We start from the raw sequence: 144,179 nt of genomic DNA on the forward strand, positions 1-144,179 counted from the left end.
CTGACCTGCCATAGTTTTCAAAACAGCATAATTTCACTCTTCTCAATGATTAATCTGTTGTACTACACAACCTTTGAGTATTTAGCTTTATCAATGACATGTACTTTACAAATGTTTTAGAGATCCTACCAGTCTTTGAAAACATCCTTGTTCCTTGTTCCAGTTCCAGTTTTATGTATATATTCTGCCTTGCACCTGATTATTCCAACATCTGATGGGTGGCCTTGGGAAACTAATTCTCATATTGATTGTTTTTGCTGATTGTCTCCCCTTGTAGCTGATTTCTTCATTATTGTGTAAATTTAGATCATGAGCTCATGTTTAGCTAAACAGCTGACATTGTAAAAGGCTTAAGTGTGAACGCTCGTAAGCTTCAGGAGAAAGTCGGCAAAGATTTTTTTGTGTCCCTCCGATGAGTTGCCCGCAAGGACCCCATTTTTTAGAAGTGTTGGTCCAATACTCCCTCTAGAGGCAGGGGATTCAGACAGGGCTGCTTTGCAACCCCCGATCTGGGGCAGCGGCTGTGGTCGACCTGTGGTCAGGGCAGGAGCCTCTCCGCGTTGGTCCCAGTGACCCATCTGCCTGCGAACTTCGGTCACCTGGCAGGAAGGTACGATGCCCAGTCCTATGGTTAGCTGTGCAGCGAGGTGTACTGCGAGGACACGTTCCACACACACTTCAACAAAGAGGGCGGCCTGAGTGGAAATGTGAGTGTTTGGGAAGCTGTGCAGACAAAGAAGGCGCCCTTTGGCCTGGGCCAAATGCTTGTGACACTCCCCTGGTCCTGCCGGGCTCTGAGGGCCCTGCCCTGGGCCCCCTGCTCCCCTGCCCTTTGTTCAGTCACAGCAGAGATGGCCACACCCACTCCCTCAGTGAGGGCAGTGTTCCAACCTCCTTCAGCCCCACCCCCTCTCCGCAGGTTACCATGGACTACCGATGCTGCATTCTGAGGCCAGGGCGTTCCAAGAATGCCAAGGGCAGACATGATGACCTTCAATGATTTCCTCTTGTGTCAGTTTTGGTCAACTTTAGGAGCTAGGAAATGGTCCCCTTTACAGAAATGTTCAAATTTACTGGCATTTCATATATTCTCTGCTATAACATTGTCCTGATTCTTTCTGTATATTCTTTACATATGTTTATGTTTTCCTTAATCAAAGTGTGTCTTTTAAATCTTTTCAAAGAATATTCTTTGGACTTACTAAATCACCTCAATTTTATACGTTTTCTGTTGTATTAAGTTCTGCTCATATCTTTATTTATATTTTTTCTATGTTCTCAGGGTTTGTTGTTTTGATCATCTGATGTCAATTAAAACACTTGGTTATTCATTTTAATAAATCTTTTTACTTAGAAAGATTTGAACTTTTGAAGATTCCAGCTTACTTGTAAGTTTCTAAGGGTCAGGTCCTCTCCATTGTTGCTGGCCTAAGGCTTAGTTCACCATATAGCAATGTATATATTGACATATTTTCCCCTCGACTTTCTGTGATTCCCTACATCTCACCTTTCTTTGCAGACAAGCCATTTGAAATACCCTTCACTTATTTCACAGCCAATAAGTCTTTGAAATAATGTGTATTTTTGAGAGAAATCTTCTTATATCATTAGGCAGAAAATCTGACCTGCCATAGTTTTCAAAACAGCATAATTTCACTCTTCTCAATGATTAATCTGTTGTATTACACAGCCTTTGAGTATTTAGCTTTATCAATGACATGTACTTTACAAATGTTTTAGAGATCCTACCAGTCTTTGAAAACATCCTTGTTCCTTGTTCCAGTTCCAGTTTTATGTATATATTCTGCCTTGCACCTGATTATTCCAACATCTGATGGGTGGCCTTGGGAAACTAATTCTCATATTGATTGTTTTTGCTGATTGTCTCCCCTTGTAGCTGATTTCTTCATTATTGTGTAAATTTAGATCATGAGCTCATGTTTAGCTAAACAGCTGACATTGTAAAAGGCTTAAGTGTGAACGCTCGTAAGCTTCAGGAGAAAGTCGGCAAAGATTTTTTTGTGTCCCTCCGATGAGTTGCCCGCAAGGACCCCATTTTTTAGAAGTGTTGGTCCAATACTCCCTCTAGAGGCAGGGGATTCAGACAGGGCTGCTTTGCAACCCCCGATCTGGGGCAGCGGCTGTGGTCGACCTGTGGTCAGGGCAGGAGCCTCTCCGCGTTGGTCCCAGTGACCCATCTGCCTGCGAACTTCGGTCACCTGGCAGGAAGGTACGATGCCCAGTCCTATGGTTAGCTGTGCAGCGAGGTGTACTGCGAGGACACGTTCCACACACACTTCAACAAAGAGGGCGGCCTGAGTGGAAATGTGAGTGTTTGGGAAGCTGTGCAGACAAAGAAGGCGCCCTTTGGCCTGGGCCAAATGCTTGTGACACTCCCCTGGTCCTGCCGGGCTCTGAGGGCCCTGCCCTGGGCCCCCTGCTCCCCTGCCCTTTGTTCAGTCACAGCAGAGATGGCCACACCCACTCCCTCAGTGAGGGCAGTGTTCCAACCTCCTTCAGCCCCACCCCCTCTCCGCAGGTTACCATGGACTACCGATGCTGCATTCTGAGGCCAGGGCGTTCCGAGAATGCCAAGGGCAGACATGATGACCTTCAATGATTTCCTCTTGTGTCAGTTTTGGTCAACTTTAGGAGCTAGGAAATGGTCCCCTTTACAGAAATGTTCAAATTTACTGGCATTTCATATATTCTCTGCTATAACATTGTCCTGATTCTTTCTGTATATTCTTTACTGATGTTTTTGTTTTCCTTAATCAAAGTGTGTCTTTTAAATCTTTTCAAAGAATATTCTTTGGACTTACTAAATCACCTCAATTTTATACGTTTTCTGTTGTATTAAGTTCTGCTCATATCTTTATTTATATTTTTTCTATGTTCTCAGGGTTTGTTGTTTTGATCATCTGATGTCAATTAAAACACTTGGTTATTCATTTTAATAAATCTTTTTACTTATAAAGATTTGAACTTTTGAAGATTCCAGCTTACTTGTAAGTTTCTAAGGGTCAGGTCCTCTCCATTGTTGCTGGCCTAAGGCTTAGTTCACCATATAGCAATGTATATATTGACATATTTTCCCCTCGACTTTCTGTGATTCCCTACATCTCACCTTTCTTTGCAGACAAGCCATTTGAAATACCCTTCACTTATTTCACAGCCAATAAGTCTTTGAAATAATGTGTATTTTTGAGAGAAATCTTCTTATATAATTAGGCAGAAAATCTGACCTGCCATAGTTTTCAAAACAGCATAATTTCACTCTTCTCAATGATTAATCTGTTGTATTACACAACCTTTGAGTATTTAGCTTTATCAATGACATGTACTTTACAAATGTTTTAGAGATCCTACCAGTCTTAGTAAACATCCTTGTTCCTTGTTTCAGTTCCAGTTTTATGTATATTTTCTGCCTTGCACCTGATTATTCCAACATCTGATGGATGGCCTTGGGAAACTAATTCTCATATTGATTGTTTTTGCTGATTGTCTCCACTTGTAGCTGATTTCTTCATTATTGTGTAAATTTAGATCATGAGCTCATGTTTAGCTAAACAGCTGACATTGTAAAAGGCTTAAGTGTGAACGCTCGTAAGCTCCAGGAGAAAGTCGGCAACGATTTATTTGTGTCCCTCCGATGAGTTGCCCGCAAGGACCCCATTTTTTAGAAGTGTTGGTCCAATACTCCCTCTAGAGGCAGGGGATTCAGACAGGGCTGCTTTGCGGCCCCCGATCGGGGGCAGCGGCTGTGGTCGACCTGTGGTCAGGGCAGGAGCCTCTCCGCGTTGGTCCCAGTGACCCATCTGCCTGCGAACTTCGGTCACCTGGCAGGAAGGTACGATGCCCAGTCCTATGGTTAGCTGTGCAGCGAGGTGTACTGCGAGGACACGTTCCACACACACTTCAACAAAGAGGGCGGCCTGAGTGGAAATGTGAGTGTTTGGGAAGCTGTGCAGACAAAGAAGGCGCCCTTTGGCCTGGGCCAAATGCTTGTGACACTCCCCTGGTCCTGCCGGGCTCTGAGGGCCCTGCCCTGGGCCCCCTGCTCCCCTGCCCTTTGTTCAGTCACAGCAGAGATGGCCACACCCACTCCCTCAGTGAGGGCAGTGTTCCAACCTCCTTCAGCCCCACCCCCTCTCCGCAGGTTACCATGGACTACCGATGCTGCATTCTGAGGCCAGGGCGTTCCAAGAATGCCAAGGGCAGACATGATGACCTTCAATGATTTCCTCTTGTGTCAGTTTTGGTCAACTTTAGGAGCTAGGAAATGGTCCCCTTTACAGAAATGTTCAAATTTACTGGCATTTCATATATTCTCTGCTATAACATTGTCCTGATTCTTTCTGTATATTCTTTACATATGTTTATGTTTTCCTTAATCAAAGTGTGTCTTTTAAATCTTTTCAAAGAATATTCTTTGGACTTACTAAATCACCTCAATTTTATACGTTTTCTGTTGTATTAAGTTCTGCTCATATCTTTATTTATATTTTTTCTATGTTCTCAGGGTTTGTTGTTTTGATCATCTGATGTCAATTAAAACACTTGGTTATTCATTTTAATAAATCTTTTTACTTAGAAAGATTTGAACTTTTGAAGATTCCAGCTTACTTGTAAGTTTCTAAGGGTCAGGTCCTCTCCATTGTTGCTGGCCTAAGGCTTAGTTCACCATATAGCAATGTATATATTGACATATTTTCCCCTCGACTTTCTGTGATTCCCTACATCTCACCTTTCTTTGCAGACAAGCCATTTGAAATACCCTTCACTTATTTCACAGCCAATAAGTCTTTGAAATAATGTGTATTTTTGAGAGAAATCTTCTTATATCATTAGGCAGAAAATCTGACCTGCCATAGTTTTCAAAACAGCATAATTTCACTCTTCTCAATGATTAATCTGTTGTATTACACAGCCTTTGAGTATTTAGCTTTATCAATGACATGTACTTTACAAATGTTTTAGAGATCCTACCAGTCTTTGAAAACATCCTTGTTCCTTGTTCCAGTTCCAGTTTTATGTATATATTCTGCCTTGCACCTGATTATTCCAACATCTGATGGGTGGCCTTGGGAAACTAATTCTCATATTGATTGTTTTTGCTGATTGTCTCCCCTTGTAGCTGATTTCTTCATTATTGTGTAAATTTAGATCATGAGCTCATGTTTAGCTAAACAGCTGACATTGTAAAAGGCTTAAGTGTGAACGCTCGTAAGCTTCAGGAGAAAGTCGGCAAAGATTTTTTTGTGTCCCTCCGATGAGTTGCCCGCAAGGACCCCATTTTTTAGAAGTGTTGGTCCAATACTCCCTCTAGAGGCAGGGGATTCAGACAGGGCTGCTTTGCAACCCCCGATCTGGGGCAGCGGCTGTGGTCGACCTGTGGTCAGGGCAGGAGCCTCTCCGCGTTGGTCCCAGTGACCCATCTGCCTGCGAACTTCGGTCACCTGGCAGGAAGGTACGATGCCCAGTCCTATGGTTAGCTGTGCAGCGAGGTGTTCTGCGAGGACACGTTCCACACACACTTCAACAAAGAGGGCGGCCTGAGTGGAAATGTGAGTGTTTGGGAAGCTGTGCGGACAAAGAAGGTGCCCTTTGGCCTGGGCCAAATGCTTGTGACACACCCCTGGGCCTGCCGGCCTCTGAGGGCCCTGCCCTGGGCCCCCTGCTCCCCTGCCCTTTGTTCAGTCACAGCAGAGATGGCCACACCCACTCCCTCAGTGAGGGCAGTGTTCCAACCTCCTTCAGCCCCACCCCCTCTCCGCAGGTTACCATGGACTACCCATGCTGCATTCTGAGGCCAGGGCGTTCCGAGAATGCCAAGGGCAGACATGATGACCTTCAATGATTTCCTCTTGTGTCAGTTTTGGTCAACTTTAGGAGCTAGGAAATGGTCCCCTTTACAGAAATGTTCAAATTTACTGGCATTTCATATATTCTCTGCTATAACATTGTCCTGATTCTTTCTGTATATTCTTTACTTATGTTTTTGTTTTCCTTAATCAAAGTGTGTCTTTTAAATCTTTTCAAAGAATATTCTTTGGACTTACTAAATCACCTCAATTTTATACGTTTTCTGTTGTATTAATTTCTGCTCATATCTTTATTTATATTTTTTCTATGTTCTCAGGGTTTGTTGTTTTGATCATCTGATGTCAATTAAAACACTTGGTTATTCATTTTAATAAATCTTTTTACTTAGAAAGATTTGAACTTTTGAAGATTCCAGCTTACTTGTAAGTTTCTAAGGGTCAGGTCCTCTCCATTGTTGCTGGCCTAAGGTTTAGTTCACCATATAGCAATGTATATATTGACATATTTTCCCCTCGACTTTCTGTGATTCCCTACATCTCACCTTTCTTTGCAGACAAGCCATTTGAAATACCCTTAACTTATTTCACAGCCAATAAGTCTTTGAAATAATGTGTATTTTTGAGAGAAATCTTCTTATATCATTAGGCAGAAAATCTGACCTGCCATAGTTTTCAAAACAGCATAATTTCACTCTTCTCAGTGATTAATCTGTTGTATTACACAACCTTTGAGTATTTAGCTTTATCAATGACATGTACTTTACAAATGTTTTAGAGATCCTACCAGTCATAGTAAACATCCTTGTTCCTTGTTTCAGTTCCAGTTTTATGTATATTGTCTGCCTTGCACCTGATTATTTCAACATCTGATGGATGGCCTTGGGAAACTAATTCTCATATTGATTGTTTTTGCTGATTGTCTCCACTTGTAGCTGATTTCTTCATTATTGTGTAAATTTAGATCATGAGCTCATGTTTAGCTAAACCGCTGACATTGTATCAGGCTTAAGTGTGAACGCTCGTAAGCTCCAGGAGAAAGTCGGCAACGATTTATTTGTGTCCCTCCGATGAGTTGCCCGCAAGGACCCCATTTTTTAGAAGTGTTGGTCCAATACTCCCTCTAGAGGCAGGGGATTCAGACAGGGCTGCTTTGCGGCCCCCGATCGGGGGCAGCGGCTGTGGTCGACCTGTGGTCAGGGCAGGAGCCTCTCCGCGTTGGTCCCAGGGACCCATCTGCCTGCGAACTTCAGTCACCTGGCAGGAAGGTACGATGCCCAGTCCTATGGTTAGCTGTGCAGCGAGGTGTACTGCGAGGACACGTTCCACACACACTTCAACAAAGAGGGCGGCCTGAGTGGAAATGTGAGTGTTTGGGAAGCTGTGCAGACAAAGAAGGTGCCCTTTGGACTGGGCCAAATGCTTCTGACACACCCCTGGGCCTGCTGGCCTCTGAGGGCCCTGCCCTGGGCCCCCTGCTCCCCTGCCCTTTGTTCAGTCACAGCAGAGATGGCCACACCCACTCCCTCAGTGAGGGCAGTGTTCCAACCTCCTTCAGCCCCGCGCCCTCTCCGAAGGTTACCATGGACTACCGATGCTGCATTCTGAGGCCAGGGCGTTCCAAGAATGCCAAGGGCAGACATGATGACCTTCAATGATTTCCTCTTGTGTCAGTTTTGGTCAACTTTAGGAGCTAGGAAATGGTCCCCTTTACAGAAATGTTCAAATTTACTGGCATTTCATATATTCTCTGCTATAACATTGTCCTGATTCTTTCTGTATATTCTTTACTTATGTTTTTGTTTTCCTTAATCAAAGTGTGTCTTTTAAATCTTTTCAAAGAATATTCTTTGGACTTACTAAATCACCTCAATTTTATACGTTTTCTGTTGTATTAAGTTCTGCTCATATCTTTATTTATATTTTTTCTATGTTCTCAGGGTTTGTTGTTTTGATCATCTGATGTCAATTAAAACACTTGGTTATTCATTTTAATAAATCTTTTTACTTAGAAAGATTTGAACTTTTGAAGATTCCAGCTTACTTGTAAGTTTCTAAGGGTCAGGTCCTCTCCATTGTTGCTGGCCTAAGGCTTAGTTCACCATATAGCAATGTATATATTGACATATTTTCCCCTCGACTTTCTGTGATTCCCTACATCTCACCTTTCTTTGCAGACAAGCCATTTGAAATACCCTTCACTTATTTCACAGCCAATAAGTCTTTGAAATAATGTGTATTTTTGAGAGAAATCTTCTTATATCATTAGGCAGAAAATCTGACCTGCCATAGTTTTCAAAACAGCATAATTTCACTCTTCTCAATGATTAATCTGTTGTATTACACAACCTTTGAGTATTTAGCTTTATCAATGACATGTACTTTACAAATGTTTTAGAGATCCTACCAGTCTTTGAAAACATCCTTGTTCCTTGTTCCAGTTCCAGTTTTATGTATATATTCTGCCTTGCACCTGGTTATTCCAACATCTGATGGGTGGCCTTGGGAAACTAATTCTCATATTGATTGTTTTTGCTGATTGTCTCCCCTTGTAGCTGATTTCTTCATTATTGTGTAAATTTAGGTCATGAGCTCATGTTTAGCTAAACAGCTGACATTGTAAAAGGCTTAAGTGTGAACGCTCGTAAGCTTCAGGAGAAAGTCGGCAAACATTTTTTTGTGTCCCTCCGATGAGTTGCCCGCAAGGACCCCATTTTTTAGAAGTGTTGGTCCAATACTCCCTCTAGAGGCAGGGGATTCAGACAGGGCTGCTTTGCAACCCCCGATCTGGGGCAGCGGCTGTGGTCGACCTGTGGTCAGGGCAGGAGCCTCTCCGCGTTGGTCCCAGTGACCCATCTGCCTGCGAACTTCGGTCACCTGGCAGGAAGGTACGATGCCCAGTCCTATGGTTAGCTGTGCAGCGAGGTGTACTGCGAGGACACGTTCCACACACACTTCAACAAAGAGGGCGGCCTGAGTGGAAATGTGAGTGTTTGGGAAGCTGTGCAGACAAAGAAGGCGCCCTTTGGCCTGGGCCAAATGCTTGTGACACTCCCCTGGTCCTGCCGGGCTCTGAGGGCCCTGCCCTGGGCCCCCTGCTCCCCTGCCCTTTGTTCAGTCACAGCAGAGATGGCCACACCCACTCCCTCAGTGAGGGCAGTGTTCCAACCTCCTTCAGCCCCGCGCCCTCTCCGCAGGTTACCATGGACTACCGATGCTGCATTCTGAGGCCAGGGCGTTCCAAGAATGCCAAGGGCAGACATGATGACCTTCAATGATTTCCTCTTGTGTCAGTTTTGGTCAACTTTAGGAGCTAGGAAATGGTCCCCTTTACAGAAATGTTCAAATTTACTGGCATTTCATATATTCTCTGCTATAACATTGTCCTGATTCTTTCTGTATATTCTTTACTTATGTTTTTGTTTTCCTTAATCAAAGTGTGTCTTTTAAATCTTTTCAAAGAATATTCTTTGGACTTACTAAATCACCTCAATTTTATACGTTTTCTGTTGTATTAAGTTCTGCTCATATCTTTATTTATATTTTTTCTATGTTCTCAGGGTTTGTTGTTTTGATCATCTGATGTCAATTAAAACACTTGGTTATTCATTTTAATAAATCTTTTTACTTATAAAGATTTGAACTTTTGAAGATTCCAGCTTACTTGTAAGTTTCTAAGGGTCAGGTCCTCTCCATTGTTGCTGGCCTAAGGCTTAGTTCACCATATAGCAATGTATATATTGACATATTTTCCCCTCGACTTTCTGTGATTCCCTACATCTCACCTTTCTTTGCATACAAGCCATTTGAAATACCCTTCACTTATTTCACAGCCAATAAGTCTTTGAAATAATGTGTATTTTTGAGAGAAATCTTCTTATATCATTAGGCAGAAAATCTGACCTGCCATAGTTTTCAAAACAGCATAATTTCACTCTTCTCAATGATTAATCTGTTGTATTACACAACCTTTGAGTATTTAGCTTTATCAATGACATGTACTTTACAAATGTTTTAGAGATCCTACCAGTCTTTGAAAACATCCTTGTTCCTTGTTCCAGTTCCAGTTTTATGTATATATTCTGCCTTGCACCTGGTTATTCCAACATCTGATGGGTGGCCTTGGGAAACTAATTCTCATATTGATTGTTTTTGCTGATTGTCTCCCCTTGTAGCTGATTTCTTCATTATTGTGTAAATTTAGATCATGAGCTCATGTTTAGCTAAACAGCTGACATTGTAAAAGGCTTAAGTGTGAACGCTCGTAAGCTTCAGGAGAAAGTCGGCAAAGATTTTTTTGTGTCCCTCCGATGAGTTGCCCGCAAGGACCCCATTTTTTAGAAGTGTTGGTCCAATACTCCCTCTAGAGGCAGGGGATTCAGACAGGGCTGCTTTGCAACCCCCGATCTGGGGCAGCGGCTGTGGTCGACCTGTGGTCAGGGCAGGAGCCTCTCCGCGTTGGTCCCAGTGACCCATCTGCCTGCGAACTTCGGTCACCTGGCAGGAAGGTACGATGCCCAGTCCTATGGTTAGCTGTGCAGCGAGGTGTACTGCGAGGACACGTTCCACACACACTTCAACAAAGAGGGCGGCCTGAGTGGAAATGTGAGTGTTTGGGAAGCTGTGCAGACAAAGAAGGCGCCCTTTGGCCTGGGCCAAATGCTTGTGACACTCCCCTGGTCCTGCCGGGCTCTGAGGGCCCTGCCCTGGGCCCCCTGCTCCCCTGCCCTTTGTTCAGTCACAGCAGAGATGGCCACACCCACTCCCTCAGTGAGGGCAGTGTTCCAACCTCCTTCAGCCCCACCCCCTCTCCGCAGGTTACCATGGACTACCGATGCTGCATTCTGAGGCCAGGGCGTTCCAAGAATGCCAAGGGCAGACATGATGACCTTCAATGATTTCCTCTTGTGTCAGTTTTGGTCAACTTTAGGAGCTAGGAAATGGTCCCCTTTACAGAAATGTTCAAATTTACTGGCATTTCATATATTCTCTGCTATAACATTGTCCTGATTCTTTCTGTATATTCTTTACATATGTTTATGTTTTCCTTAATCAAAGTGTGTCTTTTAAATCTTTTCAAAGAATATTCTTTGGACTTACTAAATCACCTCAATTTTATACGTTTTCTGTTGTATTAAGTTCTGCTCATATCTTTATTTATATTTTTTCTATGTTCTCAGGGTTTGTTGTTTTGATCATCTGATGTCAATTAAAACACTTGGTTATTCATTTTAATAAATCTTTTTACTTAGAAAGATTTGAACTTTTGAAGATTCCAGCTTACTTGTAAGTTTCTAAGGGTCAGGTCCTCTCCATTGTTGCTGGCCTAAGGCTTAGTTCACCATATAGCAATGTATATATTGACATATTTTCCCCTCGACTTTCTGTGATTCCCTACATCTCACCTTTCTTTGCAGACAAGCCATTTGAAATACCCTTCACTTATTTCACAGCCAATAAGTCTTTGAAATAATGTGTATTTTTGAGAGAAATCTTCTTATATCATTAGGCAGAAAATCTGACCTGCCATAGTTTTCAAAACAGCATAATTTCACTCTTCTCAATGATTAATCTGTTGTACTACACAACCTTTGAGTATTTAGCTTTATCAATGACATGTACTTTACAAATGTTTTAGAGATCCTACCAGTCTTTGAAAACATCCTTGTTCCTTGTTCCAGTTCCAGTTTTATGTATATATTCTGCCTTGCACCTGATTATTCCAACATCTGATGGGTGGCCTTGGGAAACTAATTCTCATATTGATTGTTTTTGCTGATTGTCTCCCCTTGTAGCTGATTTCTTCATTATTGTGTAAATTTAGATCATGAGCTCATGTTTAGCTAAACAGCTGACATTGTAAAAGGCTTAAGTGTGAACGCTCGTAAGCTTCAGGAGAAAGTCGGCAAAGATTTTTTTGTGTCCCTCCGATGAGTTGCCCGCAAGGACCCCATTTTTTAGAAGTGTTGGTCCAATACTCCCTCTAGAGGCAGGGGATTCAGACAGGGCTGCTTTGCAACCCCCGATCTGGGGCAGCGGCTGTGGTCGACCTGTGGTCAGGGCAGGAGCCTCTCCGCGTTGGTCCCAGTGACCCATCTGCCTGCGAACTTCGGTCACCTGGCAGGAAGGTACGATGCCCAGTCCTATGGTTAGCTGTGCAGCGAGGTGTACTGCGAGGACACGTTCCACACACACTTCAACAAAGAGGGCGGCCTGAGTGGAAATGTGAGTGTTTGGGAAGCTGTGCAGACAAAGAAGGCGCCCTTTGGCCTGGGCCAAATGCTTGTGACACTCCCCTGGTCCTGCCGGGCTCTGAGGGCCCTGCCCTGGGCCCCCTGCTCCCCTGCCCTTTGTTCAGTCACAGCAGAGATGGCCACACCCACTCCCTCAGTGAGGGCAGTGTTCCAACCTCCTTCAGCCCCACCCCCTCTCCGCAGGTTACCATGGACTACCGATGCTGCATTCTGAGGCCAGGGCGTTCCAAGAATGCCAAGGGCAGACATGATGACCTTCAATGATTTCCTCTTGTGTCAGTTTTGGTCAACTTTAGGAGCTAGGAAATGGTCCCCTTTACAGAAATGTTCAAATTTACTGGCATTTCATATATTCTCTGCTATAACATTGTCCTGATTCTTTCTGTATATTCTTTACATATGTTTATGTTTTCCTTAATCAAAGTGTGTCTTTTAAATCTTTTCAAAGAATATTCTTTGGACTTACTAAATCACCTCAATTTTATACGTTTTCTGTTGTATTAAGTTCTGCTCATATCTTTATTTATATTTTTTCTATGTTCTCAGGGTTTGTTGTTTTGATCATCTGATGTCAATTAAAACACTTGGTTATTCATTTTAATAAATCTTTTTACTTAGAAAGATTTGAACTTTTGAAGATTCCAGCTTACTTGTAAGTTTCTAAGGGTCAGGTCCTCTCCATTGTTGCTGGCCTAAGGCTTAGTTCACCATATAGCAATGTATATATTGACATATTTTCCCCTCGACTTTCTGTGATTCCCTACATCTCACCTTTCTTTGCAGACAAGCCATTTGAAATACCCTTCACTTATTTCACAGCCAATAAGTCTTTGAAATATTGTGTATTTTTGAGAGAAATCTTCTTATATCATTAGGCAGAAAATCTGACCTGCCATAGTTTTCAAAACAGCATAATTTCACTCTTCTCAATGATTAATCTGTTGTATTACACAACCTTTGAGTATTTAGCTTTATCAATGACATGTACTTTACAAATGTTTTAGAGATCCTACCAGTCTTTGAAAACATCCTTGTTCCTCGTTCCAGTTCCAGTTTTATGTATATATTCTGCCTTGCACCTGGTTATTCCAACATCTGATGGGTGGCCTTGGGAAACTAATTCTCATATTGATTGTTTTTGCTGATTGTCTCCCCTTGTAGCTGATTTCTTCATTATTGTGTAAATTTAGATCATGAGCTCATGTTTAGCTAAACAGCTGACATTGTAAAAGGCTTAAGTGTGAACGCTCGTAAGCTTCAGGAGAAAGTCGGCAAACATTTTTTTGTGTCCCTCCGATGAGTTGCCCGCAAGGACCCCATTTATTAGAAGTGTTGGTCCAATACTCCCTCTAGAGGCAGGGGATTCAGACAGGGCTGCTTTGCAACCCCCGATCTGGGGCAGCGGCTGTGGTCGACCTGTGGTCAGGGCAGGAGCCTCTCCGCGTTGGTCCCAGTGACCCATCTGCCTGCGAACTTCGGTCACCTGGCAGGAAGGTACGATGGCCAGTCCTATGGTTAGCTGTGCAGCGAGGTGTACTGCGAGGACACGTTCCACACACACTTCAACAAAGAGGGCGGCCTGAGTGGAAATGTGAGTGTTTGGGAAGCTGTGCAGACAAAGAAGGCGCCCTTTGGCCTGGGCCAAATGCTTGTGACACTCCCCTGGTCCTGCCGGGCTCTGAGGGCCCTGCCCTGGGCCCCCTGCTCCCCTGCCCTTTGTTCAGTCACAGCAGAGATGGCCACACCCACTCCCTCAGTGAGGGCAGTGTTCCAACCTCCTTCAGCCCCACCCCCTCTCCGCAGGTTACCATGGACTACCGATGCTGCATTCTGAGGCCAGGGCGTTCCAAGAATGCCAAGGGCAGACATGATGACCTTCAATGATTTCCTCTTGTGTCAGTTTTGGTCAACTTTAGGAGCTAGGAAATGGTCCCCTTTACAGAAATGTTCAAATTTACTGGCATTTCATATATTCTCTGCTATAACATTGTCCTGATTCTTTCTGTATATTCTTTACATATGTTTATGTTTTCCTTAATCAAAGTGTGTCTTTTAAATCTTTTCAAAGAATATTCTTTGGACTTACTAAATCACCTCAATTTTATACGTTTTCTGTTGTATTAAGTTCTGCTCATATCTTTATTTATATTTTTTCTATGTTCTCAGGGTTTGTTGTTTTGATCATCTGATGTCAATTAAAACACTTGGTTATTCATTTTAATAAATCTTTTTACTTAGAAAGATTTGAACTTTTGAAGATTCCAGCTTACTTGTAAGTTTCTAAGGGTCAGGTCCTCTCCATTGTTGCTGGCCTAAGGCTTAGTTCACCATATAGCAATGTATATATTGACATATTTTCCCCTCGACTTTCTGTGATTCCCTACATCTCACCTTTCTTTGCAGACAAGCCATTTGAAATACCCTTCACTTATTTCACAGCCAATAAGTCTTTGAAATATTGTGTATTTTTGAGAGAAATCTTCTTATATCATTAGGCAGAAAATCTGACCTGCCATAGTTTTCAAAACAGCATAATTTCACTCTTCTCAATGATTAATCTGTTGTATTACACAACCTTTGAGTATTTAGCTTTATCAATGACATGTACTTTACAAATGTTTTAGAGATCCTACCAGTCTTTGAAAACATCCTTGTTCCTCGTTCCAGTTCCAGTTTTATGTATATATTCTGCCTTGCACCTGGTTATTCCAACATCTGATGGGTGGCCTTGGGAAACTAATTCTCATATTGATTGTTTTTGCTGATTGTCTCCCCTTGTAGCTGATTTCTTCATTATTGTGTAAATTTAGATCATGAGCTCATGTTTAGCTAAACAGCTGACATTGTAAAAGGCTTAAGTGTGAACGCTCGTAAGCTTCAGGAGAAAGTCGGCAAACATTTTTTTGTGTCCCTCCGATGAGTTGCCCGCAAGGACCCCATTTATTAGAAGTGTTGGTCCAATACTCCCTCTAGAGGCAGGGGATTCAGACAGGGCTGCTTTGCAACCCCCGATCTGGGGCAGCGGCTGTGGTCGACCTGTGGTCAGGGCAGGAGCCTCTCCGCGTTGGTCCCAGTGACCCATCTGCCTGCGAACTTCGGTCACCTGGCAGGAAGGTACGATGGCCAGTCCTATGGTTAGCTGTGCAGCGAGGTGTACTGCGAGGACACGTTCCACACACACTTCAACAAAGAGGGCGGCCTGAGTGGAAATGTGAGTGTTTGGGAAGCTGTGCAGACAAAGAAGGCGCCCTTTGGCCTGGGCCAAATGCTTGTGACACTCCCCTGGTCCTGCCGGGCTCTGAGGGCCCTGCCCTGGGCCCCCTGCTCCCCTGCCCTTTGTTCAGTCACAGCAGAGATGGCCACACCCACTCCCTCAGTGAGGGCAGTGTTCCAACCTCCTTCAGCCCCACCCCCTCTCCGCAGGTTACCATGGACTACCGATGCTGCATTCTGAGGCCAGGGCGTTCCAAGAATGCCAAGGGCAGACATGATGACCTTCAATGATTTCCTCTTGTGTCAGTTTTGGTCAACTTTAGGAGCTAGGAAATGGTCCCCTTTACAGAAATGTTCAAATTTACTGGCATTTCATATATTCTCTGCTATAACATTGTCCTGATTCTTTCTGTATATTCTTTACATATGTTTATGTTTTCCTTAATCAAAGTGTGTCTTTTAAATCTTTTCAAAGAATATTCTTTGGACTTACTAAATCACCTCAATTTTATACGTTTTCTGTTGTATTAAGTTCTGCTCATATCTTTATTTATATTTTTTCTATGTTCTCAGGGTTTGTTGTTTTGATCATCTGATGTCAATTAAAACACTTGGTTATTCATTTTAATAAATCTTTTTACTTAGAAAGATTTGAACTTTTGAAGATTCCAGCTTACTTGTAAGTTTCTAAGGGTCAGGTCCTCTCCATTGTTGCTGGCCTAAGGCTTAGTTCACCATATAGCAATGTATATATTGACATATTTTCCCCTCGACTTTCTGTGATTCCCTACATCTCACCTTTCTTTGCAGACAAGCCATTTGAAATACCCTTCACTTATTTCACAGCCAATAAGTCTTTGAAATAATGTGTATTTTTGAGAGAAATCTTCTTATATCATTAGGCAGAAAATCTGACCTGCCATAGTTTTCAAAACAGCATAATTTCACTCTTCTCAATGATTAATCTGTTGTATTACACAACCTTTGAGTATTTAGCTTTATCAATGACATGTACTTTACAAATGTTTTAGAGATCCTACCAGTCTTTGAAAACATCCTTGTTCCTCGTTCCAGTTCCAGTTTTATGTATATATTCTGCCTTGCACCTGATTATTCCAACATCTGATGGGTGGCCTTGGGAAACTAATTCTCATATTGATTGTTTTTGCTGATTGTCTCCCCTTGTAGCTGATTTCTTCATTATTGTGTAAATTTAGATCATGAGCTCATGTTTAGCTAAACAGCTGACATTGTAAAAGGCTTAAGTGTGAACGCTCGTAAGCTTCAGGAGAAAGTCGGCTAAGATTTTTTTGTGTCCCTCCGATGAGTTGCCCGCAAGGACCCCATTTTTTAGAAGTGTTGGTCCAATACTCCCTCTAGAGGCAGGGGATTCAGACAGGGCTGCTTTGCAACCCCCGATCTGGGGCAGCGGCTGTGGTCGACCTGTGGTCAGGGCAGGAGCCTCTCCGCGTTGGTCCCAGTGACCCATCTGCCTGCGAACTTCGGTCACCTGGCAGGAAGGTACGATGCCCAGTCCTATGGTTAGCTGTGCAGCGAGGTGTACTGCGAGGACACGTTCCACACACACTTCAACAAAGAGGGCGGCCTGAGTGGAAATGTGAGTGTTTGGGAAGCTGTGCAGACAAAGAAGGCGCCCTTTGGCCTGGGCCAAATGCTTGTGACACTCCCCTGGTCCTGCCGGGCTCTGAGGGCCCTGCCCTGGGCCCCCTGCTCCCCTGCCCTTTGTTCAGTCACAGCAGAGATGGCCACACCCACTCCCTCAGTGAGGGCAGTGTTCCAACCTCCTTCAGCCCCACCCCCTCTCCGCAGGTTACCATGGACTACCGATGCTGCATTCTGAGGCCAGGGCGTTCCAAGAATGCCAAGGGCAGACATGATGACCTTCAATGATTTCCTCTTGTGTCAGTTTTGGTCAACTTTAGGAGCTAGGAAATGGTCCCCTTTACAGAAATGTTCAAATTTACTGGCATTTCATATATTCTCTGCTATAACATTGTCCTGATTCTTTCTGTATATTCTTTACATATGTTTATGTTTTCCTTAATCAAAGTGTGTCTTTTAAATCTTTTCAAAGAATATTCTTTGGACTTACTAAATCACCTCAATTTTATACGTTTTCTGTTGTATTCAGTTCTGCTCATATCTTTATTTATATTTTTTCTATGTTCTCAGGGTTTGTTGTTTTGATCATCTGATGTCAATTAAAACACTTGGTTATTCATTTTAATAAATCTTTTTACTTAGAAAGATTTGAACTTTTGAAGATTCCAGCTTACTTGTAAGTTTCTAAGGGTCAGGTCCTCTCCATTGTTGCTGGCCTAAGGCTTAGTTCACCATATAGCAATGTATATATTGACATATTTTCCCCTCGACTTTCTGTGATTCCCTACATCTCACCTTTCTTTGCAGACAAGCCATTTGAAATACCCTTCACTTATTTCACAGCCAATAAGTCTTTGAAATAATGTGTATTTTTGAGAGAAATCTTCTTATATCATTAGGCAGAAAATCTGACCTGCCATAGTTTTCAAAACAGCATAATTTCACTCTTCTCAATGATTAATCTGTTGTACTACACAACCTTTGAGTATTTAGCTTTATCAATGACATGTACTTTACAAATGTTTTAGAGATCCTACCAGTCTTTGAAAACATCCTTGTTCCTTGTTCCAGTTCCAGTTTTATGTATATATTCTGCCTTGCACCTGATTATTCCAACATCTGATGGGTGGCCTTGGGAAACTAATTCTCATATTGATTGTTTTTGCTGATTGTCTCCCCTTGTAGCTGATTTCTTCATTATTGTGTAAATTTAGATCATGAGCTCATGTTTAGCTAAACAGCTGACATTGTAAAAGGCTTAAGTGTGAACGCTCGTAAGCTTCAGGAGAAAGTCGGCAAAGATTTTTTTGTGTCCCTCCGATGAGTTGCCCGCAAGGACCCCATTTTTTAGAAGTGTTGGTCCAATACTCCCTCTAGAGGCAGGGGATTCAGACAGGGCTGCTTTGCAACCCCCGATCTGGGGCAGCGGCTGTGGTCGACCTGTGGTCAGGGCAGGAGCCTCTCCGCGTTGGTCCCAGTGACCCATCTGCCTGCGAACTTCGGTCACCTGGCAGGAAGGTACGATGCCCAGTCCTATGGTTAGCTGTGCAGCGAGGTGTACTGCGAGGACACGTTCCACACACACTTCAACAAAGAGGGCGGCCTGAGTGGAAATGTGAGTGTTTGGGAAGCTGTGCAGACAAAGAAGGCGCCCTTTGGCCTGGGCCAAATGCTTGTGACACTCCCCTGGTCCTGCCGGGCTCTGAGGGCCCTGCCCTGGGCCCCCTGCTCCCCTGCCCTTTGTTCAGTCACAGCAGAGATGGCCACACCCACTCCCTCAGTGAGGGCAGTGTTCCAACCTCCTTCAGCCCCACCCCCTCTCCGCAGGTTACCATGGACTACCGATGCTGCATTCTGAGGCCAGGGCGTTCCAAGAATGCCAAGGGCAGACATGATGACCTTCAATGATTTCCTCTTGTGTCAGTTTTGGTCAACTTTAGGAGCTAGGAAATGGTCCCCTTTACAGAAATGTTCAAATTTACTGGCATTTCATATATTCTCTGCTATAACATTGTCCTGATTCTTTCTGTATATTCTTTACATATGTTTATGTTTTCCTTAATCAAAGTGTGTCTTTTAAATCTTTTCAAAGAATATTCTTTGGACTTACTAAATCACCTCAATTTTATACGTTTTCTGTTGTATTAAGTTCTGCTCATATCTTTATTTATATTTTTTCTATGTTCTCAGGGTTTGTTGTTTTGATCATCTGATGTCAATTAAAACACTTGGTTATTCATTTTAATAAATCTTTTTACTTAGAAAGATTTGAACTTTTGAAGATTCCAGCTTACTTGTAAGTTTCTAAGGGTCAGGTCCTCTCCATTGTTGCTGGCCTAAGGCTTAGTTCACCATATAGCAATGTATATATTGACATATTTTCCCCTCGACTTTCTGTGATTCCCTACATCTCACCTTTCTTTGCAGACAAGCCATTTGAAATACCCTTCACTTATTTCACAGCCAATAAGTCTTTGAAATAATGTGTATTTTTGAGAGAAATCTTCTTATATCATTAGGCAGAAAATCTGACCTGCCATAGTTTTCAAAACAGCATAATTTCACTCTTCTCAATGATTAATCTGTTGTACTACACAACCTTTGAGTATTTAGCTTTATCAATGACATGTACTTTACAAATGTTTTAGAGATCCTACCAGTCTTTGAAAACATCCTTGTTCATCGTTCCAGTTCCAGTTTTATGTATATATTCTGCCTTGCACCTTATTATTCCAACATCTGATGGGTGGCCTTGGGAAACTAATTCTCATATTGATTGTTTTTGCTGATTGTCTCCCCTTGTAGCTGATTTCTTCATTATTGTGTAAATTTAGATCATGAGCTCATGTTTAGCTAAACAGCTGACATTGTAAAAGGCTTAAGTGTGAACGCTCGTAAGCTTCAGGAGAAAGTCGGCTAAGATTTTTTTGTGTCCCTCCGATGAGTTGCCCGCAAGGACCCCATTTTTTAGAAGTGTTGGTCCAATACTCCCTCTAGAGGCAGGGGATTCAGACAGGGCTGCTTTGCAACCCCCGATCTGGGGCAGCGGCTGTGGTCGACCTGTGGTCAGGGCAGGAGCCTCTCCGCGTTGGTCCCAGTGACCCATCTGCCTGCGAACTTCGGTCACCTGGCAGGAAGGTACGATGCCCAGTCCTATGGTTAGCTGTGCAGCGAGGTGTACTGCGAGGACACGTTCCACACACACTTCAACAAAGAGGGCGGCCTGAGTGGAAATGTGAGTGTTTGGGAAGCTGTGCAGACAAAGAAGGCGCCCTTTGGCCTGGGCCAAATGCTTGTGACACTCCCCTGGTCCTGCCGGGCTCTGAGGGCCCTGCCCTGGGCCCCCTGCTCCCCTGCCCTTTGTTCAGTCACAGCAGAGATGGCCACACCCACTCCCTCAGTGAGGGCAGTGTTCCAACCTCCTTCAGCCCCACCCCCTCTCCGCAGGTTACCATGGACTACCGATGCTGCATTCTGAGGCCAGGGCGTTCCAAGAATGCCAAGGGCAGACATGATGACCTTCAATGATTTCCTCTTGTGTCAGTTTTGGTCAACTTTAGGAGCTAGGAAATGGTCCCCTTTACAGAAATGTTCAAATTTACTGGCATTTCATATATTCTCTGCTATAACATTGTCCTGATTCTTTCTGTATATTCTTTACATATGTTTATGTTTTCCTTAATCAAAGTGTGTCTTTTAAATCTTTTCAAAGAATATTCTTTGGACTTACTAAATCACCTCAATTTTATACGTTTTCTGTTGTATTAAGTTCTGCTCATATCTTTATTTATATTTTTTCTATGTTCTCAGGGTTTGTTGTTTTGATCATCTGATGTCAATTAAAACACTTGGTTATTCATTTTAATAAATCTTTTTACTTAGAAAGATTTGAACTTTTGAAGATTCCAGCTTACTTGTAAGTTTCTAAGGGTCAGGTCCTCTCCATTGTTGCTGGCCTAAGGCTTAGTTCACCATATAGCAATGTATATATTGACATATTTTCCCCTCGACTTTCTGTGATTCCCTACATCTCACCTTTCTTTGCAGACAAGCCATTTGAAATACCCTTCACTTATTTCACAGCCAATAAGTCTTTGAAATATTGTGTATTTTTGAGAGAAATCTTCTTATATCATTAGGCAGAAAATCTGACCTGCCATAGTTTTCAAAACAGCATAATTTCACTCTTCTCAATGATTAATCTGTTGTATTACACAACCTTTGAGTATTTAGCTTTATCAATGACATGTACTTTACAAATGTTTTAGAGATCCTACCAGTCTTTGAAAACATCCTTGTTCCTCGTTCCAGTTCCAGTTTTATGTATATATTCTGCCTTGCACCTGGTTATTCCAACATCTGATGGGTGGCCTTGGGAAACTAATTCTCATATTGATTGTTTTTGCTGATTGTCTCCCCTTGTAGCTGATTTCTTCATTATTGTGTAAATTTAGATCATGAGCTCATGTTTAGCTAAACAGCTGACATTGTAAAAGGCTTAAGTGTGAACGCTCGTAAGCTTCAGGAGAAAGTCGGCAAACATTTTTTTGTGTCCCTCCGATGAGTTGCCCGCAAGGACCCCATTTATTAGAAGTGTTGGTCCAATACTCCCTCTAGAGGCAGGGGATTCAGACAGGGCTGCTTTGCAACCCCCGATCTGGGGCAGCGGCTGTGGTCGACCTGTGGTCAGGGCAGGAGCCTCTCCGCGTTGGTCCCAGTGACCCATCTGCCTGCGAACTTCGGTCACCTGGCAGGAAGGTACGATGGCCAGTCCTATGGTTAGCTGTGCAGCGAGGTGTACTGCGAGGACACGTTCCACACACACTTCAACAAAGAGGGCGGCCTGAGTGGAAATGTGAGTGTTTGGGAAGCTGTGCAGACAAAGAAGGCGCCCTTTGGCCTGGGCCAAATGCTTGTGACACTCCCCTGGTCCTGCCGGGCTCTGAGGGCCCTGCCCTGGGCCCCCTGCTCCCCTGCCCTTTGTTCAGTCACAGCAGAGATGGCCACACCCACTCCCTCAGTGAGGGCAGTGTTCCAACCTCCTTCAGCCCCACCCCCTCTCCGCAGGTTACCATGGACTACCGATGCTGCATTCTGAGGCCAGGGCGTTCCAAGAATGCCAAGGGCAGACATGATGACCTTCAATGATTTCCTCTTGTGTCAGTTTTGGTCAACTTTAGGAGCTAGGAAATGGTCCCCTTTACAGAAATGTTCAAATTTACTGGCATTTCATATATTCTCTGCTATAACATTGTCCTGATTCTTTCTGTATATTCTTTACATATGTTTATGTTTTCCTTAATCAAAGTGTGTCTTTTAAATCTTTTCAAAGAATATTCTTTGGACTTACTAAATCACCTCAATTTTATACGTTTTCTGTTGTATTAAGTTCTGCTCATATCTTTATTTATATTTTTTCTATGTTCTCAGGGTTTGTTGTTTTGATCATCTGATGTCAATTAAAACACTTGGTTATTCATTTTAATAAATCTTTTTACTTAGAAAGATTTGAACTTTTGAAGATTCCAGCTTACTTGTAAGTTTCTAAGGGTCAGGTCCTCTCCATTGTTGCTGGCCTAAGGCTTAGTTCACCATATAGCAATGTATATATTGACATATTTTCCCCTCGACTTTCTGTGATTCCCTACATCTCACCTTTCTTTGCAGACAAGCCATTTGAAATACCCTTCACTTATTTCACAGCCAATAAGTCTTTGAAATAATGTGTATTTTTGAGAGAAATCTTCTTATATCATTAGGCAGAAAATCTGACCTGCCATAGTTTTCAAAACAGCATAATTTCACTCTTCTCAATGATTAATCTGTTGTATTACACAACCTTTGAGTATTTAGCTTTATCAATGACATGTACTTTACAAATGTTTTAGAGATCCTACCAGTCTTTGAAAACATCCTTGTTCCTCGTTCCAGTTCCAGTTTTATGTATATATTCTGCCTTGCACCTGATTATTCCAACATCTGATGGGTGGCCTTGGGAAACTAATTCTCATATTGATTGTTTTTGCTGATTGTCTCCCCTTGTAGCTGATTTCTTCATTATTGTGTAAATTTAGATCATGAGCTCATGTTTAGCTAAACAGCTGACATTGTAAAAGGCTTAAGTGTGAACGCTCGTAAGCTTCAGGAGAAAGTCGGCTAAGATTTTTTTGTGTCCCTCCGATGAGTTGCCCGCAAGGACCCCATTTTTTAGAAGTGTTGGTCCAATACTCCCTCTAGAGGCAGGGGATTCAGACAGGGCTGCTTTGCAACCCCCGATCTGGGGCAGCGGCTGTGGTCGACCTGTGGTCAGGGCAGGAGCCTCTCCGCGTTGGTCCCAGTGACCCATCTGCCTGCGAACTTCGGTCACCTGGCAGGAAGGTACGATGCCCAGTCCTATGGTTAGCTGTGCAGCGAGGTGTACTGCGAGGACACGTTCCACACACACTTCAACAAAGAGGGCGGCCTGAGTGGAAATGTGAGTGTTTGGGAAGCTGTGCAGACAAAGAAGGCGCCCTTTGGCCTGGGCCAAATGCTTGTGACACTCCCCTGGTCCTGCCGGGCTCTGAGGGCCCTGCCCTGGGCCCCCTGCTCCCCTGCCCTTTGTTCAGTCACAGCAGAGATGGCCACACCCACTCCCTCAGTGAGGGCAGTGTTCCAACCTCCTTCAGCCCCACCCCCTCTCCGCAGGTTACCATGGACTACCGATGCTGCATTCTGAGGCCAGGGCGTTCCAAGAATGCCAAGGGCAGACATGATGACCTTCAATGATTTCCTCTTGTGTCAGTTTTGGTCAACTTTAGGAGCTAGGAAATGGTCCCCTTTACAGAAATGTTCAAATTTACTGGCATTTCATATATTCTCTGCTATAACATTGTCCTGATTCTTTCTGTATATTCTTTACATATGTTTATGTTTTCCTTAATCAAAGTGTGTCTTTTAAATCTTTTCAAAGAATATTCTTTGGACTTACTAAATCACCTCAATTTTATACGTTTTCTGTTGTATTAAGTTCTGCTCATATCTTTATTTATATTTTTTCTATGTTCTCAGGGTTTGTTGTTTTGATCATCTGATGTCAATTAAAACACTTGGTTATTCATTTTAATAAATCTTTTTACTTAGAAAGATTTGAACTTTTGAAGATTCCAGCTTACTTGTAAGTTTCTAAGGGTCAGGTCCTCTCCATTGTTGCTGGCCTAAGGCTTAGTTCACCATATAGCAATGTATATATTGACATATTTTCCCCTCGACTTTCTGTGATTCCCTACATCTCACCTTTCTTTGCAGACAAGCCATTTGAAATACCCTTCACTTATTTCACAGCCAATAAGTCTTTGAAATAATGTGTATTTTTGAGAGAAATCTTCTTATATCATTAGGCAGAAAATCTGACCTGCCATAGTTTTCAAAACAGCATAATTTCACTCTTCTCAATGATTAATCTGTTGTACTACACAACCTTTGAGTATTTAGCTTTATCAATGACATGTACTTTACAAATGTTTTAGAGATCCTACCAGTCTTTGAAAACATCCTTGTTCCTTGTTCCAGTTCCAGTTTTATGTATATATTCTGCCTTGCACCTGATTATTCCAACATCTGATGGGTGGCCTTGGGAAACTAATTCTCATATTGATTGTTTTTGCTGATTGTCTCCCCTTGTAGCTGATTTCTTCATTATTGTGTAAATTTAGATCATGAGCTCATGTTTAGCTAAACAGCTGACATTGTAAAAGGCTTAAGTGTGAACGCTCGTAAGCTTCAGGAGAAAGTCGGCAAAGATTTTTTTGTGTCCCTCCGATGAGTTGCCCGCAAGGACCCCATTTTTTAGAAGTGTTGGTCCAATACTCCCTCTAGAGGCAGGGGATTCAGACAGGGCTGCTTTGCAACCCCCGATCTGGGGCAGCGGCTGTGGTCGACCTGTGGTCAGGGCAGGAGCCTCTCCGCGTTGGTCCCAGTGACCCATCTGCCTGCGAACTTCGGTCACCTGGCAGGAAGGTACGATGCCCAGTCCTATGGTTAGCTGTGCAGCGAGGTGTACTGCGAGGACACGTTCCACACACACTTCAACAAAGAGGGCGGCCTGAGTGGAAATGTGAGTGTTTGGGAAGCTGTGCAGACAAAGAAGGCGCCCTTTGGCCTGGGCCAAATGCTTGTGACACTCCCCTGGTCCTGCCGGGCTCTGAGGGCCCTGCCCTGGGCCCCCTGCTCCCCTGCCCTTTGTTCAGTCACAGCAGAGATGGCCACACCCACTCCCTCAGTGAGGGCAGTGTTCCAACCTCCTTCAGCCCCACCCCCTCTCCGCAGGTTACCATGGACTACCGATGCTGCATTCTGAGGCCAGGGCGTTCCAAGAATGCCAAGGGCAGACATGATGACCTTCAATGATTTCCTCTTGTGTCAGTTTTGGTCAACTTTAGGAGCTAGGAAATGGTCCCCTTTACAGAAATGTTCAAATTTACTGGCATTTCATATATTCTCTGCTATAACATTGTCCTGATTCTTTCTGTATATTCTTTACATATGTTTATGTTTTCCTTAATCAAAGTGTGTCTTTTAAATCTTTTCAAAGAATATTCTTTGGACTTACTAAATCACCTCAATTTTATACGTTTTCTGTTGTATTAAGTTCTGCTCATATCTTTATTTATATTTTTTCTATGTTCTCAGGGTTTGTTGTTTTGATCATCTGATGTCAATTAAAACACTTGGTTATTCATTTTAATAAATCTTTTTACTTAGAAAGATTTGAACTTTTGAAGATTCCAGCTTACTTGTAAGTTTCTAAGGGTCAGGTCCTCTCCATTGTTGCTGGCCTAAGGCTTAGTTCACCATATAGCAATGTATATATTGACATATTTTCCCCTCGACTTTCTGTGATTCCCTACATCTCACCTTTCTTTGCAGACAAGCCATTTGAAATACCCTTCACTTATTTCACAGCCAATAAGTCTTTGAAATAATGTGTATTTTTGAGAGAAATCTTCTTATATCATTAGGCAGAAAATCTGACCTGCCATAGTTTTCAAAACAGCATAATTTCACTCTTCTCAATGATTAATCTGTTGTACTACACAACCTTTGAGTATTTAGCTTTATCAATGACATGTACTTTACAAATGTTTTAGAGATCCTACCAGTCTTTGAAAACATCCTTGTTCCTTGTTCCAGTTCCAGTTTTATGTATATATTCTGCCTTGCACCTGATTATTCCAACATCTGATGGGTGGCCTTGGGAAACTAATTCTCATATTGATTGTTTTTGCTGATTGTCTCCCCTTGTAGCTGATTTCTTCATTATTGTGTAAATTTAGATCATGAGCTCATGTTTAGCTAAACAGCTGACATTGTAAAAGGCTTAAGTGTGAACGCTCGTAAGCTTCAGGAGAAAGTCGGCAAAGATTTTTTTGTGTCCCTCCGATGAGTTGCCCGCAAGGACCCCATTTTTTAGAAGTGTTGGTCCAATACTCCCTCTAGAGGCAGGGGATTCAGACAGGGCTGCTTTGCAACCCCCGATCTGGGGCAGCGGCTGTGGTCGACCTGTGGTCAGGGCAGGAGCCTCTCCGCGTTGGTCCCAGTGACCCATCTGCCTGCGAACTTCGGTCACCTGGCAGGAAGGTACGATGCCCAGTCCTATGGTTAGCTGTGCAGCGAGGTGTACTGCGAGGACACGTTCCACACACACTTCAACAAAGAGGGCGGCCTGAGTGGAAATGTGAGTGTTTGGGAAGCTGTGCAGACAAAGAAGGCGCCCTTTGGCCTGGGCCAAATGCTTGTGACACTCCCCTGGTCCTGCCGGGCTCTGAGGGCCCTGCCCTGGGCCCCCTGCTCCCCTGCCCTTTGTTCAGTCACAGCAGAGATGGCCACACCCACTCCCTCAGTGAGGGCAGTGTTCCAACCTCCTTCAGCCCCACCCCCTCTCCGCAGGTTACCATGGACTACCGATGCTGCATTCTGAGGCCAGGGCGTTCCAAGAATGCCAAGGGCAGACATGATGACCTTCAATGATTTCCTCTTGTGTCAGTTTTGGTCAACTTTAGGAGCTAGGAAATGGTCCCCTTTACAGAAATGTTCAAATTTACTGGCATTTCATATATTCTCTGCTATAACATTGTCCTGATTCTTTCTGTATATTCTTTACTTATGTTTTTGTTTTCCTTAATCAAAGTGTGTCTTTTAAATCTTTTCAAAGAATATTCTTTGGACTTACTAAATCACCTCAATTTTATACGTTTTCTGTTGTATTAAGTTCTGCTCATATCTTTATTTATATTTTTTCTATGTTCTCAGGGTTTGTTGTTTTGATCATCTGATGTCAATTAAAACACTTGGTTATTCATTTTAATAAATCTTTTTACTTAGAAAGATTTGAACTTTTGAAGATTCCAGCTTACTTGTAAGTTTCTAAGGGTCAGGTCCTCTCCATTGTTGCTGGCCTAAGGCTTAGTTCACCATATAGCAATGTATATATTGACATATTTTCCCCTCGACTTTCTGTGATTCCCTACATCTCACCTTTCTTTGCAGACAAGCCATTTGAAATACCCTTCACTTATTTCACAGCCAATAAGTCTTTGAAATAATGTGTATTTTTGAGAGAAATCTTCTTATATCATTAGGCAGAAAATCTGACCTGCCATAGTTTTCAAAACAGCATAATTTCACTCTTCTCAATGATTAATCTGTTGTACTACACAACCTTTGAGTATTTAGCTTTATCAATGACATGTACTTTACAAATGTTTTAGAGATCCTACCAGTCTTTGAAAACATCCTTGTTCATCGTTCCAGTTCCAGTTTTATGTATATATTCTGCCTTGCACCTGATTATTCCAACATCTGATGGGTGGCCTTGGGAAACTAATTCTCATATTGATTGTTTTTGCTGATTGTCTCCCCTTGTAGCTGATTTCTTCATTATTGTGTAAATTTAGATCATGAGCTCATGTTTAGCTAAACAGCTGACATTGTAAAAGGCTTAAGTGTGAACGCTCGTAAGCTTCAGGAGAAAGTCGGCTAAGATTTTTTTGTGTCCCTCCGATGAGTTGCCCGCAAGGACCCCATTTTTTAGAAGTGTTGGTCCAATACTCCCTCTAGAGGCAGGGGATTCAGACAGGGCTGCTTTGCAACCCCCGATCTGGGGCAGCGGCTGTGGTCGACCTGTGGTCAGGGCAGGAGCCTCTCCGCGTTGGTCCCAGTGACCCATCTGCCTGCGAACTTCGGTCACCTGGCAGGAAGGTACGATGCCCAGTCCTATGGTTAGCTGTGCAGCGAGGTGTACTGCGAGGACACGTTCCACACACACTTCAACAAAGAGGGCGGCCTGAGTGGAAATGTGAGTGTTTGGGAAGCTGTGCAGACAAAGAAGGCGCCCTTTGGCCTGGGCCAAATGCTTGTGACACTCCCCTGGTCCTGCCGGGCTCTGAGGGCCCTGCCCTGGGCCCCCTGCTCCCCTGCCCTTTGTTCAGTCACAGCAGAGATGGCCACACCCACTCCCTCAGTGAGGGCAGTGTTCCAACCTCCTTCAGCCCCACCCCCTCTCCGCAGGTTACCATGGACTACCGATGCTGCATTCTGAGGCCAGGGCGTTCCAAGAATGCCAAGGGCAGACATGATGACCTTCAATGATTTCCTCTTGTGTCAGTTTTGGTCAACTTTAGGAGCTAGGAAATGGTCCCCTTTACAGAAATGTTCAAATTTACTGGCATTTCATATATTCTCTGCTATAACATTGTCCTGATTCTTTCTGTATATTCTTTACTTATGTTTTTGTTTTCCTTAATCAAAGTGTGTCTTTTAAATCTTTTCAAAGAATATTCTTTGGACTTACTAAATCACCTCAATTTTATACGTTTTCTGTTGTATTAAGTTCTGCTCATATCTTTATTTATATTTTTTCTATGTTCTCAGGGTTTGTTGTTTTGATCATCTGATGTCAATTAAAACACTTGGTTATTCATTTTAATAAATCTTTTTACTTAGAAAGATTTGAACTTTTGAAGATTCCAGCTTACTTGTAAGTTTCTAAGGGTCAGGTCCTCTCCATTGTTGCTGGCCTAAGGCTTAGTTCACCATATAGCAATGTATATATTGACATATTTTCCCCTCGACTTTCTGTGATTCCCTACATCTCACCTTTCTTTGCAGACAAGCCATTTGAAATACCCTTCACTTATTTCACAGCCAATAAGTCTTTGAAATAATGTGTATTTTTGAGAGAAATCTTCTTATATCATTAGGCAGAAAATCTGACCTGCCATAGTTTTCAAAACAGCATAATTTCACTCTTCTCAATGATTAATCTGTTGTACTACACAACCTTTGAGTATTTAGCTTTATCAATGACATGTACTTTACAAATGTTTTAGAGATCCTACCAGTCTTTGAAAACATCCTTGTTCATCGTTCCAGTTCCAGTTTTATGTATATATTCTGCCTTGCACCTGATTATTCCAACATCTGATGGGTGGCCTTGGGAAACTAATTCTCATATTGATTGTTTTTGCTGATTGTCTCCCCTTGTAGCTGATTTCTTCATTATTGTGTAAATTTAGATCATGAGCTCATGTTTAGCTAAACAGCTGACATTGTAAAAGGCTTAAGTGTGAACGCTCGTAAGCTTCAGGAGAAAGTCGGCTAAGATTTTTTTGTGTCCCTCCGATGAGTTGCCCGCAAGGACCCCATTTTTTAGAAGTGTTGGTCCAATACTCCCTCTAGAGGCAGGGGATTCAGACAGGGCTGCTTTGCAACCCCCGATCTGGGGCAGCGGCTGTGGTCGACCTGTGGTCAGGGCAGGAGCCTCTCCGCGTTGGTCCCAGTGACCCATCTGCCTGCGAACTTCGGTCACCTGGCAGGAAGGTACGATGCCCAGTCCTATGGTTAGCTGTGCAGCGAGGTGTACTGCGAGGACACGTTCCACACACACTTCAACAAAGAGGGCGGCCTGAGTGGAAATGTGAGTGTTTGGGAAGCTGTGCAGACAAAGAAGGCGCCCTTTGGCCTGGGCCAAATGCTTGTGACACTCCCCTGGTCCTGCCGGGCTCTGAGGGCCCTGCCCTGGGCCCCCTGCTCCCCTGCCCTTTGTTCAGTCACAGCAGAGATGGCCACACCCACTCCCTCAGTGAGGGCAGTGTTCCAACCTCCTTCAGCCCCACCCCCTCTCCGCAGGTTACCATGGACTACCGATGCTGCATTCTGAGGCCAGGGCGTTCCAAGAATGCCAAGGGCAGACATGATGACCTTCAATGATTTCCTCTTGTGTCAGTTTTGGTCAACTTTAGGAGCTAGGAAATGGTCCCCTTTACAGAAATGTTCAAATTTACTGGCATTTCATATATTCTCTGCTATAACATTGTCCTGATTCTTTCTGTATATTCTTTACTTATGTTTTTGTTTTCCTTAATCAAAGTGTGTCTTTTAAATCTTTTCAAAGAATATTCTTTGGACTTACTAAATCACCTCAATTTTATACGTTTTCTGTTGTATTAAGTTCTGCTCATATCTTTATTTATATTTTTTCTATGTTCTCAGGGTTTGTTGTTTTGATCATCTGATGTCAATTAAAACACTTGGTTATTCATTTTAATAAATCTTTTTACTTATAAAGATTTGAACTTTTGAAGATTCCAGCTTACTTGTAAGTTTCTAAGGGTCAGGTCCTCTCCATTGTTGCTGGCCTAAGGCTTAGTTCACCATATAGCAATGTATATATTGACATATTTTCCCCTCGACTTTCTGTGATTCCCTACATCTCACCTTTCTTTGCAGACAAGCCATTTGAAATACCCTTCACTTATTTCACAGCCAATAAGTCTTTGAAATATTGTGTATTTTTGAGAGAAATCTTCTTATATCATTAGGCAGAAAATCTGACCTGCCATAGTTTTCAAAACAGCATAATTTCACTCTTCTCAATGATTAATCTGTTGTATTACACAACCTTTGAGTATTTAGCTTTATCAATGACATGTACTTTACAAATGTTTTAGAGATCCTACCAGTCTTAGTAAACATCCTTGTTCCTTGTTTCAGTTCCAGTTTTATGTATATTTTCTGCCTTGCACCTGATTATTCCAACATCTGATGGATGGCCTTGGGAAACTAATTCTCATATTGATTGTTTTTGCTGATTGTCTCCACTTGTAGCTGATTTCTTCATTATTGTGTAAATTTAGATCATGAGCTCATGTTTAGCTAAACAGCTGACATTGTATCAGGCTTAAGTGTGAACGCTCGTAAGCTCCAGGAGAAAGTCGGCAACGATTTATTTGTGTCCCTCCGATGAGTTGCCCGCAAGGACCCCATTTTTTAGAAGTGTTGGTCCAATACTCCCTCTAGAGGCAGGGGATTCAGACAGGGCTGCTTTGCGGCCCCCGATCGGGGGCAGCGGCTGTGGTCGACCTGTGGTCAGGGCAGGAGCCTCTCCGCGTTGGTCCCAGTGACCCATCTGCCTGCGAACTTCGGTCACCTGGCAGGAAGGTACGATGCCCAGTCCTATGGTTAGCTGTGCAGCGAGGTGTACTGCGAGGACACGTTCCACACACACTTCAACAAAGAGGGCGGCCTGAGTGGAAATGTGAGTGTTTGGGAAGCTGTGCAGACAAAGAAGGCGCCCTTTGGCCTGGGCCAAATGCTTGTGACACTCCCCTGGTCCTGCCGGGCTCTGAGGGCCCTGCCCTGGGCCCCCTGCTCCCCTGCCCTTTGTTCAGTCACAGCAGAGATGGCCACACCCACTCCCTCAGTGAGGGCAGTGTTCCAACCTCCTTCAGCCCCACCCCCTCTCCGCAGGTTACCATGGACTACCGATGCTGCATTCTGAGGCCAGGGCGTTCCAAGAATGCCAAGGGCAGACATGATGACCTTCAATGATTTCCTCTTGTGTCAGTTTTGGTCAACTTTAGGAGCTAGGAAATGGTCCCCTTTACAGAAATGTTCAAATTTACTGGCATTTCATATATTCTCTGCTATAACATTGTCCTGATTCTTTCTGTATATTCTTTACATATGTTTATGTTTTCCTTAATCAAAGTGTGTCTTTTAAATCTTTTCAAAGAATATTCTTTGGACTTACTAAATCACCTCAATTTTATACGTTTTCTGTTGTATTAAGTTCTGCTCATATCTTTATTTATATTTTTTCTATGTTCTCAGGGTTTGTTGTTTTGATCATCTGATGTCAATTAAAACACTTGGTTATTCATTTTAATAAATCTTTTTACTTAGAAAGATTTGAACTTTTGAAGATTCCAGCTTACTTGTAAGTTTCTAAGGGTCAGGTCCTCTCCATTGTTGCTGGCCTAAGGCTTAGTTCACCATATAGCAATGTATATATTGACATATTTTCCCCTCGACTTTCTGTGATTCCCTACATCTCACCTTTCTTTGCAGACAAGCCATTTGAAATACCCTTCACTTATTTCACAGCCAATAAGTCTTTGAAATAATGTGTATTTTTGAGAGAAATCTTCTTATATCATTAGGCAGAAAATCTGACCTGCCATAGTTTTCAAAACAGCATAATTTCACTCTTCTCAATGATTAATCTGTTGTACTACACAACCTTTGAGTATTTAGCTTTATCAATGACATGTACTTTACAAATGTTTTAGAGATCCTACCAGTCTTTGAAAACATCCTTGTTCCTTGTTCCAGTTCCAGTTTTATGTATATATTCTGCCTTGCACCTGATTATTCCAACATCTGATGGGTGGCCTTGGGAAACTAATTCTCATATTGATTGTTTTTGCTGATTGTCTCCCCTTGTAGCTGATTTCTTCATTATTGTGTAAATTTAGATCATGAGCTCATGTTTAGCTAAACAGCTGACATTGTAAAAGGCTTAAGTGTGAACGCTCGTAAGCTTCAGGAGAAAGTCGGCAAAGATTTTTTTGTGTCCCTCCGATGAGTTGCCCGCAAGGACCCCATTTTTTAGAAGTGTTGGTCCAATACTCCCTCTAGAGGCAGGGGATTCAGACAGGGCTGCTTTGCAACCCCCGATCTGGGGCAGCGGCTGTGGTCGACCTGTGGTCAGGGCAGGAGCCTCTCCGCGTTGGTCCCAGTGACCCATCTGCCTGCGAACTTCGGTCACCTGGCAGGAAGGTACGATGCCCAGTCCTATGGTTAGCTGTGCAGCGAGGTGTACTGCGAGGACACGTTCCACACACACTTCAACAAAGAGGGCGGCCTGAGTGGAAATGTGAGTGTTTGGGAAGCTGTGCAGACAAAGAAGGCGCCCTTTGGCCTGGGCCAAATGCTTGTGACACTCCCCTGGTCCTGCCGGGCTCTGAGGGCCCTGCCCTGGGACCCCTGCTCCCCTGCCCTTTGTTCAGTCACAGCAGAGATGGCCACACCCACTCCCTCAGTGAGGGCAGTGTTCCAACCTCCTTCAGCCCCACCCCCTCTCCGCAGGTTACCATGGACTACCGATGCTGCATTCTGAGGCCAGGGCGTTCCAAGAATGCCAAGGGCAGACATGATGACCTTCAATGATTTCCTCTTGTGTCAGTTTTGGTCAACTTTAGGAGCTAGGAAATGGTCCCCTTTACAGAAATGTTCAAATTTACTGGCATTTCATATATTCTCTGCTATAACATTGTCCTGATTCTTTCTGTATATTCTTTACTTATGTTTTTGTTTTCCTTAATCAAAGTGTGTCTTTTAAATCTTTTCAAAGAATATTCTTTGGACTTACTAAATCACCTCAATTTTATACGTTTTCTGTTGTATTAAGTTCTGCTCATATCTTTATTTATATTTTTTCTATGTTCTCAGGGTTTGTTGTTTTGATCATCTGATGTCAATTAAAACACTTGGTTATTCATTTTAATAAATCTTTTTACTTAGAAAGATTTGAACTTTTGAAGATTCCAGCTTACTTGTAAGTTTCTAAGGGTCAGGTCCTCTCCATTGTTGCTGGCCTAAGGCTTAGTTCACCATATAGCAATGTATATATTGACATATTTTCCCCTCGACTTTCTGTGATTCCCTACATCTCACCTTTCTTTGCAGACAAGCCATTTGAAATACCCTTCACTTATTTCACAGCCAATAAGTCTTTGAAATAATGTGTATTTTTGAGAGAAATCTTCTTATATCATTAGGCAGAAAATCTGACCTGCCATAGTTTTCAAAACAGCATAATTTCACTCTTCTCAATGATTAATCTGTTGTACTACACAACCTTTGAGTATTTAGCTTTATCAATGACATGTACTTTACAAATGTTTTAGAGATCCTACCAGTCTTTGAAAACATCCTTGTTCCTCGTTCCAGTTCCAGTTTTATATATATATTCTGCCTTGCACCTGATTATTCCAACATCTGATGGGTGGCCTTGGGAAACTAATTCTCATATTGATTGTTTTTGCTGATTGTCTCCCCTTGTAGCTGATTTCTTCATTATTGTGTAAATTTAGATCATGAGCTCATGTTTAGCTAAACAGCTGACATTGTAAAAGGCTTAAGTGTGAACGCTCGTAAGCTTCAGGAGAAAGTCGGCTAAGATTTTTTTGTGTCCCTCCGATGAGTTGCCCGCAAGGACCCCATTTTTTAGAAGTGTTGGTCCAATACTCCCTCTAGAGGCAGGGGATTCAGACAGGGCTGCTTTGCATCCCCCGATCTGGGGCAGCGGCTGTGGTCGACCTGTGGTCAGGGCAGGAGCCTCTCCGCGTTGGTCCCAGTGACCCATCTGCCTGCGAACTTCGGTCACCTGGCAGGAAGGTACGATGCCCAGTCCTATGGTTAGCTGTGCAGCGAGGTGTACTGCGAGGACACGTTCCACACACACTTCAACAAAGAGGGCGGCCTGAGTGGAAATGTGAGTGTTTGGGAAGCTGTGCAGACAAAGAAGGCGCCCTTTGGCCTGGGCCAAATGCTTGTGACACTCCCCTGGTCCTGCCGGGCTCTGAGGGCCCTGCCCTGGGCCCCCTGCTCCCCTGCCCTTTGTTCAGTCACAGCAGAGATGGCCACACCCACTCCCTCAGTGAGGGCAGTGTTCCAACCTCCTTCAGCCCCACCCCCTCTCCGCAGGTTACCATGGACTACCGATGCTGCATTCTGAGGCCAGGGCGTTCCAAGAATGCCAAGGGCAGACATGATGACCTTCAATGATTTCCTCTTGTGTCAGTTTTGGTCAACTTTAGGAGCTAGGAAATGGTCCCCTTTACAGAAATGTTCAAATTTACTGGCATTTCATATATTCTCTGCTATAACATTGTCCTGATTCTTTCTGTATATCCTTTACTTATGTTTTTGTTTTCCTTAATCAAAGTGTGTCTTTTAAATCTTTTCAAAGAATATTCTTTGGACTTACTAAATCACCTCAATTTTATACGTTTTCTGTTGTATTAAGTTCTGCTCATATCTTTATTTATATTTTTTCTATGTTCTCAGGGTTTGTTGTTTTGATCATCTGATGTCAATTAAAACACTTGGTTATTCATTTTAATAAATCTTTTTACTTATAAAGATTTGAACTTTTGAAGATTCCAGCTTACTTGTAAGTTTCTAAGGGTCAGGTCCTCTCCATTGTTGCTGGCCTAAGGCTTAGTTCACCATATAGCAATGTATATATTGACATATTTTCCCCTCGACTTTCTGTGATTCCCTACATCTCACCTTTCTTTGCAGACAAGCCATTTGAAATACCCTTCACTTATTTCACAGCCAATAAGTCTTTGAAATATTGTGTATTTTTGAGAGAAATCTTCTTATATCATTAGGCAGAAAATCTGACCTGCCATAGTTTTCAAAACAGCATAATTTCACTCTTCTCAATGATTAATCTGTTGTATTACACAACCTTTGAGTATTTAGCTTTATCAATGACATGTACTTTACAAATGTTTTAGAGATCCTACCAGTCTTAGTAAACATCCTTGTTCCTTGTTTCAGTTCCAGTTTTATGTATATTTTCTGCCTTGCACCTGATTATTCCAACATCTGATGGATGGCCTTGGGAAACTAATTCTCATATTGATTGTTTTTGCTGATTGTCTCCACTTGTAGCTGATTTCTTCATTATTGTGTAAATTTAGATCATGAGCTCATGTTTAGCTAAACAGCTGACATTGTATCAGGCTTAAGTGTGAACGCTCGTAAGCTCCAGGAGAAAGTCGGCAATGATTTATTTGTGTCCCTCCGATGAGTTGCCCGCAAGGACCCCATTTTTTAGAAGTGTTGGTCCAATACTCCCTCTAGAGGCAGGGGATTCAGACAGGGCTGCTTTGCGGCCCCCGATCGGGGGCAGCGGCTGTGGTCGACCTGTGGTCAGGGCAGGAGCCTCTCCGCGTTGGTCCCAGTGACCCATCTGCCTGCGAACTTCGGTCACCTGGCAGGAAGGTACGATGCCCAGTCCTATGGTTAGCTGTGCAGCGAGGTGTACTGCGAGGACACGTTCCACACACACTTCAACAAAGAGGGCGGCCTGAGTGGAAATGTGAGTGTTTGGGAAGCTGTGCAGACAAAGAAGGCGCCCTTTGGCCTGGGCCAAATGCTTGTGACACTCCCCTGGTCCTGCCGGGCTCTGAGGGCCCTGCCCTGGGCCCCCTGCTCCCCTGCCCTTTGTTCAGTCACAGCAGAGATGGCCACACCCACTCCCTCAGTGAGGGCAGTGTTCCAACCTCCTTCAGCCCCACCCCCTCTCCGCAGGTTACCATGGACTACCGATGCTGCATTCTGAGGCCAGGGCGTTCCAAGAATGCCAAGGGCAGACATGATGACCTTCAATGATTTCCTCTTGTGTCAGTTTTGGTCAACTTTAGGAGCTAGGAAATGGTCCCCTTTACAGAAATGTTCAAATTTACTGGCATTTCATATATTCTCTGCTATAACATTGTCCTGATTCTTTCTGTATATTCTTTACATATGTTTATGTTTTCCTTAATCAAAGTGTGTCTTTTAAATCTTTTCAAAGAATATTCTTTGGACTTACTAAATCACCTCAATTTTATACGTTTTCTGTTGTATTAAGTTCTGCTCATATCTTTATTTATATTTTTTCTATGTTCTCAGGGTTTGTTGTTTTGATCATCTGATGTCAATTAAAACACTTGGTTATTCATTTTAATAAATCTTTTTACTTATAAAGATTTGAACTTTTGAAGATTCCAGCTTACTTGTAAGTTTCTAAGGGTCAGGTCCTCTCCATTGTTGCTGGCCTAAGGCTTAGTTCACCATATAGCAATGTATATATTGACATATTTTCCCCTCGACTTTCTGTGATTCCCTACATCTCACCTTTCTTTGCAGACAAGCCATTTGAAATACCCTTCACTTATTTCACAGCCAATAAGTCTTTGAAATAATGTGTATTTTTGAGAGAAATCTTCTTATATCATTAGGCAGAAAATCTGACCTGCCATAGTTTTCAAAACAGCATAATTTCACTCTTCTCAATGATTAATCTGTTGTATTACACAACCTTTGAGTATTTAGCTTTATCAATGACATGTACTTTACAAATGTTTTAGAGATCCTACCAGTATTTGAAAACATCCTTGTTCCTTGTTCCAGTTCCAGTTTTATGTATATATTCTGCCTTGCACCTGATTATTCCAACATCTGATGGGTGGCCTTGGGAAACTAATTCTCATATTGATTGTTTTTGCTGATTGTCTCCCCTTGTAGCTGATTTCTTCATTATTGTGTAAATTTAGATCATGAGCTCATGTTTAGCTAAACAGCTGACATTGTAAAAGGCTTAAGTGTGAACGCTCGTAAGCTTAAGGAGAAAGTCGGCAAAGATTTTTTTGTGTCCCTCCGATGAGTTGCCCGCAAGGACCCCATTTTTTAGAAGTGTTGGTCCAATACTCCCTCTAGAGGCAGGGGATTCAGACAGGGCTGCTTTGCAACCCCCGATCTGGGGCAGCGGCTGTGGTCGACCTGTGGTCAGGGCAGGAGCCTCTCCGCGTTGGTCCCAGTGACCCATCTGCCTGCGAACTTCGGTCACCTGGCAGGAAGGTACGATGCCCAGTCCTATGGTTAGCTGTGCAGCGAGGTGTACTGCGAGGACACGTTCCACACACACTTCAACAAAGAGGGCGGCCTGAGTGGAAATGTGAGTGTTTGGGAAGCTGTGCGGACAAAGAAGGTGCCCTTTGGCCTGGGCCAAATGCTTGTGACACACCCCTGGGCCTGCCGGCCTCTGAGGGCCCTGCCCTGGGCCCCCTGCTCCCCTGCCCTTTGTTCAGTCACAGCAGAGATGGCCACACCCATTCCCTCAGTGAAGGCAGTGTTCCACCCTCCTTCAGCCCCGCCCCCTCTCCGCAGGTTACCATGAACTACCCATGCTGCATTCTGAGGCCAGGGCGTTCCGAGAATACCAAGGGCAGACATGATGACCTTCAATGATTTCCTCTTGTGTCAGTTTTGGTCAACTTTAGGAGCTAGGAAATGGTCCCCTTTACAGAAATGTTCAAATTTACTGGCATTTCATATATTCTCTGCTATAACATTGTCCTGATTCTTTCTGTATATTCTTTACTTATGTTTTTGTTTTCCTTAATCAAAGTGTGTCTTTTAAATCTTTTCAAAGAATATTCTTTGGACTTACTAAATCACCTCAATTTTATACGTTTTCTGTTGTATTAATTTCTGCTCATATCTTTATTTATATTTTTTCTATGTCCTCAGGGTTTGTTGTTTTGATCATCTGATGTCAATTAAAACACTTGGTTATTCATTTTAATAAATCTTTTTACTTATAAAGATTTGAACTTTTGAAGATTCCAGCTTACTTGTAAGTTTCTAAGGGTCAGGTCCTCTCCATTGTTGCTGGCCTAAGGTTTAGTTCACCATATAGCAATGTATATATTGACATATTTTCCCCTCGACTTTCTGTGATTCCCTACATCTCACCTTTCTTTGCAGACAAGCCATTTGAAATACCCTTAACTTATTTCACAGCCAATAAGTCTTTGATATAATGTGTATTTTTGAGAGAAATCTTCTTATATCATTAGGCAGAAAATCTGACCTGCCATAGTTTTCAAAACAGCATAATTTCACTCTTCTCAATGATTAATCTGTTGTATTACACAACCTTTGAGTATTTAGCTTTATCAATGACATGTACTTTACAAATGTTTTAGAGATCCTACCAGTCATAGTAAACATCCTTGTTCCTTGTTTCAGTTCCAGTTTTATGTATATTGTCTGCCTTGCACCTGATTATTCCAACATCTGATGGATGGCCTTGGGAAACTAATTCTCATATTGATTGTTTTTGCTGATTGTCTCCACTTGTAGCTGATTTCTTCATTATTGTGTAAATTTAGATCATGAGCTCATGTTTAGCTAAACCGCTGACATTGAATCAGGCTTAAGTGTGAACGCTCGTAAGCTCCAGGAGAAAGTCGGCAACGATTTATTTGTGTCCCTCCGATGAGTTGCCCGCAAGGACCCCATTTTTTAGAAGTGTTGGTCCAATACTCCCTCTAGAGGCAGGGGATTCAGACAGGGCTGCTTTGCGGCCCCCGATCGGGGGCAGCGGCTGTGGTCGACCTGTGGTCAGGGCAGGAGCCTCTCCGCGTTGGTCCCAGGGACCCATCTGCCTGCGAACTTCAGTCACCTGGCAGGAAGGTACGATGCCCAGTCCTATGGTTAGCTGTGCAGCGAGGTGTACTGCGAGGACACGTTCCACACACACTTCAACAAAGAGGGCGGCCTGAGTGGAAATGTGAGTGTTTGGGAAGCTGTGCGGACAAAGAAGGTGCCCTTTGGCCTGGGCCAAATGCTTGTGACACACCCCTGGGCCTGCTGGCCTCTGAGGGCCCTGCCCTGGGCCCCCTGCTCCCCTGCCCTTTGTTCAGTCACAGCAGAGATGGCCACACCCACTCCCTCAGTGAGGGCAGTGTTCCAACCTCCTTCAGCCCCACCCCCTCTCCGCAGGTTACCATGGACTACCGATGCTGCATTCTGAGGCCAGGGCGTTCCAAGAATGCCAAGGGCAGACATGATGACCTTCAATGATTTCCTCTTGTGTCAGTTTTGGTCAACTTTAGGAGCTAGGAAATGGTCCCCTTTACAGAAATGTTCAAATTTACTGGCATTTCATATATTCTCTGCTATAACATTGTCCTGATTCTTTCTGTATATTCTTTACATATGTTTATGTTTTCCTTAATCAAAGTGTGTCTTTTAAATCTTTTCAAAGAATATTCTTTGGACTTACTAAATCACCTCAATTTTATACGTTTTCTGTTGTATTAAGTTCTGCTCATATCTTTATTTATATTTTTTCTATGTTCTCAGGGTTTGTTGTTTTGATCATCTGATGTCAATTAAAACACTTGGTTATTCATTTTAATAAATCTTTTTACTTATAAAGATTTGAACTTTTGAAGATTCCAGCTTACTTGTAAGTTTCTAAGGGTCAGGTCCTCTCCATTGTTGCTGGCCTAAGGCTTAGTTCACCATATAGCAATGTATATATTGACATATTTTCCCCTCGACTTTCTGTGATTCCCTACATCTCACCTTTCTTTGCAGACAAGCCATTTGAAATACCCTTCACTTATTTCACAGCCAATAAGTCTTTGAAATAATGTGTATTTTTGAGAGAAATCTTCTTATATCATTAGGCAGAAAATCTGACCTGCCATAGTTTTCAAAACAGCATAATTTCACTCTTCTCAATGATTAATCTGTTGTATTACACAACCTTTGAGTATTTAGCTTTATCAATGACATGTACTTTACAAATGTTTTAGAGATCCTACCAGTATTTGAAAACATCCTTGTTCCTTGTTCCAGTTCCAGTTTTATGTATATATTCTGCCTTGCACCTGATTATTCCAACATCTGATGGGTGGCCTTGGGAAACTAATTCTCATATTGATTGTTTTTGCTGATTGTCTCCCCTTGTAGCTGATTTCTTCATTATTGTGTAAATTTAGATCATGAGCTCATGTTTAGCTAAACAGCTGACATTGTAAAAGGCTTAAGTGTGAACGCTCGTAAGCTTAAGGAGAAAGTCGGCAAAGATTTTTTTGTGTCCCTCCGATGAGTTGCCCGCAAGGACCCCATTTTTTAGAAGTGTTGGTCCAATACTCCCTCTAGAGGCAGGGGATTCAGACAGGGCTGCTTTGCAACCCCCGATCTGGGGCAGCGGCTGTGGTCGACCTGTGGTCAGGGCAGGAGCCTCTCCGCGTTGGTCCCAGTGACCCATCTGCCTGCGAACTTCGGTCACCTGGCAGGAAGGTACGATGCCCAGTCCTATGGTTAGCTGTGCAGCGAGGTGTACTGCGAGGACACGTTCCACACACACTTCAACAAAGAGGGCGGCCTGAGTGGAAATGTGAGTGTTTGGGAAGCTGTGCGGACAAAGAAGGTGCCCTTTGGCCTGGGCCAAATGCTTGTGACACACCCCTGGGCCTGCCGGCCTCTGAGGGCCCTGCCCTGGGCCCCCTGCTCCCCTGCCCTTTGTTCAGTCACAGCAGAGATGGCCACACCCATTCCCTCAGTGAGGGCAGTGTTCCAACCTCCTTCAGCCCCGCCCCCTCTCCGCAGGTTACCATGAACTACCCATGCTGCATTCTGAGGCCAGGGCGTTCCGAGAATACCAAGGGCAGACATGATGACCTTCAATGATTTCCTCTTGTGTCAGTTTTGGTCAACTTTAGGAGCTAGGAAATGGTCCCCTTTACAGAAATGTTCAAATTTACTGGCATTTCATATATTCTCTGCTATAACATTGTCCTGATTCTTTCTGTATATTCTTTACTTATGTTTTTGTTTTCCTTAATCAAAGTGTGTCTTTTAAATCTTTTCAAAGAATATTCTTTGGACTTACTAAATCACCTCAATTTTATACGTTTTCTGTTGTATTAATTTCTGCTCATATCTTTATTTATATTTTTTCTATGTTCTCAGGGTTTGTTGTTTTGATCATCTGATGTCAATTAAAACACTTGGTTATTCATTTTAATAAATCTTTTTACTTAGAAAGATTTGAACTTTTGAAGATTCCAGCTTACTTGTAAGTTTCTAAGGGTCAGGTCCTCTCCATTGTTGCTGGCCTAAGGTTTAGTTCACCATATAGCAATGTATATATTGACATATTTTCCCCTCGACTTTCTGTGATTCCCTACATCTCACCTTTCTTTGCAGACAAGCCATTTGAAATACCCTTAACTTATTTCACAGCCAATAAATCTTTGATATAATGTGTATTTTTGAGAGAAATCTTCTTATATCATTAGGCAGAAAATCTGACCTGCCATAGTTTTCAAAACAGCATAATTTCACTCTTCTCAATGATTAATCTGTTGTATTACACAACCTTTGAGTATTTAGCTTTATCAATGACATGTACTTTACAAATGTTTTAGAGATCCTACCAGTCATAGTAAACATCCTTGTTCCTTGTTTCAGTTCCAGTTTTATGTATATTGTCTGCCTTGCACCTGATTATTCCAACATCTGATGGATGGCCTTGGGAAACTAATTCTCATATTGATTGTTTTTGCTGATTGTCTCCACTTGTAGCTGATTTCTTCATTATTGTGTAAATTTAGATCATGAGCTCATGTTTAGCTAAACCGCTGACATTGTATCAGGCTTAAGTGTGAACGCTCGTAAGCTCCAGGAGAAAGTCGGCAACGATTTATTTGTGTCCCTCCGATGAGTTGCCCGCAAGGACCCCATTTTTTAGAAGTGTTGGTCCAATACTCCCTCTAGAGGCAGGGGATTCAGACAGGGCTGCTTTGCGGCCCCCGATCGGGGGCAGCGGCTGTGGTCGACCTGTGGTCAGGGCAGGAGCCTCTCCGCGTTGGTCCCAGGGACCCATCTGCCTGCGAACTTCAGTCACCTGGCAGGAAGGTACGATGCCCAGTCCTATGGTTAGCTGTGCAGCGAGGTGTACTGCGAGGACACGTTCCACACACACTTCAACAAAGAGGGCGGCCTGAGTGGAAATGTGAGTGTTTGGGAAGCTGTGCGGACAAAGAAGGTGCCCTTTGGCCTGGGCCAAATGCTTGTGACACACCCCTGGGCCTGCTGGCCTCTGAGGGCCCTGCCCTGGGCCCCCTGCTCCCCTGCCCTTTGTTCAGTCACAGCAGAGATGGCCACACCCACTCCCTCAGTGAGGGCAGTGTTCCAACCTCCTTCAGCCCCACCCCCTCTCCGCAGGTTACCATGGACTACCGATGCTGCATTCTGAGGCCAGGGCGTTCCAAGAATGCCAAGGGCAGACATGATGACCTTCAATGATTTCCTCTTGTGTCAGTTTTGGTCAACTTTAGGAGCTAGGAAATGGTCCCCTTTACAGAAATGTTCAAATTTACTGGCATTTCATATATTCTCTGCTATAACATTGTCCTGATTCTTTCTGTATATTCTTTACTTATGTTTTTGTTTTCCTTAATCAAAGTGTGTCTTTTAAATCTTTTCAAAGAATATTCTTTGGACTTACTAAATCACCTCAATTTTATACGTTTTCTGTTGTATTAAGTTCTGCTCATATCTTTATTTATATTTTTTCTATGTTCTCAGGGTTTGTTGTTTTGATCATCTGATGTCAATTAAAACACTTGGTTATTCATTTTAATAAATCTTTTTACTTATAAAGATTTGAACTTTTGAAGATTCCAGCTTACTTGTAAGTTTCTAAGGGTTAGGTCCTCTCCATTGTTGCTGGCCTAAGGCTTAGTTCACCATATAGCAATGTATATATTGACATATTTTCCCCTCAACTTTCTGTGATTCCCTACATCTCACCTTTCTTTGCAGACAAGCCATTTGAAATACCCTTCACTTATTTCACAGCCAATAAGTCTTTGAAATAATGTGTATTTTTGAGAGAAATCTTCTTATATCATTAGGCAGAAAATCTGACCTGCCATAGTTTTCAAAACAGCATAATTTCACTCTTCTCAATGATTAATCTGTTGTATTACACAACCTTTGAGTATTTAGCTTTATCAATGACATGTACTTTACAAATGTTTTAGAGATCCTACCAGTCTTTGAAAACATCCTTGTTCCTCGTTCCAGTTCCAGTTTTATGTATATATTCTGCCTTGCACCTGATTATTCCAACATCTGATGGGTGGCCTTGGGAAACTAATTCTCATATTGATTGTTTTTGCTGATTGTCTCCCCTTGTAGCTGATTTCTTCATTATTGTGTAAATTTAGATCATGAGCTCATGTTTAGCTAAACAGCTGACATTGTAAAAGGCTTAAGTGTGAACGCTCGTAAGCTTCAGGAGAAAGTCGGCAAAGATTTTTTTGTGTCCCTCCGATGAGTTGCCCGCAAGGACCCCATTTTTTAGAAGTGTTGGTCCAATACTCCCTCTAGAGGCAGGGGATTCAGACAGGGCTGCTTTGCAACCCCCGATCTGGGGCAGCGGCTGTGGTCGACCTGTGGTCAGGGCAGGAGCCTCTCCGCATTGGTCCCAGTGACCCATCTGCCTGCGAACTTCGGTCACCTGGCAGGAAGGTACGATGCCCAGTCCTATGGTTAGCTGTGCAGCGAGGTGTACTGCGAGGACACGTTCCACACACACTTCAACAAAGAGGGCGGCCTGAGTGGAAATGTGAGTGTTTGGGAAGCTGTGCAGACAAAGAAGGCGCCCTTTGGCCTGGGCCAAATGCTTGTGACACTCCCCTGGTCCTGCCGGGCTCTGAGGGCCCTGCCCTGGGCCCCCTGCTCCCCTGCCCTTTGTTCAGTCACAGCAGAGATGGCCACACCCACTCCCTCAGTGAGGGCAGTGTTCCAACCTCCTTCAGCCCCACCCCCTCTCCGCAGGTTACCATGGACTACCGATGCTGCATTCTGAGGCCAGGGCGTTCCAAGAATGCCAAGGGCAGACATGATGACCTTCAATGATTTCCTCTTGTGTCAGTTTTGGTCAACTTTAGGAGCTAGGAAATGGTCCCCTTTACAGAAATGTTCAAATTTACTGGCATTTCATATATTCTCTGCTATAACATTGTCCTGATTCTTTCTGTATATTCTTTACATATGTTTATGTTTTCCTTAATCAAAGTGTGTCTTTTAAATCTTTTCAAAGAATATTCTTTGGACTTACTAAATCACCTCAATTTTATACGTTTTCTGTTGTATTAAGTTCTGCTCATATCTTTATTTATATTTTTTCTATGTTCTCAGGGTTTGTTGTTTTGATCATCTGATGTCAATTAAAACACTTGGTTATTCATTTTAATAAATCTTTTTACTTAGAAAGATTTGAACTTTTGAAGATTCCAGCTTACTTGTAAGTTTCTAAGGGTCAGGTCCTCTCCATTGTTGCTGGCCTAAGGCTTAGTTCACCATATAGCAATGTATATATTGACATATTTTCCCCTCGACTTTCTGTGATTCCCTACATCTCACCTTTCTTTGCAGACAAGCCATTTGAAATACCCTTCACTTATTTCACAGCCAATAAGTCTTTGAAATAATGTGTATTTTTGAGAGAAATCTTCTTATATCATTAGGCAGAAAATCTGACCTGCCATAGTTTTCAAAACAGCATAATTTCACTCTTCTCAATGATTAATCTGTTGTACTACACAACCTTTGAGTATTTAGCTTTATCAATGACATGTACTTTACAAATGTTTTAGAGATCCTACCAGTCTTTGAAAACATCCTTGTTCCTTGTTCCAGTTCCAGTTTTATGTATATATTCTGCCTTGCACCTGATTATTCCAACATCTGATGGGTGGCCTTGGGAAACTAATTCTCATATTGATTGTTTTTGCTGATTGTCTCCCCTTGTAGCTGATTTCTTCATTATTGTGTAAATTTAGATCATGAGCTCATGTTTAGCTAAACAGCTGACATTGTAAAAGGCTTAAGTGTGAACGCTCGTAAGCTTCAGGAGAAAGTCGGCAAAGATTTATTTGTGTCCCTCCGATGAGTTGCCCGCAAGGACCCCATTTTTTAGAAGTGTTGGTCCAATACTCCCTCTAGAGGCAGGGGATTCAGACAGGGCTGCTTTGCAACCCCCGATCTGGGGCAGCGGCTGTGGTCGACCTGTGGTCTGGGCAGGAACCTCTCCGCGTTGGTCCCAGTGACCCATCTGCCTGCGAACTTCGGTCACCTGGCAGGAAGGTACGATGCCCAGTCCTATGGTTAGCTGTGCAGCGAGGTGTACTGCGAGGACACGTTCCACACACACTTCAACAAAGAGGGCGGCCTGAGTGGAAATGTGAGTGTTTGGGAAGCTGTGCAGACAAAGAAGGCGCCCTTTGGCCTGGGCCAAATGCTTGTGACACTCCCCTTGTCCTGCCGGGCTCTGAGGGCCCTGCCCTGGGCCCCCTGCTCCCCTGCCCTTTGTTCAGTCACAGCAGAGATGGCCACACCCACTCCCTCAGTGAGGGCAGTGTTCCAACCTCCTTCAGCCCCACCCCCTCTCCGCAGGTTACCATGGACTACCGATGCTGCATTCTGAGGCCAGGGCGTTCCAAGAATGCCAAGGGCAGACATGATGACCTTCAATGATTTCCTCTTGTGTCAGTTTTGGTCAACTTTAGGAGCTAGGAAATGGTCCCCTTTACAGAAATGTTCAAATTTACTGGCATTTCATATATTCTCTGCTATAACATTGTCCTGATTCTTTCTGTATATTCTTTACATATGTTTATGTTTTCCTTAATCAAAGTGTGTCTTTTAAATCTTTTCAAAGAATATTCTTTGGACTTACTAAATCACCTCAATTTTATACGTTTTCTGTTGTATTAAGTTCTGCTCATATCTTTATTTATATTTTTTCTATGTTCTCAGGGTTTGTTGTTTTGATCATCTGATGTCAATTAAAACACTTGGTTATTCATTTTAATAAATCTTTTTACTTAGAAAGATTTGAACTTTTGAAGATTCCAGCTTACTTGTAAGTTTCTAAGGGTCAGGTCCTCTCCATTGTTGCTGGCCTAAGGCTTAGTTCACCATATAGCAATGTATATATTGACATATTTTCCCCTCGACTTTCTGTGATTCCCTACATCTCACCTTTCTTTGCAGACAAGCCATTTGAAATACCCTTCACTTATTTCACAGCCAATAAGTCTTTGAAATAATGTGTATTTTTGAGAGAAATCTTCTTATATCATTAGGCAGAAAATCTGACCTGCCATAGTTTTCAAAACAGCATAATTTCACTCTTCTCAATGATTAATCTGTTGTATTACACAACCTTTGAGTATTTAGCTTTATCAATGACATGTACTTTACAAATGTTTTAGAGATCCTACCAGTCTTTGAAAACATCCTTGTTCCTTGTTCCAGTTCCAGTTTTATGTATATATTCTGCCTTGCACCTGATTATTCCAACATCTGATGGGTGGCCTTGGGAAACTAATTCTCATATTGATTGTTTTTGCTGATTGTCTCCCCTTGTAGCTGATTTCTTCATTATTGTGTAAATTTAGATCATGAGCTCATGTTTAGCTAAACAGCTGACATTGTAAAAGGCTTAAGTGTGAACGCTCGTAAGCTTCAGGAGAAAGTCGGCAAAGATTTTTTTGTGTCCCTCCGATGAGTTGCCTGTAAGGGCCCCATTTTTTAGAAGTGTTGGTCCAATACTCCCTCTAGAGGCAGGGGATTCAGACAGGGCTGCTTTGCAACCCCCGATCTGGGGCAGCGGCTGTGGTCGACCTGTGGTCAGGGCAGGAGCCTCTCCGCGTTGGTCCCAGTGACCCATCTGCCTGCGAACTTCGGTCACCTGGCAGGAAGGTACGATGCCCAGTCCTATGGATAGCTGTGCAGCGAGGTGTACTGCGAGGACACGTTCCACACACACTTCAACAAAGAGGGCGGCCTGAGTGGAAAGGTGAGTGTTTGGGAAGCTGTGCGGACAAAGAAGGTGCCCTTTGTCCTGGGCCAAATGCTTGTGACACACCCCTGGGCCTGCCAGCCTCTGAGGGCCCTGCCCTGGGCCCCCTGCTCCCCTGCCCTTTGTTCAGTCACAGCAGAGATGGCCACACCCACTCCCTCAGTGAGGGCAGTGTTCCAACCTCCTTCAGCCCCGCCCCCTCTCCGCAGGTTACCATGGACTACCGATGCTGCATTCTGAGGCCAGGGCGTTCCGAGAATGCCAAGGGCAGACATGATGACCTTCAATGATTTCCTCTTGTGTCAGTTTTGGTCAACTTTAGGAGCTAGGAAATGGTCCCCTTTACAGAAATGTTCAAATTTACTGGCATTTCATATATTCTCTGCTATAATATTGTCCTGATTCTTTCTGTATATTCTTTACTTATGTTTTTGTTTTCCTTAATCAAAGTGTGTCTTTTAAATCTTTTCAAAGAATATTCTTTGGACTTACTAAATCACCTCAATTTTATACGTTTTCTGTTGTATTAATTTCTGCTCATATCTTTATTTATATGTTTTCTATGTTCTCAGGGTTTGTTGTTTTGATCATCTGATGTCAATTAAAACACTTGGTTATTCATTTTAATAAATCTTTTTACTTATAATGATTTGAACTTTTGAAGATTCCAGCTTACTTGTAAGTTTCTAAGGGTCAGGTCCTCTCCATTGTTGCTGGCCTAAGGCTTAGTTCACCAACATAGCCATGTATATATTGACATATTTTCCCCTCGACTTTCTGTGATTCCCTACATCTCACCTTTCTTTGCAGACAAGCCATTTGAAATACCCTTCACTTATTTCACAGCCAATAAGTCTTTGAAATAATGTGTATTTTTGAGAGAAATCTTCTTATATCATTAGGCAGAAAATCTGACCTGCCATAGTTTTCAAAACAGCATAATTTCACTCTTCTCAATGATTAATCTGTTGTATTACACAACCTTTGAGTATTTAGCTTTATCAATGACATGTACTTTACAAATGTTTTAGAGATCCTACCAGTCTTAGTAAACATCCTTGTTCCTTGTTTCAGTTCCAGTTTTATGTATATATTCTGCCTTGCACCTGATTATTCCAACATCTGATGGGTGGCCTTGGGAAACTAATTCTCATATTGATTGTTTTTGCTGATTGTCTCCCCTTGTAGCTGATTTCTTCATTATTGTGTAAATTTAGATCATGAGCTCATGTTTAGCTAAACAGCTGACATTGTAAAAGGCTTAAGTGTGAACGCTCGTAAGCTTCAGGAGAAAGTCGGCAAAGATTTTTTTGTGTCCCTCCGATGAGTTGCCCGCAAGGACCCCATTTTTTAGAAGTGTTGGTCCAATACTCCCTCTAGAGGCAGGGGATTCAGACAGGGCTGCTTTGCAACCCCCGATCTGGGGCAGCGGCTGTGGTCGACCTGTGGTCAGGGCAGGAGCCTCTCCGCGTTGGTCCCAGTGACCCATCTGCCTGCGAACTTCGGTCACCTGGCAGGAAGGTACGATGCCCAGTCCTATGGTTAGCTGTGCAGCGAGGTGTACTGCGAGGACACGTTCCACACACACTTCAACAAAGAGGGCGGCCTGAGTGGAAATGTGAGTGTTTGGGAAGCTGTGCAGACAAAGAAGGCGCCCTTTGGCCTGGGCCAAATGCTTGTGACACTCCCCTGGTCCTGCCGGGCTCTGAGGGCCCTGCCCTGGGCCCCCTGCTCCCCTGCCCTTTGTTCAGTCACAGCAGAGATGGCCACACCCACTCCCTCAGTGAGGGCAGTGTTCCAACCTCCTTCAGCCCCACCCCCTCTCCGCAGGTTACCATGGACTACCGATGCTGCATTCTGAGGCCAGGGCGTTCCAAGAATGCCAAGGGCAGACATGATGACCTTCAATGATTTCCTCTTGTGTCAGTTTTGGTCAACTTTAGGAGCTAGGAAATGGTCCCCTTTACAGAAATGTTCAAATTTACTGGCATTTCATATATTCTCTGCTATAACATTGTCCTGATGCTTTCTGTATATTCTTTACATATGTTTATGTTTTCCTTAATCAAAGTGTGTCTTTTAAATCTTTTCAAAGAATATTCTTTGGACTTACTAAATCACCTCAATTTTATACGTTTTCTGTTGTATTCAGTTCTGCTCATATCTTTATTTATATTTTTTCTATGTTCTCAGGGTTTGTTGTTTTGATCATCTGATGTCAATTAAAACACTTGGTTATTCATTTTAATAAATCTTTTTACTTATAAAGATTTGAACTTTTGAAGATTCCAGCTTACTTGTAAGTTTCTAAGGGTCAGGTCCTCTCCATTGTTGCTGGCCTAAGGCTTAGTTCACCATATAGCAATGTATATATTGACATATTTTCCCCTCGACTTTCTGTGATTCCCTACATCTCACCTTTCTTTGTAGACAAGCCATTTGAAATACCCTTCACTTATTTCACAGCCAATAAGTCTTTGAAATAATGTGTATTTTTGAGAGAAATCTTCTTATATCATTAGGCAGAAAATCTGACCTGCCATAGTTTTCAAAACAGCATAATTTCACTCTTCTCAATGATTAATCTGTTGTATTACACAACCTTTGAGTATTTAGCTTTATCAATGACATGTACTTTACAAATGTTTTAGAGATCCTACCAGTCTTTGAAAACATCCTTGTTCCTTGTTCCAGTTCCAGTTTTATGTATATATTCTGCCTTGCACCTGATTATTCCAACATCTGATGGGTGGCCTTGGGAAACTAATTCTCATATTGATTGTTTTTGCTGATTGTCTCCCCTTGTAGCTGATTTCTTCATTATTGTGTAAATTTAGATCATGAGCTCATGTTTAGCTAAACAGCTGACATTGTAAAAGGCTTAAGTGTGAATGCTCGTAAGCTTCAGGAGAAAGTCGGCAAAGATTTTTTTGTGTCCCTCCGATGAGTTGCCCGCAAGGACCCCATTTTTTAGAAGTGTTGGTCCAATACTCCCTCTAGAGGCAGGGGATTCAGACAGGGCTGATTTGCAACCCCCGATCTGGGGCAGCGGCTGTGGTCGACCTGTGGTCAGGGCAGGAGCCTCTCCGCGTTGGTCCCAGTGACCCATCTGCCTGCGAACTTCGGTCACCTGGCAGGAAGGTACGATGCCCAGTCCTATGGTTAGCTGTGCAGCGAGGTGTACTGCGAGGACACGTTCCACACACACTTCAACAAAGAGGGCGGCCTGAGTGGAAATGTGAGTGTTTGGGAAGCTGTGCAGACAAAGAAGGCGCCCTTTGGCCTGGGCCAAATGCTTGTGACACTCCCCTGGTCCTGCCGGGCTCTGAGGGCCCTGCCCTGGGCCCCCTGCTCCCCTGCCCTTTGTTCAGTCACAGCAGAGATGGCCACACCCACTCCCTCAGTGAGGGCAGTGTTCCAACCTCCTTCAGCCCCACCCCCTCTCCGCAGGTTACCATGGACTACCGATGCTGCATTCTGAGGCCAGGGCGTTCCAAGAATGCCAAGGGCAGACATGATGACCTTCAATGATTTCCTCTTGTGTCAGTTTTGGTCAACTTTAGGAGCTAGGAAATGGTCCCCTTTACAGAAATGTTCAAATTTACTGGCATTTCATATATTCTCTGCTATAACATTGTCCTGATTCTTTCTGTATATTCTTTACATATGTTTATGTTTTCCTTAATCAAAGTGTGTCTTTTAAATCTTTTCAAAGAATATTCTTTGGACTTACTAAATCACCTCAATTTTATACGTTTTCTGTTGTATTAAGTTCTGCTCATATCTTTATTTATATTTTTTCTATGTTCTCAGGGTTTGTTGTTTTGATCATCTGATGTCAATTAAAACACTTGGTTATTCATTTTAATAAATCTTTTTACTTATAAAGATTTGAACTTTTGAAGATTCCAGCTTACTTGTAAGTTTCTAAGGGTCAGGTCCTCTCCATTGTTGCTGGCCTAAGGCTTAGTTCACCATATAGCAATGTATATATTGACATATTTTCCCCTCGACTTTCTGTGATTCCCTACATCTCACCTTTCTTTGCAGACAAGCCATTTGAAATACCCTTCACTTATTTCACAGCCAATAAGTCTTTGAAATAATGTGTATTTTTGAGAGAAATCTTCTTATATCATTAGGCAGAAAATCTGACCTGCCATAGTTTTCAAAACAGCATAATTTCACTCTTCTCAATGATTAATCTGTTGTATTACACAACCTTTGAGTATTTAGCTTTATCAATGACATGTACTTTACAAATGTTTTAGAGATCCTACCAGTCTTTGAAAACATCCTTGTTCCTCGTTCCAGTTCCAGTTTTATGTATATATTCTGCCTTGCACCTGATTATTCCAACATCTGATGGGTGGCCTTGGGAAACTAATTCTCATATTGATTGTTTTTGCTGATTGTCTCCCCTTGTAGCTGATTTCTTCATTATTGTGTAAATTTAGATCATGAGCTCATGTTTAGCTAAACAGCTGACATTGTAAAAGGCTTAAGTGTGAACGCTCGTAAGCTTCAGGAGAAAGTCGGCAAAGATTTTTTTGTGTCCCTCCGATGAGTTGCCCGCAAGGACCCCATTTTTTAGAAGTGTTGGTCCAATACTCCCTCTAGAGGCAGGGGATTCAGACAGGGCTGCTTTGCAACCCCCGATCTGGGGCAGCGGCTGTGGTCGACCTGTGGTCAGGGCAGGAGCCTCTCCGCGTTGGTCCCAGTGACCCATCTGCCTGCGAACTTCGGTCACCTGGCAGGAAGGTACGATGCCCAATCCTATGGTTAGCTGTGCAGCGAGGTGTACTGCGAGGACACGTTCCACACACACTTCAACAAAGAGGGCGGCCTGAGTGGAAATGTGAGTGTTTGGGAAGCTGTGCAGACAAAGAAGGCGCCCTTTGGCCTGGGCCAAATGCTTGTGACACTCCCCTGGTCCTGCCGGGCTCTGAGGGCCCTGCCCTGGGCCCCCTGCTCCCCTGCCCTTTGTTCAGTCACAGCAGAGATGGCCACACCCACTCCCTCAGTGAGGGCAGTGTTCCAACCTCCTTCAGCCCCGCCCCCTCTCCGCAGGTTACCATGGACTACCGATGCTGCATTCTGACGCCAGGGCGTTCCAAGAATGCCAAGGGCAGACATGATGACCTTCAATGATTTCCTCTTGTGTCAGTTTTGGTCAACTTTAGGAGCTAGGAAATGGTCCCCTTTACAGAAATGTTCAAATTTACTGGCATTTCATATATTCTCTGCTATAACATTGTCCTGATTCTTTCTGTATATTCTTTACATATGTTTATGTTTTCCTTAATCAAAGTGTGTCTTTTAAATCTTTTCAAAGAATATTCTTTGGACTTACTAAATCACCTCAATTTTATACGTTTTCTGTTGTATTAAGTTCTGCTCATATCTTTATTTATATTTTTTCTATGTTCTCAGGGTTTGTTGTTTTGATCATCTGATGTCAATTAAAACACTTGGTTATTCATTTTAATAAATCTTTTTACTTAGAAAGATTTGAACTTTTGAAGATTCCAGCTTACTTGTAAGTTTCTAAGGGTCAGGTCCTCTCCATTGTTGCTGGCCTAAGGCTTAGTTCACCATATAGCAATGTATATATTGACATATTTTCCCCTCGACTTTCTGTGATTCCCTACATCTCACCTTTCTTTGCAGACAAGCCATTTGAAATACCCTTAACTTATTTCACAGCCAATAAGTCTTTGAAATAATGTGTATTTTTGAGAGAAATCTTCTTATATCATTAGGCAGAAAATCTGACCTGCCATAGTTTTCAAAACAGCATAATTTCACTCTTCTCAATGATTAATCTGTTGTACTACACAACCTTTGAGTATTTAGCTTTATCAATGACATGTACTTTACAAATGTTTTAGAGATCCTACCAGTCTTTGAAAACATCCTTGTTCCTTGTTCCAGTTCCAGTTTTATGTATATATTCTGCCTTGCACCTGATTATTCCAACATCTGATGGGTGGCCTTGGGAAACTAATTCTCATATTGATTGTTTTTGCTGATTGTCTCCCCTTGTAGCTGATTTCTTCATTATTGTGTAAATTTAGATCATGAGCTCATGTTTAGCTAAACAGCTGACATTGTAAAAGGCTTAAGTGTGAACGCTCGTAAGCTTCAGGAGAAAGTCGGCAAAGATATTTTTGTGTCCCTCCGATGAGTTGCCCGCAAGGACCCCATTTTATAGAAGTGTGGGTCCAATACTCCCTCTAGAGGCAGGGGATTCAGACAGGGCTGCTTTGCAACCCCCGATCTGGGGCAGCGGCTGTGGTCGACCTGTGGTCAGGGCAGGAGCCTCTCCGCGTTGGTCCCAGTGACCCATCTGCCTGCGAACTTCGGTCACCTGGCAGGAAGGTACGATGCCCAGTCCTATGGTTAGCTGTGCAGCGAGGTGTACTGCGAGGACACGTTCCACACACACTTCAACAAAGAGGGCGGCCTGAGTGGAAATGTGAGTGTTTGGGAAGCTGTGCAGACAAAGAAGGCGCCCTTTGGCCTGGGCCAAATGCTTGTGACACTCCCCTGGTCCTGCCGGGCTCTGAGGGCCCTGCCCTTGGCCCCCTGCTCCCCTGCCCTTTGTTCAGTCACAGCAGAGATGGCCACACCCACTCCCTCAGTGAGGGCAGTGTTCCAACCTCCTTCAGCCCCACCCCCTCTCCGCAGGTTACCATGGACTACCGATGCTGCATTCTGACGCCAGGGCGTTCCAAGAATGCCAAGGGCAGACATGATGACCTTCAATGATTTCCTCTTGTGTCAGTTTTGGTCAACTTTAGGAGCTAGGAAATGGTCCCCTTTACAGAAATGTTCAAATTTACTGGCATTTCATATATTCTCTGCTATAACATTGTCCTGATTCTTTCTGTATATTCTTTACATATGTTTATGTTTTCCTTAATCAAAGTGTGTCTTTTAAATCTTTTCAAAGAATATTCTTTGGACTTACTAAATCACCTCAATTTTATACGTTTTCTGTTGTATTAAGTTCTGCTCATATCTTTATTTATATTTTTTCTATGTTCTCAGGGTTTGTTGTTTTGATCATCTGATGTCAATTAAAACACTTGGTTATTCATTTTAATAAATCTTTTTACTTAGAAAGATTTGAACTTTTGAAGATTCCAGCTTACTTGTAAGTTTCTAAGGGTCAGGTCCTCTCCATTGTTGCTGGCCTAAGGCTTAGTTCACCATATAGCAATGTATATATTGACATATTTTCCCCTCGACTTTCTGTGATTCCCTACATCTCACCTTTCTTTGCAGACAAGCCATTTGAAATACCCTTCACTTATTTCACAGCCAATAAGTCTTTGAAATAATGTGTATTTTTGAGAGAAATCTTCTTATATCATTAGGCAGAAAATCTGACCTGCCATAGTTTTCAAAACAGCATAATTTCACTCTTCTCAATGATTAATCTGTTGTATTACACAACCTTTGAGTATTTAGCTTTATCAATGACATGTACTTTACAAATGTTTTAGAGATCCTACCAGTCTTTGAAAACATCCTTGTTCCTTGTTCCAGTTCCAGTCTTATGTATGTATTCTGCCTTGCACCTGATTATTCCAACATCTGATGGGTGGCCTTGGGAAACTAATTCTCATATTGATTGTTTTTGCTGATTGTCTCCCCTTGTAGCTGATTTCTTCATTATTGTGTAAATTTAGATCATGAGCTCATGTTTAGCTAAACAGCTGACATTGTAAAAGGCTTAAGTGTGAACGCTCGTAAGCTTCAGGAGAAAGTCGGCAAAGATTTTTTTGTGTCCCTCCGATGAGTTGCCTGTAAGGACCCCATTTTTTAGAAGTGTTGGTCCAATACTCCCTCTAGAGGCAGGGGATTCAGACAGGGCTGCTTTGCAACCCCCGATCTGGGGCAGCGGCTGTGGTCGACCTGTGGTCAGGGCAGGAGCCTCTCCGCGTTGGTCCCAGTGACCCATCTGCCTGCGAACTTCGGTCACCTGGCAGGAAGGTACGATGCCCAGTCCTATGGTTAGCTGTGCAGCGAGGTGTACTGCGAGGACACGTTCCACACACACTTCAACAAAGAGGGCGGCCTGAGTGGAAAGGTGAGTGTTTGGGAAGCTGTGCGGACAAATAAGGTGCCCTTTGGCCTGGGCCAAATGCTTGTGACACACCCCTGGGCCTGCCGGGCTCTGAGGGCCCTGCCCTGGGCCCCCTGCTCCCCTGCCCTTTGTTCAGTCACAGCAGAGATGGCCACACCCACTCCCTCAGTGAGGGCAGTGTTCCAACCTCCTTCAGCCCCGCCCCCTCTCCGCAGGTTACCATGGACTACCAATGCTGCATTCTGAGGCCAGGGCGTTCCAAGAATGCCAAGGGCAGACATGATGACCTTCAATGATTTCCTCTTGTGTCAGTTTTGGTCAACTTTAGGAGCTAGGAAATGGTCCCCTTTACAGAAATGTTCAAATTTACTGGCATTTCATATATTCTCTGCTATAACATTGTCCTGATTCTTTCTGTATATTCTTTACATATGTTTATGTTTTCCTTAATCAAAGTGTGTCTTTTAAATCTTTTCAAAGAATATTCTTTGGACTTACTAAATCACCTCAATTTTATACGTTTTCTGTTGTATTAATTTCTGCTCATATCTTTATTTATATTTTTTCTATGTTCTCAGGGTTTGTTGTTTTGATCATCTGATGTCAATTAAAACACTTGGTTATTCATTTTAATAAATCTTTTTACTTAGAAAGATTTGAACTTTTGAAGATTCCAGCTTACTTGTAAGTTTCTAAGGGTAGGTCCTCTCCATTGTTGCTGGCCTAAGGCTTAGTTCACCATATAGCAATGTATATATTGACATATTTTCCCCTCGACTTTCTGTGATTCCCTACATCTCACCTTTCTTTGCAGACAAGCCATTTGAAATACCCTTAACTTATTTCACAGCCAATAAGTCTTTGAAATAATGTGTATTTTTGAGAGAAATCTTCTTATATCATTAGGCAGAAAATCTGACCTGCCATAGTTTTCAAAACAGCATAATTTCACTCTTCTCAATGATTAATCTGTTGTATCACACAACCTTTGAGTATTTAGCTTTATCAATGACATGTACTTTACAAATGTTTTAGAGATCCTACCAGTCTTTGTAAACATCCTTGTTCCTTGTTTCAGTTCCAGTTTTATGTATATTTTCTGCCTTGCACCTGATTATTCCAACATCTGATGGGTGGCCTTGGGAAACTAATTCTCATATTGATTGTTTTTGCTGATTGTCTCCACTTGTAGCTGATTTCTTCATCATTGTGTAAATTTAGATCATGAGCTCATGTTTAGCTAAACCGCTGACATTGTATCAGGCTTAAGTGTGAACGCTCGTAAGCTCCAGGAGAAAGTCGGCAATGATTTATTTGTGTCCCTCCGATGAGTTGCCCGCAAGGACCCCATTTTTTAGAAGTGTTGGTCCAATACTCCCTCTAGAGGCAGGGGATTCAGACAGGGCTGCTTTGCGGCCCCCGATCTGGGGCAGCGGCTGTGGTCGACCTGTGGTCAGGGCAGGAGCCTCTCCGCGTTGGTCCCAGGGACCCATCTGCCTGCGAACTTCAGTCACATGGCAGGAAGGTACGATGCCCAGTCCTATGGTTAGCTGTGCAGCGAGGTGTACTGCGAGGACACGTTCCACACACACTTCAACAAAGAGGGCGGCCTGAGTGGAAAGGTGAGTGTTTGGGAAGCTGTGCGGACAAAGAAGGTGCCCTTTGGCCTGGGCCAAATGCTTGTGACACACCCCTGGGCCTGCTGGCCTCTGAGGGCCCTGCTCTGGGCCCCCTGCTCCCCTGCCCTTTGTTCAGTCACAGCAGAGATGGCCACACCCACTCCCTCAGTGAGGGCAGTGTTCCAACCTCCTTCAGCCCCGCCCCCTCTCCGCAGGTTACCATGGACTACCGATGCTGCATTATGAGGCCAGGGCGTTCCGAGAATGCCAAGGGCAAACATGATGACCTTCAATGATTTCCTCTTGTGTCAGTTTTGGTCAACTTTAGGAGCTAGGAAATGGTCCCCTTTACAGAAATGTTCAAATTTACTGGCATTTCATATATTCTCTGCTATAACATTGTCCTGATTCTTTCTGTATATTCTTTACTTATGTTTTTGTTTTCCTTAATCAAAGTGTGTCTTTTAAATCTTTTCAAAGAATATTCTTTGGACTTACTAAATCACCTCAATTTTATACGTTTTCTGTTGTATTAAGTTCTGCTCATATCTTTATTTATATTTTTTCTATGTTCTCAGGGTTTGTTGTTTTGATCATCTGATGTCAATTAAAACACTTGGTTATTCATTTTAATAAATCTTTTTACTTAGAAAGATTTGAACTTTTGAAGATTCCAGCTTACTTGTAAGTTTCTAAGGGTCAGGTCCTCTCCATTGTTGCTGGCCTAAGGCTTAGTTCACCATATAGCAATGTATATATTGACATATTTTCCCCTCGACTTTCTGTGATTCCCTACATCTCACCTTTCTTTGCAGACAAGCCATTTGAAATACCCTTAACTTATTTCACAGCCAATAAGTCTTTGAAATAATGTGTATTTTTGAGAGAAATCTTCTTATATCATTAGGCAGAAAATCTGACCTGCCATAGTTTTCAAAACAGCATAATTTCACTCTTCTCAATGATTAATCTGTTGTATTACACAACCTTTGAGTATTTAGCTTTATCAATGACATGTACTTTACAAATGTTTTAGAGATCCTACCAGTCTTAGTAAACATCCTTGTTCCTTGTTTCAGTTCCAGTTTTATGTATATTTTCTGCCTTGCACCTGATTATTCCAACATCTGATGGATGGCCTTGGGAAACTAATTCTCATATTGATTGTTTTTGCTGATTGTCTCCACTTGTAGCTGATTTCTTCATTATTGTGTAAATTTAGATCATGAGCTCATGTTTAGCTAAACCGCTGACATTGTATCAGGCTTAAGTGTGAACGCTCGTAAGCTTCAGGAGAAAGTCGGCAACGATTTATTTGTGTCCCTCTGATGAGTTGCCCGCAAGGACCCCATTTTTTAGAAGTGTTGGTCCAATAATCCCTCTAGAGGCAGGGGATTCAGACAGGGCTTATTTGCGGCCCCCGATCGGGGGCAGCGGCTGTGGTCGACCTGTGGTCAGGGCAGGAGCCTCTCCGCGTTGGTCCCAGGGACCCATCTGCCTGCGAACTTCAGTCACCTGGCAGGAAGGTACGATGCCCAGTCCTATGGTTAGCTGTGCAGCGAGGTGTACTGCGAGGACACGTTCCACACACACTTCAACAAAGAGGGCGGCCTGAGTGGAAAGGTGAGTGTTTGGGAAGCTGTGCGGACAAAGAAGGTGCCCTTTGGCCTGGGCCTAATGCTTGTGACACACCCCTGGGCCTGCTGGCCTCTGAGGGCCCTGCCCTGGGCCCCCTGCTCCCCTGCCCTTTGTTCAGTCACAGCAGAGATGGCCACACCCACTCCCTCAGTGAGGGCAGTGTTCCAACCTCCTTCAGCCCCGCCCCCTCTCCGCAGGATACCATGGACTACCGATGCTGCATTATGAGGCCAGGGCGTTCCGAGAATGCCAAGGGCAGACATGATGACCTTCAATGATTTCCTCTTGTGTCAGTTTTGGTCAACTTTAGGAGCTAGGAAATGGTCCCCTTTACAGAAATGTTCAAATTTACTGGCATTTCATATATTCTCTGCTATAACATTGTCCTGATTCTTTCTGTATATTCTTTACATATGTTTATGTTTTCCTTAATCAAAGTGTGTCTTTTAAATCTTTTCAAAGAATATTCTTTGGACTTACTAAATCACGTCAATTTTATACGTTTTCTGTTGTATTAAGTTCTGCTCATATCTTTATTTATATTTTTTCTATCTTCTCAGGGTTTGTTGTTTTGATCATCTGATGTCAATTAAAACACTTGGTTATTCATTTTAATAAATCTTTTTACTTAGAAAAATTTGAACTTTTGAAGATTCCAGCTTACTTGTAAGTTTCTAAGGGTCAGGTCCTCTCCATTGTTGCTGGCCTAAGCCTTAGTTCACCATATAGCAATGTATATATTGACATATTTTCCCCTCGACTTTCTGTGATTCCCTACATCTCACCTTTCTTTGCAGACAAGCCATTTGAAATACCCTTAACTTATTTCACAGCCAATAAGTCTTTGAAATAATGTGTATTTTTGAGAGAAATCTTCTTATATCATTAGGCAGAAAATCTGACCTGCCATAGTTTTCAAAACAGCATAATTTCACTCTTCTCAATGATTAATCTGTTGTATTACACAACCTTTGAGTATTTAGCTTTATCAATGACATGTACTTTACAAATGTTTTAGAGATCCTACCAGTCTTTGAAAACATCCTTGTTCCTTGTTCCAGTTCCAGTTTTATGTATATATTCTGCCTTGCACCTGATTATTCCAACATCTGATGGGTCGCCTTGGGAAACTAATTCTCATATTGATTGTTTTTGCTGATTGTCTCCCCTTGTAGCTGATTTCTTCATTATTGTGTACATTTAGATCATGAGCTCATGTTTAGCTAAACAGCTGACATTGTAAAAGGCTTAAGTGTGAACGCTCGTAAGCTTCAGGAGAAAGTCGGCAAAGATTTTTTGTGTCCCTCCGATGAGTTGCCCGCAAGGACCCCATTTTTTAGAAGTGTTGGTCCAATACTCCCTCTAGAGGCAGGGGATTCAGACAGGGCTGCTTTGCAACCCCCGATCTGGGGCAGCGGCTGTGGTCGACCTGTGGTCAGGGCAGGAGCCTCTCCGCGTTGTTCCCAGTGACCCATCTGCCTGCGAACTTCGGTCACCTGGCAGGAAGGTACGATGCCCAGTCCTATGGTTAGCTGTGCAGCGAGGTGTACTGCGAGGACACGTTCCACACACACTTCAACAAAGAGGGCGGCCTGAGTGGAAATGTGAGTGTTTGGGAAGCTGTGCAGACAAAGAAGGCGCCCTTTGGCCTGGGCCAAATGCTTGTGACACTCCCCTGGTCCTGCCGGGCTCTGAGGGCCCTGCCCTTGGCCCCCTGCTCCCCTGCCCTTTGTTCAGTCACAGCAGAGATGGCCACACCCACTCCCTCAGTGAGGGCAGTGTTCCAACCTCCTTCAGCCCCACCCCCTCTCCGCAGGTTACCATGGACTACCGATGCTGCATTCTGAGGCCAGGGCGTTCCAAGAATGCCAAGGGCAGACATGATGACCTTCAATGATTTCCTCTTGTGTCAGTTTTGGTCAACTTTAGGAGCTAGGAAATGGTCCCCTTTACAGAAATGTTCAAATTTACTGGCATTTCATATATTCTCTGCTATAACATTGTCCTGATTCTTTCTGTATATTCTTTACATATGTTTATGTTTTCCTTAATCAAAGTGTGTCTTTTAAATCTTTTCAAAGAATATTCTTTGGACTTACTAAATCACCTCAATTTTATACGTTTTCTGTTGTATTAAGTTCTGCTCATATCTTTATTTATATTTTTTCTATCTTCTCAGGGTTTGTTGTTTTGATCATCTGATGTCAATTAAAACACTTGGTTATTCATTTTAATAAATCTTTTTACTTAGAAAGATTTGAACTTTTGAAGATTCCAGCTTACTTGTAAGTTTCTAAGGGTCAGGTCCTCTCCATTGTTGCTGGCCTAAGCCTTAGTTCACCATATAGCAATGTATATATTGACATATTTTCCCCTCGACTTTCTGTGATTCCCTACATCTCACCTTTCTTTGCAGACAAGCCATTTGAAATACCCTTAACTTATTTCACAGCCAATAAGTCTTTGAAATAATGTGTATTTTGAGAGAAATCTTCTTATATCATTAGGCAGAAAATCTGACCTGCCATAGTTTTCAAAACAGCATAATTTCACTCTTCTCAATGATTAATCTGTTGTATTACACAACCTTTGAGTATTTAGCTTTATCAATGACATGTACTTTACAAATGTTTTAGAGATCCTACCAGTCTTTGAAAACATCCTTGTTCCTTGTTCCAGTTCCAGTTTTATGTATATATTCTGCCTTGCACCTGATTATTCCAACATCTGATGGGTGGCCTTGGGAAACTAATTCTCATATTGATTGTTTTTGCTGATTGTCTCCCCTTGTAGCTGATTTCTTCATTATTGTGTAAATTTAGATCATGAGCTCATGTTTAGCTAAACAGCTGACATTGTAAAAGGCTTAAGTGTGAACGCTCGTAAGCTTCAGGAGAAAGTCGGCAAAGATATTTTTGTGTCCCTCCGATGAGTTGCCCGCAAGGACCCCATTTTATAGAAGTGTGGGTCCAATACTCCCTCTAGAGGCAGGGGATTCAGACAGGGCTGCTTTGCAACCCCCGTTCTGGGGCAGCGGCTGTGGTCGACCTGTGGTCAGGGCAGGAGCCTCTCCGCGTTGGTCCCAGTGACCCATCTGCCTGCGAACTTCGGTCACCTGGCAGGAAGGTACGATGCCCAGTCCTATGGTTAGCTGTGCAGCGAGGTGTACTGCGAGGACACGTTCCACACACACTTCAACAAAGAGGGCGGCCTGAGTGGAAATGTGAGTGTTTGGGAAGCTGTGCAGACAAAGAAGGCGCCCTTTGGCCTGGGCCAAATGCTTGTGACACTCCCCTGGTCCTGCCGGGCTCTGAGGGCCCTGCCCTGGGCGCCCTGCTCCCCTGCCCTTTGTTCAGTCACAGCAGAGATGGCCACACCCACTCCCTCAGTGAGGGCAGTGTTCCAACCTCCTTCAGCCCCGCCCCCTCTCCGCAGGTTACCATGGACTACCGATGCTGCATTATGAGGCCAGGGCGTTCCGAGAATGCCAAGGGCAGACATGATGACCTTCAATGATTTCCTCTTGTGTCAGTTTTGGTCAACTTTAGGAGCTAGGAAATGGTCCCCTTTACAGAAATGTTCAAATTTACTGGCATTTCATATATTCTCTGCTATAACATTGTCCTGATTCTTTCTGTATATTCTTTACATATGTTTATGTTTTCCTTAATCAAAGTGTGTCTTTTAAATCTTTTCAAAGAATATTCTTTGGACTTCCTAAATCAACTCAATTTTATACGTTTTCTGTTGTATTAAGTTCTGCTCATATCTTTATTTATATTTTTTCTATGTTCTCAGGGTTTGTTGTTTTGATCATCTGATGTCAATTAAAACACTTGGTTATTCATTTTAATAAATCTTTTTACTTAGAAAGATTTGAACTTTTGAAGATTCCAGCTTACTTGTAAGTTTCTAAGGGTCAGGTCCTCTCCATTGTTGCTGGCCTAAGGCTTAGTTCACCATATAGCAATGTATATATTGACATATTTTCCCCTCGACTTTCTGTGATTCCCTACATCTCACCTTTCTTTGCAGACAAGCCATTTGAAATACCCTTAACTTATTTCACAGCCAATAAGTCTTTGAAATAATGTGTATTTTTGAGAGAAATCTTCTTATATCATTAGGCAGAAAATCTGACCTGCCATAGTTTTCAAAACAGCATAATTTCACTCTTCTCAATGATTAATCTGTTGTATTACACAACCTTTGAGTATTTAGCTTTATCAATGACATGTACTTTACAAATGTTTTAGAGATCCTACCAGTCTTTGAAAACATCCTTGTTCCTTGTTCCAGTTCCAGTTTTATGTATATATTCTGCCTTGCACCTGATTATTCCAACATCTGATGGGTGGCCTTGGGAAACTAATTCTCATATTGATTGTTTTTGCTGATTGTCTCCCCTTGTAGCTGATTTCTTCAGTATTGTGTAAATTTAGATCATGAGCTCATGTTTAGCTAAACAGCTGACATTGTAAAAGGCTTAAGTGTGAACGCTCGTAAGCTTCAGGAGAAAGTCGGCAAAGATTTTTTGTGTCCCTCCGATGAGTTGCCCGCAAGGACCCCATTTTTTAGAAGTGTTGGTCCAATACTCCCTCTAGAGGCAGGGGATTCAGACAGGGCTGCTTTGCAACCCCCAATCTGGGGCAGCGGCTGTGGTCGACCTGTGGTCAGGGCAGGAGCCTCTCCGCGTTGTTCCCAGTGACCCATCTGCCTGCGAACTTCGGTCACCTGGCAGGAAGGTACGATGCCCAGTCCTATGGTTAGCTGTGCAGCGAGGTGTACTGCGAGGACACGTTCCACACACACTTCAACAAAGAGGGCGGCCTGAGTGGAAATGTGAGTGTTTGGGAAGCTGTGCAGACAAAGAAGGCGCCCTTTGGCCTGGGCCAAATGCTTGTGACACTCCCCTGGTCCTGCCGGGCTCTGAGGGCCCTGCCCTTGGCCCCCTGCTCCCCTGCCCTTTGTTCAGTCACAGCAGAGATGGCCACACCCACTCCCTCAGTGAGGGCAGTGTTCCAACCTCCTTCAGCCCCACCCCCTCTCCGCAGGTTACCGTGGACTACCGATGCTGCATTCTGAGACCAGGGCGTTCCGAGTATGCCAAGGGCAGACATGATGACCTTCAATGATTTCCTCTTGTGTCAGTTTTGGTCAACTTTAGGAGCTAGGAAATGGTCCCCTTTACAGAAATGTTCAAATTTACTGGCATTTCATATATTCTCTGCTATAACATTGTCCTGATTCTTTCTGTATATTCTTTACATATGTTTATGTTTTCCTTAATCAAAGTGTGTCTTTTAAATCTTTTCAAAGAATATTGTTTGGACTTACTAAATCACCTCAATTTTATACGTTTTCTATTGTATTCAGTTCTGCTCATATCTTTATTTATATTTTTTCTATGTTCTCAGCGTTTGTTGTTTTGATCATCTGATGTCAATTAAAACACTTGGTTATTCATTTTAATAAATCTTTTTACTTAGAAAGATTTGAACTTTTGAAGATTCCATCTTACTTGTAAGTTTCTAAGGGTCAGGTCCTCTCCATTGTTGCTGGCCTAAGGCTTAGTTCACCATATAGCAATGTAGATATTGAGATATTTTCCCCTCGACTTTCTGTGATTCCCTACATCTCACCTTTCTTTGCAGACAAGCCATTTGAAATACCCTTCACTTATTTCACAGCCAATAAGTCTTTGAAATAATGTGTATTTTTGAGAGAAATCTTCTTATATCATTAGGCAGAAAATCTGACCTGCCATAGTTTTCAAAACAGCATAATTTCACTCTTCTCAATGATTAATCTGTTGTATTACACAACCTTTGAGTATTTAGCTTTATCAATGACATGTACTTTACAAATGTTTTAGAGATCCTACCAGTCTTTGAAAACATCCTTGTTCCTTGTTCCAGTTCCAGTTTTATGTATATATTCTGCCTTGCACCTGATTATTCCAACATCTGATGGGTGGCCTTGGGAAACTAATTCTCATATTGATTGTTTTTGCTGATTGTCTCCCCTTGTAGCTGATTTCTTCATTATTGTGTAAATTTAGATCATGAGCTCATGTTTAGCTAAACAGCTGACATTGTAAAAGGCTTAAGTGTGAACGCTCGTAAGCTTCAGGAGAAAGTCGGCAAAGATTTTTTTGTGTCCCTCCGATGAGTTGCCCGCAAGGACCCCATTTTTTAGAAGTGTTGGTCCAATACTCCCTCTAGAGGCAGGGGATTCAGACAGGGCTGCTTTGCAACCCCCAATCTGGGGCAGCGGCTGTGGTCGACCTGTGGTCAGGGCAGGAGCCTCTCCGCGTTGGTCCCAGTGACCCATCTGCCTGCGAACTTCGGTCACCTGGCAGGAAGGTACGATGCCCAGTCCTATGGTTAGCTGTGCAGCGAGGTGTACTGCGAGGACACGTTCCACACACACTTCAACAAAGAGGGCGGCCTGAGTGGAAATGTGAGTGTTTGGGAAGCTGTGCAGACAAAGAAGGCACCCTTTGGCCTGGGCCAAATGCTTGTGACACTCCCCTGGTCCTGCCGGGCTCTGAGGGCCCTGCCCTGGGCCCCCTGCTCCCCTGCCCTTTGTTCAGTCACAGCAGAGATGGACACACCCACTCCCTCAGTGAGGGCAGTGTTCCAACCTCCTTCAGCCCCGCCCCCTCTCCGCAGGTTACCATGGACTACCGATGCTGCATTCTGAGACCAGGGCGTTCCAAGAATGCCAAGGGCAGACATGATGACCTTCAATGATTTCCTCTTGTGTCAGTTTTGGTCAACTTTAGGAGCTAGGAAATGGTCCCCTTTACAGAAATGTTCAAATTTACTGGCATTTCATATATTCTCTGCTATAACATTGTCCTGATTCTTTCTGTATATTCTTTACATATGTTTATGTTTTCCTTAATCAAAGTGTGTCTTTTAAATCTTTTCAAAGAATATTGTTTGGACTTACTAAATCACCTCAATTTTATACGTTTTCTATTGTATTCAGTTCTGCTCATATCTTTATTTATATTTTTTCTATGTTCTCAGCGTTTGTTGTTTTGATCATCTGATGTCAATTAAAACACTTGGTTATTCATTTTAATAAATCTTTTTACTTAGAAAGATTTGAACTTTTGAAGATTCCAGCTTACTTGTAAGTTTCTAAGGGTCAGGTCCTCTCCATTGTTGCTGGCCTAAGGCTTAGTTCACCATATAGCAATGTAGATATTGACATATTTTCCCCTCGACTTTCTGTGATTCCCTACATCTCACCTTTCTTTGCAGACAAGCCATTTGAAATACCCTTCACTTATTTCACAGCCAATAAGTCTTTGAAATAATGTGTATTTTTGAGAGAAATCTTCTTATATCATTAGGCAGAAAATCTGACCTGCCATAGTTTTCAAAACAGCATAATTTCACTCTTCTCAATGATTAATCTGTTGTATTACACAACCTTTGAGTATTTAGCTTTATCAATGACATGTACTTTACAAATGTTTTAGAGATCCTACCAGTCTTTGAAAACATCCTTGTTCCTTGTTCCAGTTCCAGTTTTATGTATATATTATGCCTTGCACCTGATTATTCCAACATCTGATGGGTGGCCTTGGGAAACTAATTCTCATATTGATTGTTTTTGCTGATTGTCTCCCCTTGTAGCTGATTTCTTCATTATTGTGTAAATTTAGATCATGAGCTCATGTTTAGCTAAACAGCTGACATTGTAAAAGGCTTAAGTGTGAACGCTCGTAAGCTTCAGGAGAAAGTCGGCAAAGATTTTTTTGTGTCCCTCCGATGAGTTGCCCGCAAGGACCCCATTTTTTAGAAGTGTTGGTCCAATACTCCCTCTAGAGGCAGGGGATTCAGACAGGGCTGCTTTGCAACCCCCAATCTGGGGCAGCGGCTGTGGTCGACCTGTGGTCAGGGCAGGAGCCTCTCCGCGTTGGTCCCAGTGACCCATCTGCCTGCGAACTTCGGTCACCTGGCAGGAAGGTACGATGCCCAGTCCTATGGTTAGCTGTGCAGCGAGGTGTACTGCGAGGACACGTTCCACACACACTTCAACAAAGAGGGCGGCCTGAGTGGAAATGTGAGTGTTTGGGAAGCTGTGCAGACAAAGAAGGCGCCCTTTGGCCTGGGCCAAATGCTTGTGACACTCCCCTGGTCCTGCCGGGCTCTGAGGGCCCTGCCCTGGGCCCCCTGCTCCCCTGCCCTTTGTTCAGTCACAGCAGAGATGGCCACACCCACTCCCTCAGTGAGGGCAGTGTTCCAACCTCCTTCAGCCCCGCCCCCTCTCCGCAGGTTACCATGGACTACCGATGCTGCATTCTGAGGCCAGGGCGTTCCGAGAATGCCAAGGGCAGACATGATGACCTTCAATGATTTCCTCTTGTGTCAGTTTTGGTCAACTTTAGGAGCTAGGAAATGGTCCCCTTTACAGAAATGTTCAAATTTACTGGCATTTCATATATTCTCTGCTATAACATTGTCCTGATTCTTTCTGTATATTCTTTACATATGTTTATGTTTTCCTTAATCAAAGTGTGTCTTTTAAATCTTTTCAAAGAATATTCTTTGGACTTACTAAATCACCTCAATTTTATACGTTTTCTATTGTATTCAGTTCTGCTCATATCTTTATTTATATTTTTTCTATGTTCTCAGCGTTTGTTGTTTTGATCATCTGATGTCAATTAAAACACTTGGTTATTCATTTTAATAAATCTTTTTACTTAGAAAGATTTGAACTTTTGAAGATTCCAGCTTACTTGTAAGTTTCTAAGGGTCAGGTCCTCTCCATTGTTGCTGGCCTAAGGCTTAGTTCACCATATAGCAATGTAGATATTGACATATTTTCCCCTCGACTTTCTGTGATTCCCTACATCTCACCTTTCTTTGCAGACAAGCCATTTGAAATACCCTTCACTTATTTCACAGCCAATAAGTCTTTGAAATAATGTGTATTTTTGAGAGAAATCTTCTTATATCATTAGGCAGAAAATCTGACCTGCCATAGTTTTCAAAACAGCATAATTTCACTCTTCTCAATGATTAATCTGTTGTATTACACAACCTTTGAGTATTTAGCTTTATCAATGACATGTACTTTACAAATGTTTTAGAGATCCTACCAGTCTTTGAAAACATCCTTGTTCCTTGTTCCAGTTCCAGTTTTATGTATATATTATGCCTTGCACCTGATTATTCCAACATCTGATGGGTGGCCTTGGGAAACTAATTCTCATATTGATTGTTTTTGCTGATTGTCTCCCCTTGTAGCTGATTTCTTCATTATTGTGTAAATTTAGATCATGAGCTCATGTTTAGCTAAACAGCTGACATTGTAAAAGGCTTAAGTGTGAACGCTCGTAAGCTTCAGGAGAAAGTCGGCAAAGATTTTTTTGTGTCCCTCCGATGAGTTGCCCGCAAGGACCCCATTTTTTAGAAGTGTTGGTCCAATACTCCCTCTAGAGGCAGGGGATTCAGACAGGGCTGCTTTGCAACCCCCAATCTGGGGCAGCGGCTGTGGTCGACCTGTGGTCAGGGCAGGAGCCTCTCCGCGTTGGTCCCAGTGACCCATCTGCCTGCGAACTTCGGTCACCTGGCAGGAAGGTACGATGCCCAGTCCTATGGTTAGCTGTGCAGCGAGGTGTACTGCGAGGACACGTTCCACACACACTTCAACAAAGAGGGCGGCCTGAGTGGAAATGTGAGTGTTTGGGAAGCTGTGCAGACAAAGAAGGCGCCCTTTGGCCTGGGCCAAATGCTTGTGACACTCCCCTGGTCCTGCCGGGCTCTGAGGGCCCTGCCCTGGGCCCCCTGCTCCCCTGCCCTTTGTTCAGTCACAGCAGAGATGGCCACACCCACTCCCTCAGTGAGGGCAGTGTTCCAACCTCCTTCAGCCCCGCCCCCTCTCCGCAGGTTACCATGGACTACCTATGCTGCATTCTGAGGCCAGGGCGTTCCGAGAATGCCAAGGGCAGACATGATGACCTTCAATGATTTCCTCTTGTGTCAGTTTTGGTCAACTTTAGGAGCTAGGAAATGGTCCCCTTTACAGAAATGTTCAAATTTACTGGCATTTCATATATTCTCTGCTATAACATTGTCCTGATTCTTTCTGTATATTCTTTACATATGTTTATGTTTTCCTTAATCAAAGTGTGTCTTTTAAATCTTTTCAAAGAATATTCTTTGGACTTCCTAAATCACCTCAATTTTATACGTTTTCTGTTGTATTAAGTTCTGCTCATATCTTTATTTATATTTTTTCTATGTTCTCAGGGTTTGTTGTTTTGATCATCTGATGTCAATTAAAACACTTGGTTATTCATTTTAATAAATCTTTTTACTTAGAAAGATTTGAACTTTTGAAGATTCCAGCTTACTTGTAAGTTTCTAAGGGTCAGGTCCTCTCCATTGTTGCTGGCCTAAGGCTTAGTTCACCATATAGCAATGTATATATTGACATATTTTCCCCTCGACTTTCTGTGATTCCCTACATCTCACCTTTCTTTGCAGACAAGCCATTTGAAATACCCTTCACTTATTTCACAGCCAATAAGTCTTTGAAATAATGTGTATTTTTGAGAGAAATCTTCTTATATCATTAGGCAGAAAATCTGACCTGCCATAGTTTTCAAAACAGCATAATTTCACTCTTCTCAATGATTAATCTGTTGTATTACACAACCTTTGAGTATTTAGCTTTATCAATGACATGTACTTTACAAATGTTTTAGAGATCCTACCAGTCTTTGAAAACATCCTTGTTCCTTGTTCCAGTTCCAGTTTTATGTATATATTCTGCCTTGCACCTGATTATTCCAACATCTGATGGGTGGCCTTGGGAAACTAATTCTCATATTGATTGTTTTTGCTGATTGTCTCCCCTTGTAGCTGATTTCTTCAGTATTGTGTAAATTTAGATCATGAGCTCATGTTTAGCTAAACAGCTGACATTGTAAAAGGCTTAAGTGTGAACGCTCGTAAGCTTCAGGAGAAAGTCGGCAAAGATTTTTTGTGTCCCTCCGATGAGTTGCCCGCAAGGACCCCATTTTTTAGAAGTGTTGGTCCAATACTCCCTCTAGAGGCAGGGGATTCAGACAGGGCTGCTTTGCAACCCCCGATCTGGGGCAGCGGCTGTGGTCGACCTGTGGTCAGGGCAGGAGCCTCTCCGCGTTGTTCCCAGTGACCCATCTGCCTGCGAACTTCGGTCACCTGGCAGGAAGGTACGATGCCCAGTCCTATGGTTAGCTGTGCAGCGAGGTGTACTGTGAGGACACGTTCCACACACACTTCAACAAAGAGGGCGGCCTGAGTGGAAATGTGAGTGTTTGGGAAGCTGTGCGGACAAAGAAGGCGCCCTTTGGCCTGGGCCAAATGCTTGTGACACACCCCTGGGCCTGCTGGCCTCTGAGGGCCCTGCCCTGGGCCCCCTGCTCCCCTGCCCTTTGTTCAGTCACAGCAGAGATGGCCACACCCACTCCCTCAGTGAGGGCAGTGTTCCAACCTCCTTCAGCCCCGCCCCCTCTCCGCAGGTTACCATGGACTACCGATGCTGCATTCTGAGGCCAGGGCGTTCCGAGAATGCCAAGGGCAGACATGATGACCTTCAATGATTGCCTCTTGTGTCAGTTTTGGTCAACTTTAGGAGCTAGGAAATGGTCCCCTTTACAGAAATGTTCAAATTTACTGGCATTTCATATATTCTCTGCTATAACATTGTCCTGATTCTTTCTGTATATTCTTTACATATGTTTATGTTTTCCTTAATCAAAGTGTGTCTTTTAAATCTTTTCAAAGAATATTCTTTGGACTTACTAAATCACCTCAATTTTATACGTTTTCTGTTGTATTAAGTTCTGCTCATATCTTTATTTATATTTTTTCTATCTTCTCAGGGTTTGTTGTTTTGATCATCTGATGTCAATTAAAACACTTGGTTATTCATTTTAATAAATCTTTTTACTTAGAAAGATTTGAACTTTTGAAGATTCCAGCTTAATTGTAAGTTTCTAAGGGTCAGGTCCTCTCCATTGTTGCTGGCCTAAGCCTTAGTTCACCATATAGCAATGTATATATTGACATATTTTCCCCTCGACTTTCTGTGATTCCCTACATCTCACCTTTCTTTGCAGACAAGCCATTTGAAATACCCTTCACTTATTTCACAGCCAATAAGTCTTTGAAATAATGTGTATTTTGAGAGAAATCTTCTTATATCATTAGGCAGAAAATCTGACCTGCCATAGTTTTCAAAACAGCATAATTTCACTCTTCTCAATGATTAATCTGTTGTATTACACAACCTTTGAGTATTTAGCTTTATCAATGACATGTACTTTACAAATGTTTTAGAGATCCTACCAGTCTTTGAAAACATCCTTGTTCCTTGTTCCAGTTCCAGTTTTATGTATATATTCTGCCTTGCACCTGATTATTCCAACATCTGATGGGTGGCCTTGGGAAACTAATTCTCATATTGATTGTTTTTGCTGATTGTCTCCCCTTGTAGCTGATTTCTTCATTATTGTGTAAATTTAGATCATGAGCTCATGTTTAGCTAAACAGCTGACATTGTAAAAGGCTTAAGTGTGAACGCTCGTAAGCTTCAGGAGAAAGTCGGCAAAGATATTTTTGTGTCCCTCCGATGAGTTGCCCGCAAGGACCCCATTTTATAGAAGTGTGGGTCCAATACTCCCTCTAGAGGCAGGGGATTCAGACAGGGCTGCTTTGCAACCCCCGATCTGGGGCAGCGGCTGTGGTCGACCTGTGGTCAGGGCAGGAGCCTCTCCGCGTTGGTCCCAGTGACCCATCTGCCTGCGAACTTCGGTCACCTGGCAGGAAGGTACGATGCCCAGTCCTATGGTTAGCTGTGCAGCGAGGTGTACTGCGAGGACACGTTCCACACACACTTCAACAAAGAGGGCGGCCTGAGTGGAAATGTGAGTGTTTGGGAAGCTGTGCAGACAAAGAAGGCGCCCTTTGGCCTGGGCCAAATGCTTGTGACACTCCCCTGGTCCTGCCGGGCTCTGAGGGCCCTGCCCTGGGCCCCCTGCTCCCCTGCCCTTTGTTCAGTCACAGCAGAGATGGCCACACCCACTCCCTCAGTGAGGGCAGTGTTCCAACCTCCTTCAGCCCCGCCCCCTCTCCGCAGGTTACCATGGACTACCGATGCTGCATTATGAGGCCAGGGCGTTCCGAGAATGCCAAGGGCAGACATGATGACCTTCAATGATTTCCTCTTGTGTCAGTTTTGGTCAACTTTAGGAGCTAGGAAATGGTCCCCTTTACAGAAATGTTCAAATTTACTGGCATTTCATATATTCTCTGCTATAACATTGTCCGGATTCTTTCTGTATATTCTTTACATATGTTTATGTTTTCCTTAATCAAAGTGTGTCTTTTAAATCTTTTCAAAGAATATTCTTTGGACTTACTAAATCACCTCAATTTTATACGTTTTCTGTTGTATTAAGTTCTGCTCATATCTTTATTTATATTTTTTCTATGTTCTCAGGGTTTGTTGTTTTGATCATCTGATGTCAATTAAAACACTTGGTTATTCATTTTAATAAATCTTTTTACTTAGAAAGATTTGAACTTTTGAAGATTCCAGCTTACTTGTAAGTTTCTAAGGGTCAGGTCCTCTCCATTGTTGCTGGCCTAAGGCTTAGTTCACCATATAGCAATGTATATATTGACATATTTTCCCCTCGACTTTCTGTGATTCCCTACATCTCACCTTTCTTTGCAGACAAGCCATTTGAAATACCCTTCACTTATTTCACAGCCAATAAGTCTTTGAAATAATGTGTATTTTTGAGAGAAATCTTCTTATATCATTAGGCAGAAAATCTGACCTGCCATAGTTTTCAAAACAGCATAATTTCACTCTTCTCAATGATTAATCTGTTGTATTACACAACCTTTGAGTATTTAGCTTTATCAATGACATGTACTTTACAAATGTTTTAGAGATCCTACCAGTCTTTGAAAACATCCTTGTTCCTTGTTCCAGTTCCAGTTTTATGTATATATTATGCCTTGCACCTGATTATTCCAACATCTGATGGGTGGCCTTGGGAAACTAATTCTCATATTGATTGTTTTTGCTGATTGTCTCCCCTTGTAGCTGATTTCTTCATTATTGTGTAAATTTAGATCATGAGCTCATGTTTAGCTAAACAGCTGACATTGTAAAAGGCTTAAGTGTGAACGCTCGTAAGCTTCAGGAGAAAGTCGGCAAAGATTTTTTTGTGTCCCTCCGATGAGTTGCCCGCAAGGACCCCATTTTTTAGAAGTGTTGGTCCAATACTCCCTCTAGAGGCAGGGGATTCAGACAGGGCTGCTTTGCAACCCCCAATCTGGGGCAGCGGCTGTGGTCGACCTGTGGTCAGGGCAGGAGCCTCTCCGCGTTGGTCCCAGTGACCCATCTGCCTGCGAACTTCGGTCACCTGGCAGGAAGGTACGATGCCCAGTCCTATGGTTAGCTGTGCAGCGAGGTGTACTGCGAGGACACGTTCCACACACACTTCAACAAAGAGGGCGGCCTGAGTGGAAATGTGAGTGTTTGGGAAGCTGTGCAGACAAAGAAGGCGCCCTTTGGCCTGGGCCAAATGCTTGTGACACTCCCCTGGTCCTGCCGGGCTCTGAGGGCCCTGCCCTGGGCCCCCTGCTCCCCTGCCCTTTGTTCAGTCACAGCAGAGATGGCCACACCCACTCCCTCAGTGAGGGCAGTGTTCCAACCTCCTTCAGCCCCGCCCCCTCTCCGCAGGTTACCATGGACTACCGATGCTGCATTCTGAGGCCAGGGCGTTCCGAGAATGCCAAGGGCAGACATGATGACCTTCAATGATTTCCTCTTGTGTCAGTTTTGGTCAACTTTAGGAGCTAGGAAATGGTCCCCTTTACAGAAATGTTCAAATTTACTGGCATTTCATATATTCTCTGCTATAACATTGTCCTGATTCTTTCTGTATATTCTTTACATATGTTTATGTTTTCCTTAATCAAAGTGTGTCTTTTAAATCTTTTCAAAGAATATTCTTTGGACTTACTAAATCACCTCAATTTTATACGTTTTCTATTGTATTCAGTTCTGCTCATATCTTTATTTATATTTTTTCTATGTTCTCAGCGTTTGTTGTTTTGATCATCTGATGTCAATTAAAACACTTGGTTATTCATTTTAATAAATCTTTTTACTTAGAAAGATTTGAACTTTTGAAGATTCCAGCTTACTTGTAAGTTTCTAAGGGTCAGGTCCTCTCCATTGTTGCTGGCCTAAGGCTTAGTTCACCATATAGCAATGTAGATATTGACATATTTTCCCCTCGACTTTCTGTGATTCCCTACATCTCACCTTTCTTTGCAGACAAGCCATTTGAAATACCCTTCACTTATTTCACAGCCAATAAGTCTTTGAAATAATGTGTATTTTTGAGAGAAATCTTCTTATATCATTAGGCAGAAAATCTGACCTGCCATAGTTTTCAAAACAGCATAATTTCACTCTTCTCAATGATTAATCTGTTGTATTACACAACCTTTGAGTATTTAGCTTTATCAATGACATGTACTTTACAAATGTTTTAGAGATCCTACCAGTCTTTGAAAACATCCTTGTTCCTTGTTCCAGTTCCAGTTTTATGTATATATTATGCCTTGCACCTGATTATTCCAACATCTGATGGGTGGCCTTGGGAAACTAATTCTCATATTGATTGTTTTTGCTGATTGTCTCCCCTTGTAGCTGATTTCTTCATTATTGTGTAAATTTAGATCATGAGCTCATGTTTAGCTAAACAGCTGACATTGTAAAAGGCTTAAGTGTGAACGCTCGTAAGCTTCAGGAGAAAGTCGGCAAAGATTTTTTTGTGTCCCTCCGATGAGTTGCCCGCAAGGACCCCATTTTTTAGAAGTGTTGGTCCAATACTCCCTCTAGAGGCAGGGGATTCAGACAGGGCTGCTTTGCAACCCCCAATCTGGGGCAGCGGCTGTGGTCGACCTGTGGTCAGGGCAGGAGCCTCTCCGCGTTGGTCCCAGTGACCCATCTGCCTGCGAACTTCGGTCACCTGGCAGGAAGGTACGATGCCCAGTCCTATGGTTAGCTGTGCAGCGAGGTGTACTGCGAGGACACGTTCCACACACACTTCAACAAAGAGGGCGGCCTGAGTGGAAATGTGAGTGTTTGGGAAGCTGTGCAGACAAAGAAGGCGCCCTTTGGCCTGGGCCAAATGCTTGTGACACTCCCCTGGTCCTGCCGGGCTCTGAGGGCCCTGCCCTGGGCCCCCTGCTCCCCTGCCCTTTGTTCAGTCACAGCAGAGATGGCCACACCCACTCCCTCAGTGAGGGCAGTGTTCCAACCTCCTTCAGCCCCGCCCCCTCTCCGCAGGTTACCATGGACTACCTATGCTGCATTCTGAGGCCAGGGCGTTCCGAGAATGCCAAGGGCAGACATGATGACCTTCAATGATTTCCTCTTGTGTCAGTTTTGGTCAACTTTAGGAGCTAGGAAATGGTCCCCTTTACAGAAATGTTCAAATTTACTGGCATTTCATATATTCTCTGCTATAACATTGTCCTGATTCTTTCTGTATATTCTTTACATATGTTTATGTTTTCCTTAATCAAAGTGTGTCTTTTAAATCTTTTCAAAGAATATTCTTTGGACTTCCTAAATCACCTCAATTTTATACGTTTTCTGTTGTATTAAGTTCTGCTCATATCTTTATTTATATTTTTTCTATGTTCTCAGGGTTTGTTGTTTTGATCATCTGATGTCAATTAAAACACTTGGTTATTCATTTTAATAAATCTTTTTACTTAGAAAGATTTGAACTTTTGAAGATTCCAGCTTACTTGTAAGTTTCTAAGGGTCAGGTCCTCTCCATTGTTGCTGGCCTAAGGCTTAGTTCACCATATAGCAATGTATATATTGACATATTTTCCCCTCGACTTTCTGTGATTCCCTACATCTCACCTTTCTTTGCAGACAAGCCATTTGAAATACCCTTCACTTATTTCACAGCCAATAAGTCTTTGAAATAATGTGTATTTTTGAGAGAAATCTTCTTATATCATTAGGCAGAAAATCTGACCTGCCATAGTTTTCAAAACAGCATAATTTCACTCTTCTCAATGATTAATCTGTTGTATTACACAACCTTTGAGTATTTAGCTTTATCAATGACATGTACTTTACAAATGTTTTAGAGATCCTACCAGTCTTTGAAAACATCCTTGTTCCTTGTTCCAGTTCCAGTTTTATGTATATATTCTGCCTTGCACCTGATTATTCCAACATCTGATGGGTGGCCTTGGGAAACTAATTCTCATATTGATTGTTTTTGCTGATTGTCTCCCCTTGTAGCTGATTTCTTCAGTATTGTGTAAATTTAGATCATGAGCTCATGTTTAGCTAAACAGCTGACATTGTAAAAGGCTTAAGTGTGAACGCTCGTAAGCTTCAGGAGAAAGTCGGCAAAGATTTTTTGTGTCCCTCCGATGAGTTGCCCGCAAGGACCCCATTTTTTAGAAGTGTTGGTCCAATACTCCCTCTAGAGGCAGGGGATTCAGACAGGGCTGCTTTGCAACCCCCGATCTGGGGCAGCGGCTGTGGTCGACCTGTGGTCAGGGCAGGAGCCTCTCCGCGTTGTTCCCAGTGACCCATCTGCCTGCGAACTTCGGTCACCTGGCAGGAAGGTACGATGCCCAGTCCTATGGTTAGCTGTGCAGCGAGGTGTACTGTGAGGACACGTTCCACACACACTTCAACAAAGAGGGCGGCCTGAGTGGAAATGTGAGTGTTTGGGAAGCTGTGCGGACAAAGAAGGCGCCCTTTGGCCTGGGCCAAATGCTTGTGACACACCCCTGGGCCTGCTGGCCTCTGAGGGCCCTGCCCTGGGCCCCCTGCTCCCCTGCCCTTTGTTCAGTCACAGCAGAGATGGCCACACCCACTCCCTCAGTGAGGGCAGTGTTCCAACCTCCTTCAGCCCCGCCCCCTCTCCGCAGGTTACCATGGACTACCGATGCTGCATTCTGAGGCCAGGGCGTTCCGAGAATGCCAAGGGCAGACATGATGACCTTCAATGATTGCCTCTTGTGTCAGTTTTGGTCAACTTTAGGAGCTAGGAAATGGTCCCCTTTACAGAAATGTTCAAATTTACTGGCATTTCATATATTCTCTGCTATAACATTGTCCTGATTCTTTCTGTATATTCTTTACATATGTTTATGTTTTCCTTAATCAAAGTGTGTCTTTTAAATCTTTTCAAAGAATATTCTTTGGACTTACTAAATCACCTCAATTTTATACGTTTTCTGTTGTATTAAGTTCTGCTCATATCTTTATTTATATTTTTTCTATCTTCTCAGGGTTTGTTGTTTTGATCATCTGATGTCAATTAAAACACTTGGTTATTCATTTTAATAAATCTTTTTACTTAGAAAGATTTGAACTTTTGAAGATTCCAGCTTAATTGTAAGTTTCTAAGGGTCAGGTCCTCTCCATTGTTGCTGGCCTAAGCCTTAGTTCACCATATAGCAATGTATATATTGACATATTTTCCCCTCGACTTTCTGTGATTCCCTACATCTCACCTTTCTTTGCAGACAAGCCATTTGAAATACCCTTCACTTATTTCACAGCCAATAAGTCTTTGAAATAATGTGTATTTTGAGAGAAATCTTCTTATATCATTAGGCAGAAAATCTGACCTGCCATAGTTTTCAAAACAGCATAATTTCACTCTTCTCAATGATTAATCTGTTGTATTACACAACCTTTGAGTATTTAGCTTTATCAATGACATGTACTTTACAAATGTTTTAGAGATCCTACCAGTCTTTGAAAACATCCTTGTTCCTTGTTCCAGTTCCAGTTTTATGTATATATTCTGCCTTGCACCTGATTATTCCAACATCTGATGGGTGGCCTTGGGAAACTAATTCTCATATTGATTGTTTTTGCTGATTGTCTCCCCTTGTAGCTGATTTCTTCATTATTGTGTAAATTTAGATCATGAGCTCATGTTTAGCTAAACAGCTGACATTGTAAAAGGCTTAAGTGTGAACGCTCGTAAGCTTCAGGAGAAAGTCGGCAAAGATATTTTTGTGTCCCTCCGATGAGTTGCCCGCAAGGACCCCATTTTATAGAAGTGTGGGTCCAATACTCCCTCTAGAGGCAGGGGATTCAGACAGGGCTGCTTTGCAACCCCCGATCTGGGGCAGCGGCTGTGGTCGACCTGTGGTCAGGGCAGGAGCCTCTCCGCGTTGGTCCCAGTGACCCATCTGCCTGCGAACTTCGGTCACCTGGCAGGAAGGTACGATGCCCAGTCCTATGGTTAGCTGTGCAGCGAGGTGTACTGCGAGGACACGTTCCACACACACTTCAACAAAGAGGGCGGCCTGAGTGGAAATGTGAGTGTTTGGGAAGCTGTGCAGACAAAGAAGGCGCCCTTTGGCCTGGGCCAAATGCTTGTGACACTCCCCTGGTCCTGCCGGGCTCTGAGGGCCCTGCCCTGGGCCCCCTGCTCCCCTGCCCTTTGTTCAGTCACAGCAGAGATGGCCACACCCACTCCCTCAGTGAGGGCAGTGTTCCAACCTCCTTCAGCCCCGCCCCCTCTCCGCAGGTTACCATGGACTACCGATGCTGCATTATGAGGCCAGGGCGTTCCGAGAATGCCAAGGGCAGACATGATGACCTTCAATGATTTCCTCTTGTGTCAGTTTTGGTCAACTTTAGGAGCTAGGAAATGGTCCCCTTTACAGAAATGTTCAAATTTACTGGCATTTCATATATTCTCTGCTATAACATTGTCCTGATTCTTTCTGTATATTCTTTACATATGTTTATGTTTTCCTTAATCAAAGTGTGTCTTTTAAATCTTTTCAAAGAATATTCTTTGGACTTACTAAATCACGTCAATTTTATACGTTTTCTGTTGTATTAAGTTCTGCTCATATCTTTATTTATATTTTTTCTATCTTCTCAGGGTTTGTTGTTTTGATCATCTGATGTCAATTAAAACACTTGGTTATTCATTTTAATAAATCTTTTTACTTAGAAAGATTTGAACTTTTGAAGATTCCAGCTTACTTGTAAGTTTCTGAGTGTCAGGTCCTCTCCATTGTTGCTGGCCTAAGGCTTAGTTCACCATATAGCAATGTATATATTGACATATTTTCCCCTCGACTTTCTGTGATTCCCTACATCTCACCTTTCTTTGCAGACAAGCCATTTGAAATACCCTTAACTTATTTCACAGCCAATAAGTCTTTGAAATAATGTGTATTTTTGAGAGAAATCTTCTTATATCATTAGGCAGAAAATCTGACCTGCCATAGTTTTCAAAACAGCATAATTTCACTCTTCTCAATGATTAATCTGTTGTATTACACAACCTTTGAGTATTTAGCTTTATCAATGACATGTACTTTACAAATGTTTTAGAGATCCTACCAGTCTTTGAAAACATCCTTGTTCCTTGTTCCAGTTCCAGTTTTATGTATATATTCTGCCTTGCACCTGATTATTCCAACATCTGATGGGTGGCCTTGGGAAACTAATTCTCATATTGATTGTTTTTGCTGATTGTCTCCCCTTGTAGCTGATTTCTTCAGTATTGTGTAAATTTAGATCATGAGCTCATGTTTAGCTAAACAGCTGACATTGTAAAAGGCTTAAGTGTGAACGCTCGTAAGCTTCAGGAGAAAGTCGGCAAAGATTTTTTGTGTCCCTCCGATGAGTTGCCCGCAAGGACCCCATTTTTTAGAAGTGTTGGTCCAATACTCCCTCTAGAGGCAGGGGATTCAGACAGGGCTGCTTTGCAACCCCCGATCTGGGGCAGCGGCTGTGGTCGACCTGTGGTCAGGGCAGGAGCCTCTCCGCGTTGGTCCCAGTGACCCATCTGCCTGCGAACTTCGGTCACCTGGCAGGAAGGTACGATGCCCAGTCCTATGGTTAGCTGTGCAGCGAGGTGTACTGCGAGGACACGTTCCACACACACTTCAACAAAGAGGGCGGCCTGAGTGGAAATGTGAGTGTTTGGGAAGCTGTGCGGACAAAGAAGGTGCCCTTTGGCCTGGGCCAAATGCTTGTGACACACCCCTGGGCCTGCTGGCCTCTGAGGGCCCTGCCCTGGGCCCCCTGCTCCCCTGCCCTTTGTTCAGTCACAGCAGAGATGGCCACACCCACTCCCTCAGTGAGGGCAGTGTTCCAACCTCCTTCAGCCCCGCCCCCTCTCCGCAGGTTACCATGGACTACCGATGCTGCATTCTGAGGCCAGGGCGTTCCGAGAATGCCAAGGGCAGACATGATGACCTTCAATGATTTCCTCTTGTGTCAGTTTTGGTCAACTTTAGGAGCTAGGAAATGGTCCCCTTTACAGAAATGTTCAAATTTACTGGCATTTCATATATTCTCTGCTATAACATTGTCCTGATTCTTTCTGTATATTCTTTACATATGTTTATGTTTTCCTTAATCAAAGTGTGTCTTTTAAATCTTTTCAAAGAATATTCTTTGGACTTACTAAATCACGTCAATTTTATACGTTTTCTGTTGTATTAAGTTCTGCTCATATCTTTATTTATATTTTTTCTATCTTCTCAGGGTTTGTTGTTTTGATCATCTGATGTCAATTAAAACACTTGGTTATTCATTTTAATAAATCTGTTTACTTATAAAGATTTGAACTTTTGAAGATTCCAGCTTACTTGTAAGTTTCTAAGGGTCAGGTCCTCTCCATTGTTGCTGGCCTAAGGCTTAGTTCACCATATAGCAATGTATATATTGACATATTTTCCCCTCGACTTTCTGTGATTCCCTACATCTCACCTTTCTTTGCAGACAAGCCATTTGAAATACCCTTCACTTATTTCACAGCCAATAAGTCTTTGAAATAATGTGTATTTTTGAGAGAAATCTTCTTATATCATTAGGCAGAAAATCTGACCTGCCATAGTTTTCAAAACAGCATAATTTCACTCTTCTCAATGATTAATCTGTTGTATTACACAACCTTTGAGTATTTAGCTTTATCAATGACATGTACTTTACAAATGTTTTAGAGATCCTACCAGTCTTTGAAAACATCCTTGTTCCTTGTTCCAGTTCCAGTTTTATGTATATATTCTGCCTTGCACCTGATTATTCCAACATCTGATGGGTGGCCTTGGGAAACTAATTCTCATATTGATTGTTTTTGCTGATTGTCTCCCCTTGTAGCTGATTTCTTCATTATTGTGTAAATTTAGATCATGAGCTCATGTTTAGCTAAACAGCTGACATTGTAAAAGGCTTAAGTGTGAACGCTCATAAGCTTCAGGAGAAAGTCGGCAAAGATATTTTTGTGTCCCTCCGATGAGTTGCCCGCAAGGACCCCATTTTATAGAAGTGTGGGTCCAATACTCCCTCTAGAGGCAGGGAATTCAGACAGGGCTGCTTTGCAACCCCCGATCTGGGGCAGCGGCTGTGGTCGACCTGTGGTCAGGGCAGGAGCCTCTCCGCGTTGGTCCCAGTGACCCATCTGCCTGCGAACTTCGGTCACCTGGCAGGAAGGTACGATGCCCAGTCCTATGGTTACCTGTGCAGCGAGGTGTACTGTGAGGACACGTTCCACACACACTTCAACAAAGAGGGCGGCCTGAGTGGAAATGTGAGTGTTTGGGAAGCTGTGCAGACAAAGAAGGCGCCCTTTGGCCTGGGCCAAATGCTTGTGACACTCCCCTGGTCCTGCCGTGCTCTGAGGGCCCTGCCCTGGGCCCCCTGCTCCCCTGCCCTTTGTTCAGTCACAGCAGAGATGGCCACACCCACTCCCTCAGTGAGGGCAGTGTTCCAACCTCCTTCAGCCCCGCCCCCTCTCCGCAGGTTACCATGGACTACCGATGCTGCATTATGAGGCCAGGGCGTTCCGAGAATGCCAAGGGCAGACATGATGACCTTCAATGATTTCCTCTTGTGTCAGTTTTGGTCAACTTTAGGAGCTAGGAAATGGTCCCCTTTACAGAAATGTTCAAATTTACTGGCATTTCATATATTCTCTGCTATAACATTGTCCTGATTCTTTCTGTATATTCTTTACATATGTTTATGTTTTCCTTAATCAAAGTGTGTCTTTTAAATCTTTTCAAAGAATATTCTTTGGACTTACTAAATCACCTCAATTTTATACGTTTTCTGTTGTATTAAGTTCTGCTCATATCTTTATTTATATTTTTTCTATGTTCTCAGGGTTTGTTGTTTTGATCATCTGATGTCAATTAAAACACTTGGTTATTCATTTTAATAAATCTTTTTACTTATAAAGATTTGAACTTTTGAAGATTCCAGCTTACTTGTAAGTTTCTAAGGGTCAGGTCCTCTCCATTGTTGCTGGCCTAAGGCTTAGTTCACCATATAGCAATGTATATATTGACATATTTTCCCCTCGACTTTCTGTGATTCCCTACATCTCACCTTTCTTTGCAGACAAGCCATTTGAAATACCCTTAACTTATTTCACAGCCAATAAGTCTTTGAAATAATGTGTATTTTGAGAGAAATCTTCTTATATCATTAGGCAGAAAATCTGACCTGCCATAGTTTTCAAAACAGCATAATTTCACTCTTCTCAATGATTAATCTGTTGTATTACACAACCTTGGGTATTTAGCTTTATCAATGACATGTACTTTACAAATGTTTTAGAGATCCTACCAGTCTTTGAAAACATCCTTGTTGCTTGTTTCAGTTCCAGTTTTATGTATATTTTCTGCCTTGCACCTGATTATTCCAACATCTGATGGATGGCCTTGGGAAACTAATTCTCATATTGATTGTTTTTGCTGATTGTCTCCACTTGTAGCTGATTTCTTCATTATTGTGTAAATTTAGATCATGAGCTCATGTTTAGCTAAACAGCTGACATTGTATCAGGCTTAAGTGTGAACGCTCGTAAGCTCCAGGAGAAAGTCGGCAACGATTTATTTGTGTCCCTACGATGAGTTACGCGCAAGGACCCCATTTTTTAGAAGTGTTGGTCCAATACTCCCTCTAGAGGCAGGGGATTCAGGCAGGGCTGCTTTGCGGCCCCCGATCGGGGGCAGCGGCTGTGGTCGACCTGTGGTCAGGGCAGGAGCCTCTCCGCGTTGGTCCCAGGGACCCATCTGCCTGCGAACTTCGGTCACCTGGCAGGAAGGTACGATGCCCAGTCCTATGGTTAGCTGTGCAGCGAGGTGTACTGCGAGGACACGTTCCACACACACTTCAACAAAGAGGGCGGCCTGAGTGGAAATGTGAGTGTTTGGGAAGCTGTGCGGACAAAGAAGGTGCCCTTTGGCCTGGGCCAAATGCTTGTGACACACCCCTGGGCCTGCTGGCCTCTGAGGGCCCTGCCCTGGGCCCCCTGCTCCCCTGCCCTTTGTTCAGTCACAGCAGAGATGGCCACACCCACTCCCTCAGTGAGGGCAGTGTTCCAACCTCCTTCAGCCCCGCCCCCTCTCCGCAGGTTACCATGGACTACCGATGCTGCATTCTGAGGCCAGGGCGTTCCGAGAATGCCAAGGGCAGACATGATGACCTTCAATGATTTCCTCTTGTGTCAGTTTTGGTCAACTTTAGGAGCTAGGAAATGGTCCCCTTTACAGAAATGTTCAAATTTACTGGCATTTCATATATTCTCTGCTATAACATTGTCCTGATTCTTTCTGTATATTCTTTACATATGTTTATGTTTTCCTTAATCAAAGTGTGTCTTTTAAATCTTTTCAAAGAATATTCTTTGGACTTACTAAATCACGTCAATTTTATACGTTTTCTGTTGTATTAAGTTCTGCTCATATCTTTATTTATATTTTTTCTATCTTCTCAGGGTTTGTTGTTTTGATCATCTGATGTCAATTAAAACACTTGGTTATTCATTTTAATAAATCTTTTTACTTAGAAAGATTTGAACTTTTGAAGATTCCAGCTTACTTGTAAGTTTCTGAGTGTCAGGTCCTCTCCATTGTTGCTGGCCTAAGCCTTAGTTCACCATATAGCAATGTATATATTGACATATTTTCCCCTCGACTTTCTGTGATTCCCTACATCTCACCTTTCTTTGCAGACAAGCCATTTGAAATACCCTTAACTTATTTCACAGCCAATAAGTCTTTGAAATAATGTGTATTTTGAGAGAAATCTTCTTATATCATTAGGCAGAAAATCTGACCTGCCATAGTTTTCAAAACAGCATAATTTCACTCTTCTCAATGATTAATCTGTTGTATTACACAACCTTTGAGTATTTAGCTTTATCAATGACATGTACTTTACAAATGTTTTAGAGATCCTACCAGTCTTTGAAAACATCCTTGTTCCTTGTTCCAGTTCCAGTTTTATGTATATATTCTGCCTTGCACCTGATTATTCCAACATCTGATGGGTGGCCTTGGGAAACTAATTCTCATATTGATTGTTTTTGCTGATTGTCTCCCCTTGTAGCTGATTTCTTCATTATTGTGTAAATTTAGATCATGAGCTCATGTTTAGCTAAACAGCTGACATTGTAAAAGGCTTAAGTGTGAACGCTCGTAAGCTTCAGGAGAAAGTCGGCAAAGCTATTTTTGTGTCCCTCCGATGAGTTGCCCGCAAGGACCCCATTTTATAGAAGTGTGGGTCCAATACTCCCTCTAGAGGCAGGGGATTCAGACAGGGCTGCTTTGCAACCCCCGATCTGGGGCAGCGGCTGTGGTCGACCTGTGGTCAGGGCAGGAGCCTCTCCGCGTTGGTCCCAGTGACCCATCTGCCTGCGAACTTCGGTCACCTGGCAGGAAGGTACGATGCCCAGTCCTATGGTTAGCTGTGCAGCGAGGTGTACTGCGAGGACACGTTCCACACACACTTCAACAAAGAGGGCGGCCTGAGTGGAAATGTGAGTGTTTGGGAAGCTGTGCAGACAAAGAAGGCGCCCTTTGGCCTGGGCCAAATGCTTGTGACACTCCCCTGGTCCTGCCGGGCTCTGAGGGCCCTGCCCTGGGCGCCCTGCTCCCCTGCCCTTTGTTCAGTCACAGCAGAGATGGCCACACCCACTCCCTCAGTGAGGGCAGTGTTCCAACCTCCTTCAGCCCCGCCCCCTCTCCGCAGGTTACCATGGACTACCGATGCTGCATTATGAGGCCAGGGCGTTCCGAGAATGCCAAGGGCAGACATGATGACCTTCAATGATTTCCTCTTGTGTCAGTTTTGGTCAACTTTAGGAGCTAGGAAATGGTCCCCTTTACAGAAATGTTCAAATTTACTGGCATTTCATATATTCTCTGCTATAACATTGTCCTGATTCTTTCTGTATATTCTTTACATATGTTTATGTTTTCCTTAATCAAAGTGTGTCTTTTAAATCTTTTCAAAGAATATTCTTTGGACTTCCTAAATCACCTCAATTTTATACGTTTTCTGTTGTATTAAGTTCTGCTCATATCTTTATTTATATTTTTTCTATGTTCTCAGGGTTTGTTGTTTTGATCATCTGATGTCAATTAAAACACTTGGTTATTCATTTTAATAAATCTTTTTACTTATAAAGATTTGAACTTTTGAAGATTCCAGCTTACTTGAAAGTTTCTAAGGGTCAGGTCCTCTCCATTGTTGCTGGCCTAAGGCTTAGTTCACCATATAGCAATGTATATATTGACATATTTTCCCCTCGACTTTCTGTGATTCCCTACATCTCACCTTTCTTTGCAGACAAGCCATTTGAAATACCCTTAACTTATTTCACAGCCAATAAGTCTTTGAAATAATGTGTATTTTTGAGAGAAATCTTCTTATATCATTAGGCAGAAAATCTGACCTGCCATAGTTTTCAAAACAGCATAATTTCACTCTTCTCAATGATTAATCTGTTGTATTACACAACCTTTGAGTATTTAGCTTTATCAATGACATGTACTTTACAAATGTTTTAGAGATCCTACCAGTCTTTGAAAACATCCTTGTTCCTTGTTCCAGTTCCAGTTTTATGTATATATTCTGCCTTGCACCTGATTATTCCAACATCTGATGGGTGGCCTTGGGAAACTAATTCTCATATTGATTGTTTTTGCTGATTGTCTCCCCTTGTAGCTGATTTCTTCAGTATTGTGTAAATTTAGATCATGAGCTCATGTTTAGCTAAACAGCTGACATTGTAAAAGGCTTAAGTGTGAACGCTCGTAAGCTTCAGGAGAAAGTCGGCAAAGATTTTTTGTGTCCCTCCGATGAGTTGCCCGCAAGGACCCCATTTTTTAGAAGTGTTGGTCCAATACTCCCTCTAGAGGCAGGGGATTCAGACAGGGCTGCTTTGCAACCCCCGATCTGGGGCAGCGGCTGTGGTCGACCTGTGGTCAGGGCAGGAGCCTCTCCGCGTTGTTCCCAGTGACCCATCTGCCTGCGAACTTCGGTCACCAGGCAGGAAGGTACGATGCCCAGTCCTATGGTTAGCTGTGCAGCGAGGTGTACTGCGAGGACACGTTCCACACACACTTCAACAAAGAGGGCGGCCTGAGTGGAAATGTGAGTGTTTGGGAAGCTGTGCAGACAAAGAAGGCGCCCTTTGGCCTGGGCCAAATGCTTGTGACACTCCCCTGGTCCTGCCGGGCTCTGAGGGCCCTGCCCTTGGCCCCCTGCTCCCCTGCCCTTTGTTCAGTCACAGCAGAGATGGCCACACCCACTCCCTCAGTGAGGGCAGTGTTCCAACCTCCTTCAGCCCCACCCCCTCTCCGCAGGTTACCATGGACTACCGATGCTGCATTCTGAGACCAGGGCGTTCCGAGAATGCCAAGGGCAGACATGATGACCTTCAATGATTTCCTCTTGTGTCAGTTTTGGTCAACTTTAGGAGCTAGGAAATGGTCCCCTTTACAGAAATGTTCAAATTTACTGGCATTTCATATATTCTCTGCTATAACATTGTCCTGATTCTTTCTGTATATTCTTTACATATGTTTATGTTTTCCTTAATCAAAGTGTGTCTTTTAAATCTTTTCAAAGAATATTGTTTGGACTTACTAAATCACCTCAATTTTATACGTTTTCTATTGTATTCAGTTCTGCTCATATCTTTATTTATATTTTTTCTATGTTCTCAGCGTTTGTTGTTTTGATCATCTGATGTCAATTAAAACACTTGGTTATTCATTTTAATAAATCTTTTTACTTAGAAAGATTTGAACTTTTGAAGATTCCAGCTTACTTGTAAGTTTCTAAGGGTCAGGTCCTCTCCATTGTTGCTGGCCTAAGGCTTAGTTCACCATATAGCAATGTAGATATTGACATATTTTCCCCTCGACTTTCTGTGATTCCCTACATCTCACCTTTCTTTGCAGACAAGCCATTTGAAATACCCTTCACTTATTTCACAGCCAATAAGTCTTTGAAATAATGTGTATTTTTGAGAGAAATCTTCTTATATCATTAGGCAGAAAATCTGACCTGCCATAGTTTTCAAAACAGCATAATTTCACTCTTCTCAATGATTAATCTGTTGTATTACACAACCTTTGAGTATTTAGCTTTATCAATGACATGTACTTTACAAATGTTTTAGAGATCCTACCAGTCTTTGAAAACATCCTTGTTCCTTGTTCCAGTTCCAGTTTTATATATATATTATGCCTTGCACCTGATTATTCCAACATCTGATGGGTGGCCTTGGGAAACTAATTCTCATATTGATTGTTTTTGCTGATTGTCTCCCCTTGTAGCTGATTTCTTCATTATTGTGTAAATTTAGATCATGAGCTCATGTTTAGCTAAACAGCTGACATTGTAAAAGGCTTAAGTGTGAACGCTCGTAAGCTTCAGGAGAAAGTCGGCAAAGATTTTTTTGTGTCCCTCCGATGAGTTGCCCGCAAGGACCCCATTTTTTAGAAGTGTTGGTCCAATACTCCCTCTAGAGGCAGGGGATTCAGACAGGGCTGCTTTGCAACCCCCAATCTGGGGCAGCGGCTGTGGTCGACCTGTGGTCAGGGCAGGAGCCTCTCCGCGTTGGTCCCAGTGACCCATCTGCCTGCGAACTTCGGTCACCTGGCAGGAAGGTACGATGCCCAGTCCTATGGTTAGCTGTGCAGCGAGGTGTACTGCGAGGACACGTTCCACACACACTTCAACAAAGAGGGCGGCCTGAGTGGAAATGTGAGTGTTTGGGAAGCTGTGCAGACAAAGAAGGCGCCCTTTGGCCTGGGCCAAATGCTTGTGACACTCCCCTGGTCCTGCCGGGCTCTGAGGGCCCTGCCCTGGGCCCCCTGCTCCCCTGCCCTTTGTTCAGTCACAGCAGAGATGGCCACACCCACTCCCTCAGTGAGGGCAGTGTTCCAACCTCCTTCAGCCCCGCCCCCTCTCCGCAGGTTACCATGGACTACCGATGCTGCATTCTGAGACCAGGGCGTTCCAAGAATGCCAAGGGCAGACATGATGACCTTCAATGATTTCCTCTTGTGTCAGTTTTGGTCAACTTTAGGAGCTAGGAAATGGTCCCCTTTACAGAAATGTTCAAATTTACTGGCATTTCATATATTCTCTGCTATAACATTGTCCTGATTCTTTCTGTATATTCTTTACATATGTTTATGTTTTCCTTAATCAAAGTGTGTCTTTTAAATCTTTTCAAAGAATATTCTTTGGACTTCCTAAATCACCTCAATTTTATACGTTTTCTGTTGTATTAAGTTCTGCTCATATCTTTATTTATATTTTTTCTATGTTCTCAGGGTTTGTTGTTTTGATCATCTGATGTCAATTAAAACACTTGGTTATTCATTTTAATAAATCTTTTTACTTATAAAGATTTGAACTTTTGAAGATTCCAGCTTACTTGAAAGTTTCTAAGGGTCAGGTCCTCTCCATTGTTGCTGGCCTAAGGCTTAGTTCACCATATAGCAATGTATATATTGACATATTTTCCCCTCGACTTTCTGTGATTCCCTACATCTCACCTTTCTTTGCAGACAAGCCATTTGAAATACCCTTAACTTATTTCACAGCCAATAAGTCTTTGAAATAATGTGTATTTTTTAGATAAATCTTCTTATATCATTAGGCAGAAAATCTGACCTGCCATAGTTTTCAAAACAGCATAATTTCACTCTTCTCAATGATTAATCTGTTGTATTACACAACCTTTGAGTATTTAGCTTTATCAATGACATGTACTTTACAAATGTTTTAGAGATCCTACCAGTCTTTGAAAACATCCTTGTTCCTTGTTCCAGTTCCAGTTTTATGTATATATTCTGCCTTGCACCTGATTATTCCAACATCTGATGGGTGGCCTTGGGAAACTAATTCTCATATTGATTGTTTTTGCTGATTGTCTCCCCTTGTAGCTGATTTCTTCAGTATTGTGTAAATTTAGATCATGAGCTCATGTTTAGCTAAACAGCTGACATTGTAAAAGGCTTAAGTGTGAACGCTCGTAAGCTTCAGGAGAAAGTCGGCAAAGATTTTTTGTGTCCCTCCGATGAGTTGCCCGCAAGGACCCCATTTTTTAGAAGTGTTGGTCCAATACTCCCTCTAGAGGCAGGGGATTCAGACAGGGCTGCTTTGCAACCCCCGATCTGGGGCAGCGGCTGTGGTCGACCTGTGGTCAGGGCAGGAGCCTCTCCGCGTTGTTCCCAGTGACCCATCTGCCTGCGAACTTCGGTCACCAGGCAGGAAGGTACGATGCCCAGTCCTATGGTTAGCTGTGCAGCGAGGTGTACTGCGAGGACACGTTCTACACACACTTCAACAAAGAGGGCGGCCTGAGTGGAAATGTGAGTGTTTGGGAAGCTGTGCAGACAAAGAAGGCGCCCTTTGGCCTGGGCCAAATGCTTGTGACACTCCCCTGGTCCTGCCGGGCTCTGAGGGCCCTGCCCTTGGCCCCCTGCTCCCCTGCCCTTTGTTCAGTCACAGCAGAGATGGCCACACCCACTCCCTCAGTGAGGGCAGTGTTCCAACCTCCTTCAGCCCCACCCCCTCTCCGCAGGTTACCATGGACTACCGATGCTGCATTCTGAGACCAGGGCGTTCCGAGTATGCCAAGGGCAGACATGATGACCTTCAATGATTTCCTCTTGTGTCAGTTTTGGTCAACTTTAGGAGCTAGGAAATGGTCCCCTTTACAGAAATGTTCAAATTTACTGGCATTTCATATATTCTCTGCTATAACATTGTCCTGATTCTTTCTGTATATTCTTTACATATGTTTATGTTTTCCTTAATCAAAGTGTGTCTTTTAAATCTTTTCAAAGAATATTGTTTGGACTTACTAAATCACCTCAATTTTATACGTTTTCTATTGTATTCAGTTCTGCTCATATCTTTATTTATATTTTTTCTATGTTCTCAGCGTTTGTTGTTTTGATCATCTGATGTCAATTAAAACACTTGGTTATTCATTTTAATAAATCTTTTTACTTAGAAAGATTTGAACTTTTGAAGATTCCAGCTTACTTGTAAGTTTCTAAGGGTCAGGTCCTCTCCATTGTTGCTGGCCTAAGGCTTAGTTCACCATATAGCAATGTAGATATTGACATATTTTCCCCTCGACTTTCTGTGATTCCCTACATCTCACCTTTCTTTGCAGACAAGCCATTTGAAATACCCTTCACTTATTTCACAGCCAATAAGTCTTTGAAATAATGTGTATTTTTGAGAGAAATCTTCTTATATCATTAGGCAGAAAATCTGACCTGCCATAGTTTTCAAAACAGCATAATTTCACTCTTCTCAATGATTAATCTGTTGTATTACACAACCTTTGAGTATTTAGCTTTATCAATGACATGTACTTTACAAATGTTTTAGAGATCCTACCAGTCTTTGAAAACATCCTTGTTCCTTGTTCCAGTTCCAGTTTTATATATATATTATGCCTTGCACCTGATTATTCCAACATCTGATGGGTGGCCTTGGGAAACTAATTCTCATATTGATTGTTTTTGCTGATTGTCTCCCCTTGTAGCTGATTTCTTCATTATTGTGTAAATTTAGATCATGAGCTCATGTTTAGCTAAACAGCTGACATTGTAAAAGGCTTAAGTGTGAACGCTCGTAAGCTTCAGGAGAAAGTCGGCAAAGATTTTTTTGTGTCCCTCCGATGAGTTGCCCGCAAGGACCCCATTTTTTAGAAGTGTTGGTCCAATACTCCCTCTAGAGGCAGGGGATTCAGACAGGGCTGCTTTGCAACCCCCAATCTGGGGCAGCGGCTGTGGTCGACCTGTGGTCAGGGCAGGAGCCTCTCCGCGTTGGTCCCAGTGACCCATCTGCCTGCGAACTTCGGTCACCTGGCAGGAAGGTACGATGCCCAGTCCTATGGTTAGCTGTGCAGCGAGGTGTACTGCGAGGACACGTTCCACACACACTTCAACAAAGAGGGCGGCCTGAGTGGAAATGTGAGTGTTTGGGAAGCTGTGCAGACAAAGAAGGCGCCCTTTGGCCTGGGCCAAATGCTTGTGACACTCCCCTGGTCCTGCCGGGCTCTGAGGGCCCTGCCCTGGGCCCCCTGCTCCCCTGCCCTTTGTTCAGTCACAGCAGAGATGGCCACACCCACTCCCTCAGTGAGGGCAGTGTTCCAACCTCCTTCAGCCCCGCCCCCTCTCCGCAGGTTACCATGGACTACCGATGCTGCATTCTGAGGCCAGGGCGTTCCAAGAATGCCAAGGGCAGACATGATGACCTTCAATGATTGCCTCTTGTGTCAGTTTTGGTCAACTTTAGGAGCTAGGAAATGGTCCCCTTTACAGAAATGTTCAAATTTACTGGCATTTCATATATTCTCTGCTATAACATTGTCCTGATTCTTTCTGTATATTCTTTACATATGTTTATGTTTTCCTTAATCAAAGTGTGTCTTTTAAATCTTTTCAAAGAATATTCTTTGGACTTCCTAAATCACCTCAATTTTATACGTTTTCTGTTGTATTAAGTTCTGCTCATATCTTTATTTATATTTTTTCTATGTTCTCAGGGTTTGTTGTTTTGATCATCTGATGTCAATTAAAACACTTGGTTATTCATTTTAATAAATCTTTTTACTTATAAAGATTTGAACTTTTGAAGATTCCAGCTTACTTGAAAGTTTCTAAGGGTCAGGTCCTCTCCATTGTTGCTGGCCTAAGGCTTAGTTCACCATATAGCAATGTATATATTGACATATTTTCCCCTCGACTTTCTGTGATTCCCTACATCTCACCTTTCTTTGCAGACAAGCCATTTGAAATACCCTTCACTTATTTCACAGCCAATAAGTCTTTGAAATAATGTGTATTTTTGAGAGAAATCTTCTTATATCATTAGGCAGAAAATCTGACCTGCCATAGTTTTCAAAACAGCATAATTTCACTCTTCTCAATGATTAATCTGTTGTATTACACAACCTTTGAGTATTTAGCTTTATCAATGACATGTACTTTACAAATGTTTTAGAGATCCTACCAGTCTTTGAAAACATCCTTGTTCCTTGTTCCAGTTCCAGTTTTATGTATATATTCTGCCTTGCACCTGATTATTCCAACATCTGATGGGTGGCCTTGGGAAACTAATTCTCATATTGATTGTTTTTGCTGATTGTCTCCCCTTGTAGCTGATTTCTTCAGTATTGTGTAAATTTAGATCATGAGCTCATGTTTAGCTAAACAGCTGACATTGTAAAAGGCTTAAGTGTGAACGCTCGTAAGCTTCAGGAGAAAGTCGGCAAAGATTTTTTGTGTCCCTCCGATGAGTTGCCCGCAAGGACCCCATTTTTTAGAAGTGTTGGTCCAATACTCCCTCTAGAGGCAGGGGATTCAGACAGGGCTGCTTTGCAACCCCCGATCTGGGGCAGCGGCTGTGGTCGACCTGTGGTCAGGGCAGGAGCCTCTCCGCGTTGTTCCCAGTGACCCATCTGCCTGCGAACTTCGGTCACCAGGCAGGAAGGTACGATGCCCAGTCCTATGGTTAGCTGTGCAGCGAGGTGTACTGCGAGGACACGTTCCACACACACTTCAACAAAGAGGGCGGCCTGAGTGGAAATGTGAGTGTTTGGGAAGCTGTGCAGACAAAGAAGGCGCCCTTTGGCCTGGGCCAAATGCTTGTGACACTCCCCTGGTCCTGCCGGGCTCTGAGGGCCCTGCCCTTGGCCCCCTGCTCCCCTGCCCTTTGTTCAGTCACAGCAGAGATGGCCACACCCACTCCCTCAGTGAGGGCAGTGTTCCAACCTCCTTCAGCCCCACCCCCTCTCCGCAGGTTACCATGGACTACCGATGCTGCATTCTGAGACCAGGGCGTTCCGAGAATGCCAAGGGCAGACATGATGACCTTCAATGATTTCCTCTTGTGTCAGTTTTGGTCAACTTTAGGAGCTAGGAAATGGTCCCCTTTACAGAAATGTTCAAATTTACTGGCATTTCATATATTCTCTGCTATAACATTGTCCTGATTCTTTCTGTATATTCTTTACATATGTTTATGTTTTCCTTAATCAAAGTGTGTCTTTTAAATCTTTTCAAAGAATATTGTTTGGACTTACTAAATCACCTCAATTTTATACGTTTTCTATTGTATTCAGTTCTGCTCATATCTTTATTTATATTTTTTCTATGTTCTCAGCGTTTGTTGTTTTGATCATCTGATGTCAATTAAAACACTTGGTTATTCATTTTAATAAATCTTTTTACTTAGAAAGATTTGAACTTTTGAAGATTCCAGCTTACTTGTAAGTTTCTAAGGGTCAGGTCCTCTCCATTGTTGCTGGCCTAAGGCTTAGTTCACCATATAGCAATGTAGATATTGACATATTTTCCCCTCGACTTTCTGTGATTCCCTACATCTCACCTTTCTTTGCAGACAAGCCATTTGAAATACCCTTCACTTATTTCACAGCCAATAAGTCTTTGAAATAATGTGTATTTTTGAGAGAAATCTTCTTATATCATTAGGCAGAAAATCTGACCTGCCATAGTTTTCAAAACAGCATAATTTCACTCTTCTCAATGATTAATCTGTTGTATTACACAACCTTTGAGTATTTAGCTTTATCAATGACATGTACTTTACAAATGTTTTAGAGATCCTACCAGTCTTTGAAAACATCCTTGTTCCTTGTTCCAGTTCCAGTTTTATGTATATATTCTGCCTTGCACCTGATTATTCCAACATCTGATGGGTGGCCTTGGGAAACTAATTCTCATATTGATTGCTTTTGCTGATTGTCTCCCCTTGTAGCTGATTTCTTCATTATTGTGTAAATTTAGATCATGAGCTCATGTTTAGCTAAACAGCTGACATTGTAAAAGGCTTAAGTGTGAACGCTCGTAAGCTTCAGGAGAAAGTCGGCAAAGATTTTTTTGTGTCCCTCCGATGAGTTGCCTGTAAGGACCCCATTTTTTAGAAGTGTTGGTCCAATACTCCCTCTAGAGGCAGGGGATTCAGACAGGGCTGCTTTGCAACCCCCGATCTGGGGCAGCGGCTGCGGTCGACCTGTGGTCAGGGCAGGAGCCTCTCCGCGTTGGTCCCAGTGACCCATCTGCCTGCGAACTTCGGTCACCTGGCAGGAAGGTACGATGCCCAGTCCTATGGTTAGCTGTGCAGCGAGGTGTACTGCGAGGACACGTTCCACACACACTTCAACAAAGAGGGCGGCCTGAGTGGAAAGGTGAGTGTTTGGGAAGCTGTGCGGACAAAGAAGGTGCCCTTTGGCCTGGGCCAAATGCTTGTGACACACCCCTGGGCCTGCCGGGCTCTGAGGGCCCTGCCCTGGGCCCCCTGCTCCCCTGCCCTTTGTTCAGTCACAGCAGAGATGGCCACACCCACTCCCTCAGTGAGGGCAGTGTTCCAACCTCCTTCAGCCCCGCCCCCTCTCCGCAGGTTACCATGGACTACCAATGCTGCATTCTGAGGCCAGGGCGTTCCAAGAATGCCAAGGGCAGACATGATGACCTTCAATGATTTCCTCTTGTGTCAGTTTTGGTCAACTTTAGGAGCTAGGAAATGGTCCCCTTTACAGAAATGTTCAAATTTACTGGCATTTCATATATTCTCTGCTATAACATTGTCCTGATTCTTTCTGTATATTCTTTACATATGTTTATGTTTTCCTTAATCAAAGTGTGTCTTTTAAATCTTTTCAAAGAATATTCTTTGGACTTACTAAATCACCTCAATTTTATACGTTTTCTGCTGTATTAAGTTCTGCTCATATCTTTATTTATATTTTTTCTATGTTCTCAGGGTTTGTTGTTTTGATCATCTGATGTCAATTAAAACACTTGGTTATTCATTTTAATAAATCTTTTTACTTAGAAAGATTTGAACTTTTGAAGATTCCAGCTTACTTGTAAGTTTCTAAGGGTCAGGTCCTCTCCATTGTTGCTGGCCTAAGGCTTAGTTCACCATATAGCAATGTATATATTGACATATTTTCCCCTCGACTTTCTGTGATTCCCTACATCTCACCTTTCTTTGCAGACAAGCCATTTGAAATACCCTTAACTTATTTCACAGCCAATAAGTCTTTGAAATAATGTGTATTTTTGAGAGAAATCTTCTTATATCATTAGGCAGAAAATCTGACCTGCCATAGTTTTCAAAACAGCATAATTTCACTCTTCTCAATGATTAATCTGTTGTATCACACAACCTTTGAGTATTTAGCTTTATCAATGACATGTACTTTACAAATGTTTTAGAGATCCTACCAATCTTTGAAAACACCCTTGTTCCTTGTTCCAGTTCCAGTTTTATGTATATATTCTGCCTTGCACCTGATTATTCCAACATCTGATGGGTGGCCTTGGGAAACTAATTCTCATATTGATTGCTTTTGCTGATTGTCTCCCCTTGTAGCTGATTTCTTCATTATTGTGTAAATTTAGATCATGAGCTCATGTTTAGCTAAACAGCTGACATTGTATCAGGCTTAAGTGTGAACGCTCGTAAGCTTCAGGAGAAAGTCGGCAAAGATTTTTTTGTGTCCCTCCGATGAGTTGCCCGCAAGGACCCCATTTTTTAGAAGTGTTGGTCCAATACTCCCTCTAGAGGCAGGGGATTCAGACAGGGCTGCTTTGCAACCCCCAATCTGGGGCAGCGGCTGTGGTCGACCTGTGGTCAGGGCAGGAGCCTCTCCGCGTTGTTCCCAGTGACCCATCTGCCTGCGAACTTCGGTCACCTGGCAGGAAGGTACGATGCCCAGTCCTATGGTTAGCTGTGCAGCGAGGTGTACTGCGAGGACACGTTCCACACACACTTCAACAAAGAGGGCGGCCTGAGTGGAAATGTGAGTGTTTGGGAAGCTGTGCAGACAAAGAAGGCGCCCTTTGGCCTGGGCCAAATGCTTGTGACACTCCCCTGGTCCTGCCGGGCTCTGAGGGCCCTGCCCTTGGCCCCCTGCTCCCCTGCCCTTTGTTCAGTCACAGCAGAGATGGCCACACCCACTCCCTCAGTGAGGGCAGTGTTCCAACCTCCTTCAGCCCCACCCCCTCTCCGCAGGTTACCATGGACTACCGATGCTGCATTCTGACGTCAGGGCGTTCCGAGAATGCCAAGGGCAGACATGATGACCTTCAATGATTTCCTCTTGTGTCAGTTTTGGTCAACTTTAGGAGCTAGGAAATGGTCCCCTTTACAGAAATGTTCAAATTTACTGGCATTTCATATATTCTCTGCTATAACATTGTCCTGATTCTTTCTGTATATTCTTTACATATGTTTATGTTTTCCTTAATCAAAGTGTGTCTTTTAAATCTTTTCAAAGAATATTCTTTGGACTTACTAAATCACCTCAATTTTATACGTTTTCTGTTGTATTAAGTTCTGCTCATATCTTTATTTATATTTTTTCTATGTTCTCAGGGTTTGTTGTTTTGATCATCTGATGTCAATTAAAACACTTGGTTATTCATTTTAATAAATCTTTTTACTTATAAAGATTTGAACTTTTGAAGATTCCAGCTTACTTGTAAGTTACTAAGGGTCAGGTCCTCTCCATTGTTGCTGGCCTAAGGCTTAGTTCACCATATAGCAATGTATATATTGACATATTTTCCCCTCGACTTTCTGTGATTCCCTACATCTCACCTTTCTTTGCAGACAAGCCATTTGAAATACCCTTCACTTATTTCACAGCCAATAAGTCTTTGAAATAATGTGTATTTTTGAGAGAAATCTTCTTATATCATTAGGCAGAAAATCTGACCTGCCATAGTTTTCAAAACAGCATAATTTCACTCTTCTCAATGATTAATCTGTTGTATTACACAACCTTTGAGTATTTAGCTTTATCAATGACATGTACTTTACAAATGTTTTAGAGATCCTACCAGTCTTTGAAAACATCCTTGTTCCTTGTTCCAGTTCCAGTTTTATGTATATATTCTGCCTTGCACCTGATTATTCCAACATCTGATGGGTGGCCTTGGGAAACTAATTCTCATATTGATTGTTTTTGCTGATTGTCTCCACTTGTAGCTGATTTCTTCATTATTGTGTAAATTTAGATCATGAGCTCATGTTTAGCTAAACCGCTGACATTGTATCAGGCTTAAGTGTGAACGCTCGTAAGCTCCAGGAGAAAGTCGGCCAGGATTTATTTGTGTCCCTACGATGAGTTACCCGCAAGGACCCCATTTTTTAGAAGTGTTGGTCCAATACTCCCTCTAGAGGCAGGGGATTCAGGCAGGGCTGCTTTGCGGCCCCCGATCGGGGGCAGCGGCTGTGGTCGACCTGTGGTCAGGGCAGGAGCCTCTCCGCGTTGGTCCCAGGGACCCATCTGCCTGCGAACTTCGGTCACCTGGCAGGAAGGTACAATGCCCAGTCCTATGGTTAGCTGTGCAGCGAGGTGTACTGCGAGGACACGTTCCACACACACTTCAACAAAGAGGGCGGCCTGAGTGGAAATGTGAGTGTTTGGGAAGCTGTGCGGACAAAGAAGGTGCCCTTTGGCCTGGGCCAAATGCTTGTGACACACCCCTGGGCCTGCTGGCCTCTGAGGCCCCTGCCCTGGGCCCCCTGCTCCCCTGCCCTTTGTTCAGTCACAGCAGAGATGGCCACACCCACTCCCTCAGTTAGGGCAGTGTTCCAACCTCCTTCAGCCCCACCCCCTCTCCGCAGGTTACCATGGACTACCCATGCTGCATTCTGAGGCCAGGGCGTTCCAAGAATGCCAAGGGCAGACATGATGACCTTCAATGATTTCCTCTTGTGTTAGTTTTGGTCAACTTTAGGAGCTAGGAAATGGTCCCCTTTACAGAAATGTTCAAATTTACTGGCATTTCATATATTCTCTGCTATAACATTGTCCTGATTCTTTCTGTATATTCTTTACATATGTTTATGTTTTCCTTAATCAAAGTGTGTCTTTTAAATCTTTTCAAAGAATATTCTTTGGACTTACTAAATCACCTCAATTTTATACGTTTTCTGTTGTATTAAGTTCTGCTCATATCTTTATTTATATTTTTTCTATGTTCTCAGGGTTTGTTGTTTTGATCATCTGATGTCAATTAAAACACTTGGTTATTCATTTTAATAAATCTTTTTACTTAGAAAGATTTGAACTTTTGAAGATTCCAGCTTACTTGTAAGTTTCTAAGGGTCAGGTCCTCTCCATTGTTGCTGGCCTAAGGCTTAGTTCACCATATAGCAATGTATATATTGACATATTTTCCCCCGACTTTCTGTGATTCCCTACATCTCACCTTTCTTTGCAGACAAGCCATTTGAAATACCCTTCACTTATTTCACAGCCAATAAGTCTTTGAAATAATGTGTATTTTTGAGAGAAATCTTCTTATATCATTAGGCAGAAAATCTGACCTGCCATAGTTTTCAAAACAGCATAATTTCACTCTTCTCAATGATTAATCTGTTGTATTACACAACCTTTGAGTATTTAGCTTTATCAATGACATGTACTTTACAAATGTTTTAGAGATCCTACCAGTCTTTGAAAACATCCTTGTTCCTTGTTCCAGTTCCAGTTTTATGTATATATTCTGCCTTGCACCTGATTATTCCAACATCTGATGGGTGGCCTTGGGAAACTAATTCTCATATTGATTGTTTTTGCTGATTGTCTCCCCTTGTAGCTGATTTCTTCATTATTGTGTAAATTTAGATCATGAGCTCATGTTTAGCTAAACAGCTGACATTGTAAAAGGCTTAAGTGTGAACGCTCGTAAGCTTCAGGAGAAAGTCGGCAAAGATTTTTTTGTGTCCCTCCAATGAGTTGCCCGCAAGGACCCCATTTATTAGAAGTGTTGGTCCAATACTCCCTCTAGAGGCAGGGGATTCAGACAGGGCTGCTTTGCAACCCCCAATCTGGGGCAGCGGCTGTGGTCGACCTGTGGTCAGGGCAGGAGCCTCTCCGCGTTGTTCCCAGTGACCCATCTGCCTGCGAACTTCGGTCACCTGGCAGGAAGGTACGATGCCCAGTCCTATGGTTAGCTGTGCAGCGAGGTGTACTGCGAGGACACGTTCCACACACACTTCAACAAAGAGGGCGGCCTGAGTGGAAATGTGAGTGTTTGGGAAGCTGTGCAGACAAAGAAGGCGCCCTTTGGCCTGGGCCAAATGCTTGTGACACTCCCCTGGTCCTGCCGGGCTCTGAGGGCCCTGCCCTTGGCCCCCTGCTCCCCTGCCCTTTGTTCAGTCACAGCAGAGATGGCCACACCCACTCCCTCAGTGAGGGCAGTGTTCCAACCTCCTTCAGCCCCACCCCCTCTCCGCAGGTTACCATGGACTACCGATGCTGCATTCTGACGCCAGGGCGTTCCGAGAATGCCAAGGGCAGACATGATGACCTTCAATGATTTCCTCTTGTGTCAGTTTTGGTCAACTTTAGGAGCTAGGAAATGGTCCCCTTTACAGAAATGTTCAAATTTACTGGCATTTCATATATTCTCTGCTATAACATTGTCCTGATTCTTTCTGTATATTCTTTACATATGTTTATGTTTTCCTTAATCAAAGTGTGTCTTTTAAATCTTTTCAAAGAATATTCTTTGGACTTACTAAATCACCTCAATTTTATACGTTTTCTGTTGTATTAAGTTCTGCTCATATCTTTATTTATATTTTTTCTATGTTCTCAGGGTTTGTTGTTTTGATCATCTGATGTCAATTAAAACACTTGGTTATTCATTTTAATAAATCTTTTTACTTATAAAGATTTGAACTTTTGAAGATTCCAGCTTACTTGTAAGTTACTAAGGGTCAGGTCCTCTCCATTGTTGCTGGCCTAAGGCTTAGTTCACCATATAGCAATGTATATATTGACATATTTTCCCCTCGACTTTCTGTGATTCCCTACATCTCACCTTTCTTTGCAGACAAGCCATTTGAAATACCCTTCACTTATTTCACAGCCAATAAGTCTTTGAAATAATGTGTATTTTTGAGAGAAATCTTCTTATATCATTAGGCAGAAAATCTGACCTGCCATAGTTTTCAAAACAGCATAATTTCACTCTTCTCAATGATTAATCTGTTGTATTACACAACCTTTGAGTATTTAGCTTTATCAATGACATGTACTTTACAAATGTTTTAGAGATCCTACCAGTCTTTGAAAACATCCTTGTTCCTTGTTCCAGTTCCAGTTTTATGTATATATTCTGCCTTGCACCTGATTATTCCAACATCTGATGGGTGGCCTTGGGAAACTAATTCTCATATTGATTGTTTTTGCTGATTGTCTCCACTTGTAGCTGATTTCTTCATTATTGTGTAAATTTAGATCATGAGCTCATGTTTAGCTAAACCGCTGACATTGTATCAGGCTTAAGTGTGAACGCTCGTAAGCTCCAGGAGAAAGTCGGCAACGATTTATTTGTGTCCCTACGATGAGTTACCCGCAAGGACCCCATTTTTTAGAAGTGTTGGTCCAATACTCCCTCTAGAGGCAGGGGATTCAGGCAGGGCTGCTTTGCGGCCCCAGATCGGGGGCAGCGGCTGTGGTCGACCTGTGGTCAGGGCAGGAGCCTCTCCGCGTTGGTCCCAGGGACCCATCTGCCTGCGAACTTCGGTCACCTGGCAGGAAGGTACGATGCCCAGTCCTATGGTTAGCTGTGCAGCGAGGTGTACTGCGAGGACACGTTCCACACACACTTCAACAAAGAGGGCGGCCTGAGTGGAAATGTGAGTGTTTGGGAAGCTGTGCGGACAAAGAAGGTGCCCTTTGGCCTGGGCCAAATGCTTGTGACACACCCCTGGGCCTGCTGGCCTCTGAGGGCCCTGCCCTGGGCCCCCTGCTCCCCTGCCCTTTGTTCAGTCACAGCAGAGATGGCCACACCCACTCCCTCAGTGAGGGCAGTGTTCCAACCTCCTTCAGCCCCGCCCCCTCTCCGCAGGTTACCATGGACTACCGATGCTGCATTCTGACGCCAGTGCGTTCCGAGAATGCCAAGGGCAGACATGATGACCTTCAATGATTTCCTCTTGTGTCAGTTTTGGTCAACTTTAGGAGCTAGGAAATGGTCCCCTTTACAGAAATGTTCAAATTTACTGGCATTTCATATATTCTCTGCTATAACATTGTCCTGATTCTTTCTGTATATTCTTTATTTATGTTTTTGTTTTCCTTAATCAAAGTGTGTCTTTTAAATCTTTTCAAAGAATATTCTTTGGACTTACTAAATCACGTCAATTTTATACGTTTTCTGTTGTATTAAGTTCTGCTCATATCTTTATTTATATTTTTTCTATCTTCTCAGGGTTTGTTGTTTTGATCATCTGATGTCAATTAAAACACTTGGTTATTCATTTTAATAAATCTTTTTACTTAGAAAGATTTGAACTTTTGAAGATTCCAGCTTACTTGTAAGTTTCTAAGGGTGAGGTCCTCTCCATTGTTGCTGGCCTAAGCCTTAGTTCACCATATAGCAATGTATATATTGACATATTTTCCCCTCGACTTTCTGTGATTCCCTACATCTCACCTTTCTTTGCAGACAAGCCATTTGAAATACCCTTAACTTATTTCACAGCCAATAAGTCTTTGAAATAATGTGTATTTTGAGAGAAATCTTCTTATATCATTAGGCAGAAAATCTGACCGGCCATAGTTTTCAAAACAGCATAATTTCACTCTTCTCAATGATTAATCTGTTGTATTACACAACCTTTGAGTATTTAGCTTTATCAATGACATGTACTTTACAAATGTTTTAGAGATCCTACCAGTCTTTGAAAACATCCTTGTTCCTTGTTCCAGTTCCAGTTTTATGTATATATTCTGCCTTGCACCTGATTATTCCAACATCTGATGGGTGGCCTTGGGAAACTAATTCTCATATTGATTGTTTTTGCTGATTGTCTCCCCTTGTAGCTGATTTCTTCATTATTGTGTAAATTTAGATCATGAGCTCATGTTTAGCTAAACAGCTGACATTGTAAAAGGCTTAAGTGTGAACGCTGGTAAGCTTCAGGAGAAAGTCGGCAAAGATTTATTTGTGTCCCTCCGATGAGTTGTCCGCAAGAACCCCATTTTTTAGAAGTGTTGGTCCAATACTCCCTCTAGAGGCAGGGGATTCAGACAGGGCTGCTTTGCAACCCCCGATCTGGGGCAGCGGCTGTGGTCGACCTGTGGTCAGGGCAGGAGCCTCTCCGCGTTGGTCCCAGTGACCCATCTGCCTGCGAACTTCGGTCACCTGGCAGGAAGGTACGATGCCCAGTCCTATGGTTAGCTGTGCAGCGAGGTGTACTGCGAGGACACGTTCCACACACACAACAAAGATGGCGGCCTGAGTGGAAAGGTGAGTGTTTGGGAAGCTGTGCGGACAAAGAAGGTGCCCTTTGGCCTGGGCCAAATGATTGGGACACACCCCTGGGCCTGCCGGCCTCTGAGGGCCCTGCCCTGGGCCCCCTGCTCCCCTGTCCTTTGTTCAGTCACAGCAGAGATGGCCACAACCACTCCCTCAGTGAGGGCAGTGTTCCAACCTCCTTCAGCCCCGCCCCCTCTCCGCAGGTTACCATGGACTACCCATGCTGCATTCTGAGGCCAGGGCGTTCCGAGAATGCCAAGGGCAGACATGATGACCTTCAATGATTTCCTCTTGTGTCAGTTTTGGTCAACTTTAGGAGCTAGGAAATGGTCCCCTTTACAGAAATGTTCAAATTTACTGGCATTTCATATATTCTCTGCTATAACATTGTCCTGATTCTTTCTGTATATTCTTTACTTATGTTTTTGTTTTCCTTAATCAAGTGTGTCTTTTAAATCTTTTCAAAGAATATTCTTTGGACTTACTAAATCACCTCAATTTTATACGTTTTCTGTTGTATTAAGTTCTGCTCATATCTTTATTTATATTTTTTCTATGTTCTCAGGGTTTGTTGTTTTGATCATCTGATGTCAATTAAAACACTTGGTTATTCATTTTAATAAATCTTTTTACTTATAAAGATTTGAACTTTTGAAGATTCCAGCTTACTTGTAAGTTTCTAAGGGTCAGGTCCTCTCCATTGTTGCTGGCCTAAGGCTTAGTTCACCATATAGCAATGTATATATTGACATATTTTCCCCTCGACTTTCTGTGATTCCCTACATCTCACCTTTCTTTGCAGACAAGCCATTTGAAATACCCTTAACTTATTTCACAGCCAATAAGTCTTTGAAATAATGTGTATTTTTGAGAGAAATCTTCTTATATCATTAGGCAGAAAATCTGACCTGCCATAGTTTTCAAAACAGCATAATTTCACTCTTCTCAATGATTAATCTGTTGTATTACACAACCTTTGAGTATTTAGCTTTATCAATGACATGTACTTTACAAATGTTTTAGAGATCCTACCAGTCTTAGTAAACATCCTTGTTCCTTGTTTCAGTTCCAGTTTTATGTATATTTTCTGCCTTGCACCTGATTATTCCAACATCTGATGGATGGCCTTGGGAAACTAATTCTCATATTGATTGTTTTTGCTGATTGTCTCCACTTGTAGCTGATTTCTTCATTATTGTGTAAATTTAGATCATGAGCTCATGTTTAGCTAAACAGCTGACATTGTAAAAGGCTTAAGTGTGAACGCTCGTAAGCTTCAGGAGAAAGTCGGCAAAGATTTTTTTGTGTCCCTTTGATGAGTTGCCCGCAAGGACCCCATTTTTTAGAAGTGTTGGTCCAATACTCCCTCTAGAGGCAGGGGATTCAGACAAGGCTGCTTTGCAACCCCTGATCTGGGGCAGCGGCTGTGGTCGACCTGTGGTCAGGGCAGGAGCCTCTCCGCGTTGGTCCCAGTGACCCATCTGCCTGCGAACTTCGGTCACGTGGCAGGAAGGTACGATGCCCAGTCCTATGGTTAGCTGTGCAGCGAGGTGTACTGCGAGGACACGTTCCACACACACTTCAACAAAGAGGGTGGCCTGAGTGGAAATGTGAGTGTTTGGGAAGCTGTGCAGACAAAGAAGGCGCCCTTTGGCCTGGGCCAAATGCTTGTGACACTCCCCTGGTCCTGCCAGGCTCTGAGGGCCCTGCCCTGGGCCCCCTGCTCCCCTGCCCTTTGTTCAGTCACAGCAGAGATGGCCACACCCACTCCCTCAGTGAGGGCAGTGTTCCAACCTCCTTCAGCCCCACCCCCTCTCCCCAGGTTACCATGGACTACCGATGCTGCATTCTGAGGCCAGGGCGTTCCAAGAATGCCAAGGGCAGATATGATGACCTTCAATGATTTCCTCTTGTGTCAGTTTTGGTCAACTTTAGGAGCTAGGAAATGGTCCCCTTTACAGAAATGTTCAAATTTACTGGCATTTCATATATTCTCTGCTATAACATTGTCCTGATTCTTTCTGTATATTCTTTACATATGTTTATGTTTTCCTTAATCAAAGTGTGTCTTTTAAATCTTTTCAAAGAATATTCTTTGGACTTACTAAATCACCTCAATTTTATACGTTTTCTGTTGTATTAAGTTCTGCTCATATCTTTATTTATATTTTTTCTATCTTCTCAGGGTTTGTTGTTTTGATCATCTGATGTCAATTAAAACACTTGGTTATTCATTTTAATAAATCTTTTTACTTATAAAGATTTGAACTTTTGAAGATTCCAGCTTACTTGTAAGTTTCTAAGGGTCAGGTCCTCTCCATTGTTGCTGGCCTAAGGCTTAGTTCACCATATAGCAATGTATATATTGACATATTTTCCCCCGACTTTCTGTGATTCCCTACATCTCACCTTTCTTTGCAGACAAGCCATTTGAAATACCCTTCACTTATTTCACAGCCAATAAGTCTTTGAAATAATGTGTATTTTTGAGAGAAATCTTCTTATATCATTAGGCAGAAAATCTGACCTGCCATAGTTTTCAAAACAGCATAATTTCACTCTTCTCAATGATTAATCTGTTGTATTACACAACCTTTGAGTATTTAGCTTTATCAATGACATGTACTTTACAAATGTTTTAGAGATCCTACCAGTCTTTGAAAACATCCTTGTTCCTTGTTCCAGTTCCAGTTTTATGTATATATTCTGCCTTGCACCTGATTATTCCAACATCTGATGGGTGGCCTTGGGAAACTAATTCTCATATTGATTGTTTTTGCTGATTGTCTCCCCTAGTAGCTGATTTCTTCATTATTGTGTAAATTTAGATCATGAGCTCATGTTTAGCTAAACAGCTGACATTGTAAAAGGCTTAAGTGTGAACGCTCGTAAGCTTCAGGAGAAAGTCGGCAAAGATTTTTTTGTGTCCCTCCGATGAGTTGCCCGCAAGGACCCCATTTTTTAGAAGTGTTGGTCCAATACTCCCTCTAGAGGCAGGGGATTCAGACAGGGCTGCTTTGCAACCCCCGATCTGGGGCAGCGGCTGTGGTCGACCTGTGGTCAGGGCAGGAGCCTCTCCGCGTTGGTCCCAGTGACCCATCTGCCTGCGAACTTCGGTCACCTGGCAGGAAGGTACGATGCCCAGTCCTATGGTTAGCTGTGCAGCGAGGTGTACTGCGAGGACACGTTCCACACACACTTCAACAAAGAGGGCGGCCTGAGTGGAAATGTGAGTGTTTGGGAAGCTGTGCAGACAAAGAAGGCGCCCTTTGGCCTGGGCCAAATGCTTGTGACACTCCCCTGGTCCTGCCGGGCTCTGAGGGCCCTGCCCTGGGCCCCCTGCTCCCCTGCCCTTTGTTCAGTCACAGCAGAGATGGCCACACCCACTCCCTCAGTGAGGGCAGTGTTCCAACCTCCTTCAGCCCCACCCCCTCTCCGCAGGTTACCATGGACTACCCATGCTGCATTCTGAGGCCAGGGCGTTCCAAGAATGCCAAGGGCAGACATGATGACCTTCAATGATTTCCTCTTGTGTCAGTTTTGGTCAACTTTAGGAGCTAGGAAATGGTCCCCTTTACAGAAATGTTCAAATTTACTGGCATTTCATATATTCTCTGCTATAACATTGTCCTGATTCTTTCTGTATATTCTTTACATATGTTTATGTTTTCCTTAATCAAAGTGTGTCTTTTAAATCTTTTCAAAGAATATTCTTTGGACTTACTAAATCACCTCAATTTTATACGTTTTCTGTTGTATTAAGTTCTGCTCATATCTTTATTTATATTTTTTCTATGTTCTCAGGGTTTGTTGTTTTGATCATCTGATGTCAATTAAAACACTTGGTTATTCATTTTAATAAATCTTTTTACTTAGAAAGATTTGAACTTTTGAAGATTCCAGCTTACTTGTAAGTTTCTAAGGGTCAGGTCCTCTCCATTGTTGCTGGCCTAAGGCTTAGTTCACCATATAGCAATGTATATATTGACATATTTTCCCCTCGACTTTCTGTGATTCCCTACATCTCACCTTTCTTTGCAGACAAGCCATTTGAAATACCCTTCACTTATTTCACAGCCAATAAGTCTTTGAAATAATGTGTATTTTTGAGAGAAATCTTCTTATATCATTAGGCAGAAAATCTGACCTGCCATAGTTTTCAAAACAGCATAATTTCACTCTTCTCAATGATTAATCTGTTGTATTACACAACCTTTGAGTATTTAGCTTTATCAATGACATGTACTTTACAAATGTTTTAGAGATCCTACCAGTCTTAGTAAACATCCTTGTTCCTTGTTTCAGTTCCAGTTTTATGTATATTTTCTGCCTTGCACCTGATTATTCCAACATCTGATGGATGGCCTTGGGAAACTAATTTTCATATTGATTGTTTTTGCTGATTGTCTCCACTTGTAGCTGATTTCTTCATTATTGTGTAAATTTAGATCATGAGCTCATGTTTAGCTAAACAGCTGACATTGCAAAAGGCTTAAGTGTGAACGCTCGTAAGCTTCAGGAGAAAGTCGGCAAAGATTTTTTTGTGTCCCTCTGATGAGTTGCCCGCAAGGACCCCATTTTGTAGAAGTGTTGGTCCAATACTCCCTCTAGAGGCAGGGGATTCAGACAGGGCTGCTTTGCAACCCCCGATCTGGGGCAGCGGCTGTGGTCGACCTGTGGTCAGGGCAGGAGCCTCTCCGCATTGGTCCCAGTGACCCATCTGCCTGCAAACTTCGGTCACGTGGCAGGATGGTACGATGCCCAGTCCTATGGTTAGCTGTGCAGCGAGGTGTACTGCGAGGACACGTTCCACACACACTTCAACAAAGAGGGCGGCCTGAGTGGAAATGTGAGTGTTTGGGAAGCTGTGCAGACAAAGAAGGCGCCCTTTGGCCTGGGCCAAATGCTTGTGACACTCCCCTGGTCCTGCCGGGCTCTGAGGGCCCTTCCCTGGGCCCCCTGCTCCCCTGCCCTTTGTTCAGTCACAGCAGAGATGGCCACACCCACTCCCTCAGTGAGGGCAGTGTTCCAACCTCCTTCAGCCCCACCCCCTCTCCCCAGGTTACCATGGACTACCGATGCTGCATTCTGAGGCCAGGGCGTTCCGAGAATGCCAAGGGCAGACATGATGACCTTCAATGATTTCCTCTTGTGTCAGTTTTGGTCAACTTTAGGAGCTAGGAAATGGTCCCCTTTACAGAAATGTTCAAATTTACTGGCATTTCATATATTCTCTGCTATAACATTGTCCTGATTCTTTCTGTATATTCTTTACATATGTTTATGTTTTCCTTAATCAAAGTGTGTCTTTTAAATCTTTTCAAAGAATATTCTTTGGACTTACTAAATCACCTCAATTTTATACGTTTTCTGTTGTATTCAGTTCTGCTCATATCTTTATTTATATTTTTTCTATGTTCTCAGGGTTTGTTGTTTTGATCATCTGATGTCAATTAAAACACTTGGTTATTCATTTTAATAAATCTTTTTACTTAGAAAGATTTGAACTTTTGAAGATTCCAGCTTACATGTAAGTTTCTAAGGGTGAGGTCCTCTCCATTGTTGCTGGCCTAAGGCTTAGTTCACCATATAGCAATGTATATATTGACATATTTTCCCCCGACTTTCTGTGATTCCCTGCATCTCACCTTTCTTTGCAGACAAGCCATTTGAAATACCCTTAACTTATTTCACAGCCAATAAGTCTTTGAAATAATGTGTATTTTTGAGAGAAATCTTCTTATATCATTAGGCAGAAAATCTGACCTGCCATAGTTTTCAAAACAGCATAATTTCACTCTTCTCAATGATTAATCTGTTGTATTACACAACCTTTGAGTATTTAGCTTTATCAATGACATGTACTTTACAAATGTTTTAGTCCTACCAGTCTTAGTAAACATCCTTGTTCCTTGTTTCAGTTCCAGTTTTATGTATATTTTCTGCCTTGCACCTGATTATTCCAACATCTGATGGATGGCCTTGGGAAACTAATTCTCATATTGATTGTTTTTGCTGATTGTCTCCACTTGTAGCTGATTTCTTCATTATTGTGTAAATTTAGATCATGAGCTCATGTTTAGCTAAACAGCTGACATTGTAAAAGGCTTAAGTGTGAACGCTCGTAAGCTTCAGGAGAAAGTCGGCAAAGATTTTTTTGTGTCCCTTTGATGAGTTGCCCGCAAGGACCCCATTTTTTAGAAGTGTTGGTCCAATACTCCCTCTAGAGGCAGGGGATTCAGACAAGGCTGCTTTGCAACCCCTGATCTGGGGCAGCGGCTGTGGTCGACCTGTGGTCAGGGCAGGAGCCTCTCCGCGTTGGTCCCAGTGACCCATCTGCCTGCGAACTTCGGTCACCTGGCAGGAAGGTACGATGCCCAGTCCTATGGTTAGCTGTGCAGCGAGGTGTACTGCGAGGACACGTTCCACACACACTTCAACAAAGAGGGCGGCCTGAGTGGAAATGTGAGTGTTTGGGAAGCTGTGCAGACAAAGAAGGCGCCCTTTGGCCTGGGCCAAATGCTTGTGACACTCCCCTGGTCCTGCCGGGCTCTGAGGGCCCTGCCCTGGGCCCCCTGCTCCCCTGCCCTTTGTTCAGTCACAGCAGAGATGGCCACACCCACTCCCTCAGTGAGGGCAGTGTTCCAACCTCCTTCAGCCCCACCCCCTCTCCGCAGGTTACCATGGACTACCCATGCTGCATTCTGAGGCCAGGGCGTTCCAAGAATGCCAAGGGCAGACATGATGACCTTCAATGATTTCCTCTTGTGTCAGTTTTGGTCAACTTTAGGAGCTAGGAAATGGTCCCCTTTACAGAAATGTTCAAATTTACTGGCATTTCATATATTCTCTGCTATAACATTGCCCTGATTCTTTCTGTATATTCTTTACATATGTTTATGTTTTCCTTAATCAAAGTGTGTCTTTTAAATCTTTTCAAAGAATATTCTTTGGACTTACTAAATCACCTCAATTTTATACGTTTTCTGTTGTATTAAGTTCTGCTCATATCTTTATTTATATTTTTTCTATGTTCTCAGGGTTTGTTGTTTTGATCATCTGATGTCAATTAAAACACTTGGTTATTCATTTTAATAAATCTTTTTACTTAGAAAGATTTGAACTTTTGAAGATTCCAGCTTACTTGTAAGTTTCTAAGGGTCAGGTCCTCTCCATTGTTGCTGGCCTAAGGCTTAGTTCACCATATAGCAATGTATATATTGACATATTTTCCCCTCGACTTTCTGTGATTCCCTACATCTCACCTTTCTTTGCAGACAAGCCATTTGAAATACCCTTCACTTATTTCACAGCCAATAAGTCTTTGAAATAATGTGTATTTTTGAGAGAAATCTTCTTATATCATTAGGCAGAAAATCTGACCTGCCATAGTTTTCAAAACAGCATAATTTCACTCTTCTCAATGATTAATCTGTTGTATTACACAACCTTTGAGTATTTAGCTTTATCAATGACATGTACTTTACAAATGTTTTAGAGATCCTACCAGTCTTAGTAAACATCCTTGTTCCTTGTTTCAGTTCCAGTTTTATGTATATTTTCTGCCTTGCACCTGATTATTCCAACATCTGATGGATGGCCTTGGGAAACTAATTTTCATATTGATTGTTTTTGCTGATTGTCTCCACTTGTAGCTGATTTCTTCATTATTGTGTAAATTTAGATCATGAGCTCATGTTTAGCTAAACAGCTGACATTGCAAAAGGCTTAAGTGTGAACGCTCGTAAGCTTCAGGAGAAAGTCGGCAAAGATTTTTTTGTGTCCCTCTGATGAGTTGCCCGCAAGGACCCCATTTTGTAGAAGTGTTGGTCCAATACTCCCTCTAGAGGCAGGGGATTCAGACAGGGCTGCTTTGCAACCCCCGATCTGGGGCAGCGGCTGTGGTCGACCTGTGGTCAGGGCAGGAGCCTCTCCGCATTGGTCCCAGTGACCCATCTGCCTGCAAACTTCGGTCACGTGGCAGGAAGGTACGATGCCCAGTCCTATGGTTAGCTGTGCAGCGAGGTGTACTGCGAGGACACGTTCCACACACACTTCAACAAAGAGGGCGGCCTGAGTGGAAATGTGAGTGTTTGGGAAGCTGTGCAGACAAAGAAGGCGCCCTTTGGCCTGGGCCAAATGCTTGTGACACTCCCCTGGTCCTGCCGGGCTCTGAGGGCCCTTCCCTGGGCCCCCTGCTCCCCTGCCCTTTGTTCAGTCACAGCAGAGATGGCCACACCCACTCCCTCAGTGAGGGCAGTGTTCCAACCTCCTTCAGCCCCACCCCCTCTCCGCAGGTTACCATGGACTACCGATGCTGCATTCTGAGGCCAGGGCGTTCCGAGAATGCCAAGGGCAGACATGATCACCTTTAATGATTTCCTCTTGTGTCAGTTTTGGTCAACTTTAGGAGCTAGGAAATGGTCCCCTTTACAGAAATGTTCAAATTTACTGGCATTTCATATATTCTCTGCTATAACATTGTCCTGATTCTTTCTGTATATTCTTTACATATGTTTATGTTTTCCTTAATCAAAGTGTGTCTTTTAAATCTTTTCAAAGAATATTCTTTGGACTTACTAAATCACCTCAATTTTATACGTTTTCTGTTGTATTCAGTTCTGCTCATATCTTTATTTATATTTTTTCTATGTTCTCAGGGTTTGTTGTTTTGATCATCTGATGTCAATTAAAACACTTGGTTATTCATTTTAATAAATCTTTTTACTTAGAAAGATTTGAACTTTTGAAGATTCCAGCTTACATGTAAGTTTCTAAGGGTGAGGTCCTCTCCATTGTTGCTGGCCTAAGGCTTAGTTCACCATATAGCAATGTATATATTGACATATTTTCCCCCGACTTTCTGTGATTCCCTGCATCTCACCTTTCTTTGCAGACAAGCCATTTGAAATACCCTTAACTTATTTCACAGCCAATAAGTCTTTGAAATAATGTGTATTTTTGAGAGAAATCTTCTTATATCATTAGGCAGAAAATCTGACCTGCCATAGTTTTCAAAACAGCATAATTTCACTCTTCTCAATGATTAATCTGTTGTATTACACAACCTTTGAGTATTTAGCTTTATCAATGACATGTACTTTACAAATGTTTTAGTCCTACCAGTCTTAGTAAACATCCTTGTTCCTTGTTTCAGTTCCAGTTTTATGTATATTTTCTGCCTTGCACCTGATTATTCCAACATCTGATGGATGGCCTTGGGAAACTAATTCTCATATTGATTGTTTTTGCTGATTGTCTCCACTTGTAGCTGATTTCTTCATTATTGTGTAAATTTAGATCATGAGCTCATGTTTAGCTAAACAGCTGACATTGTAAAAGGCTTAAGTGTGAACGCTCGTAAGCTTCAGGAGAAAGTCGGCAAAGATTTTTTTGTGTCCCTTTGATGAGTTGCCCGCAAGGACCCCATTTTTTAGAAGTGTTGGTCCAATACTCCCTCTAGAGGCAGGGGATTCAGACAAGGCTGCTTTGCAACCCCTGATCTGGGGCAGCGGCTGTGGTCGACCTGTGGTCAGGGCAGGAGCCTCTCCGCGTTGGTCCCAGTGACCCATCTGCCTGCGAACTTCGGTCACCTGGCAGGAAGGTACGATGCCCAGTCCTATGGTTAGCTGTGCAGCGAGGTGTACTGCGAGGACACGTTCCACACACACTTCAACAAAGAGGGCGGCCTGAGTGGAAATGTGAGTGTTTGGGAAGCTGTGCAGACAAAGAAGGCGCCCTTTGGCCTGGGCCAAATGCTTGTGACACTCCCCTGGACCTGCCGGGCTCTGAGGGCCCTGCCCTGGGCCCCCTGCTCCCCTGCCCTTTGTTCAGTCACAGCAGAGATGGCCACACCCACTCCCTCAGTGAGGGCAGTGTTCCAACCTCCTTCAGCCCCACCCCCTCTCCGCAGGTTACCATGGACTACCCATGCTGCATTCTGAGGCCAGGGCGTTCCAAGAATGCCAAGGGCAGACATGATGACCTTCAATGATTTCCTCTTGTGTCAGTTTTGGTCAACTTTAGGAGCTAGGAAATGGTCCCCTTTACAGAAATGTTCAAATTTACTGGCATTTCATATATTCTCTGCTATAACATTGTCCTGATTCTTTCTGTATATTCTTTACATATGTTTATGTTTTCCTTAATCAAAGTGTGTCTTTTAAATCTTTTCAAAGAATATTCTTTGGACTTACTAAATCACCTCAATTTTATACGTTTTCTGTTGTATTAAGTTCTGCTCATATCTTTATTTATATTTTTTCTATGTTCTCAGGGTTTGTTGTTTTGATCATCTGATGTCAATTAAAACACTTAGTTATTCATTTTAATAAATCTTTTTACTTATAAAGATTTGAACTTTTGAAGATTCCAGCTTACTTGTAAGTTTCTAAGGGTCAGGTCCTCTCCATTTTTGCTGGCCTAAGGCTTAGTTCACCATATAGCAATGTATATATTGACATATTTTCCCCCGACTTTCTGTGATTCCCTACATCTCACCTTTCTTTGCAGACAAGCCATTTGAAATACCCTTCACTTATTTCACAGCCAATAAGTCTTTGAAATAATGTGTATTTTTGAGAGAAATCTTCTTATATCATTAGGCAGAAAATCTGACCTGCCATAGTTTTCAAAACAGCATAATTTCACTCTTCTCAATGATTAATCTGTTGTATTACACAACCTTTGAGTATTTAGCTTTATCAATGACATGTACTTTACAAATGTTTTAGAGATCCTACCAGTCTTTGAAAACATCCTTGTTCCTTGTTCCAGTTCCAGTTTTATGTATATATTCTGCCTTGCACCTGATTATTCCAACATCTGATGGGTGGCCTTGGGAAACTAATTCTCATATTGATTGTTTTTGCTGATTGTCTCCCCTTGTAGCTGATTTCTTCATTATTGTGTAAATTTAGATCATGAGCTCATGTTTAGCTAAACCGCTGACATTGTATCAGGCTTAAGTGTGAACGCTCGTAAGCTCCAGGAGAAAGTAGGCAACGATTTATTTGTGTCCCTACGATGAGTTACCCGCAAGGACCCCATTTTTTAGAAGTGTTGGTCCAATACTCCCTCTAGAGGCAGGGGATTCAGGCAGGGCTGCTTTGCGGCCCCCGATCGGGGGCAGCGGCTGTGGTCGACCTGTGGTCAGGGCAGGAGCCTCTCCGCGTTGGTCCCAGGGACCCATCTGCCTGCGAACTTCGGTCACCTGGCAGGAAGGTACGATGCCCAGTCCTATGGTTAGCTGTGCAGCGAGGTGTACTGCGAGGACACGTTCCACACACACTTCAACAAAGAGGGCGGCCTGAGTGGAAATGTGAGTGTTTGGGAAGCTGTGCGGACAAAGAAGGTGCCCTTTGGCCTGGGCCAAATGCTTGTGACACACCCCTGGGCCTGCTGGCCTCTGAGGGCCCTGCCCTGGGCCCCCTGCTCCCCTGCCCTTTGTTCAGTCACAGCAGAGATGGCCACACCCACTCCCTCAGTGAGGGCAGTGTTCCAACCTTCTTCAGCCCCACCCCCTCTCCGCAGGTTACCATGGACTACCGATGCTGCATTCTGAGGCCAGGGCGTTCCAAGAATGCCAAGGGCAGACATGATGACCTTCAATGATTTCCTCTTGTGTTAGTTTTGGTCAACTTTAGGAGCTAGGAAATGGTCCCCTTTACAGAAATGTTCAAATTTACTGGCATTTCATATATTCTCTGCTATAACATTGTCCTGATTCTTTCTGTATATTCTTTACATATGTTTATGTTTTCCTTAATCAAAGTGTGTCTTTTAAATCTTTTCAAAGAATATTCTTTGGACTTACTAAATCACCTCAATTTTATACGTTTTCTGTTGTATTAAGTTCTGCTCATATCTTTATTTATATTTTTTCTATGTTCTCAGGGTTTGTTGTTTTGATCATCTGATGTCAATTAAAACACTTAGTTATTCATTTTAATAAATCTTTTTACTTATAAAGATTTGAACTTTTGAAGCTTCCAGCTTACTTGTAAGTTTCTAAGGGTCAGGTCCTCTCCATTGTTGCTGGCCTAAGGCTTAGTTCACCATATAGCAATGTATATATTGACATATTTTCCCCCGACTTTCTGTGATTCCCTACATCTCACCTTTCTTTGCAGACAAGCCATTTGAAATACCCTTCACTTATTTCACAGCCAATAAGTCTTTGAAATAATGTGTATTTTTGAGAGAAATCTTCTTATATCATTAGGCAGAAAATCTGACCTGCCATAGTTTTCAAAACAGCATAATTTCACTCTTCTCAATGATTAATCTGTTGTATTACACAACCTTTGAGTATTTAGCTTTATCAATGACATGTACTTTACAAATGTTTTAGAGATCCTACCAGTCTTTGAAAACATCCTTGTTCCTTGTTCCAGTTCCAGTTTTATGTATATATTCTGCCTTGCACCTGATTATTCCAACATCTGATGGGTGGCCTTGGGAAACTAATTCTCATATTGATTGTTTTTGCTGATTGTCTCCCCTTGTAGCTGATTTCTTCATTATTGTGTAAATTTAGATCATGAGCTCATGTTTAGCTAAACAGCTGACATTGTAAAAGGCTTAAGTGTGAACGCTCGTAAGCTTCAGGAGAAAGTCGGCAAAGATTTTTTTGTGTCCCTCCAATGAGTTGCCCGCAAGGACCCCATTTTTTAGAAGTGTTGGTCCAATACTCCCTCTAGAGGCAGGGGATTCAGACAGGGCTGCTTTGCAACCCCCGATCTGGGGCAGCGGCTGTGGTCGACCTGTGGTCAGGGCAGGAGCCTCTCCGCGTTGTTCCCAGTGACCCATCTGCCTGCGAACTTCGGTCACCTGGCAGGAAGGTACGATGCCCAGTCCTATGGTTAGCTGTGCAGCGAGGTGTACTGCGAGGACACGTTCCACACACACTTCAACAAAGAGGGCGGCCTGAGTGGAAATGTGAGTGTTTTGGAAGCTGTGCAGACAAAGAAGGCGCCCTTTGGCCTGGGCCAAATGCTTGTGACACTCCCCTGGTCCTGCCGGGCTCTGAGGGCCCTGCCCTTGGCCCCCTGCTCCCCTGCCCTTTGTTCAGTCACAGCAGAGATGGCCACACCCACTCCCTCAGTGAGGGCAGTGTTCCAACCTCCTTCAGCCCCACCCCCTCTCCGCAGGTTACCATGGACTACCGATGCTGCATTCTGACGCCAGGGCGTTCCGAGAATGCCAAGGGCAGACATGGTGACCTTCAATGATTTCCTCTTGTGTCAGTTTTGGTCAACTTTAGGAGCTAGGAAATGGTCCCCTTTACAGAAATGTTCAAATTTACTGGCATTTCATATATTCTCTGCTATAACATTGTCCTGATTCTTTCTGTATATTCTTTACATATGTTTATGTTTTCCTTAATCAAAGTGTGTCTTTTAAATCTTTTCAAAGAATATTCTTTGGACTTACTAAATCACCTCAATTTTATACGTTTTCTGTTGTATTCAGTTCTGCTCATATCTTTATTTATATTTTTTCTATGTTCTCAGGGTTTGTTGTTTTGATCATCTGATGTCAATTAAAACACTTGGTTATTCATTTTAATAAATCTTTTTACTTATAAAGATTTGAACTTTTGAAGATTCCAGCTTACTTGTAAGTTACTAAGGGTCAGGTCCTCTCCATTGTTGCTGGCCTAAGGCTTAGTTCACCATATAGCAATGTATATATTGACATATTTTCCCCTCGACTTTCTGTGATTCCCTACATCTCACCTTTCTTTGCAGACAAGCCATTTGAAATACCCTTCACTTATTTCACAGCCAATAAGTCTTTGAAATAATGTGTATTTTTGAGAGAAATCTTCTTATATCATTAGGCAGAAAATCTGACCTGCCATAGTTTTCAAAACAGCATAATTTCACTCTTCTCAATGATTAATCTGTTGTATTACACAACCTTTGAGTATTTAGCTTTATCAATGACATGTACTTTACAAATGTTTTAGAGATCCTACCAGTCTTTGAAAACATCCTTGTTCCTTGTTCCAGTTCCAGTTTTATGTATATATTCTGCCTTGCACCTGATTATTCCAACATCTGATGGGTGGCCTTGGGAAACTAATTCTCATATTGATTGTTTTTGCTGATTGTCTCCACTTGTAGCTGATTTCTTCATTATTGTGTAAATTTAGATCATGAGCTCATGTTTAGCTAAACCGCTGACATTGTATCAGGCTTAAGTGTGAACGCTCGTAAGCTCCAGGAGAAAGTCGGCAACGATTTATTTGTGTCCCTACGATGAGTTACCCGCAAGGACCCCATTTTTTAGAAGTGTTGGTCCAATACTCCCTCTAGAGGCAGGGGATTCAGGCAGGGCTGCTTTGCGGCCCCCGATCGGGGGCAGCGGCTGTGGTCGACCTGTGGTCAGGGCAGGAGCCTCTCCGCGTTGGTCCCAGGGACCCATCTGCCTGCGAACTTCGGTCACCTGGCAGGAAGGTACGATGCCCAGTCCTATGGTTAGCTGTGCAGCGAGGTGTACTGCGAGGACACGTTCCACACACACTTCAACAAAGAGGGCGGCCTGAGTGGAAATGTGAGTGTTTGGGAAGCTGTGCGGACAAAGAAGGTGCCCTTTGGCCTGGGCCAAATGCTTGTGACACACCCCTGGGCCTGCTGGCCTCTGAGGGCCCTGCCCTGGGCCCCCTGCTCCCCTGCCCTTTGTTCAGTCACAGCAGAGATGGCCACACCCACTCCCTCAGTGAGGGCAGTGTTCCAACCTCCTTCAGCCCCGCCCCCTCTCCGCAGGTTACCATGGACTACCGATGCTGCATTCTGACGCCAGTGCGTTCCGAGAATGCCAAGGGCAGACATGATGACCTTCAATGATTTCCTCTTGTGTCAGTTTTGGTCAACTTTAGGAGCTAGGAAATGGTCCCCTTTACAGAAATGTTCAAATTTACTGGCATTTCATATATTCTCTGCTATAACATTGTCCTGATTCTTTCTGTATATTCTTTATTTATGTTTTTGTTTTCCTTAAACAAAGTGTGTCTTTTAAATCTTTTCAAAGAATATTCTTTGGACTTACTAAATCACGTCAATTTTATACGTTTTCTGTTGTATTAAGTTCTGCTCATATCTTTATTTATATTTTTTCTATGTTCTCAGGGTTTGTTGTTTTGATCATCTGATGTCAATTAAAACACTTGGTTATTCATTTTAATAAATCTTTTTACTTATAAAGATTTGAACTTTTGAAGATTCCAGCTTACTTGTAAGTTTCTAAGGGTCAGGTCCTCTCCATTGTTGCTGGCCTAAGCCTTAGTTCACCATATAGCAATGTATATATTGACATATTTTCCCCCGACTTTCTGTGATTCCCTACATCTCACCTTTCTTTGCAGACAAGCCATTTGAAATACCCTTCACTTATTTCACAGCCAATAAGTCTTTGAAATAATGTGTATTTTTGAGAGAAATCTTCTTATATCATTAGGCAGAAAATCTGACCTGCCATAGTTTTCAAAACAGCATAATTTCACTCTTCTCAATGATTAATCTGTTGTATTACACAACCTTTGAGTATTTAGCTTTATCAATGACATGTACTTTACAAATGTTTTAGAGATCCTACCAGTCTTTGAAAACATCCTTGTTCCTTGTTCCAGTTCCAGTTTTATGTATATATTCTGCCTTGCACCTGATTATTCCAACATCTGATGGGTGGCCTTGGGAAACTAATTCTCATATTGATTGTTTTTGCTGATTGTCTCCCCTTGTAGCTGATTTCTTCATTATTGTGTAAATTTAGATCATGAGCTCATGTTTAGCTAAACAGCTGACATTGTAAAAGGCTTAAGTGTGAACGCTCGTAAGCTTCAGGAGAAAGTCGGCAAAGATTTTTTTGTGTCCCTCCAATGAGTTGCCCGCAAGGACCCCATTTTTTAGAAGTGTTGGTCCAATACTCCCTCTAGAGGCAGGGGATTCAGACAGGGCTGCTTTGCAACCCCCGATCTGGGGCAGCGGCTGTGGTCGACCTGTGGTCAGGGCAGGAGCCTCTCCGCGTTGTTCCCAGTGACCCATCTGCCTGCGAACTTCGGTCACCTGGCAGGAAGGTACGATGCCCAGTCCTATGGTTAGCTGTGCAGCGAGGTGTACTGCGAGGACACGTTCCACACACACTTCAACAAAGAGGGCGGCCTGAGTGGAAATGTGAGTGTTTTGGAAGCTGTGCAGACAAAGAAGGCGCCCTTTGGCCTGGGCCAAATGCTTGTGACACTCCCCTGGTCCTGCCGGGCTCTGAGGGCCCTGCCCTTGGCCCCCTGCTCCCCTGCCCTTTGTTCAGTCACAGCAGAGATGGCCACACCCACTCCCTCAGTGAGGGCAGTGTTCCAACCTCCTTCAGCCCCACCCCCTCTCCGCAGGTTACCATGGACTACCGATGCTGCATTCTGACGCCAGGGCGTTCCGAGAATGCCAAGGGCAGACATGATGACCTTCAATGATTTCCTCTTGTGTCAGTTTTGGTCAACTTTAGGAGCTAGGAAATGGTCCCCTTTACAGAAATGTTCAAATTTACTGGCATTTCATATATTCTCTGCTATAACATTGTCCTGATTCTTTCTGTATATTCTTTACATATGTTTATGTTTTCCTTAATCAAAGTGTGTCTTTTAAATCTTTTCAAAGAATATTCTTTGGACTTACTAAATCACCTCAATTTTATACGTTTTCTGTTGTATTCAGTTCTGCTCATATCTTTATTTATATTTTTTCTATGTTCTCAGGGTTTGTTGTTTTGATCATCTGATGTCAATTAAAACACTTGGTTATTCATTTTAATAAATCTTTTTACTTATAAAGATTTGAACTTTTGAAGATTCCAGCTTACTTGTAAGTTACTAAGGGTCAGGTCCTCTCCATTGTTGCTGGCCTAAGGCTTAGTTCACCATATAGCAATGTATATATTGACATATTTTCCCCTCGACTTTCTGTGATTCCCTACATCTCACCTTTCTTTGCAGACAAGCCATTTGAAATACCCTTCACTTATTTCACAGCCAATAAGTCTTTGAAATAATGTGTATTTTTGAGAGAAATCTTCTTATATCATTAGGCAGAAAATCTGACCTGCCATAGTTTTCAAAACAGCATAATTTCACTCTTCTCAATGATTAATCTGTTGTATTACACAACCTTTGAGTATTTAGCTTTATCAATGACATGTACTTTACAAATGTTTTAGAGATCCTACCAGTCTTTGAAAACATCCTTGTTCCTTGTTCCAGTTCCAGTTTTATGTATATATTCTGCCTTGCACCTGATTATTCCAACATCTGATGGGTGGCCTTGGGAAACTAATTCTCATATTGATTGTTTTTGCTGATTGTCTCCACTTGTAGCTGATTTCTTCATTATTGTGTAAATTTAGATCATGAGCTCATGTTTAGCTAAACCGCTGACATTGTATCAGGCTTAAGTGTGAACGCTCGTAAGCTCCAGGAGAAAGTCGGCAACGATTTATTTGTGTCCCTACGATGAGTTACCCGCAAGGACCCCATTTTTTAGAAGTGTTGGTCCAATACTCCCTCTAGAGGCAGGGGATTCAGGCAGGGCTGCTTTGCGGCCCCCGATCGGGGGCAGCGGCTGTGGTCGACCTGTGGTCAGGGCAGGAGCCTCTCCGCGTTGGTCCCAGGGACCCATCTGCCTGCGAACTTCGGTCACCTGGCAGGAAGGTACGATGCCCAGTCCTATGGTTAGCTGTGCAGCGAGGTGTACTGCGAGGACACGTTCCACACACACTTCAACAAAGAGGGCGGCCTGAGTGGAAATGTGAGTGTTTGGGAAGCTGTGCGGACAAAGAAGGTGCCCTTTGGCCTGGGCCAAATGCTTGTGACACACCCCTGGGCCTGCTGGCCTCTGAGGGCCCTGCCCTGGGCCCCCTGCTCCCCTGCCCTTTGTTCAGTCACAGCAGAGATGGCCACACCCACTCCCTCAGTGAGGGCAGTGTTCCAACCTCCTTCAGCCCCGCCCCCTCTCCGCAGGTTACCATGGACTACCGATGCTGCATTCTGACGCCAGTGCGTTCCGAGAATGCCAAGGGCAGACATGATGACCTTCAATGATTTCCTCTTGTGTCAGTTTTGGTCAACTTTAGGAGCTAGGAAATGGTCCCCTTTACAGAAATGTTCAAATTTACTGGCATTTCATATATTCTCTGCTATAACATTGTCCTGATTCTTTCTGTATATTCTTTATTTATGTTTTTGTTTTCCTTAAACAAAGTGTGTCTTTTAAATCTTTTCAAAGAATATTCTTTGGACTTACTAAATCACGTCAATTTTATACGTTTTCTGTTGTATTAAGTTCTGCTCATATCTTTATTTATATTTTTTCTATGTTCTCAGGGTTTGTTGTTTTGATCATCTGATGTCAATTAAAACACTTGGTTATTCATTTTAATAAATCTTTTTACTTATAAAGATTTGAACTTTTGAAGATTCCAGCTTACTTGTAAGTTTCTAAGGGTCAGGTCCTCTCCATTGTTGCTGGCCTAAGCCTTAGTTCACCATATAGCAATGTATATATTGACATATTTTCCCCTCGACTTTCTGTGATTCCCTACATCTCACCTTTCTTTGCAGACAAGCCATTTGAAATACCCTTAACTTATTTCACAGCCAATAAGTCTTTGAAATAATGTGTATTTTGAGAGAAATCTTCTTATATCATTAGGCAGAAAATCTGACCGGCCATAGTTTTCAAAACAGCATAATTTCACTCTTCTCAATGATTAATCTGTTGTATTACACAACCTTTGAGTATTTAGCTTTATCAATGACATGTACTTTACAAATGTTTTAGAGATCCTACCAGTCTTTGAAAACATCCTTGTTCCTTGTTCCAGTTCCAGTTTTATGTATATATTCTGCCTTGCACCTGATTATTCCAACATCTGATGGGTGGCCTTGGGAAACTAATTCTCATATTGATTGTTTTTGCTGATTGTCTCCCCTTGTAGCTGATTTCTTCATTATTGTGTAAATTTAGATCATGAGCTCATGTTTAGCTAAACAGCTGACATTGTAAATGGCTTAAGTGTGAACGCTGGTAAGCTTCAGGAGAAAGTCGGCAAAGATTTATTTGTGTCCCTCCGATGAGTTGTCCGCAAGAACCCCATTTTTTAGAAGTGTTGGTCCAATACTCCCTCTAGAGGCAGGGGATTCAGACAGGGCTGCTTTGCAACCCCCGATCTGGGGCAGCGGCTGTGGTCGACCTGTGGTCAGGGCAGGAGCCTCTCCGCGTTGGTCCCAGTGACCCATCTGCCTGCGAACTTCGGTCACCTGGCAGGAAGGTACGATGACCAGTCCTATGGTTAGCTGTGCAGCGAGGTGTACTGCGAGGACACGTTCCACACACACTTCAACAAAGAGGGCGGCCTGAGTGGAAAGGTGAGTGTTTGGGATGCTGTGCGGACAAAGAAGGTGCCCTTTGGCCTGGGCCAAATGATTGTGACACACCCCTGGGCCTGCCGGCCTCTGAGGGCCCTGCCCTGGGCCCCCTGCTCCCCTGTCCTTTGTTCAGTCACAGCAGAGATGGCCACAACCACTCCCTCAGTGAGGGCAGTGTTCCAACCTCCTTCAGCCCCGCCCCCTCTCCGCAGGTTACCATGGACTACCCATGCTGCATTCTGAGGCCAGGGCGTTCCGAGAATGCCAAGGGCAGACATGATGACCTTCAATGATTTCCTCTTGTGTCAGTTTTGTTCAACTTTAGGAGCTAGGAAATGGTCCCCTTTACAGAAATGTTCAAATTTACTGGCATTTCATATATTCTCTGCTATAACATTGTCCTGATTCTTTCTGTATATTCTTTACTTATGTTTTTGTTTTCCTTAATCAAGTGTGTCTTTTAAATCTTTTCAAAGAATATTCTTTGGACTTACTAAATCACCTCAATTTTATACGTTTTCTGTTGTATTAAGTTCTGCTCATATCTTTATTTATATTTTTTCTATGTTCTCAGGGTTTGTTGTTTTGATCATCTGATGTCAATTAAAACACTTGGTTATTCATTTTAATAAATCTTTTTACTTATAAAGATTTGAACTTTTGAAGATTCCAGCTTACTTGTAAGTTTCTAAGGGTCAGGTCCTCTCCATTGTTGCTGGCCTAAGGCTTAGTTCACCATATAGCAATGTAGATATTGACATATTTTCCCCTCGACTTTCTGCGATTCCCTACATCTCACCTTTCTTTGCAGACAAGCCATTTGAAATACCCTTCACTTATTTCACAGCCAATAAGTCTTTGAAATAATGTGTATTTTTGAGAGAAATCTTCTTATATCATTAGGCAGAAAATCTGACCTGCCATAGTTTTCAAAACAGCATAATTTCACTCTTCTCAATGATTAATCTGTTGTATTACACAACCTTTGAGTATTTAGCTTTATCAATGACATGTACTTTACAAATGTTTTAGAGATCCTACCAGTCTTTGAAAACATCCTTGTTCCTTGTTCCAGTTCCAGTTTTATGTATATATTCTGCCTTGCACCTGATTATTCCAACATCTGATGGGTGGCCTTGGGAAACTAATTCTCATATTGATTGTTTTTGCTGATTGTCTCCCCTTGTAGCTGATTTCTTCATTATTGTGTAAATTTAGATCATGAGCTCATGTTTAGCTAAACAGCTGACATTGTAAAAGGCTTAAGTGTGAACGCTCGTAAGCTTCAGGAGAAAGTCGGCAAAGATATTTTTGTGTCTCTCCGATGAGTTGCCCGCAAGGACCCCATTTTATAGAAGTGTGGGTCCAATACTCCCTCTAGAGGCAGGGGATTCAGACAGGGCTGCTTTGCAACCCCCGATCTGGGGCAGTGGCTGTGGTCGACCTGTGGTCAGGGCAGGAGCCTCTCCGCGTTGGTCCCAGTGACCCATCTGCCTGCGAACTTCGGTCACCTGGCAGGAAGGTACGATGCCCAGTCCTATGGTTAGCTGTGCAGCGAGGTGTACTGCGAGGACACGTTCCACACACACTTCAACAAAGAGGGCGGCCTGAGTGGAAATGTGAGTGTTTGGGAAGCTGTGCGGACAAAGAAGGCGCCCTTTGGCCTGGGCCAAATGCTTGTGACACTCCCCTGGTCCTGCCAGGCTCTGAGGGCCCTGCCCTGGGCCCCCTGCTCCCCTGCCCTTTGTTCAGTCACAGCAGAGATGGCCACACCCACTCCCTCAGTGAGGGCAGTGTTCCAACCTCCTTCAGCCCCGCCCCCTCTCCGCAGGTTACCATGGACTACCGATGCTGCATTCTGAGGCCTGGGCGTTCCAAGAATGCCAAGGGCAGACATGATGACCTTCAATGATTTCCTCTTGTGTCAGTTTTGGTCAACTTTAGGAGCTAGGAAATGGTCCCCTTTACAGAAATGTTCAAATTTACTGGCATTTCATATATTCTCTGCTATAACATTGTCCTGATTCTTTCTGTATATTCTTTACATATGTTTATGTTTTCCTTAATCAAAGTGTGTCTTTTAAATCTTTTCAAAGAATATTCTTTGGACTTACTAAATCACCTCAATTTTATACGTTTTCTGTTGTATTCAGTTCTGCTCATATCTTTATTTATATTTTTTCTATGTTCTCAGGGTTTGTTGTTTTGATCATCTGATGTCAATTAAAACACTTGGTTATTCATTTTAATAAATCTTTTTACTTAGAAAGATTTGAACTTTTGAAGATTCCAGCTTACTTGTAAGTTTCTAAGGGTCAGGTCCTCTCCATTGTTGCTGGCCTAAGGCTTAGTTCACCATATAGCAATGTATATATTGACATATTTTCCCCTCGACTTTCTGTGATTCCCTACATCTCACCTTTCTTTGCAGACAAGCCATTTGAAATACCCTTCACTTATTTCACAGCCAATAAGTCTTTGAAATAATGTGTATTTTTGAGAGAAATCTTCTTATATCATTAGGCAGAAAATCTGACCTGCCATAGTTTTCAAAACAGCATAATTTCACTCTTCTCAATGATTAATCTGTTGTATTACACAACCTTTGAGTATTTAGCTTTATCAATGACATGTACTTTACAAATGTTTTAGAGATCCTACCAGTCTTAGTAAACATCCTTGTTCCTTGTTTCAGTTCCAGTTTTATGTATATTTTCTGCCTTGCACCTGATTATTCCAACATCTGATGGATGGCCTTGGGAAACTAATTCTCATATTGATTGTTTTTGCTGATTGTCTCCACTTGTAGCTGATTTCTTCATTATTGTGTAAATTTAGATCATGAGCTCATGTTTAGCTAAACAGCTGACATTGTAAAAGGCTTAAGTGTGAACGCTCGTAAGCTTCAGGAGAAAGTCGGCAAAGATTTTTTTGTGTCCCTTTGATGAGTTGCCCGCAAGGACCCCATTTTTTAGAAGTGTTGGTCCAATACTCCCTCTAGAGGCAGGGGATTCAGACAAGGCTGCTTTGCAACCCCTGATCTGGGGCAGCGGCTGTGGTCGACCTGTGGTCAGGGCAGGAGCCTCTCCGCGTTGGTCCCAGTGACCCATCTGCCTGCGAACTTCGGTCACGTGGCAGGAAGGTACGATGCCCAGTCCTATGGTTAGCTGTGCAGCGAGGTGTACTGCGAGGACACGTTCCACACACACTTCAACAAAGAGGGTGGCCTGAGTGGAAATGTGAGTGTTTGGGAAGCTGTGCAGACAAAGAAGGCGCCCTTTGGCCTGGGCCAAATGCTTGTGACACTCCCCTGGTCCTGCCGGGCTCTGAGGGCCCTGCCCTGGGCCCCCTGCTCCCCTGCCCTTTGTTCAGTCACAGCAGAGATGGCCACACCCACTCCCTCAGTGAGGGCAGTGTTCCAACCTCCTTCAGCCCCACCCCCTCTCCCCAGGTTACCATGGACTACCGATGCTGCATTCTGAGGCCAGGGCGTTCCAAGAATGCCAAGGGCAGATATGATGACCTTCAATGATTTCCTCTTGTGTCAGTTTTGGTCAACTTTAGGAGCTAGGAAATGGTCCCCTTTACAGAAATGTTCAAATTTACTGGCATTTCATATATTCTCTGCTATAACATTGTCCTGATTCTTTCTGTATATTCTTTACATATGTTTATGTTTTCCTTAATCAAAGTGTGTCTTTTAAATCTTTTCAAAGAATATTCTTTGGACTTACTAAATCACCTCAATTTTATACGTTTTCTGTTGTATTAAGTTCTGCTCATATCTTTATTTATATTTTTTCTATCTTCTCAGGGTTTGTTGTTTTGATCATCTGATGTCAATTAAAACACTTGGTTATTCATTTTAATAAATCTTTTTACTTATAAAGATTTGAACTTTTGAAGATTCCAGCTTACTTGTAAGTTTCTAAGGGTCAGGTCCTCTCCATTGTTGCTGGCCTAAGGCTTAGTTCACCATATAGCAATGTATATATTGACATATTTTCCCCTCGACTTTCTGTGATTCCCTACATCTCACCTTTCTTTGCAGACAAGCCATTTGAAATACCCTTCACTTATTTCACAGCCAATAAGTCTTTGAAATAATGTGTATTTTTGAGAGAAATCTTCTTATATCATTAGGCAGAAAATCTGACCTGCCATAGTTTTCAAAACAGCATAATTTCACTCTTCTCAATGATTAATCTGTTGTATTACACAACCTTTGAGTATTTAGCTTTATCAATGACATGTACTTTACAAATGTTTTAGAGATCCTACCAGTCTTTGAAAACATCCTTGTTCCTTGTTCCAGTTCCAGTTTTATGTATATATTCTGCCTTGCACCTGATTATTCCAACATCTGATGGGTGGCCTTGGGAAACTAATTCTCATATTGATTGTTTTTGCTGATTGTCTCCCCTAGTAGCTGATTTCTTCATTATTGTGTAAATTTAGATCATGAGCTCATGTTTAGCTAAACAGCTGACATTGTAAAAGGCTTAAGTGTGAACGCTCGTAAGCTTCAGGAGAAAGTCGGCAAAGATTTTTTTGTGTCCCTCCGATGAGTTGCCCGCAAGGACCTCATTTTTTAGAAGTGTTGGTCCAATACTCCCTCTAGAGGCAGGGGATTCAGACAGGGCTGCTTTGCAACCCCCGATCTGGGGCAGCGGCTGTGGTCGACCTGTGGTCAGGGCAGGAGCCTCTCCGCGTTGGTCCCAGTGACCCATCTGCCTGCGAACTTCGGTCACCTGGCAGGAAGGTACGATGCCCAGTCCTATGGTTAGCTGTGCAGCGAGGTGTACTGCGAGGACACGTTCCACACACACTTCAACAAAGAGGGCGGCCTGAGTGGAAATGTGAGTGTTTGGGAAGCTGTGCAGACAAAGAAGGCGCCCTTTGGCCTGGGCCAAATGCTTGTGACACTCCCCTGGTCCTGCCGGGCTCTGAGGGCCCTGCCCTGGGCCCCCTGCTCCCCTGCCCTTTGTTCAGTCACAGCAGAGATGGCCACACCCACTCCCTCAGTGAGGGCAGTGTTCCAACCTCCTTCAGCCCCACCCCCTCTCCGCAGGTTACCATGGACTACCCATGCTGCATTCTGAGGCCAGGGCGTTCCAAGAATGCCAAGGGCAGACATGATGACCTTCAATGATTTCCTCTTGTGTCAGTTTTGGTCAACTTTAGGAGCTAGGAAATGGTCCCCTTTACAGAAATGTTCAAATTTACTGGCATTTCATATATTCTCTGCTATAACATTGTCCTGATTCTTTCTGTATATTCTTTACATATGTTTATGTTTTCCTTAATCAAAGTGTGTCTTTTAAATCTTTTCAAAGAATATTCTTTGGACTTACTAAATCACCTCAATTTTATACGTTTTCTGTTGTATTCAGTTCTGCTCATATCTTTATTTATATTTTTTCTATGTTCTCAGGGTTTGTTGTTTTGATCATCTGATGTCAATTAAAACACTTGGTTATTCATTTTAATAAATCTTTTTACTTAGAAAGATTTGAACTTTTGAAGATTCCAGCTTACTTGTAAGTTTCTAAGGGTCAGGTCCTCTCCATTGTTGCTGGCCTAAGGCTTAGTTCACCATATAGCAATGTATATATTGACATATTTTCCCCTCGACTTTCTGTGATTCCCTACATCTCACCTTTCTTTGCAGACAAGCCATTTGAAATACCCTTAACTTATTTCACAGCCAATAAGTCTTTGAAATAATGTGTATTTTTGAGAGAAATCTTCTTATATCATTAGGCAGAAAATCTGACCTGCCATAGTTTTCAAAACAGCATAATTTCACTCTTCTCAATGATTAATCTGTTGTATTACACAACCTTTGAGTATTTAGCTTTATCAATGACATGTACTTTACAAATGTTTTAGAGATCCTACCAGTCTTAGTAAACATCCTTGTTCCTTGTTTCAGTTCCAGTTTTATGTATATTTTCTGCCTTGCACCTGATTATTCCAACATCTGATGGATGGCCTTGGGAAACTAATTCTCATATTGATTGTTTTTGCTGATTGTCTCCACTTGTAGCTGATTTCTTCATTATTGTGTAAATTTAGATCATGAGCTCATGTTTAGCTAAACAGCTGACATTGTAAAAGGCTTAAGTGTGAACGCTCGTAAGCTTCAGGAGAAAGTCGGCAAAGATTTTTTTGTGTCCCTCTGATGAGTTGCCCGCAAGGACCCCATTTTTTAGAAGTGTTGGTCCAATACTCCCTCTAGAGGCAGGGGATTCAGACAGGGCTGCTTTGCAACCCCCGATCTGGGGCAGCGGCTGTGGTCGACCTGTGGTCAGGGCAGGAGCCTCTCCGCGTTGGTCCCAGTGACCCATGTGCCTGCAAACTTCGGTCACGTGGCAGGAAGGTACGATGCCCAGTCCTATGGTTAGCTGTGCAGCGAGGTGTACTGCGAGGACACGTTCCACACACACTTCAACAAAGAGGGCGGCCTGAGTGGAAATGTGAGTGTTTGGGAAGCTGTGCAGACAAAGAAGGCGCCCTTTGGCCTGGGCCAAATGCTTGTGACACTCCCCTGGTCCTGCCGGGCTCTGAGGGCCCTGCCCTGGGCCCCCTGCTCCCCTGCCCTTTGTTCAGTCACAGCAGAGATGGCCACACCCACTCCCTCAGTGAGGGCAGTGTTCCAACCTCCTTCAGCCCCACCCCCTCTCCGCAGGTTACCATGGACTACCCATGCTGCATTCTGAGGCCAGGGCGTTCCAAGAATGCCAAGGGCAGACATGATGACCTTCAATGATTTCCTCTTGTGTCAGTTTTGGTCAACTTTAGGAGCTAGGAAATGGTCCCCTTTACAGAAATGTTCAAATTTACTGGCATTTCATATATTCTCTGCTATAACATTGTCCTGATTCTTTCTGTATATTCTTTACATATGTTTATGTTTTCCTTAATCAAAGTGTGTCTTTTAAATCTTTTCAAAGAATATTCTTTGGACTTACTAAATCACCTCAATTTTATACGTTTTCTGTTGTATTCAGTTCTGCTCATATCTTTATTTATATTTTTTCTATGTTCTCAGGGTTTGTTGTTTTGATCATCTGATGTCAATTAAAACACTTGGTTATTCATTTTAATAAATCTTTTTACTTATAAAGATTTGAACTTTTGAAGATTCCAGCTTACTTGTAAGTTACTAAGGGTCAGGTCCTCTCCATTGTTGCTGGCCTAAGGCTTAGTTCACCATATAGCAATGTATATATTGACATATTTTCCCCTCGACTTTCTGTGATTCCCTACATCTCACCTTTCTTTGCAGACAAGCCATTTGAAATACCCTTCACTTATTTCACAGCCAATAAGTCTTTGAAATAATGTGTATTTTTGAGAGAAATCTTCTTATATCATTAGGCAGAAAATCTGACCTGCCATAGTTTTCAAAACAGCATAATTTCACTCTTCTCAATGATTAATCTGTTGTATTACACAACCTTTGAGTATTTAGCTTTATCAATGACATGTACTTTACAAATGTTTTAGAGATCCTACCAGTCTTTGAAAACATCCTTGTTCCTTGTTCCAGTTCCAGTTTTATGTATATATTCTGCCTTGCACCTGATTATTCCAACATCTGATGGGTGGCCTTGGGAAACTAATTCTCATATTGATTGTTTTTGCTGATTGTCTCCACTTGTAGCTGATTTCTTCATTATTGTGTAAATTTAGATCATGAGCTCATGTTTAGCTAAACCGCTGACATTGTATCAGGCTTAAGTGTGAACGCTCGTAAGCTCCAGGAGAAAGTCGGCAACGATTTATTTGTGTCCCTACGATGAGTTACCCGCAAGGACCCCATTTTTTAGAAGTGTTGGTCCAATACTCCCTCTAGAGGCAGGGGATTCAGGCAGGGCTGCTTTGCGGCCCCCGATCGGGGGCAGCGGCTGTGGTCGACCTGTGGTCAGGGCAGGAGCCTCTCCGCGTTGGTCCCAGGGACCCATCTGCCTGCGAACTTCGGTCACCTGGCAGGAAGGTACGATGCCCAGTCCTATGGTTAGCTGTGCAGCGAGGTGTACTGCGAGGACACGTTCCACACACACTTCAACAAAGAGGGCGGCCTGAGTGGAAATGTGAGTGTTTGGGAAGCTGTGCGGACAAAGAAGGTGCCCTTTGGCCTGGGCCAAATGCTTCTGACACACCCCTGGGCCTGCTGGCCTCTGAGGGCCCTGCCCTGGGCCCCCTGCTCCCCTGCCCTTTGTTCAGTCACAGCAGAGATGGCCACACCCACTCCCTCAGTGAGGGCAGTGTTCCAACCTCCTTCAGCCCCGCCCCCTCTCCGCAGGTTACCATGGACTACCGATGCTGCATTCTGACGCCAGTGCGTTCCGAGAATGCCAAGGGCAGACATGATGACCTTCAATGATTTCCTCTTGTGTCAGTTTTGGTCAACTTTAGGAGATAGGAAATGGTCCCCTTTACAGAAATGTTCAAATTTACTGGCATTTCATATATTCTCTGCTATAACATTGTCCTGATTCTTTCTGTATATTCTTTATTTATGTTTTTGTTTTCCTTAAACAAAGTGTGTCTTTTAAATCTTTTCAAAGAATATTCTTTGGACTTACTAAATCACGTCAATTTTATACGTTTTCTGTTGTATTAAGTTCTGCTCATATCTTTATTTATATTTTTTCTATGTTCTCAGGGTTTGTTGTTTTGATCATCTGATGTCAATTAAAACACTTGGTTATTCATTTTAATAAATCTTTTTACTTATAAAGATTTGAACTTTTGAAGATTCCAGCTTACTTGTAAGTTTCTAAGGGTCAGGTCCTCTCCATTGTTGCTGGCCTAAGCCTTAGTTCACCATATAGCAATGTATATATTGACATATTTTCCCCTCGACTTTCTGTGATTCCCTACATCTCACCTTTCTTTGCAGACAAGCCATTTGAAATACCCTTAACTTATTTCACAGCCAATAAGTCTTTGAAATAATGTGTATTTTGAGAGAAATCTTCTTATATCATTAGGCAGAAAATCTGACCGGCCATAGTTTTCAAAACAGCATAATTTCACTCTTCTCAATGATTAATCTGTTGTATTACACAACCTTTGAGTATTTAGCTTTATCAATGACATGTACTTTACAAATGTTTTAGAGATCCTACCAGTCTTTGAAAACATCCTTGTTCCTTGTTCCAGTTCCAGTTTTATGTATATATTCTGCCTTGCACCTGATTATTCCAACATCTGATGGGTGGCCTTGGGAAACTAATTCTCATATTGATTGTTTTTGCTGATTGTCTCCCCTTGTAGCTGATTTCTTCATTATTGTGTAAATTTAGATCATGAGCTCATGTTTAGCTAAACAGCTGACATTGTAAAAGGCTTAAGTGTGAACGCTGGTAAGCTTCAGGAGAAAGTCGGCAAAGATTTATTTGTGTCCCTCCGATGAGTTGTCCGCAAGAACCCCATTTTTTAGAAGTGTTGGTCCAATACTCCCTCTAGAGGCAGGGGATTCAGACAGGGCTGCTTTGCAACCCCCGATCTGGGGCAGCGGCTGTGGTCGACCTGTGGTCAGGGCAGGAGCCTCTCCGCGTTGGTCCCAGTGACCCATCTGCCTGCGAACTTCGGTCACCTGGCAGGAAGGTACGATGACCAGTCCTATGGTTAGCTGTGCAGCGAGGTGTACTGCGAGGACACGTTCCACACACACTTCAACAAAGAGGGCGGCCTGAGTGGAAAGGTGAGTGTTTGGGATGCTGTGCGGACAAAGAAGGTGCCCTTTGGCCTGGGCCAAATGATTGTGACACACCCCTGGGCCTGCCGGCCTCTGAGGGCCCTGCCCTGGGCCCCCTGCTCCCCTGTCCTTTGTTCAGTCACAGCAGAGATGGCCACAACCACTCCCTCAGTGAGGGCAGTGTTCCAACCTCCTTCAGCCCCGCCCCCTCTCCGCAGGTTACCATGGACTACCCATGCTGCATTCTGAGGCCAGGGCGTTCCGAGAATGCCAAGGGCAGACATGATGACCTTCAATGATTTCCTCTTGTGTCAGTTTTGGTCAACTTTAGGAGCTAGGAAATGGTCCCCTTTACAGAAATGTTCAAATTTACTGGCATTTCATATATTCTCTGCTATAACATTGTCCTGATTCTTTCTGTATATTCTTTACTTATGTTTTTGTTTTCCTTAATCAAGTGTGTCTTTTAAATCTTTTCAAAGAATATTCTTTGGACTTACTAAATCACCTCAATTTTATACGTTTTCTGTTGTATTAAGTTCTGCTCATATCTTTATTTATATTTTTTCTATGTTCTCAGGGTTTGTTGTTTTGATCATCTGATGTCAATTAAAACACTTGGTTATTCATTTTAATAAATCTTTTTACTTATAAAGATTTGAACTTTTGAAGATTCCAGCTTACTTGTAAGTTTCTAAGGGTCAGGTCCTCTCCATTGTTGCTGGCCTAAGGCTTAGTTCACCATATAGCAATGTAGATATTGACATATTTTCCCCTCGACTTTCTGCGATTCCCTACATCTCACCTTTCTTTGCAGACAAGCCATTTGAAATACCCTTAACTTATTTCACAGCCAATAAGTCTTTGAAATAATGTGTATTTTTGAGAGAAATCTTCTTATATCATTAGGCAGAAAATCTGACCTGCCATAGTTTTCAAAACAGCATAATTTCACTCTTCTCAATGATTAATCTGTTGTATTACACAACCTTTGAGTATTTAGCTTTATCAATGACATGTACTTTACAAATGTTTTAGAGATCCTACCAGTCTTTGAAAACATCCTTGTTCCTTGTTCCAGTTCCAGTTTTATGTATATATTCTGCCTTGCACCTGATTATTCCAACATCTGATGGGTGGCCTTGGGAAACTAATTCTCATATTGATTGTTTTTGCTGATTGTCTCCCCTTGTAGCTGATTTCTTCATTATTGTGTAAATTTAGATCATGAGCTCATGTTTAGCTAAACAGCTGACATTGTAAAAGGCTTAAGTGTGAACGCTCGTAAGCTTCAGGAGAAAGTCGGCAAAGATATTTTTGTGTCCCTCCGATGAGTTGCCCGCAAGGACCCCATTTTATAGAAGTGTGGGTCCAATACTCCCTCTAGAGGCAGGGGATTCAGACAGGGCTGCTTTGCAACCCCCGATCTGGGGCAGTGGCTGTGGTCGACCTGTGGTCAGGGCAGGAGCCTCTCCGCGTTGGTCCCAGTGACCCATCTGCCTGCGAACTTCGGTCACCTGGCAGGAAGGTACGATGCCCAGTCCTATGGTTAGCTGTGGAGCGAGGTGTACTGCGAGGACACGTTCCACACACACTTCAACAAAGAGGGCGGCCTGAGTGGAAATGTGAGTGTTTGGGAAGCTGTGCGGACAAAGAAGGCGCCCTTTGGCCTGGGCCAAATGCTTGTGACACTCCCCTGGTCCTGCCAGGCTCTGAGGGCCCTGCCCTGGGCCCCCTGCTCCCCTGCCCTTTGTTCAGTCACAGCAGAGATGGCCACACCCACTCCCTCAGTGAGGGCAGTGTTCCAACCTCCTTCAGCCCCGCCCCCTCTCCGCAGGTTACCATGGACTACCGATGCTGCATTCTGAGGCCTGGGCGTTCCAAGAATGCCATGGGCAGACATGATGACCTTCAATGATTTCCTCTTGTGTCAGTTTTGGTCAACTTTAGGAGCTAGGAAATGGTCCCCTTTACAGAAATGTTCAAATTTACTGGCATTTCATATATTCTCTGCTATAACATTGTCCTGATTCTTTCTGTATATTCTTTACATATGTTTATGTTTTCCTTAATCAAAGTGTGTCTTTTAAATCTTTTCAAAGAATATTCTTTGGACTTACTAAATCACCTCAATTTTATACGTTTTCTGTTGTATTCAGTTCTGCTCATATCTTTATTTATATTTTTTCTATGTTCTCAGGGTTTGTTGTTTTGATCATCTGATGTCAATTAAAACACTTGGTTATTCATTTTAATAAATCTTTTTACTTAGAAAGATTTGAACTTTTGAAGATTCCAGCTTACTTGTAAGTTTCTAAGGGTCAGGTCCTCTCCATTGTTGCTGGCCTAAGGCTTAGTTCACCATATAGCAATGTATATATTGACATATTTTCCCCTCGACTTTCTGTGATTCCCTACATCTCACCTTTCTTTGCAGACAAGCCATTTGAAATACCCTTCACTTATTTCACAGCCAATAAGTCTTTGAAATAATGTGTATTTTTGAGAGAAATCTTCTTATATCATTAGGCAGAAAATCTGACCTGCCATAGTTTTCAAAACAGCATAATTTCACTCTTCTCAATGATTAATCTGTTGTATTACACAACCTTTGAGTATTTAGCTTTATCAATGACATGTACTTTACAAATGTTTTAGAGATCCTACCAGTCTTAGTAAACATCCTTGTTCCTTGTTTCAGTTCCAGTTTTATGTATATTTTCTGCCTTGCACCTGATTATTCCAACATCTGATGGATGGCCTTGGGAAACTAATTCTCATATTGATTGTTTTTGCTGATTGTCTCCACTTGTAGCTGATTTCTTCATTATTGTGTAAATTTAGATCATGAGCTCATGTTTAGCTAAACAGCTGACATTGTAAAAGGCTTAAGTGTGAACGCTCGTAAGCTTCAGGAGAAAGTCGGCAAAGATTTTTTTGTGTCCCTTTGATGAGTTGCCCGCAAGGACCCCATTTTTTAGAAGTGTTGGTCCAATACTCCCTCTAGAGGCAGGGGATTCAGACAAGGCTGCTTTGCAACCCCTGATCTGGGGCAGCGGCTGTGGTCGACCTGTGGTCAGGGCAGGAGCCTCTCCGCGTTGGTCCCAGTGACCCATCTGCCTGCGAACTTCGGTCACGTGGCAGGAAGGTACGATGCCCAGTCCTATGGTTAGCTGTGCAGCGAGGTGTACTGCGAGGACACGTTCCACACACACTTCAACAAAGAGGGTGGCCTGAGTGGAAATGTGAGTGTTTGGGAAGCTGTGCAGACAAAGAAGGCGCCCTTTGGCCTGGGCCAAATGCTTGTGACACTCCCCTGGTCCTGCCAGGCTCTGAGGGCCCTGCCCTGGGCCCCCTGCTCCCCTGCCCTTTGTTCAGTCACAGCAGAGATGGCCACACCCACTCCCTCAGTGAGGGCAGTGTTCCAACCTCCTTCAGCCCCACCCCCTCTCCCCAGGTTACCATGGACTACCGATGCTGCATTCTGAGGCCAGGGCGTTCCAAGAATGCCAAGGGCAGATATGATGACCTTCAATGATTTCCTCTTGTGTCAGTTTTGGTCAACTTTAGGAGCTAGGAAATGGTCCCCTTTACAGAAATGTTCAAATTTACTGGCATTTCATATATTCTCTGCTATAACATTGTCCTGATTCTTTCTGTATATTCTTTACATATGTTTATGTTTTCCTTAATCAAAGTGTGTCTTTTAAATCTTTTCAAAGAATATTCTTTGGACTTACTAAATCACCTCAATTTTATACGTTTTCTGTTGTATTAAGTTCTGCTCATATCTTTATTTATATTTTTTCTATCTTCTCAGGGTTTGTTGTTTTGATCATCTGATGTCAATTAAAACACTTGGTTATTCATTTTAATAAATCTTTTTACTTATAAAGATTTGAACTTTTGAAGATTCCAGCTTACTTGTAAGTTTCTAAGGGTCAGGTCCTCTCCATTGTTGCTGGCCTAAGGCTTAGTTCACCATATAGCAATGTATATATTGACATATTTTCCCCTCGACTTTCTGTGATTCCCTACATCTCACCTTTCTTTGCAGACAAGCCATTTGAAATACCCTTCACTTATTTCACAGCCAATAAGTCTTTGAAATAATGTGTATTTTTGAGAGAAATCTTCTTATATCATTAGGCAGAAAATCTGACCTGCCATAGTTTTCAAAACAGCATAATTTCACTCTTCTCAATGATTAATCTGTTGTATTACACAACCTTTGAGTATTTAGCTTTATCAATGACATGTACTTTACAAATGTTTTAGAGATCCTACCAGTCTTTGAAAACATCCTTGTTCCTTGTTCCAGTTCCAGTTTTATGTATATATTCTGCCTTGCACCTGATTATTCCAACATCTGATGGGTGGCCTTGGGAAACTAATTCTCATATTGATTGTTTTTGCTGATTGTCTCCCCTAGTAGCTGATTTCTTCATTATTGTGTAAATTTAGATCATGAGCTCATGTTTAGCTAAACAGCTGACATTGTAAAAGGCTTAAGTGTGAACGCTCGTAAGCTTCAGGAGAAAGTCGGCAAAGATTTTTTTGTGTCCCTCCGATGAGTTGCCCGCAAGGACCTCATTTTTTAGAAGTGTTGGTCCAATACTCCCTCTAGAGGCAGGGGATTCAGACAGGGCTGCTTTGCAACCCCCGATCTGGGGCAGCGGCTGTGGTCGACCTGTGGTCAGGGCAGGAGCCTCTCCGCGTTGGTCCCAGTGACCCATCTGCCTGCGAACTTCGGTCACCTGGCAGGAAGGTACGATGCCCAGTCCTATGGTTAGCTGTGCAGCGAGGTGTACTGCGAGGACACGTTCCACACACACTTCAACAAAGAGGGCGGCCTGAGTGGAAATGTGAGTGTTTGGGAAGCTGTGCAGACAAAGAAGGCGCCCTTTGGCCTGGGCCAAATGCTTGTGACACTCCCCTGGTCCTGCCGGGCTCTGAGGGCCCTGCCCTGGGCCCCCTGCTCCCCTGCCCTTTGTTCAGTCACAGCAGAGATGGCCACACCCACTCCCTCAGTGAGGGCAGTGTTCCAACCTCCTTCAGCCCCACCCCCTCTCCGCAGGTTACCATGGACTACCCATGCTGCATTCTGAGGCCAGGGCGTTCCAAGAATGCCAAGGGCAGACATGATGACCTTCAATGATTTCCTCTTGTGTCAGTTTTGGTCAACTTTAGGAGCTAGGAAATGGTCCCCTTTACAGAAATGTTCAAATTTACTGGCATTTCATATATTCTCTGCTATAACATTGTCCTGATTCTTTCTGTATATTCTTTACATATGTTTATGTTTTCCTTAATCAAAGTGTGTCTTTTAAATCTTTTCAAAGAATATTCTTTGGACTTACTAAATCACCTCAATTTTATACGTTTTCTGTTGTATTCAGTTCTGCTCATATCTTTATTTATATTTTTTCTATGTTCTCAGGGTTTGTTGTTTTGATCATCTGATGTCAATTAAAACACTTGGTTATTCATTTTAATAAATCTTTTTACTTAGAAAGATTTGAACTTTTGAAGATTCCAGCTTACTTGTAAGTTTCTAAGGGTCAGGTCCTCTCCATTGTTGCTGGCCTAAGGCTTAGTTCACCATATAGCAATGTATATATTGACATATTTTCCCCTCGACTTTCTGTGATTCCCTACATCTCACCTTTCTTTGCAGACAAGCCATTTGAAATACCCTTAACTTATTTCACAGCCAATAAGTCTTTGAAATAATGTGTATTTTTGAGAGAAATCTTCTTATATCATTAGGCAGAAAATCTGACCTGCCATAGTTTTCAAAACAGCATAATTTCACTCTTCTCAATGATTAATCTGTTGTATTACACAACCTTTGAGTATTTAGCTTTATCAATGACATGTACTTTACAAATGTTTTAGAGATCCTACCAGTCTTAGTAAACATCCTTGTTCCTTGTTTCAGTTCCAGTTTTATGTATATTTTCTGCCTTGCACCTGATTATTCCAACATCTGATGGATGGCCTTGGGAAACTAATTCTCATATTGATTGTTTTTGCTGATTGTCTCCACTTGTAGCTGATTTCTTCATTATTGTGTAAATTTAGATCATGAGCTCATGTTTAGCTAAACAGCTGACATTGTAAAAGGCTTAAGTGTGAACGCTCGTAAGCTTCAGGAGAAAGTCGGCAAAGATTTTTTTGTGTCCCTCTGATGAGTTGCCCGCAAGGACCCCATTTTTTAGAAGTGTTGGTCCAATACTCCCTCTAGAGGCAGGGGATTCAGACAGGGCTGCTTTGCAACCCCCGATCTGGGGCAGCGGCTGTGGTCGACCTGTGGTCAGGGCAGGAGCCTCTCCGCGTTGGTCCCAGTGACCCATGTGCCTGCAAACTTCGGTCACGTGGCAGGAAGGTACGATGCCCAGTCCTATGGTTAGCTGTGCAGCGAGGTGTACTGCGAGGACACGTTCCACACACACTTCAACAAAGAGGGCGGCCTGAGTGGAAATGTGAGTGTTTGGGAAGCTGTGCAGACAAAGAAGGCACCCTTTGGCCTGGGCCAAATGCTTGTGACACTCCCCTGGTCCTGCCGGGCTCTGAGGGCCCTGCCCTGGGCCCCCTGCTCCCCTGCCCTTTGTTCAGTCACAGCAGAGATGGCCACACCCACTCCCTCAGTGAGGGCAGTGTTCCAACCTCCTTCAGCCCCACCCCCTCTCCGCAGGTTACCATGAACTACCCATGCTGCATTCTGAGGCCAGGGCGTTCCAAGAATGCCAAGGGCAGACATGATGACCTTCAATGATTTCCTCTTGTGTCAGTTTTGGTCAACTTTAGGAGCTAGGAAATGGTCCCCTTTACAGAAATGTTCAAATTTACTGGCATTTCATATATTCTCTGCTATAACATTGTCCTGATTCTTTCTGTATATTCTTTACATATGTTTATGTTTTCCTTAATCAAAGTGTGTCTTTTAAATCTTTTCAAAGAATATTCTTTGGACTTACTAAATCACCTCAATTTTATACGTTTTCTGTTGTATTAAGTTCTGCTCATATCTTTATTTATATTTTTTCTATGTTCTCAGGGTTTGTTGTTTTGATCATCTGATGTCAATTAAAACACTTGGTTATTCATTTTAATAAATCTTTTTACTTAGAAAGATTTGAACTTTTGAAGATTCCAGCTTACTTGTAAGTTTCTAAGGGTCAGGTCCTCTCCATTGTTGCTGGCCTAAGGCTTAGTTCACCATATAGCAATGTATATATTGACATATTTTCCCCTCGACTTTCTGTGATTCCCTACATCTCACCTTTCTTTGCAGACAAGCCATTTGAAATACCCTTCACTTATTTCACAGCCAATAAGTCTTTGAAATAATGTGTATTTTTGAGAGAAATCTTCTTATATCATTAGGCAGAAAATCTGACCTGCCATAGTTTTCAAAACAGCATAATTTCACTCTTCTCAATGATTAATCTGTTGTATTACACAACCTTTGAGTATTTAGCTTTATCAATGACATGTACTTTACAAATGTTTTAGAGATCCTACCAGTCTTAGTAAACATCCTTGTTCCTTATTTCAGTTCCAGTTTTATGTATATTTTCTGACTTGCACCTGAATATTCCAACATCTGATGGATGGCCTTGGGAAACTAATTTTCATATTGATTGTTTTTGCTGATTGTCTCCACTTGTAGCTGATTTCTTCATTATTGTGTAAATTTAGATCATGAGCTCATGTTTAGCTAAACAGCTGACATTGTAAAAGGCTTAAGTGTGAACGCTCGTAAGCTTCAGGAGAAAGTCGGCAAAGATTTTTTTGTGTCCCTCTGATGAGTTGCCCGCAAGGACCCCATTTTTTAGAAGTGTTGGTCCAATACTCCCTCTAGAGGCAGGGGATTCAGACAGGGCTGCTTTGCAACCCCCGATCTGGGGCAGCGGCTGTGGTCGACCTGTGGTCAGGGCAGGAGCCTCTCCGCATTGGTCCCAGTGACCCATCTGCCTGCAAACTTCGGTCACATGGCAGGAAGGTACGATGCCCAGTCCTATGGTTAGCTGTGCAGCGAGGTGTACTGCGAGGACACGTTCCACACACACTTCAACAAAGAGGGCGGCCTGAGTGGAAATGTGAGTGTTTGGGAAGCTGTGCAGACAAAGAAGGCGCCCTTTGGCCTGGGCCAAATGCTTGTGACACTCCCCTGGTCCTGCCGGGCTCTGAGGGCCCTGCCCTGGGCCCCCTGCTCCCCTGCCCTTTGTTCAGTCACAGCAGAGATGGCCACACCCACTCCCTCAGTGAGGGCAGTGTTCCAACCTCCTTCAGCCCCACCCCCTCTCCGCAGGTTACCATGGACTACCGATGCTGCATTCTGAGGCCAGGGCGTTCCGAGAATGCCAAGGGCAGACATGATGACCTTCAATGATTTCCTCTTGTGTCAGTTTTGGTCAACTTTAGGAGCTAGGAAATGGTCCCCTTTACAGAAATGTTCAAATTTACTGTCATTTCATATATTCTCTGCTATAACATTGTCCTGATTCTTTCTGTATATTCTTTACATATGTTTATGTTTTCCTTAATCAAAGTGTGTCTTTTAAATCTTTTCAAAGAATATTCTTTGGACTTACTAAATCACCTCAATTTTATACGTTTTCTGTTGTATTAAGTTCTGCTCATATCTTTATTTATATTTTTTCTATGTTCTCAGGGTTTGTTGTTTTGATCATCTGATGTCAATTAAAACACTTGGTTATTCATTTTAATAAATCTTTTTACTTAGAAAGATTTGAACTTTTGAAGATTCCAGCTTACTTGTAAGTTTCTAAGGGTCAGGTCCTCTCCATTGTTGCTGGCCTAAGGCTTAGTTCACCATATAGCAATGTATATATTGACATATTTTCCCCTCGACTTTCTGTGATTCCCTACATCTCACCTTTCTTTGCAGACAAGACATTTGAAATACCCTTCACTTATTTCACAGCCAATAAGTCTTTGAAATAATGTGTATTTTTGAGAGAAATCTTCTTATATCATTAGGCAGAAAATCTGACCTGCCATAGTTTTCAAAACAGCATAATTTCACTCTTCTCAATGATTAATCTGTTGTATTACACAACCTTTGAGTATTTAGCTTTATCAATGACATGTACTTTACAAATGTTTTAGAGATCCTATCAGTCTTAGTAAACATCCTTGTTCCTTGTTTCAGTTCCAGTTTTATGTATATTTCCTGCATTGCACCTGATTATTCCAACATCTGATGGATGGCCTTGGGAAACTAATTCTCATATTGATTGTTTTTGCTGATTGTCTCCCCTTGTAGCTGATTTCTTCATTATTGTGTAAATTTAGATCATGAGCTCCTGTTTAGCTATACAGCTGACATTGTAACAGGCTTAAGTGTGAACGCTCGTAAGCTTCAGGAGAAAGTCGGCAAAGATTTTTTTGTGTCCCTCCGATGAGTTGCCCGCAAGGACCCCATTTTTTAGAAGTGTTGGTCCAATACTCCCTCTAGAGGCAGGGGATTCAGACAGGGCTGCTTTGCGGCCCCCGATCGGGGGCAGCGGCTGTGGTCGACCTGTGGTCAGGGCAGGAGCCTCTCCGCGTTGGTCCCAGGGACCCATCAGCCTGCGAACTTCGGTCACCTGGCAGGAAGGTACGATGCCCAGTCCTATGGTTAGCTGTGCAGCGAGGTGTACTGCGAGGATACGTTCCACACACACTTCAACAAAGAGGGCGGCCTGAGTGGAAAGGTGAGTGTTTGGGAAGCTGTGCGGACAAAGAAGGCGCCCTTTGGCTTGGGCCAAATGCTTGTGACACACACCTGGGCCTGCTGGCCTCTGAGGGCCCTGCCCTGGGCCCCCTGCTCCCCTGCCCTTTGTTCAGTCACAGCAGAGATGGCCACACCCACTCCCTCAGTGAGGGCAGTGTTCCAACCTCCTTCAGCCCCGCCCCCTCTCCGCAGGTTACCATGGACTACCGATGCTGCATTCTGAGGCCAGGGCATTCCGAGAATGCCAAGGGCAGACATGATGACCTTCAATGATTTCCTCTTGTGTCAGTTTTGGTCAACTTTAGGAGCTAGGAAATGGTCCCCTTTACAGAAATGTTCAACTTTACTGGCATTTCATATATTCTCTGCTATAACATTGTCCTGATTCTTTCTGTATATTCTTTACATATGTTTATGTTTTCCTTAATCAAAGTGTGTCTTTTAAATCTTTTCAAAGAATATTCTTTGGACTTACTAAATCACCTCAATTTTATACGTTTTCTGTTGTATTAAGTTCTGCTCATATCTTTATTTATATTTTTTCTATGTTCTCAGGGTTTGTTGTTTTGATCATCTGATGTCAATTAAAACACTTGGTTATTCATTTTAATAAAACTTTTTACTTAGAAAGATTTGAACTTTTGAAGATTCCAGCTTACTTGTAAGTTTCTAAGGGTCAGGTCCTCTCCATTGTTGCTGGCCTAGGGCTTAGTTCACCATATAGCAATGTATATATTGACATATTTTCCCCTCGACTTTCTGTGATTCCCTACATCTCACCTTTCTTTGCAGACAAGCCATTTGAAATACCCTTCACTTATTTCACAGCCAATAAGTCTTTGAAATAATGTGTATTTTTGAGAGAAGTCTTCTTATATCATTAGGCAGAAAATCTGACCTGCCATAGTTTTCAAAACAGCATAATTTCACTCTTCTCAATGATTAATCTGTTGTATTACACAACCTTTGAGTATTTAGCTTTATCAATGACATGTACTTTACAAATGTTTTAGAGATCCTACCAGTCTTTGAAAACATCCTTGTTCCTTGTTCCAGTTCCAGTTTTATGTATATATTCTGCCTTGCACCTGATTATTCCAACATCTGATGGGTGGCCTTGGGAAACTAATTCTCATATTGATTGCTTTTGCTGATTGTCTCCCCTTGTAGCTGATTTCTTCATTATTGTGTAAATTTAGATCATGAGCTCATGTTTAGCTAAACAGCTGACATTGTAAAAGTCTTAAGTATGAACGCTCGTAAGCTTCAGGAGAAAGTCGGCAAAGATTTTTTTGTGTCCCTCCGATGAGTTGCCCGCAAGGACCCCATTTTTTAGAAGTGTTGGTCCAATACTCCCTCTAGAGGCAGGGGATTCAGACAGGGCTGCTTTGCAACCCCCGATCTGGGGCAGCGGCTGTGGTCGACCTGTGGTCAGGGCAGGAGCCTCTCCGCGTTGGTCCCAGTGACCCATCTGCCTGCGAACTTCGGTCACCTGGCAGGAAGGTACGATGCCCAGTCCTATGGTTAGCTGTGCAGCGAGGTGTACTGCGAGGACACGTTCCACACACACTTCAACAAAGAGGGCGGCCTGAGTGGAAATGTGAGTGTTTGGGAAGCTGTGCAGACAAAGAAGGCGCCCTTTGGCCTGGGCCAAATGCTTGTGACACTCCCCTGGTCCTGCCGGGCTCTGAGGGCCCTGCCCTGGGACCCCTGCTCCCCTGCCCTTTGTTCAGTCACAGCAGAGATGGCCACAACCACTCCCTCAGTGAGGGCAGTGTTCCAACCTCCTTCAGCCCCGCCCCCTCTCTGCAGGTTACCATGGACTACCCATGCTGCATTCTGAGGCCAGGGCGTTCCGAGAATGCCAAGGGCAGACATGATGACCTTCAATGATTTCCTCTTGTGTCAGTTTTGGTCAACTTTAGGAGCTAGGAAATGGTCCCCTTTACAGAAATGTTCAAATTTACTGGCATTTCATATATTCTCTGCTATAACATTGTCCTGATTCTTTCTGTATATTCTTTACTTATGTTTTTGTTTTCCTTAATCAAAGTGTGTCTTTTAAATCTTTTCAAAGAATATTCTTTGGACTTACTAAATCACCTCAATTTTATACGTTTTCTGTTGTATTAAGTTCTGCTCATATCTTTATTTATATTTTTTCTATGTTCTCAGGGTTTGTTGTTTTGATCATCTGATGTCAATTAAAACACTTGGTTATTCATTTTAATAAATCTTTTTACTTAGAAAGATTTGAACTTTTGAAGATTCCAGCTTACTTGTAAGTTTCTAAGGGTCAGGTCCTCTCCATTGTTGCTGGCCTAAGGCTTAGTTCACCATATAGCAATGTATATATTGACATATTTTCCCCTCGACTTTCTGTGATTCCCTACATCTCACCTTTCTTTGCAGACAAGCCATTTGAAATACCCTTCACTTATTTCACAGCCAATAAGTCTTTGAAATAATGTGTATTTTTGAGAGAAATCTTCTTATATCATTAGGCAGAAAATCTGACCTGCCATAGTTTTCAAAACAGCATAATTTC

The sequence above is a fragment of the Hyperoodon ampullatus genome (assembly GCF_949752795.1).
Source record: "Hyperoodon ampullatus genome assembly, chromosome: 6".
In the NCBI taxonomy this organism is placed as follows: domain Eukaryota; kingdom Metazoa; phylum Chordata; class Mammalia; order Artiodactyla; family Ziphiidae; genus Hyperoodon; species Hyperoodon ampullatus.